Below are 127716 nucleotides of genomic sequence, written 5' to 3'. Positions count from 1 at the left end.
TGTAGCTTGTGGCGGCTAACTGGCCAGGAAAGCTGGGCACAAGGACGAGCTGGGTCTCTGTTGGGCATGCACCTATGCCCTTCCATGTTGGCAGCAGAATGTTACCCTCCTCCAAAGTTTTCCATCTCACCCATTCTTTTTATAGGATTTAGTTTGAATCCAGAGTCTATAGGTCTTGCTGTGTCACGCTGCCTTCAGGTTTGGTGATTGATCACCCGTCAATTGCAGACATGACTTTCAGACTCGGACCGGGCTTTGATCTTCCTTTTATTGTACCTTTTCTTTTTAGGGTGGATTCTTCTTACTTTGTTAGGGCTCTTGTCTGCATCTTCAGCCGTTGGTGTTTGAACTCTATTTAATCAGGACAGGCTGGGGTTGGAGGTTGATTCCATCATCCATACATACACCTCATTCACACATCTAAACTAAACTAATAAGATTACAGCAGAGTTTGCAAAAATGAAGGTTGCAGCAAGCCCTTACAAAATGGAGTAAGCATTTTAAAATGGGGTTTGAATTACAATATGGCAAACAGTGAACAGAAGTTACAATATAGTCAAGTATAATGGATGGCACACAGTAAACAGAAGTTACACTGTAGGCAAGTGTAATAAATGGTGAACAGAAGTTACAATACTGAAACAGTGCAAGTCTTAGTGATTTAAGCAGGAATTGGATTGATAGTGAAACTTACAAAGGCAGCTGACTGAACAGCTATGGCTCTTAACAAGCATCTTAATTGTTAATTAGCCAATTATTGGGGTAACAGGTTTTATGAATGAATATTGTTTCAGTCATAAAACTTTACTTATGAAGTTACATTAATAAAGTGAACAATTAAAAACAATTTCATTCATCAGTTCTACAATGGCAGGGATCTCTGTCTTGGGCTCTTCCGAGGTATTCACAATGGTCTGCAGGGTGGCATGCATCTTGTTGTAAAGCAGCAGGTCTGCTTCTCAGCATCCGACTGATTGTTGGCCTCCCTGTGCTTGCAGTATGCCTGATTCAGTTCCTTCTCTTTTACATGGCACTGGTGCTGATCCCTGTTATATCCCTTTGCCTGCAATCTTTTCATAGATTGCTATATTTCTATGACTGCTCTGTAGCTGAGCTTGCACAGCCTCTTCTCCCCACATGCCCCGGAGATCCAATACCTCCTGTCTACTCCAGGCAGGAGCATGTCTGATGTGTGCAGTTAGCATGGTTGGTTGGGCACTTACACACAACAAGAGAGAGCTGCTAGGTGTGCTTGCCAAGATGGGCAATCAGGCACAAGTATTTCAAAAATACATGGGGGAGCTTAAAGAGGTTGCTGGCTTCCAGTTTCTATGACCCCTGAGCCATGGAGTTTACAATTGTGACCAGAGTGGTCACAGTTGCAAGGAATGGGGCATTGTAGGACAGCTGCTGGAGGACTGTTAGAGTCAACACAGCTCATGCAGTGTCTACCCTCATACTGTCTCAACCTCAGAAGGTTGACCATGGGTCTATGCTGTTCAGGCAGGTGGTTTTACTGTGTCTCCATAACAGGGTACTTACTCACATTTTTCTCCAGCCAATGTATCAGTACAAGCACAAATTTGTCAACACAAGACAACTTACATAAACCTAACATTGTAGACTAGACCAGGTCTAAGAATATGATCCACAAAGCCAGCGTGCTAGGCAGGGAGGTGCCTGAGCTCACCAATGGTAGATGTTGATGAGATCATTGTGTCCTAAGCTCTGCTCCTTTCACAGAGCTAGGCACCTAAGTCCAGGCTGTAGGGAAGCATCTATCTCTGCTAGCTGTCCACAAACAGGAATCCCGCTCCTGGAGTCAGGCACATTAGGTGTTTCTGGCCTCACTCCACACAAAATGGCCACTCACCTTATAACTTTTAGGCCAGTGGTTAGAGCACTCACCTGGGAGACCAATGTTCAATTTCCCCCCCTCTGCCTGAGGTGGCAAAAGGATTTGAACAGAGGTCTCTGTGATCCAGGGAGCTCTTTGTGACAACTGGCAGAGGGCACAGGGGTACATGAGGGTTAGAAAGATCCCCTGCATCTGGATTCTACATACTAGCCCACCAAATAATGCCATGTAAGGTCTCTGATGAAAGCCTGTGTTACACTGGTCACCATAATCATTGCAAGTTGTATAGGCTCCCTCAATTTGTCCTGTTGAAACTGTTCCACTGTGTCCTGCTAGTGGGGGCAGGGGGCTAGACCTGAGACAAAAAGAGTATAGTCTGGTGACTAGGGCACCCAGCGAGGAGACCCAGGGTCTGGTCCAGTCCCCCTGCTCCAATGAGTCTTTATTTATACACAAATCCTTTCTCCCTATCAGGAAGAAGGGGGAATTGAACCTGGGTCTCCCACATCCCAGGCAAGTGCTCTAACAACTGGGCTAAAAGTTTGAAAACACAGCCCCTCAGATGTCTAGGGGTCCAGACTGCCGGGGGGTGCGCGGGGCCGGGAGCCGGTCCGGGGTAGCGGGGGGGAGGGGTGCGCTGGGCCGCGGTGCCGGGAGCCGGACCGGGCCACCGGGGGGTGCGCTGGGCCGCGGGGCCGGGAGCCGGTCCGGGGTAGCGGGGGGGGGGGTGCACTGGGCCGCGGGGCCGGGAACCGGTCCGGGCCGCCGGGGGGTGCGCTGGGCCGCGGGGCCGGGAGCCGGTCCGGGGTAGCGGGGGGGGGGGGGTGCGCTGGGCCGGGAGCCGGTCCGGGGTCGCGGGGCCGGGCCGCCGGGGGGGTGCGCTGGGCCGCCGGGGGCCGGCAGTGCTGGGCGGGCCGGGGGTGGTCGGCCGGGGGCCGGGGCCGGCACCCCAGGGCCCAAGCCGACCCAGGCTGGAGCCACCGGGGGGCTAGCCTGGGCCGCGCCTCCTCCCCCCACACTCCCCCTTACCTGCTTCAGGCTTCCCACGAATCAAATGTTCGCGGGAAGCAGGGGAGGGGGCGGAGACTTTGGGGAGGGGGCGGAGTTGGGGCGGGGGCGGGGGCGGGGGCGGGGCCGGGGCCCCGTGGAGTGTCCTCCATTTGGAGGCACAAAATATGGTAACCCTACTAAAACTTGGATTGAGGCACCTAAATCTGAGGTTTAGATGCCTAAATACCTTTGTAGAATTTGGCCAGACAGATTAAGGCCCAAATTAGTGGCCACCTCCTCATACCTAATATATCACAAAGGAAGTCAGTAACAGAACCAGGCATAGAATCCAGCTCTCCTCAGTTCTGGTTGATCCTCTCATGGATCAGTAACTGGTTACAAGATAGGAAACAAAGGGTAGGTATAAATGGTCAGTTTTCAGAATGGAGAGAGGTAAATAGTGGTTTCCCCCAGGGGTCTGTACTGGGATCAGTACTGTTCAACATATTCATAAATGATCTGGGAAAAGGGGTAAACAGTGAGGTGTCAAAAGTTGCAGGTGATACAAAGCTACTCACAATAGCTAAGTCCAAAGCAGACTAAAAGAGTTACAAAGGGATCTCACAAAACTGGGTTAGTGGGCAACAAAATAGCAGATGAAATTCAGTGTTGATAAATGCAAAATAATGTACAGTGGAAAACATAATCCCAATGGTACGTATAAAATGATGGGGTCTAAATTAGCTGTTACCACTCAAGAAAGAGATCTTGGAGTCATTGTGGATAGTTAGAATCCTAGAATATCAGGGTTGGAAGGGACCTCAGGAGGTCATCTAGTCCAACCCCCTGCTCAAAGCAGGACCAATTCCCAACTAAATCATCCCAGCCAGGGCTTTGTCAAGCCTGACCTTAAAAACCTCTAAGGAAGGAGATTCCACCACCTCCCTAGGTAACCCATTCCAGTGCTTAACCACCCTCCAGTTATAAATAATAAAATAAATTAAAGGAGATATCCTATTTCCTAGAACTGGAAGGGACCTTGAAAGATCATTGAGTCTAGCCTCTGCCTTCACTAGCAGGACCAAGTACTGTTTTTGCCCCAAATCCCTAAGTGGCCCCCTCAAGGATTGAACTCACAATCCTGAGTTTAGCAGGCCAATGCTCAAACCACTCAGCTATCCCTCTGAAAACATCCACTCAATGTGCAGTGGCAATCAAAAAAGCTAACAGAATGTTGGAAATCATTAGGAAAGGGATAGATAATAAGACAGAAAATATCATATTGCCTCTAGTACATCCACATCTTGAATACTGCATGCAGATATGGTCGCTCCATCTCAAAAAAGATACAGTAGGAGCTTTTTTATCTGGCATGCTGGGGGAATGGGAGGTGCCAGTAGGTGAAAAATGCTGGTTAATTAAGATGGAGGGAGTTTGGGTGCGGGGGGGGGGGGGTGCGGGGCTAGGGCGTGGGAGGGGATGCGGGGCACAGGCTCTGGGTGGGAGTTTGGGTGCAGGAGGGGGCTTGGGGAAGAGAATTGGGATGCAGGGGGGGTGCAGGGCACGGACTCTATGAGGGAATTAGGATTCAGGCGGGGACTTGGGGCAGGGGCTTAGGATGCAGGATCTGTGGGGGCACTCAACTCGGGCGGCTTCCCACAAGCGATGACCTGTGCCAGTTGCTCCTAGGCAGAGGCATGGCGTGCTGCCCCCGCCCATCCTGAGCACTGGCTCCGCAGCTCCCATTGGCCAGGAACTGCAGCTAATGGGAGCTGCGGGGGCAGTGCCTGTGGACGGGGGCAGCGTGCAGAGCTGCCTGCTGCACCTCCATCTAGGAGCAGCCAGAACAGGTCGCCGCTTGTGGGGTGCCGCCCGAGGTGAGCGCGGCCTGGATCCAGCACCCCAAGCCCCCTCCTACACCCCAAACCCCTGCCCCAAGCCCCCTCCCAGAGCCCATGCCCCACACACACCCGGCACCCCAACCCCCAGCCCTGCAGCCCCCTCCTGCACTCCAAACCCCTTGTGGCCATTCCTCCACCTAGGAGCAGCAGGGACATGTCGACGCTTCCAGGGAGCCACACGGAGTCAGGTAGGGAGCCTGCCAGCCCTACGCCAAATGGACTATAAACCAGACTTTCTATGAAGATTAGAAATGCGAGGTCCTTTTCTGCAGAACTACTACCTAGCCATTCGGTCCCTAGTCTGTAGCAGTGCATGGGATTCTTTCATCCTAAATGCAGGACTCTGCACTTGTCCTTGTTGAATCTCATCAGATTTCTTTTGGCCCAATCCTCCAATTTGTCTAGGTCCCTCTGTATCCTATCCCTACCCTCCAGCGTATCTACCACTCCTCCCAGTTTAGTGTCATCTGCAAATGTGCTGAGAGTGCAGTCCACACCATCCTCCAGATCATTAATGAAGATATTGAACAAAACCGGTCCCAGGACCTACCCTTGGGGCACTGCGGTTGATACCGGTTGCCAGCTAGACATTGAGCCATTGATCACTACCCGTTGAGCCCAGTGATCTAGCCAGCTTTCTATCCACCTTATAGTCCATTCATCCAGCCCATACTTCTTTAACTTGGTGGCAATAATACTGTGGGAGACAGTATCATAAGTTTTGCTAAAGTCAAGGAATAACACGTCCACTGCTTTCCCTTCATCCACAGAGCCAGTTATCTCATCATAGAAGGCAATTAGGTTAGTCAGGCATGACTTGCCTTTGGTGAATCCATACTGACTGGTCCTGATCACTTTCCTCTCCTCCAAGTGCTTCAGAATTGATTCCTTTAGTACCTGCTCCATGATTTTTCTAAGGATTTAGGTGAGGCTATAGTTCCCCAGATCCTCCTCCTTCCCTTTTTTAAAGATGGGCAGTACATTAGCCTTTTTCCAGTCATCCAGGACCTCCCCCAGTTGCCATGAGTTTTCAAAGATAATGGCCAATAGCTCTGCAATCACATCCGCCAACTCCTTTAGCACCCTCGGATGCAGCGCATCTGGCCCCATGGACTTGTGGTTGTCCAGCTTTTCTAAATAGTCCTGAACTACTTCTTTCTCCACAGAGGGCTGGTTACCTCCTCCTGATGCTGTGCCGCCCAGTGCAGCAGTCTGGGAGCTGACCTTGTTCGTGAAGACAGAGGCAAAGAAAGCATTGAGTACATTAGCTTTTTCCACATCCTCTGTCATTAGGTTGCCTCCCTCATTCAGTAAGGGGCCCACACTTTCCTTGACCTTCTTGTTGCTAACATACCTGAAGAAACACTTCTTGTTACTCTTAACATCTCTTGCTAGCTGCAACTCCAAGTGTGATTTGGCCTTCCTGATTTCACTCCTGCATGCCTGAGCAATATTTTTATACTCCTCCCTGGTCATTTGTCCAAGCTTCCACTTCTTGTAAGTTTCTTTTTTGTATTTAAGATCAACAAGGATTTCACTCTTAAGCCAAGCTGGTCGCCTGCCATATTTACTATTGTTTCTACACATTGGGATGGTTTGTTCCTGCAACCTCAATAAGCATTCTTTAAAATTCAGCCAGCTCTCCTGGACTCCTTCCCATCATGTTATTCTCCCAGGGGATCCTGCCCATCAGTTCCCTGAGGGAGTCAAAGTCTGCTTTTCTGAAGTCCAGAGTCCGTATTCTGCTGCTCTCCTTTCTTCCTTGTGTCAGGATCCTGAACTCAATCATCCCATAGTCACTGCATGCCAGGTTCCCAGCCACTTTTGCTTCCCCTACTAATTCTTCCCTGTTTGTGAGCAGCAGGTCAAGAAGACTTCTGCCCCTACTTGATTCCTCCAGCACTTGCACCAGGAAATTGTCCCCTACACTTTCCAAAAACTTCCTGGATTGTCTGTGCACCGCTGTATTGCTCTCCCAGCAGATATCAGGGTGATTGACATCTCCCATGAGAACCAGGGCCTGTGATCTAGTAACTTCTGTTAGTTGCCGGAAGAAAGCCTCGTCCACCTCATCTCCCTGGTCTGGTGGTCTATAGCAGACTCCCATCACGACATCACCCTTGTTGCTCACACTTCTAAACTTAATCCAGAGACTCAGGTTTTTCTGCAGTTTCATACCGGAGCTCTGAGCAATCATACTGCTCTCTTACACACAATGCAACTCCCCTACCTTTTCCTCCCCTGCCTGTCCTTCCTGAACAATTTATATCCATCCATGACAGGACTCCAGTCATGTGAGTTATCCCACCAAGTCTCTGTTATTCCAATCACATCATAATTTCTTGACTGTGCCAGGACTTCCAGTTCTCCCTGCTTGTTTCCCAGACTTCTTGCATTTGTGTAAAGGCACTTAAGATAACTCGCTGATCATCCTGCTTTCTCAGTATGAGGCAGGAATCCTCCCCTCTTGCACTCTCCTGCTCTGCTTCCTCCCGGTATGCCATTTCCCCACTTACCTCAGGGCTTTGGTCTCCTACCCCCGGTGAACCTAGTTTAAAGCCCTCCTCACTAGGTTAGCCAGCCTGCTTGCAAAGATGCTCTTCCCTCTCTTCGTTAGGTGGAGCCCGTCTCCACCTAGCAATCCTTCTTCTTGGAACACCATCCCTGGTCAAAGAATCCCAAACCTTCTCTCCGACACCACCTACATAGCCATTCGTTGATTTCCACAATTCAACGGTCTCTACCTGGGCCTTTTCCTTCCACAGGGAGGACGGACGAGAACATCACTTGCACCTCAAACTCCTTTATCCTTCTTCCCAGAGTCTGCAGTGATCTGCCCAAGGTCATTCTTGGCAGTATCATTGGTGCGCACGTGGAGAAGCAGGAAGGGGTAGCCATCCGAGGGCTTGATGAGTCTCGGCAGTCTCCCCGTCACATCGTGAATCCTAGCTCTTGGCAAGCAGCACACTTCTCGGTTTTCTCAGTCGGGATGGCAGATAGATGACTCAGTCCCCTGAGAAGGGAGTCCCCAACAACCACCACCCGCCTCCTTCTCTTGGGAGCGGTGGTCGTGGAACACCCCTAGGACAATGCATCTCATGCCTTCCAATCGGTGGAGTCTCCTTCTGCTCCCTTCCCTCAGCTGTATCATCTAGTCCACTATCCGCATTAGTACCTGTGGAGAGAACATGAAAACAGTTGCTCACCTGTATCTGCATTGCTGGTACATGGACGCTGCTCTTTCTTCTTCTGGAGGTCACATGCTGCCAATTTTCTTCACCATCCTTCTGTCCCCGCTGCACAGCCTGCTCTGATTCCTCAGAATGTCGTGACCGCAGAAGCATAACCTTACATCTGTCCAGGAAATCTTCATTTTCTCTTATGCAATGCAGGTACTTGTTTCTCCAGACCTTGAATCTTCTCTTCCAATATGGAGATCACTTGCACTTTGTACAGACAAAGTCGCTTCTGTCCTGTGGAAGAAAGACAAACATTGCACATCCTGTGCAGGTCACAACAGCTGATCGCTCATAGGGTGACCAGATGACAGGAAGAAAATATCGGGACACAAGGGGGGGGGGGGGGGGGCTACTGGCGGAGCAAAAAAACCCAAAAACCGAGTGCTGCCTGTGTAATGACACAAACAGCTCCTTCTCCCAATTCCCTACTGTGGCCCAGTGCTGCCGGCAGTCGGGGGTGAGCAGGGTGGGGAAGCCGAGAACAGCCGAGTGCTGCCAGCGGAGGAAAAGAAAAAAAAAAAAAAAAGGCGGAGTGCAGCGTCCCGACTGAAGATCGATCGGGACGCAGGACAAACACCTAAATATCGGGACGGTCCCGAATTTATCAGGACGTCTGGTCACCCTAATCGCTCACCATCCATATCACCTTCCTTCTAAGAGCTTCCTCAGCTGTTGCAGCAACTACTCAGAGGAGCCTGCAAGTTGAACGTCTCTGTGGGCTCTCCCCAGGCGAACTCCCTGTCAAATTCCTGCTGTTCGCTGCTCAGCTGGTTTGCAGCTGACTGCCTTTTTATAACAGTCAGGCCCACTCAAGGCCCACCTGGAACAAAGCACTCCCAATTCACACTTTTCAAACAGTCTATCAATGGTTATTAGTCAAGATGGGCAGGGATGGGTATCCCTGTTGCCAGAAGTTGGAAATGGGCGACAGGGGATGGATTACTTGATGATTACCTGTTCTGTTCATTCCCTCTGGGGCACCTGGCATAGGCCACTGTCAGAAGACAGAATACTGGGCTAAATGGACCTTTGGTCTGACCCAGTATGGTCGTTCTTATGTTCTATTGTGTTAACCATCCTTTTTCTTCCTGCAGCTCTCTTTGTTGTTCATTACCACTAGAAATACCATGAAATGAGCCAATTCAGCTGTTTATCTCATGGTTCTTTGTAGACATAGGGATGGAGTAGTCAACCCATTACACAGAATTATAGCCACATACATAGATTTGACTAATCTTTCTGAGAGTCCAAATAGCCAAATGGGTAAGTATTTACTATATAAGGAAACTTGAATTTTATTCTGGCTCTCCTAGAAGTGACCTTGTACAACCTTTTAGGTATATTATCTGTAAAATGCTAGGAAGAAATCCTAATCATGGTATAGTTCCTTTGCTAGACAGAGATGATAAACATCAATAATGATAGAGAAAGGCAGAAGTGTTGAGTAAATATGTAAATTTCCAAACACAGAAAGAAGCTGAATGATGTAGCCATATCTTACAGTGATAATGAAATATTTCCTATTTCAATGGTAACTAGGGAGATGTTAAACAGCAGCTACTAAGTAAAACATTTTTAAATGTACAGGACAACTTGCACCAAATAATTTTAAAAGAATTGGCTGAGGATTTCTGTTAAATATTTATATTGATTAACAAAGCTTACGACACTGGACAGGTTCTAGAAGACTAGAAGAAAGCTGATGGTTGTGCCAATATTTATAAAGGGCAAATGGGATCAAAGATAAATATAGGCCAAATATCCTAACACTGATGCTGCGCAAAATCATGGAACAGCTGACTCAGGATACAATCAGTTAAGAATTAAATGATGATAGCATAATTAATGCAATTGATATAATCATAGGACTGGAAGGGACCTTGAGAGGTCATCTAGTCCAATCCCCTGAACTCCTGGCAGGACTAAGTATTATCTTCTAGACCATTCCTGACAGGTGTTTGTCTAACATGCTCTTAAAAATCTCCAATGATGGAGATGCCACAACCTCCCTAGGCAATTTATTACAGTGCTTAACCACTCTGACAGTCAGGAAGTTTTTCCTAATGTCCAACCTAAACCTCCATTACGGCAATTGAAGCCCATTGCTTCTTGTCCTATGCTCAGAGGTTAAGAAAAACAATTTTTCTCCCTCTTTCTTGTAACAACCTTGTACATACTTGAAAACTGTTATGTCCCCTTTCAGACTTCTCTTTTCCAGACTAAACAAACCAAATTTTTTTCAATCTTCCGTCATAGGTCATATTTTCTAGACCTTTAATCATTTTTGTTGCTCTTCTCTGGACTCTCTCCAATTTGTCCACATCTTTCCTGAAATGTGACGCCTAGAACTGGACACAATACTCCAGTTGAGGCCTAATCAGCGCGGAGTAGAGCGGAAGAATTACTTCTCATGTCTTGCTTACAACACTCCTGCAAATACATCCCAGAATAATGTTCTCTTTTTTTTTGCAACAGCGTTATACTGTTGACTCATATTTAGCTTGTGGTGCACTATGACCCCCAGATCCCTTTCTGCAGTACTCCTTCCTAGGCAGTCATTTCCCGTGTTGTATGTGTGCAACTGATTGTTCGTACTTTGCATTTGTCCTTATTGAATTTCATCCTATTTACTTCAGACCATTTCTCCAGTTTGTTCAGATCGTTTTGAATTTTAATCCTATCCTCCAAAGCACTTGCAACCCCTCCCACCTTGGTATCATCCACAAAACTTTATAAGTGTACTCTCTATGCCAGATATTCTTTGCAGATTCTAATAGAGCCTCATTAATTGGGAGAGCAACTCATCCCAGCAAAGATGTGTGCAGAATATCTAACAATTTATATGAAGATTCTTGAAGCCCTTCAAGGTGGAGCTATTGTGATTGTCACTCTTTTAATGAAACTTGAAGTCATTGGATAAGATGATGTCGAAGGAATCACCACCTCATCCAAAGACAAACAGGAGATGGCCACCACTGCCTGAATTTCCTCTTCCCTGGGCTGCTTTTCCTCCTCTGAGGGTTCTCCAGGTTGTTTCATCTGAACAGAAAGTTCCTGTGGCTAAGTAGACTTATGCTTGAGTCACTCTCTCACTCTGTGATTGGAAGTATGTTGCCAATAATGTCTGAGGGATTCCATTTTGGCCATGGTGGGGCACTATAAGGGAAAGAAAAAAGGGGGCCAAGGGGATGAGTACTAGGGCACATGGGAAACTTGATAATCCCTACAGTGTTTAGAGTAGTGGGACATCCTAGAATCCCTCTCTACAATATAATCTACGGAGTGAGGTCTAGGAGAATAGATGGGCAAAGCGCTTCCACTATGTTGAGAGTCAGAAGGTGAATAGCATCCAACTCAGAAGGAGGAGAAGTAGGGGTGGTGGGACATAACCCTTGAATGGAGTTGGTACCAGAGAGGAGGATGGTACCATTGAAATCCTAGCCTCATGTACCAAAGGAATATACAGTCCTCCTGACAGTGATGGGGACCTAGGTTCCTCAGTATACTGTAGGGCCCTAGATAATATATATTTGATCAGTACTGATTAAGGTTAAGATTTTGTCATGGTTACTTATAGTAAAAGTCATGGACAGGTTGCAGGCAATAAACAAAAATTCACAGGAGCTTGTGATCTGTCTGTGACTTTACTAAAAATAACCCGGGGTCAGGGCTGGATGGGTCGGGGAGGAATGACAGCTGGAACTCCATTGGGGGGACTGACAGCCCCAGCCACGGTGGGGGGGATGCACAGCCCCGGCTCCAGCAAACAGAAGCTCTGCTGACACCAAACTGGGGTGATGTTGTGAATTAAATTGGAAGTACTTTAAGATTAGGTGGCTAAAAGGCCACAATTCCACAATCATGAAAGAGGACAATTTTGGTTAAAAAGTCCATCCTGCTTCAGTGGTGACATGAAGGCAGTAATTAGAAATAAAAAAGCAACATTTAACAAATAGAAAAAGGAGAAATAAATAGCAATTGATATGAATTTGAATTTATGAAGTGTAAAACATTGATAAGGGAAGCTAAAGACAACAGGGAAAAGTCCATGGCTGCAGAACCAAGGACAATAAGGTATTTTAAAATAGATTAGGAACAAAAGAAATCCCAGCAATGGTACGGGCCCATTATTAGATTGAGATGTTAATAATGATGCAGAAAGGGCAGAAGTGGTCAAAAAATATTTCTTGTTGTGTGTTTGGAAAGAAACAGGATCATGTATATATGAGGATGATGTAGGGATTACCATTCCATTAGTAATGAAGGAGGATATTAAACAACTACTAGAGATAAATGTTTTTTAAATCTGCAGGCCTGGATAACTTGCACCCAAGAGTCCTAAAAAAATTAACTGAGGAGATTTCTGCCCTGCTAATGATAATTTTTAATAAATCTTGGAATATGAGGGAAATTGTAGAAGGGTGAATACCAGTACAATAACACTTACAAGGTAACTGCATAGTTGTAGCAGACTTTTGTAAAGAATTTGATTTAGCACCACACATTCTGATTTTAAAATTCCCACTATTAAGTATCATAAAGCACAAATTAAATGGATTAAGAACTGGCTATCTGACATACCACAAAAGGTAGTAGTCACTGAGTAATCATGATTGAATGGGAATATTTCTAGTGGGGTTCTACAGCAAGCAGTACTAGGCATAACACTATTCAACATTTTTATCAATGTTCTGGAAGTAAATATAAAATCACTACTGATAAAATTTATGGGTGACAAAGTTTGGTGGAATGCTAAATAATGAGGAGGACAGGGCAGTCATACAGAGTGATCTGAATCGCTTCATAAACTCGGCGTATTCATAGATTCCAAGACCACTCTGACCTGCTGTCTAACACAGGCCCACAGACCTTCCCCAAAATAATTCCTAGAGCAGATCTTTTAGAAAAATATCCAATCTTGATTTAAAATTGTCAGTAATAGCGAATCCACCACAACCTTTGGTAAATTGTTCCAATGGTTAATTACTCTCAGCATTCAAAAATTACATCTTATTTCTCATCTGAATTTGTCTCGCTTCAACTTCCAGCCACTGTATTGTGTTATACCTTTCTCTGCTAGATTGAAGAGCCCATTATTAAATATTTGCTCCTCTTGTAGGTACTTATAGATTTTAATCAAGTCACCCCTTAACCTTCTCTTTGATAAACTAAATAGACTGAAGAAGCACAATCTAACACGATAAGGCCTGTTTAATCATTCTCATGGCTCTTCTCTGAACGCTCTCCAATTTATCAACATCCTTCTGGAATTGTGGGCAGCAGAACTGGACACAATATTCCAGCATTGGTTGCACCACTGCCAAATACAGAGGTAAAATAACCTCTCCTCTCCTATGTGAGACTCCCATTTATGCATTTAAGGATTGCATAAGCCCTTTTGGCCACAGCGTCACACATGCTCGGTTGATTATCTACCATAATCCCCAAATCTTTTTCAGAGTCACTGCTTCCCAGGATAGAGTCCTCCCCATCCTGTAAGTATGGCCTACATTCTTTGTTCCTAGATGTCTACATTTACATTCAGTCATATTAAAATGCATATTGTTTGCTTGTTGCCAGTTTACCAAGCAATCCAGATTGCTCTGTATCAGTGACCTGTCCTCTTCATGATTTACCACTATCCCAATTTTTATGTCATCTGCACACTTCATAAGTGGCGATTTTATGTTTTCTTCAGGTCATTGATACAAATGTTAAATAGCACAGGGCCAATTATAGATCCCTGCAGGACCCCACTAGAAAATCACCCATTCCCCGTTTACAAATTATATTTTTAGACCTATCAGTTAGCCAGTTTTTAATCCATTTAATGTGCTAATTTTATATTGTTCTAGTTTTTTAATCAAAATGTCATGTGGTACCAAGTCAAATGCTTTATAGAAGTCTAAGTATATTACATCAACACTATTAGCTTTATCAGCCAAACTTCTAATCTCATTGAAAAAATCAAGTTAGTCTGACAGTATCTATTTTTCAAAAAACCATGCTGATTGGCGTTAATTACAGTATCCTCCCTTAATTCTTTATTAATTTAGTCCTTTATCAGCTGCTCCATTATCTGGCTTGGTGTCAATGTCAGACTTACAGGCCTATACTTATCTGGGTCATCCCATTTACCCTTTTTACATATTGCACTACATTAGCTTTCTTCCAGTCTTCTGGAACTTCTCCAGAGTTCCAATACTTATTGGAGCATTAACGGTCAGTCAGTCAACTTGCATCAAAGAGTTTAAAAAGAGCTATCTAGTCCTCCTGATTTTAAAATATCAGTTAGTAGCTGCTATTTAACATCCTCTATAGATACTAGTGAAATTGAGTGTTATCAACGTTATATGCCTACATCATCTGTTTTTCCCAAACACAGAACAGAAATATTTATTGAACACTTCTGCCTTTTCTGCATTATTATTGATAATTCTATCATTTCCACCTAGTAATGGACCAATACCATTTACAGGATTCCTACTATTCCTAATATACTTAAAAACTGTCTCCTTAAGTCTGCTGGCCATAGATTTCAACTTGTGTCCCTTTCCTTCCCTTGTCAATTTTCTATAATTCCTAGCTTCTGATTTATATTCATTACTATTAACTGTCCCTTTCTTCTATTTGCTATATATACACACATTTTTTATAGCTGCCTTCACTTCCCATCTAAACCAGGTCTTTTTTAAACCAATATGGCCTTCTTCCTCAATTGCTTTTTAATACAGCTAAATGCAAAGTTATACATCTAAGAACAAGGAATGCCGGACTTATCTTCAGAAAGTAGGGGCTCTATCCTGGAAAGCCATAACTCTGAAAAAGGATTTAGGGCATCCTACTGGACAAGCAACACAACACGAGCACCCAGGGTGATGTTGGAGAAAAGCATAAGAAACAGCATTTGGAAGCTAAGCCCGGATAAATTCAAATTAGAAATTAGGCTTACATTTTTAACAGTGAAAATAATTAACCATTGGAAGAAAATACCAAGGACAGTGGTGGATTCTCCATCTCTTGATGTCTTCAAATCAAAGCTGGATATCTTAGACTTTTGGAAAATATAAGTGATTGGGCTCAGCACAGGGGTACTTGGTGAAATATAATGACCTATGATACACAGGAGATCAAAGAAGCTGATCTAATGTTTTTTTCTGGTCTTAAATGCTTTGAATCTAAGAAATTTTCTGTGACTTATGGGGGCATCCTAGGAGGGGTTGGTGGACCAAATTCTGGGTCATTTGAGCATGAGATTCCTAAGAAAAAGACTTCCTAAAAATCATGTGGCTACGAAAATCCTTTTATTCTTATTATTTATTCATTCATTTGGTGCACCTAGGGCTCAAACTATGGTTCTGATCCTTCCCAAACTGATATTACCCACTTAAGATTGATCTCAGCTAGTGTCTGGTACTCACTGCCCCTTTGGGAAGCAATATTTTAAAAGCTATTGAGGATAAAGTTGGCAGGGCCGGCTCCAGGCACCAGCCCACCAAGCATGTGCTTGGGGCGGCGCCTGAAGGGGGGCGGCGCGGCGGGGCGCTCCGGCCCGAGAGCAGGGCTGCGACTGGGCTCGCCGCCCTCCCCGCGGCGCTCCGGCCGCCGGGGAGAGCAGAGAGCCCCAGCCGGGCTCGCCGCCCTGCTCCCGGCGCTCTGGCCGCCGGGGAGAGCAGAGCCGCGTCTGGGCTCCCCGCCCTCCTCCCGGCGCTCTGGCCGCCGGGGAGAGCGAAGAGCCCCAGTCGGGCTCCCCGCCCTCCTCCCGGCGCTCTGGCCGCCGGGGAGAGCAGAGCCGCAGCGGGCTCGCCGCCCTCCCCCCGGCGCTCCGGCTGGTCGGGGATTGCTCGGCACCCTCCCCTGCCGCGCTGGCGGGGGGGAGGGGGTGGCTTTTTTGCCTAGGGCGGCAAAAAAGCCAGAGCCAGCCCTGAAAGTTGGGAACTCCACCTTGGCTCAAGTTAAACTGATGCACCAAAGAATGAAATGTGCATGTGTAGCAAAACTTTGTCTCTTTTGCAAACCAGAGGATTTGCAAAACCTGACAGCATAACTGGATGGCTCAACTGCTTTGGCCATTGAACCTGAGCAGCATCCATGTGTAGGGGCCCTACCAAATTCACAACCGTGAAAAACACATCATGGACTGTGAAATCTGGTCTCCCACGTGACATCTGGTCTTTTGTAAAAAGAAGAACAGGAGTACTTGTGGCACCTTAGAGACTAACAAATTTATTAGAGCATAAGCTTTCGTGGACTACAGCATATATGCATCCGAAGAAGTGGGCTGTAGTCCACGAAAGCTTATGCTCTAATAAATTTGTTAGTCTCTAAGGTGCCACAAGTACTCCTGTTCTTCTTTTTGCGGATACAGACTAACACGGCTGCTACTCTGAAAACTGGTCTTTTGTGTACTTTTACCCTATACTAGTGGTTCTCAACCAGGAGTACACGTACCCCTGGACGTATGCAGAGATCTTCCTGGGGGTATGTCAATTCATCTAGATATTTGCCTAGTTTTACAACAGGCTACATAAAAAGCACTAGCGAAGTCAATACAAACTAAAATCTTATACACACACTGACTTGTTTATATTGCTCTATATATTATACACTGAAATGTAAGTACAATATTTATATTCCAATTGATTTATTTTATAATTATACGTAGGGCCCTACCAAATTCACGACCATGAAAAACATGTCATGGACCATGAAATCTGGTCTCCCCCCATCAAATCTGGTCTTTTGTGTGCTTTTATCCTATACTATACATATTTCACAGAGGAGACCGGCGTTTCTCAAACTGGGGGTCCTGACCCAAAGGGGGGTCACAAGGTTATTTTAGGGGCATTGTGGTATTGCCACCCTTACTTCTGTGCTGCCTTCAGAGCTGGGCAGCCAGACAGTGGCGCCTGCTAACCGAGAGCCCAGCTCTGTGGGCAGCAAAGCATAAGTAAGGGTGGCAATACCATACCATGCCATCCTTATTTCTGAGCTGCTGCTGGTGGCAGCTCTACCTTCAGAGCCAAAGCTTCTGGTTTAAAATCTGGTATTTCAAAGTGCTCTAAAATCCCCATGCAGATTCTAATACATATATATATGGAGATATACCTATCTCATAGAACTGGAAGGGACCCCAAAAGGTCATTGAGTCCAGCCCCTTGCCTTCACTAGCAGGACCAAGTACTGATTTTGCCCCAGATCCTTAAGTGACCCCTTCAGGATTGAACTCACAACCCTGGGTTTAGCAGGCCAATGCTCAAACCACTGAGCTACCCCTCCCCTCCTTATTTTAGAAATATTGTCAAGGAAATTAGCCTTAACTAAAGAGAAAATGAAAGATGCTAGTATGCAACAGCATTAGGGTAGTGTAATCATGCTACGTGCACCTCACCCTATTTCCTCAACAATGGGACTGAATGTGATAAAAAAAAATGCCAACCACTGAATCATTTGGTCAAGGGGTTCATGATATACAGCCTTCCCTCCCACCCCCCAACATGTGATGCTTATAACATTTTCAGATTCTTATAATTATTATGAGTATAGAGCTAGGGAAAATCTAAGGCACAGATCTTCATGAAATTTATAGTATGGACTGCTAGAATCCAAGGACAATGAGTTCAAATCCTCCACTCAAGCAATTTTTGCTCTGAACATTAGCCCTCTCTCTGAGTGAATGGGACAGATACATAGTGCTCAGACAAGAGTAGGAGCTGAGAATGAGCATGCTCAAGGGCTGATACTGCTTGCCCTTCAATATTATCTGCTCTAGTTCAAACAGGAATTATTCTGGGGAAGTTGTATGGCCTGTGTTCTACAGGACATCAGACTAGATGATCACAGTGGTCCCTTCTGCCTGAGAATTTATGAAGGTACACATGCACCTCTCAAATCACACCGACAGCTCTGCCAATCTGCTCCAACTAAACTCTCCACCATTCAGTATCGCTACACCTAACAGTGGACACAACTGCAATGCATGCAGATAAATGCAGCAGTTCAGTGGAGCACAACACAAATAATGACACATTCTTATGGTCCTTCCTCATGTCATCTTCTTATGGTACCACCTTTACTGAACCATTCTCAGATCCAAGGGGGCAGAGATAAGATTGTGTTGTTAAGGTGAAATGTATCTTACCTCTTTTCCTGGTTTTCAGCAGATTAAGTTTAGCCAGCCATTTAAATTAATAAATAAGGGCAGGTATGAGACACAATTGGGCAACTTTACCTCTGTTAATGAAGTTTTCGGGCTGTTAATAAGAAGTTGTAAACTTGACACAGGAATTACTGAACAAAGTGTTATGCAGTAGGACAGACTAAACTATCACACTGATCCCTATTGGGCTTAATACCTATGAATAAAATAGAAGGAACTATTGTTACCAGCCTGTATCCCAGTTGGGACCCTCAGGCTTTGTTCAATAATGAGGGTTGCAAAGCATACAAATGTTAATGGTAAATCACTGTATGAGGTTAGTCTAAAACTCATGGTCTAAAACTGCAGCATTACATTCCCTAAATCCAAAAACAAAAAGTCTAATAACTATTTCTATGCCAAATGATAGACCTTCAGCATGACACCATGCACTAGTGCTCACCAAGAACACTGCAGCAACATGTCTTATACTTCCTGCAAAATTCAGCTTTCAACAGGAACCATGTTGCAATTTTAATTGCAGAGCAGCTATTGCTGCCCTATAATACAAATAAAATCCCGTATTGTTGCTCTCTATGCATGTGTTTCAGCATCTTTTTTTCAACACTACACTCCAACAGTGAAAAAGAATACATTTTTCACTGAAAAAAAAGGTTCAGAGTAGATCTCCTATTAACGTCCATGGCAAAAAACAATGCAAAGAAATTTAGCTATTTTGCAGTGCCCTTAATCTCTCTACTTCCAGATATTCCAGCAGGCCCACTGATTCTCTTACAGGCTGTCTTTCAGTTTCTCATATCCTTAAGAAATCCTTGTTTGTAGGTCTTTAGTTATTTGCTCTTCATAATCTACCTCATATATGTATAGATTCCAATGCCAGAAGTGACCATTGTGATCTAGTCTAACGTATATCACAAGCCATAGAACTTCCCTGAAATAATTCCTAGAGCATATTTTTAGAAAAATATGCAATCTTCATTTAAAAATGGTAAGTGATGGAGAATCCACTGTAGTTAATTACTGTCACAGTTAAAAATTTATACCTTATTTCCTGGCTGAATTTGTCTAGTTTCAGCTTCCAGCTTCCAGCCATTGGGTCATGGTATACCTGTCTATGTTAGACTGAAGAGCCCATTATTAAAGATTTGTTCTACATGTAGGTACTTACAGACTGTAATCAAGTCACCACTTAATCTTCTCTTTAGTAAGCTAAATAGTTACTCAAGGAACTCAATCACCATAAGGCAGGTTTTCTAATACTTTAATCATTCTCATTGGCTCCTCTCTGAATCCTCTCCAATGTATCACAATCATTCTTGAATTGTGGACACCAGAAATGGACACAGTGTTCCAGCAGCAGTGACGTCCACATAAAATAACCTCTCCGCTCCTATTTGAGATTCCATTTGTGCATCCCAAGATCACATTAGTTCTTCTGCTTTCTGTCTTACATATTGTCTGCTGTAATTTGTGCTCCTTTCCACTGGCTTCAGTAAAGTTGGATTTCCATTGTCGGAAAAATACTTGCTTGGCTTGATGAACCTCAGACTTTGCCACTTAGCCATACAGCACTTTTTTGATCTTCCTCCTTTCTTTTTTTAAATAGCTGGCTGGACTTCACTGTGCCCATCTATTCTGGTACCTATCTGGCTCCCATCAGCGTAAGATCTGCCTGCTGGAGGTGTTTACCTGTCTTCAGTGTTAAACCATCTGTTTAGTGCTGAGATTAGAGGGTCCTTTGAAAGGAACCTGATCTTGAGTTACAAAAAACACTACACTGTTAGGAAGTGGCTTTCCAGGTTTGTCAGGGCATGAGGGGTTTTCTTAAAAATAATAATAAAAAAACCTACTGAAATTGAAATACAAATATGCATCTAATGCACTATTAAGGTTGAAAATTTAAATACCCCAGAGTCAAGAAAGGAAATGTGAAAGGTTATCAGAGCACGCTGAAGTTCAGCCTCACTGAACCTATGCAATATTTTTAAGCATGAACCAGGCTGTCAAGTGAGCCCGTAATATACCTTGGGCAAACTCTACAGCCAGTGGTTTCAATCAGGTTAGGCAGATGCAAAGAAGAGTATTTGGCCCAGTAAGTGCAATGTGGCATGTGTATACTGCTCAGACCTTTAACATTTAGCATTTCCTATCTTTCAGAGTACTGCACTTAGGAGGAAAAAACAAATGCACAAATACAAAATGGGGAATAACTAGCCAGGTGAAGTACTGCAGAAAAGGATCTGGGGGTTATAGTGGATCACAAATTGAATGAGAGCCAACAACATGATGTTGCTGGAAAAAGGCAAATGTAATTCTGGGGTATATTAACAGGACTGTTGTATGTAAGACGCTAAAGGTAATCATCCCCTCTACTTAGCACTGGTGTGGCCTCAGCTAACATATTGTGACCCATTTTGGTCACCCCACTTTAAGAAAAATGAGGACAAACGAGAGAGTTCAGAGGAGAGCAACAAAAATGGTAAAATATTTAGAAAATCTGACCTATGAGGAAAGGTTAAAAACTGGGTATGTTTAATCTTGAGAAAAGAAGACTTGGGGGAGGCGGGGGACTTGAAAAGAGTCTACAAATATGTTAAGGACTGTTATAAAGAATGAGTGTGATCAATTCTTCTCGATGTCCACTGCAGGTGGGACAAGAAGTAATGGTCTTAATCTGCGGCAAGAGAGATTTAGGTTACATATTAGTAAAAAAACTTTCTAATTACAAGTATAGTTAAGCACTGGAATGGACTTCCAATGGAGGTTGTGGAATCTCCATCACTGAAGGTTTTTAAGAATAGGTTGGACAAAAAAATGCTCTAGGTAGATTTGGTTCTGCCTCAACACAGTGGGCTGGGCTAGATGACCTCTTGAGGTCCCTTCCAGCCCTATACTTCAAAGATTCTGTGACTTGGTGCACGTCCATCAGATGCCCTTAACACTGCATTAACTGAGAGGTTTTATACTGAATATAAAAAAATTCATGATGTTCTGTCCCTCCCAATTCCTGCAGTCAGTTTCATCTTAACAGAAAAAAATCCTGTGTCCAGTGTGCAAGTCTCTGAATGGCTGCTCCTGGTGCACAGGAGCAGGAACACACAATTGTTACACTCCCCAGCTGCTCACACCCATGCTGGTGCACAGGGGCAGAACAACTCATTCCCACAATGGTTCACCCTCAGTCCTTAGGTACACAAAAACAGGAGTGCATGATTCTTCCATGTTGCTCAGTCAGGCTCCAGTTCACAGCAGCAGATGCACACACAGCTCACATTTGATCACATGGACAAGAGCACATGGTTACCACACACCTAAGCTGCCCATACTCAGGTCCCAGTGCATATGGACAAGAACACTCAATTCACTCCCCTTCCAGATGTCCATTTCCATGCTGGGTTCACCAGAGCAGAAACGTATGATTCTCTTATTTACACCTACTTCCTCCCACACCTCAATGGCAGGTCATACTCAACCTGCAGCCAGAGGAAGGAGTATGATTCATAAACTCTGGTGGCTACATAATTCTCACACCCACTAACAGATGTGTTTATCCTTCCATTCCCATATTAATTCATACTAATACCCTCTGCAAGGGGGACTATACTGCATAATTCTCATAGCCCATAGTCACTGATTCACTTCTGGAGCAGCAGTATATGAATATCACACTCCCATGGCTATTTACCCCCACACTCCATCCACAGGAACACAGAAGAACATCATCCCATAGCCATTTCACTCCCTCTCTGGGGAGTAGGGCAAGAGCATGTGCTTCTCCTAGCAAGCCATTCATGCACAGGAGAAGGAGCACACAATTCTCACATTCATACAGCCTCAGGCTGACACCCAGCACATCATTCTCACCTCTCTAGCAGCTGCTCATACTCACACCCAATAGAGGGCCAGGACAATTTCACAACCCCTTATGCCCAGTACACAGAAAAGGAGTACATAATTCACAAAAAATTAATTGAATTTGAATGCATAGGAATCAATGTCCTGACAAGGCCGAAGGTGGTCTGCTACAGAACACCGAATCAAACCAAACAGGATGAATTACTCCTTAAACATCTATCTGATGTACAGAAAGAAAAACTGTGTTGATACAGGGAACTTCGTAGCTAGAGGACTCATATAGCCAGTAGAAATTATTAGTTTCTAAAAATTATAGACGATAATTTTCTAACAAACAAGGTATTGCACCCAACATGAGGTAACATTTTGGATCTCATTATGATGGATACAGATGAAAATCATTCAACTGGAAGTTGGCAGTTGCCTAGTGACCAGTGATCATTACCTGATTACATTCAATATGGGCAAAGAGAGGATGGTCCCAACCAGTAATATGTAACTTGGTGCTTCAAAAGGGCTAATTTCCCAAAGCTGAGGAAAACTATGAGTGAAACTGATTGGGAGGAAATATTCAGACAGAAAAACGTGAGTGAAAATTGGGAGTTCTTTAAGAATTTATTTGATGGCCAAAAAGCCACAATTCCACAATCACAAAAAAGGATAACTTTGGGTGAAAGCTCATCCTGGTTCAGTGACGTGAAGACAGCAATTAGAAATAATAGATATGTAAAAAATGGAAAAGGGGGGAATATATAGCAATTTATATAAATTAGAAGTTATGAAATGTAGACAATTGATAGGGGAATCTAAAAACATTAAAGAAAAGTCCATGGCTGGCAGAGCTAAGGACAACAAGAAGGCATTTTTAAAATATATGAGAAAAAAAGGGTTACTCACCTTTCTGTAACTGTTGTTCTTCGAGATGTGTTGCTCATATCTATTCCAGTTAGGTGTGTGTGCACGCCACGTGCACGGATGTCAGAAACTTTTCCCCTGGCAGCTACCCATTGGGCCAGCTGGGGAGCCCCCTGGAATGGCGCAGATATGGCGCTCTATACAAGACCCTGCCGGCCTGACCCCTCTTCAGTTCCTTCTTGCCGGCTACTCTGACGGGGGTGGGGGGGGAGAAATGGAATAGATATGAGCAACACATCTCGAAGAACAATAGTTACAGAAAGGTGAGTAACCGTTTTTTCTTCTTCGAATGCTTGCTCATATCAATTCCAGTTAGGTGACGCCCAAGCCTTATCTCAGACGTGGGGTCGGAGTCAAGGAACCGCAGACTGAAGAATCACTCTGCCAAAGGCCGCATCATCGCGAGAGTGCTGAACGATGGCGTAGTGCGATGGCGTAGTGGGATGTGAAGGTGTGCACCGAGGCCCACGTGGCAGCCCTGCAGATTTCCTGGAGGGGAACGTTTGCTAGAAAGGCTGCTGACGATGCCTGAGCTCCTGTGGAGTGAGCCGTGACAGCAGGCGGAGGGATGTTTGCCAAGTTGTAGCAGGTATGGATACACGCGTTGATCCATGAAGATATCCGCTGGGAGGAGACCAGTGCGCCTTTCATCCGCTCTGCGATGGCGATGAACATCTGGGTTTGTTCGGTCTATATAGAAAGTGAGCGCCCTCCTAACATCCAGCGAATGGAGGCGTTGTTCCCGAAGGCCAGCATGTGATTTTGGGTAAAAAAACAGCAGGAAAATATCTTGACTTACATGGAAATGGGACACCACTTTTGGCGGGAAAGCTGGGTGAGGTCTCAGCTGAACTTTATCTTTATGGAAAATGGTATAAGGCGGTTCACACGTGAGAGCTCATAGCTCAGACACCCGACGTGCCAAAATGATGGCCACTGGGAAGGCGACCTTCCAGGAAAGATAGAGAAGTGAGCAGGAAGCCAGCGGCTCAAAAGGAGGGCCCATAAGGCTGGAAAGAACCAAGTTAAGGTCCCAGGCAGGCACAGGCGGCTTCCTTGGAGGATGGATTTTTTCCAAGCCTTTGAGGAAACGTCGCACGACCGGGTGTGCAAACACCGAACGCCCAGCCGTTCCTGGGTGGAATGCAGAAATGGCTGCAAGGTGAACGTTAAGGGATCCAAAAGCTAGGTACTGGTCCTTCAAGAACATCAGATAGTCCAGGATGCACAGGACTGAAACCTGGAGCGGGGGCACCAGCTGCTGAGCGCATCAGCTGGAAAACCTTTTCCATTTAGCTTCGTAAGTAAGTCTAGTCAAAGGCTTGCAACTTTCCAGGAGCACCAGCCTTACTAAGTCCGAACAGGCACGCTCATCCTGGTTCAAACACAGATCCTCCAGGCCATGAGGTGGAGCGACTGAAGGTCCGGGTGTAGGAGATGACCATGGTTCTGCAAGATGAGGTCGGGGCTGAGAGGTAGGCATAGGGGAGCCCGAATTGACAGGTCCAGCAGGATAGGGTACCAACATTGGCGCGGCCAGGCAGGGGCGACCAGTATGATGTCCGCCTTGTCCCAGCAGACCTTGTGGACCAGCGGAGACGGCGGGAAGGGGTAAAGCAGTTGGTCTGACCATGTGATCAGGAAGGTGTCTGCAATTGAACCTGGGCTGTGACCCCGGAAGGAGCAGAAGGCTGGGCACTTCCTGTTGGTCCACAAAGCGAACAAGTTGATTCAGGGAAATCCCCAGATGCGGAAAACAGAGTGAATGATATCCGGGTGAATCGACCATTAGTGCGTGAGAAAACACCTGCTCAAGCTGTCGCCAGTACATTCTGGACACCCGGCAGATATGAGGCCTGAAGGGTGATGGAGTGGGCTAAGCAGGGAAGGGCTTCTTGGCAGAGCGGCAATGACCGGGCTCCGCCTTGTTTGTTCAGATAGAACATGGCCGTGGTGTTGTCTGTTAGGACTGCTATGCAACGGTCTTGTAAGCAGGGAAGGAATGCTTGGCACGCAAGGCAAATCGCCCTGAGCTCCTTGATATTGATGTGCAGGGGCAGCTCGTTCTCGTGCCATAAACCCTGCGTTGTCAGGCTCCTGAGGTGCACTCCCCATCCCAAGGCAGATGCGTCTGTAACCAGGGTCAGGGTGGGTTGAGGGGGATGGAATGGGACCCCGGCACCCACCATACAGGGATCCAGCCACCAACAGAAATGGATAGAAATATCCCACCTGTACCATGTGGCGGACCCAACGGTCTGATGTAATGAGGGACCAGGCATGGTAGAAACGGGATAGATGGTTCAGAAAGGGATAATTGTTCGGGATGTGAGCCTGTCCTCTGGCGTACCTTCAAAATGGATGCTTATGTCCCGGAGGTGACTTGGATTGCCCTTGACCCTTCCCGGGGGTGTGTGTGTGTGTGTGTGTGTGTGTGTGATGGTCTATATTGATAGTACCTGCTTCTCTGACGGGAGAAGTCCTGCCTGGGTCTAGGTGGGAAGGGGCATTGTTGGGTGGTCTGGGGCTTAAACGGCTTCCTTTGAGTAGCCAGGGTATGCATGCCCAAGGATATAATAGTATTTCTTGTCTCCTTCAGGGTATGCAGGCGGGAATCTGTTTGCTCTGCAAACAGGCCCTGGCCATCAGAGGGGAGATCTTGTATGGTGTGTTGCACCTCAGGCAGAAGACCCGAAGACTGGAGCCAGGCGTTTTGACGCATGGCGATGCCGGATGCCAGAGTGCATGCAGCCGTGTCCGCAGCATCAAGGGAACCCTGAAGGGAGGTTTGAGCTACCAACTTGCCCTCCTCAGCAATGGCCCCCAGTTCCGTACGAGCCTCAGCTGGGAGAAAGTCTTGGAACTTACGGACCGCAGACCACCAGTTGAAATTGTATCTACTGAGGATCGCAAGCTGGTTCGTGATCCATAGCAAAAGGCCACCAGCAGAATAAACTTTTCTTCCGAAAAGGTCCAGCCACTTGGCGTTCTTTGATTTGGGCGAGGTGGGTGAAAAGGTATTTGTATCCCCTGGTGGGGACAAAGTATTTTCTTTCCACCTCCTTGGCTGTGGGGGGGATGGAGGCTGGAGTTTGCCAGAGAGCTTTGGCATTGGTTTGAATGGTTTTGTTCATGGGGAGAGCCACCCTGGAAGGCCCTTCTGGGCCTAAGATGTCCACCATAGGATTCTCCTCCTCCACAACCTCCTCAACTTGGAGGTTCATATTTAGGGCTATGCGCCTAAGTAGATCTTGCAGGACTCTAAAGTCCATTGGAGGTGGGCCAGACGTGGACGTGCCAGCCACAGCCTTGTCAGGGGAGGACGAGGAAGATGCCACCGGGAGAGCCAGATCGGAAGTGGCCCCTTGGTCTGCTGTGGCTAGATCTTCCTGGGTGCCTGGGGTAGTCCCTACCACAGGTGCTGACTCCACAGGTTGCTCCGGGTCTGGAGGAGGGCGGTTGAGGGTCGCCTCAGGAGGCCGGGCGTCTGATAGTGTCGACGGGCAGGCAACGAGAGGGGCGCCCTGGGCCTGATTATATGCCCAGGGGTCCAAAATTGCCACTGGGGTTGCCAGTGGGGCGCTGAGGGGTCATGACCAAGGCTTCCTGGGCCCGACTGGGGAATGTCCAAAGCCCCTGAACCTCTACCCGATCTACTGGAAGGGGATTGGGAGTGTGACGGCCAAGGGGGAGCGGTGCACGAATGGAGCGAGGGGGGCACCAAGTCCCTTGATGGACGAGGGTCATACGGTGATTGGCGTTGTAATGCTGGCCGTGACCGTAACTGGTGCCATGTTGAAGAGTGGTGCCGCTCCGGGGACCGGTGCCACTCAGGGGACCGGTGCTGTGAAGAGGATTGGCGACACATCGTGGGTTGGTGCCGCGGTGACAGCTGGCATGGGGATTGGTGCCCCGAACGGTGTCGTGAGGTTGCTGAGCGTGATCTGGACCTCGAGTGGGACCATGTTCTGGCAGTCGACGGCGACCTTGAGCGTGAACAGCTCTGAAGGTCGGGGCTGCAGGACCAGCGCCGCGAGTCTAACCGGTGTTGTGAGTCAGACCAGTACGTGGAGCGGTGCCCAGACTCTGAATGACACCGGGACTCAGAGCGGCGTGGAGATGCTGGTCCAAAGAGATCGCCAGTTTGCCCTAGCCAGTACTGGGACTTGTGCCAGAGCCAGTGCTTGAATTGGGAACACTGGTGCTGTCATTTCGATGAGCCCTTTGGCGGCCTCGAAGGTATCTGCAATCAAAGGCAATATAACATCTTCCACTTGTAAAGTCCCTTGTGGCGCGGGACTAGCATGAGCAGACCGGGGCCTAGCGGCTTTGTCAGGTTTAGAGGCCTGGTCCAAAGTTTGCTTGGTTGGGGCCGCAGTGACCGCTTCTGGCCTAATGGAGGGTCCTCCCAAAGCTTGCTTTTTTTGAGCAACTGGGGAGTGAGGGCAGTGCAGGAGTGGACGCCTTTGGGGCCCAGGAGATTGTTGGTCCTGAGGCAGGTGCAGGATCTTTTGCGGTGCCATGGCCGGTACCATTGGGGGAGCACTGCGCACCAAGGAGCTTGGTCCCACATCTTGGGAGGGACGCAATGCGGACTCCATGAGGAGTTGCTTGAGGCGGCTTTCCCTCTTTTCTTGTTCGGCACTTGAACGCTTTGCAGATCTTGCACTTGTCAGCCTGATGGCCCTCCCCCAGACACCTAAGGCAGGAGTCATGGGGATCACCCGTGGGCATGGGCTTGTTACAAGAACTGCAGGGTTTGAAGCCCTGGGACGGCATGCCCCAGAGCCCCGCAGGGCAGTCACTGAAGGGCGGAACTGCCCCCTACTAAACTACACTTAACACTACAATAACCACTAAACTACACTTAACACTAAGATAACTATCAACAATTAACTATCACAGGTAACTACGAAGATAAGAGAAAGCTAGGGATTAGCTGAACACTTGATAAACAAGAGACCACTGTTCCAACAACCGTCACGGGCAGTAAGAAGGAACTGAAGGGGGGTCGGGCCGGCAGGGTCTTATATAGAGCACCATATCGGCGCCACTCCAGGGGACTCCCCAGCCGGCCCGACGGATAGCTGCTAGGGAAAAAGTTTCCGACATCCGTGCATGAGGCACGCGCACGCACCTAACTGGAATTGATATGAGCAAGCACTCGAAGAAGAACAAAAGAAATCCAATCAATGGCACGGGCCCATTACTAAATGAAGATGACAAAATTGTTAATGATGCAGGCAAGGATAAATGTTCATTAAATATTCCTGTTCTGTATTTGGAAAGAAACAGGATGATGTAATGATGATGATGCTGATGAAGTACTTTCCAATCCATTAGTAACTAAGGAGGATGTTAAATATCCTCTAAAAGGGATATACATTTTTTGATCAGCAGGCCTGGATAACTTGCATGTAAGAATCCTAAAAGGGTTGGCTGAGATCTCTGGCACATTAAGGTTATTTTTTAATAACTCTCAGAATACCAGGGAAATTCTAGAAGATTGGAGTGCCAATGTCATGCCAATATTCAAGAAGGGGAAGTGGGATGTGTGACAGTTTGTACCATTATATTCACCCCTTTTACAAAACTATGATAAATTTTGTACAAAGTAGGTCCTGTGAGGTATCATTTGAAGACTCAATTTGCTGATCATTACTGTCCTGGCAAAATGTGTGGCAACAATTTATAAGATTCTACTGTACAGGCAGTCCTCGACTTTATGACATTTGAGTTACGACGAATGGTACTTACGTTTATAAATTGTCATTGTGTTTCGACTTTAAGATGTTGGGTTCAACTTTACGACACTTGATCCAACATTGATCCTATGGGAAATTCACGTTACGACGTTTTCAACTTAAGATGAGATTTTCAGGAACTAATTGTATCGTAAGTCTGAGGACTGCCTGTATAATGTTAAGACATTCCAAATCTGGGGAAGCAGGTACAAACTAGTTCCTCAGAGACAAAAGGCAAACTGATGCCTCAGTCAGGTGTCAATGAAATCAAATGGACTATCACCTGGTTGAGTGGCCATTCTTCGGCAGGAAAAAGGGTGTAAGTGAGAAACTGACATCTTGGCAAAGGAACAGCTGGAGGTTCCAGTCCCCACAGACTTCCTGTCTTCCTGCACCCCAGCTGGAGATGATTCTCAAAGAATAGGAAAAGATACCAGAATGGGGAACAGATGCTCCCTTTCTCTCTACCCACGGCAGCTGCAACACCTGAGAAACAAAGAAACTGCTTTGTACTGAGGAAGTCAGCCAGTAAGACTGCTGAAGCATGTGGCGAGAGAGACTTTTGCTTTCAATTCACTTAGCTTGTTAAATTGGGTATTAGTTGCATTTTACCTTTTATTTCTTTGTAACCAGTTCTGACTTTTATGCCTTATTACTTGTAATCACTTAAAATCTTTCTGTAGTTAATAAACTTGTTTTATTGTCTTATCTAAACCAGTGTGCTTGGATTCAAGTGTTTGGGAAACTTCATTTGAGATAACAGGATTTGTGCATATCATTTCCTATTAATAAATGACAGACTTTATATGAGCTTGTATTGTCCAGAAGAGGGCTGGGCAGTACAAGACACACATTTCTGGGGGAAGTCTGGGACTGGGAATTTGCTGGTGTTGCCTCGCAGTGTATTAATGAATGGCTGGCCATAGCACTCATACAGTATAACTGGAAGTAATTTACATGCTGGAGGCTGTGTGTGAGCAGACCAGGAGTGGTTGCTCTCACAGCCGTGTAAAAGGCATCCCAGGGTGGAAAATTTAGGGGGGACAGCTGTTCAACAGTGCAGACTGTACCCTGGATAATGTCACAGGATTGACCCAAATAACTATAGAATGGTTAGCCTGACAACAATCCCAAGAAAAATAATGGAAAAACTAAAAATAGGATTCTATTAATAAAGAATTAAAGGTTGGAGATATCATGAATGCCAGTCAAGATGATTTCATGGAAAACAGATCTGGTCATGCAAATCTGATTTCATTCTTCGTTGTGATTAAAAATTTGGTTCATAAAGGTAACAGCATATATGTATCAGACAGCCTTTTGTAAGGTGTTTGACTTAGTACAGCACAAGAACATTCTGATTAAAAAATAGCACTATATAATATCACTAGAGCACATGTTAAACTGGCTGACAGATCTCAAAAAGTAGTTGGCAGTGGAAAATTATCAGTGAAGAGAAGTATTTCTAGTGGGGTTCCACAGGGATTGCTACTAGGCCAGATTTTCAGCAATGATCTGGAAATATAAAAATCACTGTTTGCACAATTTGTTGATGACATACAGATTGTCAGAATGACAGAGCATTTCTACAAAGCAATCTGAATTGCTTGGTAAGCTGGGCCCATTCAAACAAAATGTGTTTTAATACACCCAAATGCAAAGTTATACATCTAGGAACAAGGAATGATTGCTCACACCTACAGACTGTATTCTGGAAAGCAGGGGCACTGAAAGGGATTTAGGTGTCATAATAGACAAGCAACTCCCAGTGCTGCAAAAAGGACCAATAAGATCCTTAGGGCAGGTCTTCACTACAGGGGCGGGGGTCGATTTAAGATACGCAAATTCAGCTACGCGAATAGTGTAGCTGAATTCGACATATTGGAGCCGACTTACCCCGCTGTGAGGACGGCGGCAAAATAGACCTCCACGGCTCCCCGTCGATGGCGCTTACTCCCACCTCCACTGGTGGAGTAAGAGCGTCGATTCGGGGATCGATTGTCGCATCCCGACGAGACGCGATAATTCGATCCCCGAGAGATCGATTTCTACCCACCGATTCAGGCGGGTAGTGTAGACCTAGCTTTACATATATAAACAGGGGAGTACTGAGCAGAAGGGGGTGATTTTACCCCTGTACACGGTATTAGTCAGAATGATACCAGAATACTGCATCCAGTTTTGGAGTCCATATTTTAAGGATGTGGAGAAACTGGACAGAGCATAGAGAAGAGCCACAAAAATGATTTCTGGGCTGTGGAGAATGCTTTACAGTAACAGACCTAAAGAGCTCCATCTGTTTATCTTCTCAGACAGAGTGACTTGATTTCAGTATCAAAGTATCTTCATGGGGAGAAAATATTGGGTACTAAAGGGGTCTTTAATCTAGCAGAGAAAGGCATAAACAAGAACTGCTGGCTAGAGCCTGAAGCTAGACTAATTTAAGTTAGAAATTAGGCACGATTTTTAACACTGAGGGTAATTAGTGGAACCAACTACCAAGGGAAGTGGTGGATTCTCTACCTCTTCAAATCAAGCATGGATGCCTCTCTGGAAGATAGGCTTTAGCCAAACACAAAAGTGATTGAGCTCCACAAAGGGGTAACTGGTTAAACGTAATGGTCTGCAATATACAGATCAGACTAGATGATCTAATGGTCCCTTCCAGACTAAATTTTGATGATACAATGCATGCATAGGAGCATAAGGACATAACGCTCACAACTCCAGCCCACTCATGCCCAGCACACAGAGGGAGGAGTATGTTCCTCTTTGTCAGAATTGTTCACACTCAAAGGCAGAGATGCACATTTATACAGCTGCTCACATAGATACGCTGGTGGACACAGGAAGGAACACACAATTCTTGCCCGCTTACCTTGTGCATGGGGCAAAAAGATGTTCATGCTCACACCAGCACCTCAATGCCCCAGTAAGCCTTTTACACCAATTTCTTTCTATACAATGTTGTAAAACACCCACCCTCCCGCAGCAGTTTATACAGAAGCTTGGGATCTTGGGGTTTTTGGGTTTAATCTCAATAAATAATTTTTCTCTTACTTCCTTGTTCTCTTTCTTCTGAGCCAGCCTTCATGATCCAATTAAAAGCCAGACAGATAATTACATGATAATCCAGAAACCATATGGACCAAAAAAGGGGGTGTTGAAAAAAACTCAAAGACAAAAAGAGGAAAGAGGAGGGGGGATGGAGACACAAAGATTGAAAATAAAAATTTGCCTGGATAATGCATTTTATAAACACAGAGATAGAAACAGTTACAGCAAGAACAGAGCGGGCCAGGGATAGGAAATAGATTTTTTTTTTAATAAATTCAAGGGGCTTTCAGTTTATTCTTGGCGGCTCCCCCTTCTCATTGGTTCTCTCCTTGTGGGGGTATCTGTTCCCTTCCCTCAATTGTCCACCTTCTGGGGAATCCATCTGGTCCTGTTTCTAAGAGGCCACCATTACCATGTGAGTCCAGCCCGTCTTGGCAAGGGGGAGCCTGGAAGAATGCCCATGGTGAGACGCGAGCAGGAGGAATTAGCCTTTTCCTGCCTCCTTGAAGAGGCTGGTCTGTTCCGCCTCCTGCTTTGGGAACCAGAAGCCAGACTGCTGAACTGAGCAGAGGAAGGGTGAGGGTCAGAACCCCTGCCCCTCGTTTCTGGGAAGGGGACATGGGAAGGGTGGGCAATGAGCATTGTGGCAGTCTCTTATCCTCCCACTGCTTTTTTGGTTTCCTGATGCTGCCTGCAGACTCTTTTGGGGGGAGATGGAGACTGAGCTACTATTGCATTATTCACAAAGGGAAGGCCCAGCAGTGACCTGGAACCCACTCCCCTGGATCTCTGTGGGGTGGTCTCTCTCCTACAGTTGGGTGGCAGACAGGGCAGCTGGACCAGACAGACCCTGCCCGTGTTCTCCAGTGGGGGAGAAGAGAAATTGCAGCCCTCCCACATCCTCCGACAGCTTAGGCAATCTCAAACCCAGGGAATACGTATCGCCTCCCGTCCCCAAGAGTTCTCCCTTTCACCCAGGGAGCAGGGAAATTATCCGAGCCCAGGGCTGGAGAACTGATCCCTCCTCACTTTCACAAGTAAGAGAGGGGAATGAATGTTTTCCTTTAGCCACATTAGAAAATCCTAAAAAAAACCCACACAGTGAACCCTGTCAGAACCTTCAATGCCCTGCTGTCAGCATGCATCCAAGCCCCTCTGCACAAAAACAGCCTCTTTCCATCCCATCCTGCCACGTGTGGCCCAGAGGGTGCCCCCTCCACCAGCCTTCAAGACACATTTTAAAATTATACAGGAGGCAAAAATTAGGACTTTCTTGTGTGTGTGAACTCAAGGGCTCGTGTGTGAGGAGCTGGCTCCCAGCACAGGAAGGGGGCTCTTGCAGGTGAGAGTATCCCCTCTTTGGAGCAGGCTGTTGCATAAGATGCCTGTGAAGACAAGCTATCACTCCAGGGGCTGCCATTAACAGGGTACACTGCCAGGAGAGGCTGTTGCACAAGGAGAGGCCAGAGGCTGTTGCACAAGGAGGGGCCATTGCACAAGCATTGCCCCCGGGCATAGGCTATGCACGAGAGGTTTTCTGCTCCCTGGGTCAAAGTCTCTCTTAGGAGCTGGAGAGATGTTCCACCTGGATGGTGCTGGTGCTGACAGTGAGGCAGATGTTCTTGTGGTGCTCTGAAGTCTTGTAAGGGGTCAGGTCAAAGGAGCAATGGGATGGAGGGTTGGGGGGGTTAGTGTCTCCAGAAGGGCCCCCCGCTGCCCCACCACCCTGCGGCTGGAAGTGCTGCTGTTGGGAGGCCTGAACTTGGGCCTGTGCCACTTGCTGCTGTGGGTCAGGGATGTTGTGTTTCCGCATGTGCTTCATCAGGTATGTCTCCTGTGAGGGGGAAGGAAGGAAGGAAGGAATCAAGGTGAGAGCGAGCTCCTGGAAAAGCAGGTATCAGTGATCCACTAGGGACAGATCTCAAGACCTCTCCCACCCAGCACCTCTTCAGGGATGAGGACTAAACCTCTGCCCACCAGGGGAGTACTTCCATGCCTGCTCTGCCTTCAGTGATACTCACTGAGGTGTAGGCCCGGCTGCAGATGGAGCAGGTATAGACCTTGGCGTGCTTCACTGTGTGCGTAGCCAGGTGAACTTCCAGCGAGGCAGCATCTGTGTACGCGCGGTGGCAATTGTGGCACTTGAACGGTTTGTCTTTGTTGTGCTGCCGCCTGTGGGACTGCAGAGGGGTGGAGGAAGCAGGGAGAGAGAGTGGGGAGAGAGGAATTGGATGTTAGAGCTGAAGATGCCCCCTCATGACCTACTCCGTCTCAGGCCACAGGTCTCCTTATTCCCAGTATCCTAAGTGATTGGGCTCTGGGCTCGTTCCTTGGGGAAGAGCTCTCAGTTCTTGTCCCCCACCTTCCCAGTCTCCCTCCTGCTGGTTCACTGGCTGTATTTGAAGAGGGGAATCTCCCAACCCTCAGCAGACTCCACTCCTACCCCTCTCCTCTGTCCTTCCCTACTCCCATCCCCTTCCTCTCAACTCCCTTCTTACATCCCACATTGCTCTCCTAGGCTCTCACCACTGCCTGATTCACTTTAACCCTATATAGCGAACTCCTCCACAGCCCCTTTATTCCTTGCCCTCCTTGTTATTTATAGCTCCTCCCCATTTAGTGTTGCCTATGACCTCCCTTAACATATTGCTCACCCCCTCTTCAAGGGCACTAAAGAAGCCAACAGTCCAGCCCATGACATCTCTGATCCCCCAGCTCTTCTCTTTTCCCTCCACACCATGGGGGCAAGGGCAGTGCTACCAGCTTTTATGACTTTACCACAAGTTTCACGATATCTGATGTTTTCCTGAGAGCCCCAGCTCCAGAGTATCATAAGGAAGAAAAGGTTGAACATGTGACCTCAAAAGCCAGACAGCAAATGAAAAGAACCCAACATTTTTCAAAATCTCATGGTATTATAGGGCTTTATTTTTTGGGGGGTGGCAATGTTGCAAGTCTCCTCTGCTGCAACTCAACCACACCTGGAGCAGCCTCCCTGGATTTCTCTGCTTTCCTCCCCTGCAGCCTTGTGTGCTCCCTCCACTGGGGCTTGGGGTGAGCTCACACCCTTACCTGCAGGTTGGAGAGCTGGGTGAAAGCCTTTTCACAGCCTGGGTGGGCACATTTGTAGGGTCGGTCCCCAGTGTGGATGCTGTCAGGGAGGAAGAGCACAAATAGGAAGCAGTGAACAAGAAGTCAAAATGGATCCCCATGACCTGATGCCCTGACAAGATCCCATAGCCACTCAAGCAGGAATGGGTGCGATGCTACCCGCAGACACTATTCTATAACCTTACTGAGACAAGGGGGCCCTGCTCTGTTCCTATGCCCAGCTAGAAGAGAAACTGGGGAGATTATATAGGATCAGGCTGGGTACAGAGGATGACAAGGACAGGAGTGACAGGCCAGCTTGGTATCTGTAGCAGTGCCAGGAGAAGTGGCTGTATGTCCAGGTTCTCTGTCCCCAGCATAGGCGTCCACATGACTAAGGTGCATCTCTGCCCATACAGTGCCAGGAGACATGCTCCTGCTCAGGGCACACACAAAATCTCTGCCTCTCAGGGTGATATCTGTGTCTCTGTGCCCCCTGCAATGCCAGGGAAAGCTTCCACACACTCAGTCTCAGTGCCCAACCCCCATAGTGCCAGGCTGGGATCCCTCATGACCAATGTCTCTCTCTCTGTGCCCCCCACGGTGCAAGACCAAGGATCCCCCAAGGCCAGAATGTGCCAACCTCTGCCCTGACGTGGTCAGTGTCTCCTGCGCAGCCTCCACTCCATCCTCTCTCTGGTGGGCCGCGTCCTCCTGGGGGTGCAGCCTGCCGCATCCCCTGCCCGCCCCCCGCATGCTCGGCGCGCGTACTCCACAGGTGCATGCCGGCGGTGGGGGGCGGGGCTAGGGCCAGGCCCCAGCCTCTTGTGGCCCTTACCGTGTGTGCTGCTGCAGGTGGGAAAGTTGGCGGAAGGCCTTCTGGCAGTAGCGGCAGCTGTAGGGCTTGGCCCCCGAGTGGATGCGGAGGTGCTGAGCCAGGTAGGACGTGTTGGCGAAGCTCTTGGAGCAGTGAGGACACTTGTGCGGCTTGACAATCGCTGTGTGAAGCTTGGAGTGGATCCTGCCGAAGAGGAGGAGGAGCAGCAGCAGTTGGACACGACCACCATCTGGCTAGTGTGGATGGAATGAGGGCACGAAGGGGGTGGGACAGCACCACGCTACCTGGCTACATATAAGGAACTCCAGACGTGGACTGAACCCACACGCCCCCAGGGTGTATGACACCAAGGCCTGTCTGCACCAGGGGGCCAGAGAGAGGAGCTGTACAGTCTAGACTGAGGGGCACTGGCAGAGCTGTGTGTGGGAAGCCCAGGACTGGAATAGCAGAGGGGTGGCAAGACAGGTGGTGGTACAGGCAGAGCTGTGTTGGGAGTGAGGGGGAAGTGGACTGCCCTATACCTACTCAAGACTCCCACTGGTAATGTCAGGCTAGGATTCACAGGAAGTATCACCTCTCTTCAGATGACCCTAAGAACAGGCTGTCCTGACCTTCACTGAGGCAACAGTTCCCACGTGTTTGGGAGCACCACTACAGAACTGGTGAGTGGAGATACCCAGCCTATGGGAAACAGTGACTGCCCCAGTCACCTGCTCCTGTATTTTTCACTTCATGCATCCGATGAAGTGGGTTCTAACCCACGAAAGCTTATGCCCAAATAAATCTGTTAGTCTCTAAGGTGCCACAAGGACTCTTTTTTCTGAAACCTACCCCAGCCTAGTGTGTTTGCAGCATGCTGGGATGACGGCAACATGCAGTGAGCAAGGCCCCAGCCTTCTCCACCCTTACCGTGTGTGCTGCTGCAGGTGGGAGAGCTGGCGGAAGGCCTTCTGGCAGTAGCTGCACGTGTAGGGCTTGGCCCCTGAGTGGATGCGAATGTGCTGGGCCAGGTAGGAGCTGTTGGCAAAGCTCTTGGAGCAGTGAGGACACTTGTGTGGCTTTGTCTCCGTATGAGACTTGGAGTGGATCTGCATCTCCGACTTGGAATAGAACGTCAGCGAACACATCCGGCACCTGGGACCGGGATGAGGGGAAGAGAGAGTGTCATATGGGGCAGGCCCCAACATGTACCAAAATTAACAGGGTGGGGTCCTCACTACCAGAGGCTTAATGTCCCAGAGCAGGGAGGGGATAGTCCCTCTGTGTCTCTGGGGAGACCCCACCTGGGATACTGTGCTCAGCTGTGGGCTCCTCAATCTCAGAAAAAGAGCGACAGATTGGAGGAGATCAGAGAAGAGCCACAGACACACTCCAGGGACCAGGCTGGTCAAGTTTTTGGGAGAGTCAGAGTTAAATCCACTTAGCTTGGTGAAGAGATGAGAAATGGGAGACAAGACAGCACCCTAGAAAGGGCATAAGCAGATAGGTATGATGGGAATAGAAATAAAAATTCCCAGACAAAAAACTTTGTTCATCTATTATTTATTTGTTGGGGGGTGAAAAAAGGACAGAAAACCTGGGATTTCCAGGTTAAGGTTCCACTTCACAATAAAAGCTGACCAGGAAGTGCTGGAATGTCTGCAAAAGCAGTTAAGATCACCACCACCTTAACTCTGCCCCCTCTTTGGAGAAGGTATTGTACTTGTACAGTTTGAGTAGAATGTTGAAAATGAGAAGTACAGAGAATGCTTTTATAACTGGTTTCACATGTGCCTTGAATACCAAACATGATGCTTCATCACCTCAACACTTTTATTGTTTCCATAACCTTGCCATATTTCATTATATTGCTCTAGGAGTTTGGACACATTAGCGCTATGGTCATATGTATCTCTGGTGGCACATAGGCTCTTTAAACAGGGGGAAATGATTGACCTCTGTCTGCTATTTATCACTAATTGATAAAGAAAGTTTTTTTCCAAGGACTGCATATGGCTCCAAGACACCATTTGTCTAATAGTGTCTAAAAGTTTTAATGATTGCTGCTGCAATGGAAAGATAAGGCTGTCTAAGTCTCTGGCTACTCTTCAGGGTGCCACTACAGGGGCAGAGTAATGTATGTTGTGGCCTTAACTATTCATTTGTAGACTTTTCAATATTTTGTGGGGGTTTTAGCAAAATGAAACATGCCCATGGAACGTGCACTTGGAACTTCCAGGTTAATGCTTGAGAAAATTCAAAGGCCACCTAAAGGATTTTTGACTAATCCAAAGATTATTCCAACTTTCACTCCAGATTGATGACTTTTTTGTCTGGGAATTTCCTTAAGTATTAAAAAATGTTTAAGAATTGCTTGGTGACAGGAGTCCCAGTAGATACTGGGAGTCAGCAGGAATTAGAACCCATTGTTCTTAGACATCCCCTCAAATTCAGATGTGGCTTTTCCCTCTTCCCCAGGAGATCCCTTCCCCTCCATGTGTTTGTGTCTACCCCATCTCACACACACACACACACACACACACACACACGGCTATTCACATTGGGGCCGGGTGACAGTTATGAAATATGCATCAGTCTGATTAGTATATGCAATGCAGAAATGCATTTATCCAACACTTACCTGACACCTCCACAGACCCTATCCAGCCATGCCCTTGTTCCAAGTCCAGTAGCTGAAGTCCCACCTCCTTGGTACAGATACTTACCACTGCTCAGAGCTCCTTCCTCCCCCACCATTCATTAATTCCTTTTTTCAGTCATTCCCACATTCATCTTCCCCTGCTTCTCATTCAACCTTTTTTCCGGATCCTAATATAAGGTATGCATCCAAATAATGCACTGACACCGCACTCGGCTATCTAACTCACACGCTACCTGAGTGCGCCATTATTTTTTTCAAGTAAAGTTAAATATCTCCTCAGACAATCATAGGCATCAGTGTTCTCCAGGACCAACAGAGTGGAAGATGTTTTAAATGTTAACATTAAACTGTTTTGAAGATGTGAAGATCCAAAAGAAGGATTAGAATGATTTCCAAGAACCAAAAGCTCATTTATTAACCCAAACTTTCCAAAGACTTTCAACCCTGGACTTAGATACAGCATGTGAAATGTTGGGTGAATTTTTACCTCATACTTACAGGATGGCTGACCACATCCTTGAACGCAGATGCTGAAAAGAACATCCAGTTGAACACAAGCTCCCACTGCAATGCTGTGGCTAGGAGGGCTAATGTGACTAGAAGCTGTACAAGTTATCAGGCAGATGTGCTGAATACTGGGTAGGAGTAATATTACCTCCATACAGTGTTGATGAGACTGTTACTGGAATATCATGTCATATCATGGTATCCACACTTCAAAAATTATGTTGAAAAAACTGGACAGGGCTCAGAGAAGGCTGGTTTTGTTCAATATCTTCATTAATGATCTGGAGGATGGCGTGGACTGTACTCTCAGCAAGTTTGCAGATGACACTAAACTAGGAGGAGTGGTAGATACGCTGGAGGGTAGGGATAGGATACAGAGGGACCTAGACAAATTAGAGGATTGGGCCAAAAGAAACCTGATCTACAAGGGTCTACAAGGACAAGTGTAGAGTCCTGCATTGCTACAGACTAGGGACCGAATGGCTAGGCAGCAGTTCTGCAGAAAAGGACCTAGGGGTTAGTGGACGAGAAGCTGGATATGAGTCGACAGTGTGCCCGTGTTGCCAAGAAGGCTAACGGCATTTTGGGCTGTATAAGTAGGGGCATTGCCAGCAGATCGAGGGACGTGATCATTCCCCTCTATTCAACATTGGTGAGGCCTCATCTGGAGTACTCCGTCCAGTTTTGGGCCCCACACTAGAACAAGGATGTGAAAAAATTGGAAAGAGTCCAGTGGAGGGCAACAAAAATGATTAAGGGGCTGGAGCACATGACTTATGAGGAGAGGCTGAGGAAACTGGGATAGTTTAGTCTGCAGAAGAGAAGAAGGGGAGGGGAGGGGATTTTATAGCTGCTTTCAACTACCTGAAAGGGGGTTCCAAAGAGGATGGTTCTAGACTGTTCTCAGTGGTACCAGATGACAGAACAAGGAGTCATGGTCTCAAGTTGCAGTTGGGGAGGTTTAGGTTGGATATTAGGAAAAACTTTTTCGCTAGGAGGGTGGTGAAATCTCCTTCCTTAGAGGTTAAGGTCAGGCTTGACAATGCCCTGGCTGGGATGATTTAGTTGGGAATTGGTCCTGCTTTGAGCAGGGGGTTGGACTAGATGACCTCCCGAGGTCCCTTCCAACCCTGATATTCTATGATTCTATAAGAATGATTCACAGTTTGGAAAACCTGTTTGCCTGAGAGACTGAAGGAGTCCAATGTATTGGCTTGTTTCAAAGCTTAGGCAAAGAAGTGATTTGATCACTGTCTCTAAGTAACTATATGGGGGAGAAAATATCCAATAATAGAGGACCCTTTAATGTAGCAAATAAGTGCATAATGAGATCCCAGGGCCGGAAGCAGAAGTCAGAAAAATTCAAACTGGAAATAAGACAAATTTTCAACAGTGAGGGTATTTTACCATTGAAACAATTTACTAAAGCATGTGGTAGATACTCCGTCACTTGGAGTCTAAGTCACGACTGGAGGACAGATTTTTAGATGTACTTAGTGCCGTTTTGAAAATCTGGCCCTAGATATCTTTCTAACATATCTGTTCCAGTTTAAATGCAAGTTATTGGATTTGATGCAGGAGGTCTGACTCTACGATCACAACAGTCCCTTTAGGCCTTTTAAAAAACAACAATGAATATTGTCACAGTATCAAATCTGAATAACATAATTCACTGCATTCCTTTTAGCAACTAATTTTGTAATGCAATAAAAAAAGCCATCAAGTTTGCCTGCCAGGGTTCTCCTGACATACAGGGTACATAAACACTCCTTTTCCCTGCTCCAATGTGGCTTCAGGTAAAACGCAGGCAAATAAATTGGCTAGCTGATATGGAAGGATGACACTACCTTTGGGATGAACCTCGAATGAGGACACAGGTAAACCTTGTCCTTAAAAGATATAGTATAGAGACACCCAGACATTAAGGCAACACAGCTCTCCTACTCTTCTGGCCAAGGTGATTGCAACCAAAAATGCCACCTTTGTTGATAGATGCAGCAGAGAGCAAGTAGCCAAATGCTCAAACAAGGGACCAATAAGGCTTGATAACACTAAATTTAGATCTCACAGAGGAACAGGGTCTTGCACCTGAGGATCTAATTTGATTATGCCTTTCAAAAACCTTATGGATATGTCATTAAAGAAAATACAGCAATTATCCACCTTTGGGTTGAAGGCTGAAACAGCTGCCACGTGTACTTTGATCAAACTAACAGCCAACAGCTGGTGTTTCAGGTACAATGAGTAGTCCAGAATATGCTGAACCAAAGAACGGGACAGTAGTATCACATACTGGTGAGACAAGATGCAAAAAAGTCTCCACTTAGAGAGGCAAGTAGCTCTTGTAAAACACCACCTACTATTTAGCAGGATCTCTTAAATCTCCTTTCAAGCAGACCACTCTCTAATATCTAGCCAGGAGCATCCATACAGTTAAATGAATGGATTGTAGGCTCAGCTGGAATAGGTCACCATGATCTTGGGAGACTGGGTCCAAGTCTAGTGGAAGCGAGATTGGAGGATTCACTGACAATGCCAGGAGAGTGGAGAACCAGTGTTGGGAGTCTCACACTGGGGATATAAGTTAGACTCTGGCCTGGTCTTGTCTTATCTTATCTTTAGTAATACCATCTGAATACGCAGGATTGGGGGAAAGGCACAGAGAAGCCTGCCTGACCACTGCAGCAAAAACATGTCTGTCAGGGAACTGGGCTGTGATCCTGTAGGGAACAGAACTGCTGACTTTTTCTGCTGGTTCTTGATGCAAAATAGGTCTAGCTAGAGAAACCCACCATGATGGAAGATTTATCTGGCCATATCTGGATGAAGAGATCACTTGTGGTAACTTGCAAATGTTTAACTCAGGCAGTCTGCTAAATTATTTTGGACCCCCAAGAGGCAAGAAGCTACTATATCTATCAAGTTGGCAATGTAGAGCTCCCAAAGCAGAGCTGCCTCTTAACAGAGTAGAGAACAGCAGGCTCCTCCCTGCATGTTGAGGTAGAACATTGCCGCTGTGTTGTCTGTGTGGACTAACAGGCTCTTTCCCCTGATAGGTGGCAGAAACACTTGGTATGCCAGTCTGACAGCTTTCAGCTCTCTGATGCTGATGTGTAAAGGTAAGTCCTCTGGGGACCATAAACCCTGAGTCTGTAGAGAACCCTGATGGGCCTCCCCAGCCAAGGGCATATGTGTCCATCACTAACATGAGTGTCTGTTGTGGGCCAGCAAAGGGAACTTATCCACCAATTTAGAGAGGTGAGGACATAGGAAGGCACCCTCACCACTGAGTCTAGATGGCAGCTCAGCAAAAAGACTCACTTCAGCCCACCCTGTAGAATTCTAGGGTGCAGTATGGCGTATTGAACCAAGGAAATGCAGGAGGCCATATGCCTCAGGAGCCTCAAATGATTTCATGCTGTTGTGACCAGGTGAGCTTCCATATCTATAAAAACTGATCAAATTGCCTGAAACCTTTAGTCCGGAAGAAAAGCTCTGTCTTGAGTAGAGTCCAGTACAGCCCCTATAAAACTGTATCCTCTGGACCAGGAAGAGGAGAGACTTGTCGGCATTGACTAGCAGTCCCAGAGCACTGAATATTGACTGGATGAGCTATACACTATACTGTACCTGAAGTCTAGATCAGCCCTTGACAAGCCAGTCGTATAGGTAGGGGTAAACTTAAACTCCCAATTTTTTGAGAAATGCAGCTACCACTGCCATAACTTTTGTAAAGACTCAGGGAGCTGGTGACAGGCCATATGGTAGTACGGTGAACTGGTAATGATTTTGATTTACCAGAAATCTGAGGTACTTCCTGTGAGCTTGGTTGACTGCCACATGAAAGCAGACATCTTTAAAGCTGAGGGCAGCATACCAATCTCCTCCCTGAATTGTGGGGACAACAGAAGCTAAGGTAACCATGCAACACTATCATTTTAAAGAAATTGTTAAGTTGACGCAGAACTAAAATTGGTCTGAGAACCTGCTCCCCATCCCTTTGCTATTAGAAAAATAGAGGGAATAAAACCCCACCCCTCAGACACTGTGGAACTCTTCTAAGGCCCCAACGGAAGGAGAGATTGTACGTCTTGGAAGAGTTCCTTGTGAGAGTGGTCCCTGAAGAGGGATGGGGACGGAGGGATTGAAACAAACTGGAAGGTACAGACCACCTCCACCGCGCTCAAGACACACTGGGCCGAAGTAATTTGGGACCAAGCACCAAGGAAGTGGGACAGAGTGTTTGCAAAAGTGGGGAAATTTGGGTCTGGAGAGATGGAGACTGATATGGTGACCTTGACAGGTTCACCAAAATGACTGTTTGGCACTTTCTGGATGTCTTGAAGGGCCTGGAGCTGGAGCCAAAGCAAAAGGAAGGGGAGGCCTGTACCTATGTCCCCTGGACTTCTTTTTTTTTATAGGTCCTGCCAGAGGTGCATCTGCAGTGCTTTTTGATTGGAGCAGGAGCGTACAAACCTAGGGACTTTAAGGTGGTCCTTCAGCTTATGGAGCTTGCTGTCCACCTGGTCTACGAACAGAGAAGGATTCTCAAAAGACAAGTCTTGAATAGTATTCTGGACTTTGCAGGGAAAACCAGAAGACTGTAACCAAAAGGGATCTCCCACATAGTAACCGCAGAAGCCATGGTTCTAGATGCTGAGAATGCTGCATCCAGTCCAGTGTGCAGCAATGTTCTCACTAAGAGCCTGCCCTCATTCACCGAGGAAGAGAATTCCTGCCTAGCGTTAGGAAGCAGTTTTTTGAACCTCTCCATGAAGCCCCAGAAATTAAAATCATACCACCCCAGCAGAGCCTGTTGGTTGGCAATTCAAATCTGCAATGCCCCAGTTGAATAAATCTTCCTCCAAAAAAGTCCAATCTCTTTGTGTCCTTTGATTTTGGGGGTGGAGGGAGGGGAACGACAGGACACAGCCAGATGCCCTGTTACACACACTCATTAGCTGCTGTAATGATGAATGACCGTGAAGGCGGGTGGGAGTAAAGATATTCAAAGCCTTGGAATGGCACATAGGACTTTCACTCTGCCTGCTTTGAGGTGGGAGGCAATGAAGGGTCTGCCACAGAGCCTTCATAGGCTCTAGTATTGCCTCATTTACTAGCAGTACTACCCTAGAGGGACCTATCCCTAATAAAATGTCAGACGTGAGGACTCCCTGACCTTTTCAAACGTGAATGCCCAAGTCTGAAGCCACCCTCTAATGATTCCAAATAAGCTTGAAAGTCACCAGGAGGAGTAAAATTGCCTCCGAGGAAACCGCCTCGTCCAGAGAGCACGAGGAGGAAGCCAAGACTGGAGGGAGTTGAATTTCTTCCACAGACTGTTCCTCTGCTTCCAGTGCCTCTTCTTGATGCTCAGTACCAGGCCTGGTACTGGACACTGAAAGTGGAGCAGCTCAGTGTGAGGACACCACCTGCCTAGATGAGGGCATGGAGTAGGCATGATGAGGGGAGGATCTAGAAGCTGTGGAGGAAATCCCAGAGGTTCCAAAAAGGCCACTGATATGGGGCTGGACCCCAGTGACCTCCTGACAATTCCCATGGTAGCTCCCATCATGGGGTCACAATGGTAGGCAGAGAGAGAGGATCTCAGAAGGGACTGGTGGGTTCTGCTCTGGGATTGTGAGATGTAAGATCGAACCTCCGAGTCTGATGACAAAGTTTTCCCTTCCTCTGACCATGGAGGGGCTGCTTCAGTTGGTGCTGGGGACCAGCACCGAGAACCTGGTGATGGGCGAAGTGTCACCATCATTGCTGGCTTCCCCTTAGACAATACTACTGGGCTGACTGTCTGGGAATTAAGCAGCTGGTGTAATCCCGCAAGTTGCAGTGTTGGGGGGATCCAACTCCTGCACTGCCAGCACCATCAGCACCAAGAGGCAGAGCAAATTCTTTGCCACCCTGAATCCCTCCACGGTAGCCAGCATGGAGATTGTACCTTACTGCGTTGCCGCTGAAGTTGGTGGGTGGGCTCAAAGGTACCGGAGCCAAGTGTGCTGACTTAGGCACTGACTTGGAGGGGGAGTGCTTAGATTTCAAATGCACTCCATTCAACTCATTCTCTTACCAGACTTAGAGGGTGGAGATCGTCTCCTGGTCAGAGCCTCTTTGGAAGACTTTTATTTCTTCTTCAGCATGTGTGAAGATGATCACTGCCAGGACTCTGACAATGCTGCAGGCATGCGTCTCACTGAAGCTGCAGCTCTCAGCACCAAACTGGACTGGGGCAGCTCCGATGGTGGTCTGAACGCCACCTCCCTATCCTTTTTCATTCTAGGTTTGATTTCCTGTTCTTTCATGTATGCTTCGCCCAGGCACTTAAGACAACTATTGTACGGGTCGCTCAATGGCATAGGCTTTGAGCAAGAAGCACACCGCTTGAAGCCCAGTGACCAGGGCACAGAGAAAACCATTCTGGCAATGAACAGGAGCTCCAACAACTGTCATGGGCAGTAAGGAGGAATTGAGGGAGGATAGGGGCAGCTCTGCCCTTTATACCTGCAAAATGTGTGGCAGCAGAGGGTGCTCGAGCTGCCCTATGGGAAAAAAAGTTTCTGATGGCCATGTGCTATGTGCACAGACACCAAGAAGGGGATGCATATGTGCAATCACTGGAAAAACTATTTTTCCATTATAAGTCTCTACCACTCAGACAAAATGAAACTGATCAACTAGAAATTTTGTATATGTGATCCTTGGCTAGAAAGCAAGTTTGTGGGGACATTATAAAGAGTTAATTAGTTTGAGAAATAGGATGTTTTTCACTTTAGGAAAAGTTTTCACAAATATTTTTGCACCAAATATTATGCATCAGAGCAGTGTGGCCTAGAAACTCATTTCGTTTGCTCTGCTTTCCTCACCAAGGCCCATGGCCTTAAAGGAATTGACTTTTAGTTCTTGTATAACGGCTTTTCATCTATAAATCTAGGAAAGCTTTGCAGAAGGTCAGTATCATCCTCATCAAACAGAAACTGAGGCACTCAGAGTTGAATGAAGTGACTTGCCCAAAATTACACAGCAAGTCAGCAGTGGAGCTGTCAAACTTCCAGTCATGGACCTGGACCAACATATCTCTTATAGTCAGAGTATGTTGCAACATCCCCAATAAAGGTTGCTGAAGGGAATCTCCCGGGGGGAGGGATAGCTCAGTGGTTTGAGCATTGGCCTGCTAAACCCAGGGTTGTGAGTTCAATCCTTAAGGGGGCCACTTAGGGATATGGGGCAAAATCAGTACTTGGTCCTGCTAGTGAAGGCAGGGGGCTGGACATGATGACTTTTCAAGGTCCCTTCCAGTTCTAGGAGATGGGATATCTCTATTTATTTAAGCTTTCCATTATTAATAAACTTTGTCAAATCGTCACCTTAAAGTCAGAAATTCCCCTGGTCGGTCTCTACCCAAGGGAGTGTTTTTTTTATTTTTGTTTTTAAGTCAGACCGAAAATGATTTTACCATATTTGCAGAATAAAATCATTTAAAAAGATGTGATTTATTTAAAAAGCCTTTCTGGCACCTAAGTAGAAGGGTGGGGGGGGAAACTTGATGCTGAGGAAAGAGATTATCCTTAGGTCACATGCCCTTTTGGTGTTTAGGTGAAAAATCTGTCTGCATTTTGCAGTTATAACCATTTAAAGATAGTATTTCATCCATGCTATATTTAAAATAATTCCTGGGTGTTTTTGTAAACAACTGTTTCCCACTATTCTAATAGTACAGTAACTCCTCGCTTAACCTTGTAGTTATGTTCCTGAAAAATGCGACTAAGTGAAACGATGTTAAGCGAATCCAATTTTCCCATAAGAATTAATGTAAACGGGGGTGGGGGTGGGGGGAAGGTTAGGTTCCAGGGAAATTTTTTTCCACCAGACAAAAAATAATATATTATATAGATATACACACAGTATATGTTTTAAGCAAACAATTTAATACTGTTCATAGCTATGATGATTGTGAAGCTTGGCTGAGGTGGTGAAGTCAGAGGATGGAAGAGGGAGGGATATTTCCCAGGGAATGCCTTGCTGCTAAATGATGAACTAGCACTCAGCTGAGCTCTCAAGGGTTAACACATTGTTGTTGATGTAGCCTCTCACACAAGGCAGCACAAACAGGAGGGAGGGGAGACAGCATAGCAGACAGACACTTGTGTGTGGGAGAGGGGGAGAGAGAGAGAGAGAGATGCACACTGCCCCTTTAAGTAAGCTGACCTACTCTTAAGTGCATTGTCTTTTTAAGTGGATCAGGAAGTTGAGACAGCAGCTGCTGCCCCAAGCTCTCTATGTCTGTCTCTGTTCGTGTCCCCTCCCTGCTCTATATGGAAAAGGCGTAAGCGGGGTGCAGGAGCAGGGGGACACCCTGACATTAGCCCCCACCCCTTCCTCCCCTGCACAGCAAGCAGGAGTCTCTGGAGCAGCTCCAAGGCAGAGGGCAGGAGCAGCACAGGGCAGGAGCAGCACATAGCTTAACTGCCGGCGATTGACAGCCTGCAATTGATAGCCTGCTGGGCGGCTGCAGCACAGGGAACTTAGGGGAGCAGGGAGCTGATAGGGGGCTGCCGGTCCACCCTGGTTACGAGCCCCCACCAGCTAGCTGCAACGGGCTGCTCTTCCTGCAAGCAGTGGACAAAGCAGGCAGCTGCCAAACGATGTTAGAAGGGAGCATCGCACAACTTTAAATGAGCGTGTTCCCTAACTGATCAGCAACGTAACAATGAAACAACGTTAACCAGGATGACTTTAAGTGAGGAGTTACTGTATCACACATGGGGGTGTAACAATTTTGTATGGAATTCTAGATTTTACTAAAAGATTTGGGAAATTCTGTAAGAAGGCAGTGATCCATATTCCAGACAGCTTCATATTACCTGGAAACAGGAATTATCAATGCATAAGATCAATGGTCCACCTAAATCAGTGTCCTGTATCCAATAGCTACGAGTATCACATGCTTCAGAGGGAGATGCAAGCAGCCACCTAGTGGACAATTATGGAATAATCTGCCCAAAGGGAAAGTTTCTTCCAAACCCCAAGCAGTGATTTGGCTTATGCCTGAAGCAAGAGGAGTTATCTACCTTTAAAAGAAATGTGTATTTATTATATACACACATACATAATTAATCAGTGGAACTTATTATCCTATTGAGACTAAGAGCTTAGCTGGATTCAAAATAGGTTATTTATATGGATAATGAGAAAATTCACGTTACCTTAAGTAAGAAAATAATTTCCTTTTATAATTTTTGAATTTGCTGCCTCTCAATTTCATTGAAGGTCTCCTTGCCCTTGTATTATGATAAAAGTTTAAGAAGGGCATCTTAATCAACCTTTTTTCTACTCCATTCATTAGTTTGTATTCCTCTCACTCATCTGTTCTCTCAACTGAACAGTCCCAATCTCCCCAAGCCTCTAATCATTTTCACTCTCTGTCTCTGAACCACCACTATTTTGGTATATTCTTTTTGAGAGGGAGGCCCAGAAATTGCAGGTGAAGTCCTTTATACAATGACATCATATTCCCAAAATGATTTCTTATCCCACTGTATGTGTGTTCTAACAGTTTTGTTTTTCTTAACTGGTGCTGCACACTGTAGAGTTTCAATGAAAATTTATTCTCAGTACAGCCCAGGATTTTTTCCTGAGTGGTTAGAGTTAATATAGTTCCCAACATGTCAAAGGAGTTCAAATTACTCCTTCCAGTATGCATTACCTTAACAGTGTGTAGTTACACAGAAGCCCTCACAACTTGGAAATGCCAAAGTTAAGGGTGGATGTGCAACCTTATCTCTTGTCCCCATAAATCTGGGTGATTGTGACACTATCTTCAAGAACACAATCACACTTATAGCCACAAGACCCCTGCTTCATCTGGTGCCCAGAGACAACTGAACAGTACTTTTGCCCCCTCACTGTTCAATTAACAGTTCCTCTGCCTCACTCATTGGGCCCTGTTTAACTGTATAAGGCAAGAGGCCTGCAAAAACACAACCAGATAATAATGACCTATTGAATACAGATATGCAAGGATTTTGATTCAAGTGCTTAACCATACAATGTATTGTATTTAGTTATTAAATCCAGTTTTTACATGATTCTAAATGTCCCTCTGGGTCTGGTATGGGCTTTAGGAAGTCAGCATAGTCCAGCAGACAAAAGAAGGGCTTGAGTCAAGGTTTCATATACATAATAGTAGTTTATGAGGACAAAAGAGCATTGCAGATTAAAAACAACATCTGAAAGCCAGACAACTCAGAGGTTACTCTAAGAACAAAACTGGAAAGAAGGGAAATGCAAAATTAAAGTAGCTTAAGCAACTTTAACTCTGTCTCCCAAGCCACCCTTCATTCAAACTAAAGACTAAATTTTATGCCTGCACATGGCAGGGCATGTATAGTATCCGTGTTCTTAATTACACTGTTCAACAGTCATCCTACTAATGTACATACTATCAAATCTATATGTGCCACCTACAACCAGCTAGCCATCGCAGCCATGTCCAGTCCTCCTATCACCTGAGGTGGCTTGACAAGACCAGACAATACCCTACATCACCTTCCCCACAAGACAGCAACACGAATACCTGCTTGCTTTCTGTAAACACACCAGTGACCTGCCAAACACCTATGCTAGCTTCTCACTACTGAGCAGTCACATCAGTTACTGGAAACTTCAAACACATTAACACTTTTCTGTTTCCATTTGGTTGGATTCCCTGGGGCTACAGACACCTTAAAATAGGTATATCATCCTGGTCCAACTAGATACATCATAGAATATCAGAGTTGGAAGGGACTTCAGGAGATCATCTAGTCCAACCCCCTGCTCAAAGCAGGACCAATCCCCAACTAAATCATCCCAGCCAGGGCTTTGTCAAGCCTGACCTCAATCCTGCTATATAAAGTCAGGAGAATGTGAGCCAACATATCTAGCTTTGTTAAGGAGACTATAGGTTTCTGAAAGTCCTCAGATGAAGCCTCCAACACAGCAGTCAAAATCAACTTACAGCAATACATTGATGCTAATCACAGAAATCTACTAGGCTCAACAACTCCACTTGTTTCTAAATGGTGAATGAGGAGGCCCCATGACTGCAGAATTTAAGCTCTCAATTATTTAAAAAGTTAGATATCTATGCCTGTCACCCTAGCACCAGAGTTCTGTATATAAACTGCCCCAATCACCATCTGATCTTACATGTGTGACTCAAGTTACTAATGTAGTGTCACTTTCCTGAATCTCCAAACAACTGGTTCTGGTCACTGCTGCTATTCAGAGGTTTGCTAAGTAGCAGTACAATCAAGTGAAATTAACCACCACTCTTGTCCGCTCAGGACTGTTATTCAGAACCCAGCTTGTGACAGTGAACCTTATGAAGATGTCAATTTCACATTTCTGGATTGCATGGGAAAGCTCTGGGAGAGGCCTCTGACCCATAAGGTGAGCTCTACATTTTCTTTTAGTTAAGCTAAACAGATTGAGCTCTTTAAATCTCTCACTACAAGACATTTTTTCCAGCCCTCAAATAATTTACGTGGTCTCTCTCCATACACTCAACATCCTCAATTTTTTCAACATCCCTTTCAAAGTGTAGATGCCAGAAATGGATGCACTATTCCAGGATCAGTCTCACCAATGCCATAGACAGAAGTAAAACCACCTCCCTACTCCTGCTCATACATACAAGGATCAGGGCCACCATTTTGCAACAGTGTTGCATTGGGAGCTCCTGTTAAGTTATGTGTCCATTATGACACAATCCTTTAGAGCAGGTGTCCCCAACGCAGTGCCCGCCAGGGCATCTATGTGTGCCCGCCTACTGGCCGCTGGATAAGCGGCCGCCAAAATGCCGCCGAGAAGCAGCAACGCGAAGAAGCGTCGCTGCCGAAATGCCGCTGATTTTTGGCGGCATTTCGGCGGCGACGCCTCTTGACAACACTACTTCTCGGCGGCGATGCTTCTTCGTGTTGCCGCTTCCCGGCGGCCACGCTCCTCGGCGGCTAGTAGCCCGGCGCCCGCCACACGGAAAGTTTGGGGACCACTACTTTAGAGAGTCACTGCTTTCGGTGATACAGTCCTCCATTCTGTAGGTATGGCCTACATTTTTGATTCCTAGATGTATAACTTGGCATTTGGCTGTACTAAAATCCATTTTATTTGAATGGGCCCAGCTTACCAAGTGATCCAGATTGCTCTGTATGACTGCAATATCCTCGTTATCTACCACTCCGCCAATCTGTGCATCTTCTGTAAATTTTATATTTACTTTCCAGATCATTGATGAAAATATTGAATAGTTCTGAGCCTAAATCTAATCCCTGCAGAACACCACTAGAAACATCCCTATTGGATGAGGATTCCTCCCTGACCACTGGTTTTGAGATCCATCAGTTAGCCAATTCTTAATCCACTTAATGTGTACACTATTTTTTTGTATTGTACTAGATTTTTTAATCAGAATGTCATGCAGTACCAAGTTTGGGCTTTCAGTACTGGGAAGCTGGCAGAGGCAATGGTGACTTGAAAGTTAGGAAATGTCAGAATTAAGGAGGCCTGTGCAACAAGTTTGATAGAAATAACAGCATTGATGCATAATAGACTTGGCACCACATGGCATTTTGATTAAAGAAATTAAACAACATAAAACCAGCATGGCACACATTAAACGGATTAAACTTGGGGTTAAATGATAGGTCTCAAAAAGTAACTGCAAACAGGGAATCATCATCAAACCAGTAGACTTCCAGTGGGGTTCCACAAGGATCAGTTCTTGGCCCTATGCTATTTAACATTTTTATCAATGACTCAGGAGAAAACAAAATCATCACTGATAAAGTTTGCAGATGATGCATATATATTGGGGGAGTGGTAAATGACAAAGAGGACAGGTCACTGATACAGAGCAATCTGGATCACTTGGTAAACTGAGCACAATCAAACACTGAGTTTTCCTATGGCTAAATGTAAATATATACAGCTAGGAACAAAGAATGTAGGCCATACTCACACAATGGGGGACTATCTTCTGGGAAACAGTGACTCTGGAAAAGATTTGGGGATCATGGTGGCTAATCAGCTGAACACGAGCTCCCAGTGCGGCGCCGTGGCCAAAAGAAGCTAATGCAATCCTTGGATGCATAAACAGGGGAATCTCAAGTAATAGTAGAGAGATTATTTTACTCCTGCATTTGGCATTGATGTAACCACTGTTTGAACACTGTGTGCAGTTCTGGTGTCTACAATTCAAGGATGGTGATAAATTTGGGAGGGTTCAAAGGGCCGCCACAAGAACGATTAAAGGATTAGAAAACCTGCCTGGCTAGTGATAGATTCAAAAAGCTCCCCCTAGTTAGCTCAACAAAGAGAAGACTATGGGGTGACTTGGTTAGTCTATAAGTACCTACATGGGGACCAAATATTTAATAATGAACTCTTCAGTTTAGCAGAGAAAAGTATACAACATGAGCCATGGCTGGAAGTTGAAGCTAGACAAATTCAGACTTGAAATAAGATGAAATAGTCTGGAACAAGTTACCAAGGGTCATGGTGGATTCTCCATCACTGACCATTTTTAAATTCAGATTGGATGTTTTTTGTAAAAGACCTGCTCTAGGAATTATTTTGGGGAACTTCTATGGCCTCTGTTATACAGGAGATCAGACTAGATTATTATAATGGTTCCTTCTGGCTTTAGGATGTATTAATGTTAATTTGCCCCCTTGTGCATTATGATAAAGTCTTTAATTCCATTTTCACATATTTCCAAAGGACCGCTACCTCATTCAACATACAGGGTGAACAGTGCTCACCATTTTGTTTTGTTCTCATTGCTTAATATGTAGCCCTTTAAAATCCTGCTCTTAAAACAGAATTATTAATTTCCTCATAGGTTTTTCCATGGCGCTCATCACAATAGTATCCAAGTGCTTCACAAACATTATTGAATATATTTTCACAACACTGTTCTCAGGTGAGGTATTATCCCCATTCTATGGAGCTGAGGCACAGAGGTAAAGGTCAAAAATGTCCACTAATTAAGGGGCACCAATTTGAAACGCCATGGGCCTGATTTCTATAGAGTATTTAGCATTAATATATACAGCAGCATATGCAGCATTCCTAGCTGCAACCGAGATCAGTGGAACCTATGGAATACATAGGTTCCACTGATCTCGGTTGCAGCTAGGAATACTCAGTACTTCTGCAAATCAGACCCCAGGGTCTCACATCTGACACTCAGAAAACGAGGAACACACAATTAATCACCACCTGGGAAAGGTTTAGTGTGACTTGATGGAACGCTGTGGCAGGGCAAGGATAGAATCCAATTTTCTAGGACAGCATTCAGTTGCCTTAACCATCAGACCATCTTCTTTCTTCCCGCAGCCCCCGTCTCATTCACTACAGACCTTCCAACTTCCGCAACAAACAAGATGGGGTCCTACAGACAACAAGGAATTTCTCTACACTAAGGTTGCCAGAATTAAGCCTGTGCATTTCTTACTTTGCAACCCCAATTTTCTTTTAACAGTGTGTGTGTGTAAAAATTTCCTTGGTTTCTTAAAAAGCAAACTGAAAAAAACCTCAAGAATTCCACTCCGTGGCATACTATTGCCATCCACCTGGGTCATTAGATCCTCTGCTACTTGAACTAACCGAGTAACTGAGAGCAAGAGCAGGTTGTCATCCCCTGTAAGGATTAGCACTAAAGGGGGATGAGAAATTTTGCCAGTGGGTTTCACAGATATTTACTGACAGCAGTGGAATGGTGAGACTCAGGAATTTTGGGTTCTATTCCAGGAGAAGCTCTTCTGCCGACATAGCGCTGTCCACACAGGGGGTTAGGTTGGTATAACTATGTTGCTTAGGGATGTGCATTTTTCACACCCCTGAGCGATGTAGTTATATCAATACAAATCTGTAGTGTAGACCAGACCTGAGGAACTATCCCAGATTCAGGTGTCAATAGAGGAGGTTTTGGAACAAACTGATAAACTAAACAGTAATAAGTCACCAGGACCAAATGGTATTCACCGAAGAGTTCTGAAGGAACTCAAATATGAAATCGCACAACTATTCACTGTGGTATGTAATTTAAATCACCAAGTCACCTTTTGTATTACTTGACTGGAGGAGAGTTAATGTGTCACCAATTTTAAAAAAGGCTAAAGAGGGGATCCTTGCAATTACAGGCTGGTAAGCCTAACTTCAGTACCAGGCAAACTGGTTGAAACTATAGGAAAGAACAGAATTTTCAGACATAGCTGAACATGATTTGTTGGAGAAGAGTCAACATGATTTTTGTAAAGGGAAATCATGCCTCACAAATCTATTAGCATTCTTTGAGAAGGTCAACAAACATGTGGACAAGAGTGATTCAGTGGATATAATGTACCTGGACTTTCAGAAAGCCTTTGACAAGGTCCCTCACCAAAGGCTCTTAAGCAAAGTAAGAAGTCATGGGATAAAAGGAAAGGTCCTCTCCTGGATCAGTAACTGGTTAAAAGACAGGAAACAAATGGTAGGAATAAATGGTCAGTTTTCAGAATGGAGAGAGGTAAACAGTGGTACCCCCAAAGGATCTGTACTGGGATCAGTACTATTCAACATATTCATAAATGATCTGGAAAAAGGGGTAAACAGTGAGGTGGCAAAATTTGTAGATGATACAAAATTACTCAAGATAGTTAAATCCAAAGCAGACTAGAAGAGTTACAAAGGGATCTCACAAAACTGGGTAACTGGGCAACAAAATGGCAGATGAAATTCAATGTTGATAAATGCAAAGTAATGCACATTGGAAAACAATTCCTACTATACATACAAAATGATGGGATCTAAATTAACCGTTATCACTCAAAAAAAAAAGATCTTGGAGACATTGTGGATAGTTCTCTGAAAACATCTGCTCAGTGTGCAGCGGTCATCAATAAAAGCTAACAGAATGTTAGGAACCATAAGGAAAGGGATAGATAAGACAGAAAATATAATAATGACACTATATAAATCCATGGTATACCCACACTTTGAAAACGGCATGCAGTTCTGGTTGTCCCATCTCAAATAAGATATATTGGAATTGCAAAAAGAACAGAGAAGAGTGACAAAAATGATTAGGGGTATAGAACACCTTTCATTTCCTCTGAAGCATCTGACATTGGCCACTGTTGGAAGACAGGATACTGGGCTAGATGGACCATTGGTCTGACTCATTATGGCCGTTCTTATGAGAGTGTCCGCACCAAATTAGGACTTAACTCGTTTCAATGATTCTGTGGATTGCATTCGAGTAAATATCAGTTGAGAAACTAACCGGTTTTTAAACAAAGCTTATCATTTCCTTGAATTTTTAGCTGACAGGGAGTTCCAGGCCCCAGGATTTCCTGTCTCTCCAGCCTTTCTGATGCTCCGCAATTGTCCTCATCCCAACACTGAAAGAGAGAACTGGCAGAGAAAGTCTTTTGTCAGGCAGAGCTCCATTTCTGATGAATGTGCATGGGTAGCCAGGTGAGGAGTTCTGCGACAACCAGCCAACAGAAGTTCATTGGGTTGCGACTCTAGCCCTTCTGATCAAACAAGTAAAAGCCTTGGGGTGAGGACAGAGGAAATGGAACGTGGGGTTCGAGGTGGCACAGAGAAGCTGGCAAGCATGAAGTCCTGTATGACTATTGTACCTGAGCCTGTGGCTCCTCTGCCCTGCCCTCTCCTTTTTCCCGGACCCTGGGCTTCCCTAGCCACTCACAACTTTCCCTCCATCCCCCAAAGTCAATCTGCTCCTGTGCCCCCATTTCTCTGTGCTCCTCACTCTGTCCCCTCATCTCAGTCTTCCCAACACATCTCCTATTTTCCAATCGCCCATCTCCCCCAACCCTAAGAAAGCTGTTGATCAAAGAGCAATGGAAGGTAGGAGAACTGGGGAACCAGTGAAATGGCAGGGGGAGGTACAGGAGCACAAGGCAGGGAGCAGTGGGAAGGCTTTTTTGTCCCCCCCTTTAAAAAAAAAAAAAAAAAAAATCACAACCAGTGAAGCTATTCCATATAGCGAACTGGCTAATCATCCTGGTCTGCACAATCCAGACATCAGAACCAAACACCACATGCAAAGAGCTTTCATGTTATTTTAGAGGGAAAATGAGCCACATAGAAGAGGGGCTTGCCAAGGCAGAGAACTAAACTGGACCAGACAGCAGTAACTGCCTCACCAGCCCTGGCAGAGCTGTGCTATATCATACACCAGGAAACTCAGAAGCCCTGAGAAACATTTCAGCCACCATCCAGGAACAGATCTACGTCCCGGTATAATGAAAGCCTGCCCATGAGTGAACATAAGATATCCTTCCTAACAGAAAGCATTACTGTCTCCTTCAGAAAAGTGAACCCCTCAATCTCCCTGAAAAATACTGTAATCTCTGTCTGATCAGAAAAGCCAACCCTGGGTGCAGAAATTCATCTACTGTCCAGTTCCTAAACAAAGTTGTGATAACCAAGTCACCCAGAAAGAGGAAAGAGGAGCTGTTGTCCATGACTACTTGGGGGCCTGTTGGAGTGGAATTATAAGAGCCATTGTAAAGCTATATCTTGTGTTCTAGATGTGTTATGTACACCCAGTCACCCAGATCCTGGATGTTTTGCTATGCAGACTAGGGACCAGCATGAGAAACCCCTAGAGGCACCAAATAATTACCTCCTCATGTCAATAGAAAGGCACAGCTATTTCCTGGCCTCCCTGCTAACTTCAACAATTGACCACAAGGTGCTGCTGACTGCGTACATAACACATCTAGAACACAAGATATAGCTTTACAATGGCTCTTATAATTCCACTCCAACAGGCCCCCAAGTAGTCATGGACAACAGCTCCTCTTTCCCCAGTACCCACAGGGATCTATGCTGTCCTCCCTCCCCTTTAACACCTACGGCAGACCATTTGAAGATGTGGTGAGAAGCAATGTGCTCCACTGAACTCCACAACCAGTTATCCAGCTCATCTCCCACGAACACAGCCATCACATCGCAAGGATGTCAAAATGCTGAGAAATCAGCACATAGCTGAAGCAACACATGGCTGACACTGCACCCAGGCAAGAGTGAAGTGATGCTATTCAGAAAGGAAGAAATTTCAAAGAACTGGTATAAACACTATCCTCTGTCTCGGCAGGCATTCCCCAGCAGTACAATGCAAATCCATAGGGTTCTGTTGGACTCGTCGCTAACCCTAGATGAGCAGTTAGTGCTAATACCAAGATGATCCTTCCACCCCGCAGCTTGCTGAAAACTCCACCATTTCCTCTCAGAGGAGGATTTAGCCACTCTGGAGCCTCACATTCATCATCTCCAGACCAAGTTACTGTAACTTGCTGGGTGAAGGCTGCCCATTCCTCCGTGGGCTGATGTGCTGTGAGTACATCACCTCTAAGCAATGGTTCCTCCACAGGCTCCAGCCTATTTCTGTTGCCACTTCAGGGCCTTAGTCTCTATCTTCTTCAGTAGTGAGTTAGAAGCTAGGTATTATCAGCAACCTGAACAGCAAGGCATCTCAGAAAAGCTAGGAAGAAACACATGGAAGCCAAACATTAAGCCATCTCAGAGCAGGGGGTTGGAGTTATAGAATGAACTCCTAGACAGCAGACTGATCTAGTTTAATCCTCTTCAGAGCACCTGGCCAGACTCTCAACAATGAAACATTTCTACCAGAATCAGTGTTTTTATGAAAACACCACCACACGTACATCCACACCCCAAGCAAAGCTTCCTCCAACCAGGAAAGGAAAAGAGTAGAGACTTCATGAAGACCACTATGAACCTCATCAGGCAGAGGTAATTTACCTAACAAGCACTTTGATACTATAGCAATGAGCACTATAGAAACCCCACTAGAGCAAGGAACAGAACCCAGGAGTCCTCAATGAATGAGCCACTTGGAAAGTTCCACCTTGGAAAGTTTGGCCATATTTGCACTATATGTGATTTTTACAGAGGGAAAAGTTACATTTTTTCCTTCTCTGCCACAGCTCAAATAGAAGATAAGATTTTGCTCAAAATTTCAAAAAAAATCTACCTTTGGGCTGAGAGTAAGCATGGAAGATGGCAGCAAAGAGACTGCAAAGGAGGCAGAGCTACTACCTGATCACCAGTGAACCTCAACTCAGTTTCCCTCTCCCCTTGCACAAGTTCTCGAGGAAGGGCTGTTTGGGACGTGGGAGAGGAGGTAGGTTCCACACCCACAGAAATCTGCCTATTGTAGAGTTCAGTCTGGTTACTGGTATCTGATCATCAACTCATTTTCCTTTGTTCCAAACATTGGCCCGTGAGGGAAAAGCCCAAACTTTGCACAGAGGTTTTTGCGGAGTCATTCCACCTGCTTAGAAGCATTTTTCAGACTTACAAGCAAACAGGGCTATAATTAAAGTCCTGGTATAGCTTTAATGCTAGTGTTCACTGCCAAGTGCATCCTTTATAAATACACCTTCAACAACCTAACTAGCGACCCAAAACGTATGACGCTTGAGTCGTGGTCGATGCCCAAAATAAATGGTGGGGCTGCAAGTAGCAAACTCCCCCACACCTCCTGCAGATTGATCATATTTTCAAAGTGAAAAACTAGGACATTGGTCAAAGGGCTGGCTTCACATCGAGTTTTTGCATCAATTTAACATATCAGTATAGTTAAAGTGATACAAGCCCCAGCTTGGACACAGTTATACAGCAAAAGGTGCTTGTACTGAAATAGCTTACAGCAATTGAGTTATACTGGTACAAAAACTATCCAGAGAAGCCCAAAGGACAGGCTTTGTTAAGGGATTAAAGAAGGTTAGTAAGGAAGTGGGGAAAAGAGCTCCACCACCACTTCCCTCTCCCACTCCAAATACAGAACTGGGACACTGCTGTAAAGGCCAGGGTGGCAGAAAATATTTAGCCTTATGACCTCTTCAGCTCTCCCAAACTCTACTTACCACTATTCACCTTCCCATTCAGCCCCGTCAACCCAACCCACTCAGCTCAGAAACACTCCCGGCCTCCTCAACAACATTCAATGTTCACCTTTTCAGAAACACCTACACTCTACCATCCCCCAGACTGAGACCCTCTCCTCTTCCTACTTATCCTCTCCACAGCTCAGAACCAGTCCCCGCTCCCACCAATCCCTCATAAACATAAAAGACACAACCCTCCCAAGCTCAGAAAATGCATCTCTGGGCTCATAACTCTCCCCCAGCCCTTATCTGACACCCACCACCAGTCTCAGAAACACTCCAACCCCTAGCTCAGAAATCCCTCAACCTTTTGCTGGGGTGGAAGAGTAGGAGCAGAGCCACCAGGGAGCATGTGACCTGAAATTACCCTACAGAAGTCTATTTCTTGCTCACTGCTGTCTGGGGTCTATGAACTGCAGAGGCAGGAGTCCCACCCCAGTTGCAAGCAGGTGTACTGCAGCTCCTAGTTGCAGCAAGTGGTACTACACCCTGCAGTACAGTCAACACACTACACAGCTGTGTCATCAGGTGAGGTTTAGATTAATTAGACTCATTAACCAGCTGCTCCAGGAGCATTACTTCCTGACATTGCAGCAATCCTTAAAATCAGATTGATCTGCACTTTTTAATTTGCCTGATTTGTTAAAAGAGAAAAGGAGATGAAATCTCAACTCTTTCTGCAGCTGAAAGTGTCTGCACATTGGGACTTCACAGGGAGAAAGCACAAATCTCCTTTTTCCCATGTAACCGCTTCTCCCACCCCACGCAGTGAAACAGCCAGGGTTGAGCCCCACTCCCCACCTGTATGTCTTGCCATCCTTGTGCTGGTCCTCATCATCCTCGTTTGACAGCACAAATGGATCGCTCATCTCTGGCAGCCCCGACTCCTGCAGTCTCTTCTTCTTCCGGCCCCGGGGAGGTTTAGGGGCAACTCCCCCACCCCCACCTTCAGAAAGGGAGGTTATCACCTTCTTCGACAGGTCAGGCACCACCTGGAGGGCAGCCTGGGAGCCAGGGGGTAGTGCAGAGACAATCATTGGGGCTGAGATGGGGAAGGTTTGGGCAGAGGAGGCTGTGGTCACCAGGGAACCCGAGTGGGAAGTAATCACCAGGCCAGGACCTGCAGGAAAAGAAAGGGGAAAGAGCTCAGAGATCAGCCCCTCCAGACATCAGGGGCAGGGTCCAATCACCCTTCAGATCCCCCACCCCAATAAAGTGCGGCCTCAAAATCCATTTTTAACCCTGATCCACAAGGAACAGTAGCTATCTTCCCTATTCCATCCCACTGTCCGATATTAGAAGTCAAATGCTCAGCAATACCTGGAGAGGAGAAACACCAGAAGTACACTGGGCACAATTAAGAGAGGTATGGCCAGGACCCCCCATGCCATCTGCTATCCAAGACCTGAGTCAATCTACAGCCCCAAAAGAAAAACACATTCAGAACCCTACGCACTTCATTTCCTTAAGATGCTGAGATTACCCTTCCATTCCTCCACAACCCCATGGTGCTCCCTACCTGCTGTCATGAGCCCGGCAGACTGCACTGGCACCACGGTGATGTTCTGGGTCACGGGGGCTTGGCTGTGCGGGGTCAGCTGCTCCGACTTGGTGTCTGAATCCATGGAGATGCCGGTGGGTAGGGCGACAGAGGTGGGTACCGTCAGCAGGGTGGGGTAGTGGGGGGGAGCCAGGCTGCAGCCCTTTTCTGGGGGCAATAGCTGCTCCTTCATCTTGTTAATGAACATGGTATTCTCGATCTACATGAGTGTGAAAGAGTTCTTTTAGAATACCCCAGAATTGACACCTCCCAGCAGTAGGCACTGTAGGAAATAGGTCAGGAGCACTCTGGTCCCAGCAAGGAGCAGAACCAAACAGACCATGGTGGAAGAGAGAGGCCCTTACCTGTCCCGAGACTGTGGGCGCTGCTGGCCAGAAGTACGGGGAGGAGTTGAAATGAGATTCTTCCATCCTAGCTGGGCAGAGGGGGGAAGACAAGGAAAGGGAGACAGAAACACACGTAAAAGAAAAACATTAAACCCAAAGAGTGTGATAAGGAACTGGCTCAGCCTAATGCAGTGACCCCTGTGGGATCTCCCTTTTTATACTAAGCAACATGGCCCCTCTTCTGATCTTTCTCCCAAGACCTGTCTCCCAGCAAGGAAAAGAGGCTGCTTCTCACCACTCACCCAGGACTAGGTTCCTCTCAATTACCTCCTGACTGAAGCTAGTCCCCCACCCCAAAGATGACTAATTTCCTCTGTGGGGAAGGGGTGGGTGGGTTTTGTTTCTGCAACCATGACCCTCACAGGTGGAAACAAATTCTCACAACATTGCATATAATCCAACCCCCAACCAGTGTGAATTCCAGATCCTGCCTGCCCCTGCCCCTTCATCTTAACATAAAGTCAGGCACTAACTACCCCTCATCCGCAGGTAGCAGGAGAATGTTAGCATAGTGTTACACAGGGGGAAGAGACAGGGAGGGAAACAGATTTGCCCAAGATAACATAGTGAGCCAACAGATGATCAAGAAATAAAATCCAGGACTCCCAATTTCCTGTTTCCTACTGCTCTAATACACTGGACCCCACTCCCATGGGAAAGCCTAAAACAGAATCTAAGGATCCTGGAGTCCAAGCAGACTCCACTGCCCTTCCCTGGGAAGAGAACCCAGGAGTCCTGATTTCCACATTCCCCCTCCTTCCAAAAGGGGTGAAGGAGTGACTCACTATGCCACCCCCCTTTTAGTACCATCCTTCAGCCATGTTTTGGGCACATAATCATATACCACCACCCCTCAAGTCACTGCTGCCCAACCCCAGCTCTCAAGCCAACCTGAGGCTATGTCTACACTGCAGAGACTACACCATCCTAGCTACCTCAGCACAGCTATGCCAGCATAACCCGGTTGTGTAGCTGCAGCTTACATCAACAGAAAGGGGTTTTCCATTGGTGTAGGAACACAACCTCCCCTAACAATGGTAGCTATGTCAACAGAAGCATTCTTCCACCACCAGAACTGCATCTTCACTGAGGGTTAGGTCAGCTTAGCTATGTCCGTCAGAGGAATGGATTTTTCACACCCTTGACCAATGTAGCTATACTGACCTAATGTTTAAGTGTAGACCAGGCCAGAGACCAGATGGCAGCCCTCTCCAGACTGGAGGAGCTTCACCTCTAGGAGCACAGCAATTGGGAGAGACATAAAAAATCCACTCCCTGCGATATGCTCAACTGGCAAAGCTTTCAACACCAATGAAATGACTATTTAAAAACTAAGAACATTCATATACAAAAAATGTGTTATGATAGAGTGAAGGCTTAGACTATTCACTCAAATATATGTTGATAATTAAATATATGTTGATCACTTGATAATTAAATTCCATTAAATAAAAACTACATTTGGAGAACATTAAGTTTGAAAAGTGAGATGCTCATAGTTAGAAAGTTTCTAGGGTAAGGTTACCAGTGCAGCCTCAACGTGCTACATTTCTACATCAGTTATGAAATAGTCTTTAATTACATGACCACATATTATTTTTCTGTAGGCCCCATCTCATTGAATAGACAGGTTGCTGAGCAGTGTGCAATGAATAATGTAGAAAGAAGACATTTTTAAAAAGGGTAATAAAACCAAAATGAAGATGTACGCTGTACACACCACAATTCCTATATATCAGCCAAAATTCAAAGAATTTTAAATAAACCCAATTACTTGTAATTTTTTTAAATGAACTACTTCCTTTCTGTGTTAGTGAACCCACCCTTGCCTCATTCATTACCTACTGTCCAACAAGTATACTTAAAGGCCAAATTTTGTTCTTAGCTACTCCAATATAAATTCACTGCAAATTAATAGATTTTGATTGAATTACTTCGGATTTACACTATTGTTATTCAATCATAACCTGGTCCAGAACATGAGGGAGTTACAGAAGCCATCTCATCTTCATTTCCTTAATACCACTCAGCCCATGACTGAAGCAGGGGCCTGTGTACATTAAAGCCTAATTACATGACAGAACATAATCATAATGCAAGTATATGAGGGGGCAGAGTTAATGCATTTTGTGACTATGCCATTTCTATAGTTTCCCAAGGCATTTAAAAAACCCCCACAAGATTTAAGTACCTTCACTATTTGCCCAGATAGAATCTTAAAACCAAAATGAAATTGGGTTTGTACAATACAATATTGAGGTTTTTATGCACTATGCAAACAAAGTTGATGGTGGTGCCAGATTCCCACTGTTTCACCTGTAAAGTTTTAGGTGTAGAAGACAAGGGCTCATAAAATTAAGTAAAATCTTGATTTTGCCACACACACTTACTTACACTTCTTTCATTTAGAAAATTGGAAGATAGCTAAAAGCAATTCAGTTTTCAAACTCAAAGCCAAACCAATGTTGATGGCGACAATCAATAACTTCCTACCCGCAACTAGTCCACTATTAGAGTCGTTATATAGTCACAATTTTATTTATAAAGGCAAAAGTATATTTTCCACTGTACTGGTTCTCAAAATATGGCTAACCCCCAAAACCCTTCATATTTTGGGAGAGCTGAGGCTCGGAAAAATTCAGTTTAAAAGGTGAAAGCTTGACAAAGTTATTATGAACTGCAGGGTGGGGGAGAGGGGGAGTAGTCACAACAGAAGATTTCATGCAATTTCAGCGGCATGCCAACCCTTTAAAATGAAGAAAGTTGAAGATCAAGTTCCTCCAACAGACTTCTGTCCTCCTACCTACAGCTAGCCACCCATTGTAGTCTAATAACCCTTTTGGAAATATGAATCTCTAGTCATCATCCCACCCCCTTAACACCGCTCACACTTACTTTACCAGAACTCTGCATGTAACCTTTCCAATTGCTCTACCACTATCACATACGGGATGGAGCTTCAACCCTGTACCACAGCATGATCCCACTGAAGAGCCTTCATCATCTCAGCTTCCACAAACAGGTCACAGATGGGACCTTCTTCCCATTCACCAGTCTAGTATCAGACAGATGTCAACGTGCCCTCCTGATATAAACCAGAAACAATACCTTCCATGTACAGGCCAAATTCACATGCACTGAACAAGCAATTGAACAAACAAGAGAATTCGATTACTGCTTATCATGAGGGTCAAGGTATCACCACTATGGCTCTCACAGATTCACACACTTCAAAGGCCGGGCTTACATTTCATGGAGTTACTGCACTGAATCACTGGCACATACATGAAAAGCATAGCAAGGACTTAGAGTGGAGAAGTGGTGTGTACAAGGGGGTACAATTAAGGCTAAATATGCAAGAATAGGTAAAGTAGACTTTAAATATAATTTTCCTTACTTTCACACAGTTTATTTATTGTGATGTTCCATTTCCAACTTTATAATAATAAAAAAAAACAAACCCTGAGGATGACACTCGGGAGTGGTACCTAACGCATCATTATATCTGTACAAGACCTGATTTCATGGTGGGGAAGTTTTAGGCCCAAGTGATGCTGGAAACAATTCATGATGATGAACACACATTGAACACAGGGCATTTGATGAGATGCAAAAGCATCTTCACAGAGTTCTGAGGAAGAAGAATTAAGGAACTCTATGTAACAATCTGAAAAGCCATTATTTGGTTCCATGCCATCAATAACCTAATCATAGTGGAGAAAAAAGAACTGGATTCTCCTTCCCCAACCACTACTAATACACTAGAGGTCAACAATCTTCACGGCATTCCCTCAGACATCCAATCCCACCTCCCCCATACCTTGAAGCTAAACAGCAAACGATGCCCTAGAGGTGAAGCACCCTATAGCCAACCCTTGAACAGGTCAGTCCCTGGACCGGAACTAACTTCCAGAAGAAGAAAGGCCCCAGATCCCAGAGCTGGGCACTAGGGCCACCATACAGAAAAGGGGCGGGGCGGGGGCAGCCAGTACTGAATCATACCCGCACCTCCCCACATTTTCCTGGAAGTTTCTTACCCCCTCTCCCTCTCACTCCTCTTGCATTTCTCCTCCTTCCAGGGCTGTTTCTGCGAACAAACTACCAGCGTTACTGGACGCGTTGGCGAAACCAGGGCTCGGGGGGCTGCATGGCGGCGTTGGTGGGGGGAGAGGGACGCGCCCCGCAGCCAGCGCAGGGGCCCAGCCACAAGGAAAAGGGGACCACCCCGCGCGCACACATCCCACAGGGGGGCAGCCCCGCCCACGCGGGCAGTGTCCGCCCCCGGTGGGAGCCCTCAGCCCGCCTCCCGCGGGCACCGAGCCCCAGCTGTGCAGCGGCCGAGCCCGAGGGAGGGGCCGACACGATCCGGAATCTCAATCCCCGCGCGGCGGAGCCCAGAGGCTGACGGCACTCTGCACCGACACCCAATCAAGCCTCCCCGCTTCCGCTTCCGGGTCATTCAAACCCGGAAGTACCCTTGCCACGGGTCTCTCTTGGTCTCGCCCACCGCCGATTACCGGACACCACCCCCCAGCTACGACCCCGACCCCGGCTCCAGCGGCGACAGCAACCTCCTCACCGGAAAGGGGAGCGGCAAGTCGCTTCCGGTTCAGGAGGCGGGGCGTGTTTTGGCACGTCCGGTGCTCTAGAAAGGTCGGAACTGACGTCATAAACAGATACTTTTGCAGTGCAGAAGGAAATGAATGAATGGACTTGCAAACCGGAAGTGCTAATCATGGGCACGGAAGACGGAGGCAGCGCTCGCACCGCACCGGACCAGCAATAGCGCCAACCGCGGAAAGGCGGGAATCACCTAAGACAAATCAGAAAATCAGCAACCTTTGAGGACGAGGTGAGATTTTCCTGCCGGAAGTAGTTAACGAGGTCGGCGAAGGGGTGACTCCAGGCCGGAAGTAAGGGCTGAAATAACGATTTTTGACAGCGGATGATACTCCGCTTTCAGAAGCGGAAATAACTCGAGTTCCTAGACCGTGATGTCATTTCCGCTCGGAGCGGCCATATCTGCTGAATATTCATGAGGTTCATGAATAATTGACTGTCGGTTGATTGACAGTGTTTCCTGCTGCCGAGCGACAGGGCGTGGTCCCGCCTCTTCCCAGCCCTGCAGAGCGGCCCCATTGCGGAGCCCGGGGGGGGCTCGCTGCCGGGGGCGCCGGGCGGGGCAGGCTGGGGGAGAGGCCCGCGGAGCAGCGTGGGCTGGGCTGTGTGTCCCGCAGGAGGGAAGGGCCCTGGGGGAGCCTGTGAGCCAAGCAATTTGTGCAAACGTGCCCCCAGTCACGGCCCTGCAGCTTCTCCCTGTCTGTGCCCGCAGCGCCTCCTCTAGGCCTGCGGGTACTCCTGCAGTGGTTTGGCTGAGTGTCTGGTAATTCTGGTGTGACAACACCCCCACCCCCAAATATACACCCTGAGGTGGGCCCAGGCACTGTGTACAGGCCAGAGGGCTGGATTGAGGGACGGGGACTATCCTCACTCCCTGCACCTCTTCCCTGCCTGCACTTGATCCTCTTCTGTTGGTCCTCTGGGCACGGAGGGACCTTGGGGTCCGAGGGCTTCCTGTGCTGGACAGGCAAGACGCTGCATGGAGCCAGTGGGGATATAGCAGATATTGCAATCCCAGGCCATATCTCTGGCCACCACTGTGACTTTGCACTCCATAATGTTTTATGCAAATATACTTATGAGTGTAAATATGATGTAACTGGAATATGCTTTATGCAAAAGGTCTCTTGATCTTATAATCTACTATGTTCATCCTATTTATATGTATCATTCATGTATCTGAAGCTAGAAATAGAAAGTATGACTCTGAAGTCCTATTGTAATTATGCAAAGTGTGGGCCATTGATGATGGTTTAGAACAGGGGTAGGCAACCTATGGCACGTGTGCTGAAGGCAGCACGCAAGCTGATTTTCAGTGGCACTCATACTGCCCAGGTCCTGGCCACCGGGTCCAGGCTCTGCATTTTAATTTAATTTTACATGAAGCTTCTTAAACATTTTAAAAACCTTATTTATTTTACATAAAACGATAGTTTAGTTATATATTATAGACCTATAGAAAGAGACTTTCTAAAAATGTTAAAATGTATTACTGGCACGCGAAACCTTAAATTAGAGTGAATAAATGAAGACTCAGCACACCACTTCTGAAAGGTTGCCAACCCCTAGTTTTGAATCTTGATGGCTCCTATTGACTAGAACAGTTGGTTGTAAATGGCTCTGTTTACTTGCAAACCTTCCTGTGTTCCTGTAAGCTAGCCCAGGAAGAATGGTGGAATCCATCTTAAACCTGGTGCTCTTCCATTTAGAAGGAGGGGTGGGGATCCAGAGAGCCAAAATATTCCTGCCTTATGCCAGAGATATAAAAGGGGGTGGAAGAGAACAAAGGAGGGTCCCAGTCATGGGGAAAAACACCCTGCTTTTCACCTAAGATGCCTGCTGGAAGTAACAAGGATTGTACAAGGAGAAAGGATTGGGCCCAGACTAGGAATGAGTCTGTGAAAGAAGCTCACTGTAACATCTCGGAGGGTGAGATTTACCTGTAAACGGTCTCTTAATGTATTAAGCTTAGACTGGCGTGTTTTGTTTTATTTTGCATGGTAACTTACTTGGTTCTGTTATTACTTGAAACCACTTAAATCCTACTTTTTATACTTAATTAATAAACAAAAGTGATTTTATTAACCCAGAGTAAGTGATTAATATCTGGGGGAGCAAACAGAGCGATATGCACAGCTATCAGTATTATGGGGGGGGACAGTTTATGAGTTTATCCTGTATAAGCTTTATACAGAGTAAAACGGATTTATTTGGGGTTTGGATCAAATTGGGAACTGGGTGCTGGAGATAGGTGACCTACAGAGCAGTTTTGGTTAAAGTCTGTAGCTTTGGGAGCGTGGACCAAACCTGGGTCTGTGTGTCTGGCTCAACAAGGCAGGGTTCTGGAGTCCCAAGCTGGCACAGAAAACTGGCTCAGAGATAATTTCAACACATCAGGTGACAGTCCCACAGGGGTCTCTGTGACCGAACCTGTCACAACCTCTGTATTATATTCATGAAAGTTCTCTGTATGATTGTGTTCTATTCCACAGGGGCAGGTTACCCCAGTTCCTCCACAAACTAAAAACAGTGGGAGCGTTTACCCTGGGGTATTGTAAACCACCCTGGAGAAAAAGGAGTGGTTTGCATTATTGGTTCAAGCTGGGTTTTCCACAGATTAAGCAAGGGCTTTTGGTGTAAAACATGGGTGGCCAAACAGCAGCTCATGGAGCCAACCCCACCACATTCTCTGCCTACCAGACTGGTGTGGGGAGCTTGGAGCTCCTGCTCTGAGGCAGAGTGGTGTGGCTAGGGGCTTAGAAATGACTGGTGCCTGCTGAAAGTGTGTGGGGGGGGGAGGTACAATTTAAAGGTTCAGGCCCCTTCCTGCAGTTCCTAGCTGTTAGCTCCAGGTGGAGAGGCAGCAGCAAAAGCAATGGTTCTCCCAGTTGATGCTGCCTCTACCCATAGCTGCAGCTCCCCGCTTGCTGGCTCCAGCAGCTGTGGTGCAGGAAGGGGGCCCGGTGGCACCATGTGACTGAATGGGGCCAGCAAATGTGGTAAATACCAGGGAGGGCACATGACCCATGTGTCCCCCTCACACATGGCCTTTGGCTTCTGCCCAGCAGGGTGGGTGTAGTCTCGGGGCTTCAGTGCTGTGTGGTGACCTGCCAGGGTTTGGAGCTTCAGCAGGAGTGGGGGCTGAAGCCCTGAGCCCAAGCAGGCACCTCCTGAAGCACCAAGACCCCCACCCCACTGGACAGAAGCCCCAAGACACACATCCAGCACAGCAAAAGCCCCTAACCCCACCAGCCCATTGTGGGGCTGAAACCCTGAGCCCAGCAGGGCTGAAGTCCCAAGACCCTGGCAGGCACACCCCAGCTCTTGAACTTCTGAAGATTGTCATATGCAGCTCAGAGGGTCAGTAAGTTTGGCCACTCCTGGTATAAAAAGATGAGCTTGAACTGATACAAGGCTTTCTTTTGATTCAGCAAACAAGCAGGACTTCAAGGGCTCCAACCCTTGTGGAAGGGTTGGAAGAACTTTGGATTGCTAGAGCCCTATCAGACTGCTGGTTGGTAAGCTCTTAGCATGCATAGAGGAACTTTTATTGATTGTTATGTTTTCTCTGTAGTGCTTTTACCTTTAAGAATAAATGTATCTTCCTTTGTGAGGGCTGGTTGGTAACTGGTAAACATTGTTGTGGCCCCTGAAGAAGGGGTAACCACAGGTGCTATACTCCAGTCAGACTTGCTGGGGAAATCAGTGAGGTGCAGAGGGACCGCAAATGTAAACCCACTGGTCTGCTGGAGAGAGAGACATGAGTCTCCTCTCAAGAGGTGTGGTGGCTGGGAGTGTCAAACCTTAAGTGGGTGCCCTCATGAAAGACCAGTAGTGAGGTCAAAGGTACTGTTAACTCTGAAATTGTGACATGGGTCCTGAGCTGCAACAGAGGTGGCAGGTGAGGAGGATGCCAGAGAGGCATAAGGGAGAATCTTAGTGGGGGCCGGGAAGGGGGCTGCAATAACCCAAATCATAGGGGACAGAGGACAACCAGGGATCTCAGCAGAAATGGAGTCTGGAGAATAGTGGACAAGAGATCCTAAAATTTGCAGGCCATCTGTAGCAAAACTGACTGCCCTCCTGTCTGTGCTGTTAGCATGGAATCTGGAGGACAGGGAAATGAGCACATGTTCTTAGACAGCTTGACTGCATGCTCAGCAACTCAGGACAGTATTGAGAAGGAGCTCTTGATGTAGGAAAAAAAAATACCAATGGGTACAAAGGATAGATGACACTTGAACAGCAACTCCCTTTCTCGCTCTCTGACAGCCCAAGTAACTGGGATCTCACTGTGCTCCCTAGGGAGCCTCCTACAGGGATACGCTGAGATTACTTCTGCAGTCTTCAGTAGGATACATCATGAGCAGGGAATTGTTGATTTATCTAAATAAAGGGAATTGACAGCCTAATCAGTTTGGTAATTAATGTCCTTGTTAATTTGGGTTGTTTGAATTGCCTCATGAATATTCATGAATCCTGTAATTTATTTCTATATTTGACAGTTCAACCCTGAAGGTGACATTTCTCCCTCTGTGCCAGGACCCAGCAAGTGAGTTAGGATCTCAGGGGCCCAAATCTTATCTTTGTGCAGAGGGGCTGGAGCCAGGTACTCCTGCCTACCCTCCTTACTATGCTTCAGGCCAGACACACATCCCCAGCCCCTGCTATACCAGACTGGGGACTTTCTACTCCCCTGCCAAGGAAGGGATGAGATTGAAAGTCAATTGCAGGGGGAGGGCTGTCACAAGCTGAGCAGCTGGATTGCCCTATGAAAATGCTTTGTGCCAGACAAATTCATTTTCTTAAATACTGACTAAGGGATTGAGGAGGAAAATAGCTAATTCTGTTTTATTCTTTACCAGTTTTTATACCACTCTCGTCACTCCTGAGCACCTTCCAGTAGTGCATTAAGGGACGTGATTAACATCTGTCACGTTTGACTCATTCTCTCTCATCCTCTCCCCAGAAGGAGACAAAACAAAAGAAACATGAGAATAAGTTTCTCTTTATTATTCAAGAGTATGACATGTTTTTTCTGAGCCAGCTCTTGGCCATTTTCCCCAGGGCTTTGTTGACCCTCCTTGAAACTCCTGCCTGTACTGTCTCTTTTCCTTGGTTTTGCTCTACATGATAGAAGTTTGTCATGGTCCACGTTGTTTTTCTCTGTCATACAGGTGTAATGCACCCCACAGTCTTATGTGGCAGGAAAAACACCGCAGTGGCCCAACACTATAGCATTTAATTTCAGAAAGGGGAACTACACAAGTGAAATCTCTGCAAGCTGCATGGAAACTTTTTAAAGACGCCATAATAGAGGCTCAACTTAAATGTATACCCCAAATTAAAAAAAACATACGTAAGCAGAGTCAGGATGAGCTCTACTCTGACATCTGGTGGTGAATTATGGTGAGTGTGGAAAAGAACTCCAGGGGCTGATCTTGTTTGCATAGGCACACCCACTCGCCTGGCATGAAACAACAGCAACTGAAAGTGGTGACTTTGGCTGGTGTGGGATCTCCAGTTTCTCTGTTATTGGGGCAGGAAGAATAAAGTTTTGTTACCCTGATTCTGTGAATCAAGGCCAGTGGAACTGTTGTATGACAGAAGGACTCACCATTACCTAAGTAGCACTTGCTTGACAAGGGGCATGGATTACAAAAGCCAGTGGATTGAGAGAAGATGGGGACAGGTATTTATACCTGATGGTATGGGTAGCCTTTGAGGGCTTGAAACACTAATTGCACCATCTCCTTTCTCCACTGTAGAATGTTAGAGCTAACTTTGATTCCACTAGGAGTCTAATTACAGGCTGCTGAGCTGAATTTGCTTTGGGCCAATGGTGCACCAGCACTGGGGCTCCCCTACTATGAGCTGAAATCATTAAGAGCTGAAATTACAAAAGAGCTGAAGTTATTAAGAGCTGAGATCGCTGAGTGTTGTGTTAACTAGTGGGGGAGCCTGAAGCTATATTGCTAAGCAGCTGGCTGAGCAGCAAGCGGCACAGAGCCTTGCGAGGACGGTTGGAGCGTACCAAGGAACAGTGAGTGGAGCTGTTTGCGGGGACAGCTGGAGCGGCTCACAGGTCGGTGAGCGGAGTGGAGCAGCTCATAGAGCCGAGCAGTTCGTGGGATGGCAGGAAGTGGACTGGCTCATGGTGAAGCCTGCAGTGGAACCCCACGGAGAGACGGCCGGCCTCGGATCACGTAAGGTGCCTCTTAACAACCTGCGTGCCCCCCTTTTACTCTGGAGCTGCACTGACCAGGGACAGAGACTTTGGGGGTTGTTGGACTTTTGGGACTTTGGGTGACTGCTGGACCCAAGAGACTTTGGGGGTGTTGGACTTTGGGGACTCTGGGTGATTTTTGGGTTGCTGGATACAAGAACCAAAGGGAAAGGACACAGCCCAATTTGCTGGGGTGGGTCTTTTGCTCATGGTTTGTGTTATGAATCCTGTTTGTGGTGTTTTTCCAATTTAATGCTGATGTCGTTTACTTCATGTTATTAAACATTTTCTGCTACACTCAGACTCCGTGCTTGCGAGAGGGGAAGTATTGCCTCTTAGGGGCACCCAGGGGGTGGTATGTAATTGTCCCAGGTCACTGGGTGGGGGCTCGAGCCGGTTTTGCATTGCGTTATTGAAACGGAACCCCTAGATACAGAACCCGGCCCTTGTTGCTGCCAACTTAGATGGGCACAAGGGTTACACATAGTAAGAGAACCAAAAAAGAGCCACCATGGCTAAACAACAAAGTAAAAGATGCAGTGAGAGGCAAAAAGGCATCCTTTAAAAAGTGGAAGTTAAATCCTAGTGAGGAAAATAGAAAGGAGACTGAACGCTGGCAATTGAAGTGTAAAAATACAATTAGGCCAAAAAAGAATTTGAGCTATGCCAAAGACTCAAAAAGTAATAGCAGGTTTTTTTTAAAGTACATCAGAAGCAGGAAACCTGCTAAACAACCAATGGGGCTACTGGACGATCGAGGTGCTAAAGGAGCACTCAAGGACAATAAGGCCATTGCGGAGAAACTAAATGTATTCTTTGCATCGGTCTTCACAGCTGAGGATGTGAGGGAGATTTCCAAACCTGAGCCATTCTTTTTAGGTGACAGATCTGAGGAACTGTCCCAGATTGAGGTATCATTAGAGGAGTTTTTGGAACAAATTGATAAATTAAACAGCAATAAGTCACCAGTACCAGATGGTATTCACCCAAAAGTTCTGAAGGAACTCAGATGTGAAATTGCAGAATTACTAACTGTAGTCTGTAACCTATCATTTAAATCCGCTTCTGTATCAGATGACTGGAGGATAGCTAATGTGATGCCAATTTTTAAAAAGGGCTCCAGAGGTGATCCCAGCAATTACAGGCCTGTAAGCCTGACTTCAGTACTGCGCAAACTGGTTGAAACTATAATAAAGAATAATATTGTCAGATAGATGAACATAATTTATTGAGGAAGAGTCAGCATGGTTTTAGTAAAGGGAAATCATGCCTCACCAATCTATTACAATTCTTTGAGGGGGTCAACAAGCATGTGGACCAAGGGGATCCAGTGGATATAGTGTACTTAGATTTTCAGAAAGCCTTTGGCAAGGTCCCTCACAAAAGGCTCTTACACAAAGTAAGCTGTCACGGGATAAGAGGAAAGGTGCTCTCATGGATAGGTAACAAAGGGTAGGTATAAATGGTCTGTTTTCAGAATGGAGAGAGACAAATAGTGGTGTCCCCCAGGGGTCTGTTCTGGGACCAGTCCTATTCAACATATTCATAAATGATCTAGAAAAAGGGGTAAACAGTGAGGTGGTAAAATTTTCGGATGATACAAAATTACGAAAGATAGTTAAGATCCAGGCAAAATTGGGTGACTGGGCAACAAAATGGCAGATGAAATTTAATGTTGATAAGCATAATCCCAACTATACATATAAAATGATGGGCTCTAAATTAGCTGTTACCACACAGGAAAGATCTTGGAATCATTGTGGATAGTTCTCTGAAAACATTCACTCAATGTGCAGCGGCGGTCAAAAAAGCGAACAGAATGGACAGAAAATATCATGTTGCCTCTATATAAATCCATGGTATGCCCACATCTTGAATATTGTGTGCAGAGGTGGTCACCCCATCTCAAAAAAGATATATTGGAATTGGAAAAGGTTCAGAAAAGGGCAGCAAAAATGATTAGGGGTATGGAACGGCTTCTGTATGAGGAGAGATTAATAAGACTGGGACTTTTCAGCTTGGAAAAGAGACGGCTAAGGGGAGATATGATTGAGGTCTAATGATACCTCAATCTGGGACAGTTCCTCAGATCTGTCATCTAAAAAATGGCTCAGGTTTGGGAATTTCCCTCATATCCTCAGCCGTGAAGACCGATTAAAAGAATACATTTAGTTTCTCTGCAATGGCCTTATCGTCCTTGAGTGCTCCTTTAGTACGTTGATCGTCCAGTGGCCCCACTGGTGGTTTAGCAGGCTTCCTGCTTCTGATGTACTTTAAAAAAAAAAATTGATATTACTTTTTGAGTCTTTGGCTAACTGTTCCTCAAATTCTCTTTTGGCCTTCCTAATTTTATTTTTACACTTCATTTGCCAGTGTTTATTCTCCTTTCTATTTTCCTCACTAGGATTTAACTTCCACTTTTTAAAGGATGCCTTTTTGCCTCTCACTGCATCTTTTACTTTGTTTAGTCATGGTGGCTCGTTTTTGGTTCTCTTACTATGTTTTTTTTTTTTTTTTTTTTTTAATTTGGGATATACATTTAAGTTGAGCCTCTATTATGGTGTCTTTAAAAAGTTTCCATGCAGCTTGCAGAAGTAAATCCCACAACACTCCTTTCCTGATTGGCAGTCCAGGCTTCGGGCAAGACAACCAGTGCCATCACAGTCAGACTGGCCACCATGCAGGGCAGACACCACAAAAACAGGGAGGATCTGCTTGCTATTGGGCTTTCAGAAAAAGATGGCTCAGGAATGTGACTAGTCCCTGTCATCTGGAAGAGGAAAAATAGAGGAATGGATAAGACTGTAGCCATTCAGCATGATGAAGACATGCACAAAGATGAGAAGAAATTACAAATAGGGTACAACTATTTCAAATGTTTTTCCACACCCAATGTACTACTAATGTATTGCCTCAACAGGATCCCACTCCTGCCCTCCTGCACTGTACTATGCCCTCCAAAAGTTGGAAGACTTAAGTGTATAGAAAGTGATAGGCTCTCACAACCAGATCCAGGACCTCCCACCACAATGGCATACTGAGGGAGAGAACAATTTCCCTGATGTCATGGGTTTTTGTTAAAAGAACACTTTTTTCATTTTTATGCTAGGTTTGTTTTGTTATGGCAGCTAGCCACAATTAATTTTTATTTTGAAAGATAACATCTCTGATCTTTACATTTCCACTCTATACCTCCCCAAAGTTCCCATTGGCCACGGTTCCCCGTTCCTGGCCAATGGGAGCTGCGTGGGGTGGTGCCTGGAGGTGAGGGCAGTGCACGGAGTCCTCTGCTCCTCCCTCCCCTAGGGGTCGCAGGGACGTGGTGCCGGCCACTTCCAGCAGCAGTGTGGGGCCCGCAGCGCCACAAGGGTGGCAATCCTGCGGGCCAAATCCAAAGCCGTAATGGTCTGGATCCAGCCCTCGGGCCATAGTTTGCCCACCCTTGGCCTATGGCCTGGTCTACGCTAGGAATTTACTTCAGTATAGCTATGTTTCTCAGGGATATGAAAAATCCACATCCCTCAGAGATGTAGCTATGCCGACCTAACCCCCAAGCGTAGACCAGAATTCTTCCATTGACCTAGCTCCCGCTTTGCAGGGAGGTGGATTACCTACACTGCTTGGAGAAGCCCTCTTGTTGACATAGGTAGTGTGTACACTGAAGCACTACAACAACACAGCTGCTTGACTGCGGTGTTTTAAGTGTAGATATACCTTAAGTCTGCTTGGGATTCACAGTTCTGAACCTCTCCTGGAGTTAGGTGTCTAAGCCAGGTCAGCCCTTTCTCAGGAAAAGACAGTGAAGGAAGAGGTGGTGCTACAACTATTAGCCCAGCAGTTAGCCTACTGACCCAGGATGTGGGAGACCCTGGTTCAATTCCCCTCTGTCTCATGTGGAGAAGGAATTTGAAGTTGGGTTTCTCACCTGCCAGGAACATGTTCTAGTTAGTAGGCTGCAGGGTATTCTAGGACAGGGGTCTCTCACTCTCCTGTTGAAGTTGTTCCCCAGTGTATGCCAAGGTTGAGCATTCTGCTGCGGCTTAGGTATGCAACAGCACCCATGTGTATGCTCACTGGCAGATTTTTCAGGCTCTTTAACAGTGGAAGTTTTGGTGCCTAGGATTAGGCAGCAGTTGAGTGGAGATTTTGATGATTTCAGTGGTGCCAAAAATGTTGGGCGTAGGCCCCTAAAGTGGCAGTTAGGCACCTAAGTCCCTTTGTCGATCTTGCCCTAGAGTATTGGAGAAAAATTAAGGTTTAAATTCATTAAAGGAAATTCATCATTATTACTCTCCTATATCCTCACCATAAACACTCAGTAGATGTGCACAGACCATTGCAGTGTGTGCTGCACACCCTCTGCAAGTAATGTTCATGGTCTTGAATCCTGCTGCTCATGTTTCTAGCTGCCTAAAGATAGAGACAGGAAGTTTGGTGTGGGTGGTTCAGTTCTCGCTATTTACTCCACCTTTGCTTCTCCAAATGCTGTGTAAAATGCAGTTGGCAGCCAAGACAACAGTAGCCTGGGCCACTGAAAATCATTGCCTCTGAGCAGATGTCTCCATCTGGCTTTTAGCCTCCCCAAGGCATACTCAGCCAATCCTGCACTTGTTCCAGCTGTGGCTAAATCATCTAGATGAGTAAATTTGGTCTGGGAATGGCTTATATGAGCCAGAGCATACAGGGTCCTCCAGGATGGCAGTGGGCATTGAAACTGAGAACAGTGTGTGGAAGATTTTGCCTGTCTCCAGAGAGCAGACCCTGCCTTTGTCAGCTCCAGAAAGATCAGCACTAAGACATGTATTTTTCCAGAAAGCAACCTTTATTCCCGAAAGTGTAACATGAAAACTTATTGGGGGACTGGATGTCTCCAGGCATTGCTAATGAGCTACAGAGCCTTTTGCCTCTTAATCACCAACTTGGACCCAGCCCAGCTCCATTGGTCTTAAGTTGTTCTCACCGAGTGGAGGTTTGGTGGCATCTCTATGAGATGAGCTGGTGGGTCCGAGTTCCAGCTCTTATGTTACAGACTCAGCTCGAGCTGCTTGGAAAAATTCCCAGAACTATATTTTGAAAATATCAAAATCTTCTGTGAAACAGCATGACCTTTCCTTGCCCAGATGGCCTCACTACTATGCTTTACACTGATTAGTAGGCTCAGCGGAGAGGCCAAGAACTGCATGGACCATGGAGGCTGAACTACCCCTGCTACTCCTAGAGGAAGTCACCGCAGATCATGGCTGAGAGAGGCTGGCAAGGCAGTGTGTGTGGGGGGGGAAGCTTCCCCAGCTGCTATCCTGTAGATAAACAGGGGTTCCTTCACCAAAATGTATGAGTACTAAACCGTTATATGCAAATTAGTTTTAAATATACAAATTAGCTCAATAAAACATTTTGCATAAAATATCACACATGGAGCTGCACAAAACTTGGCAGTTATATGGGCAAAACACAATTAAAGCATAGTTTGGATACACTGAATCATTTGTGCCAAAGCAATCTGTATAATTCTTACATACATACATACCAAAAAACCCTACAGTAAAAGCATTGAAGTTGCAAAGCCAAGCCCTGGAAAGTTAGAAACTGCCAGAATTAAGGCTGCCTGTACAACTTCAATTTGGCCCCTCTTGTGCGTATGCATTAGGATAGCCTTTGATCACATGCTGTTTTGTCAATAGAACTCCTGCCTCAGTCAGTGCACAGGATGGAAAGGGCTCAGGGAATGAGGCAGCAGTTCAATATTTCTTTTATCCTCCTCATTGAAAGTGGCCCCAGGCTTAATTTACTGCAGACCCTCCTAAACCTGCACTGATTACAGAATTATTGACTTCCCTATGGGCATTTCTATGGCTATTTGTGTAATATCCAAGAGCTTCACAATGTTCATGAATTCATCTTCCCAACACCCCGTGAGGTGAGGAGGCAATATCCCCATTTTACACATAGAAAATGGAGGCCACATTTTTCAAGGTCATGCTAATTATGAGTGCCCAAGCAGAGATGCCTAACTCTGGTCTGGATATTTTTAGAGATCTTAGCATTTTATATGTACAGAGCACACCTCCCATTGACTTCAGACTCAACTGTGAGTTCTCAGCACTTCTGCAAATCAGTCCCCAGGTGTCTCAAGTTGGGCACCCAGAAAATGAGGGACACACAGTTAGTGTTTAAAAAACAAAACCAAAAAAAAGGAAACTGACAAAAAAAATGCCATCCTTTGGCAACATTGACACCCACATGATTCAGCTGCAGCTCTGGAACCTTTAAAGCAGGGGTTCTCAAACCGGGGGTTGGGACCCGTCAGGGGGTCCTGAGATTATTACATGGGGGGTTGCAAGCTGTCAGCCTCCACCCCAAATCCCTACCTACATTTATGATGGTGTTAAATATATAAAACAGTGTTTTTAATTTATAAGGGGGATCGCTCTCAGAGGCTTGCTATGTGAAAGGGGTCACCAGTACAAAACTTTGAGAACTAGTAACTGCACAGACCTCTGCCACTGAACTAATTGAGTGACTGGTAGCAATAGAAGGCTCTTATCTTCTGCAGCCAGTAGTGGTGGCTGAGACACTTTGACAGTGGGCTGCATGACTGTTTGCTGATATCTGAGAAATGCTGTTACACAGGAAGCCTAGCTTCTGAAGAAAGGTGTTTAATGATTATAAACTAGGGCTGTCAAGCAATTAAAAAGTAATCGCACAATTTAAAAAAGTAATCGCGATTAGTTGCACTGTTAAACAATAATCGAATACTGTTTGAATATTTTTGGATGTTTTCTACATTTTCAAATATATTTATTTCAGTTACAAAACTGAATACAAAGTGTACAGAGCTCACTTCATATTTATTTTTGATTACAAGTATTTGCACTGTAAAAAAACAGAACTATTTCTATTTTTCAATTAATCTAATACAAGTACTGTAGTGAACTCTCTTTATTGTGAAAGTTGAACTTATTTTTGTACATATTTCTTCATTTGTAACTGCTTTCAAAAATAATACAATGTAAAATTTTAGATCCTGCAAGTCCACTCAGTCCTACTTCTTGTTTAGCCAATCGCTCAGACATACAAGTTTGTTTACAGTTGCAGGAAATAATGCTGCCCGCCTCTTGTTTACAATGTCACCTGAAAGTGAGAACAGGCATTCTCATGGCCCTGTCATAGCCAGTGTTGCAAGATATTTATGTGCCAGATGCGCTAGAGATTCATATGTCCCTTCATGCTTCAACCACCATTCCAGGGGACATGCGTCCATGCTGCTCACGGGTTCTGCTCTATAACAATCCAAAGCACTGTGAACCGACACATGTTCATTTTCATTATCTGAGTCAGATGCCACCAGCAGAAGGTTGATTTTCTTTTTTGGTGGTTCGGGTTCTGTAGTTTCCACATCAGAGTGTTGCTCTTTTAAGACTTCTGAAAGCATGCTCCACACCTCGTCCCTCTCAGATTGTGGAAGGCACTTCAGATTCTTAAGCCTTGGGTTGATTGCTGTAGCTATCTTTAGAAATCTCACATTGGTGCCTTCTTTGTGTTTTGTGAAATCTGCAGTGAAAGTGTTCTTAAAATGAATAACATGTGCTGGGTCATCATCCGAGACTGCTATAACATGACATATATGGCAGAATGTGGGTAAAACAGGGCAGGGGACATACAATTCTCCCCCGAGGAGTTCAGTCACAAATGTAATTAACACATTATTTTTTTTAATGAGCGTCATCAGCATGGAAGCATGTCCTCTTGAATGGTGGAGGAAGCATGAAGGGGCATACGAATGTTTAGCATATCTGGCACATAAATACCTTGCAATGCCAGCTACAAAAGTGTTAAGCAGATGCCTGCTCTCACTTTCTGGTAAATAAGAAGAGGGCAACATTACCTCCTGCAAATGTAAACAAACTTGTTTGTCTTAGGCCTGGTCTACACTACGGGTTTAGGTCGACTTTAGCAGCGTTAAATCGAATTAAGCCTGGACACGTCCACACAACGAAGCCCTTTCTTTCGACTTAAAGGGCCCTTTAAACCGGTTTCTTTACACCACCTTCAACAAGGGGATTAGCGATAAAATTGGCCTTTGCGGGTCGGAATTGGGGTAGTGTGGACGGAATTCAAAGTTATTGGCCTCCGGGAGCTATCCCACAGTGCTTCATTGTGACCGCTCTGGACAGCACTCTCAACTCAGATGCACTGACCAGGTAGACAGGAAAAGACCCGCGAACGTTTGAATTTCATTTCCTGTTTGCCCAGCGTGGAGAGCACAGGTGACCACGCAGAGCTCATCAGCACAGGTAACCGTGATGGAGTCCCAGGATCGCAAAAGAGCTCCAGCATGGACCGAACGGGAGGTACGGGATCTGCTCGCCATATGGGGAGATGAATCAGTGCTAGCTGAACTCCGTAGCAGTAAAAGAAATGGCAAAGTATTAGAAAAGGTCTCCAAGGCCATGAAGGACCGGGGCCATAACAGGGACACACAGCTGTGCCGCGTGAAAGTTAAGGAGCTACGGCAAGCCTACTACAAAGCCAGAGAAGCAAATGGAAGGTCCGGGGCAGAGCCGCAAACTTGCCGCTTCTACGCGGAGCTGCATGCCATTCTAGGGGGTGCAGCCACCACTACCCCAACCGTGTGCTATGACTCCGTCAATGGAGAAACACACAGGGAAGAGGGTTCGGGGAACGAGGAAGATGAGGATGGAGGTACTGTAGGTAGCTCACAGCAGCAAGGAAGCGGAGAAACCGGTTTCCCCAACAGCCAGGATATGTTTGTCACCCTGGACCTGGAACCAGTAACCCCCGAACTCACCCAAGACCCTCAGGGCACACAGGAGACCTCTGGTGAGTGTACCTTTGTAAATATTACACATAGTTTAAAAGCAAGCGTGATTAATGATTAATTTGCCCTGGCAATCGCGGCCAGTACATCTACTGGAAAAGTCTGTTAACGTGTATGGGGATGGAGCGGAAATCCTCCAGGGACATCTCCAGAAAGCTCTCCTTCATGTACTCCCAAAGCCTTTGCAAAAGGTTTCTGGGGAGGGCTGCCTTATCCCGTCCGCCATGGTAGGACACTTTACCACGCCAGTAGCACGTAGTCTGGAATCATTGCATAACAAAGCATGGCAGCGTATGGTCCCGGTGTTTGCTGGCATGCAGACAATATCCATTCCTTATCTCTCTTTGTTATCCTCAGGAGAGTGATATCATTCACGGTCACCTGGTTGAAATGGGGTGATTTTATTAAGGGGACATTCAGAGGTGCCCGTTCCTGCTCTTCTGAACAGAAATGTTCCCCGCTGTTAACCACGCGGTGGGGAGAGGGGTGAAGTGATCATCCCAGAGAATCGTGTGTGTGTGTGGGGGGTGGTTTACTTGGATTTGTGCTGCATGTTAACCCGGAAACCGCAGCCCCTCCTTTTACATTGAAAACCCATTTTAAATGGCCAACCCAATTCATCCTTGATATGGGAAATGCGCTGCTGTTTGAAACCTTTCCTGCATGTTAAGAAGGTTAAAAAAGCCAAAAGACTGTGGCTTACCATGGCTGCCTGCAAGCCGAAAATATGTTGCCTGGCACTGCGTGAGTGATCTCTCATACCAAACCGGCAGGCAGAGGAAAAATGCGACCTTGTAACGAAAGAGTGTACCCATTGTTCTCTAAAATGTGTCTTTTTTAACCACCTCTCCCTTCTCCTCCACCAGCTGCAAATGTTTCTCCTTCGCAGAGGCTAGCTAGAAAGAGAAAACGGAGGACGCAGGACGATATGTTCACGGAGCTCCAGATGTCCTCCCACACTGATAGAGCACAGCAGAATGCGTGGAGGCAGTCAATGTCAGACATGAGAAAAGCACAATATGAACGAGAGGAGAGGTGGTGGGCTGAATGGCGGGATGAAAAGAGCAAGTGGTGGGCTGAAGATGATAGGTGGCGTCAGCTTGCAGACAGACGGCAAGAGTCAATGCTCCGTCTGCTGGAGCATCAAACTGATATGCTCCAGCGTATGGTTGAGCTGCAGGAAAGGCAGCAGGAGCAGAGACCGCCGCTACAGCCCCTGTTTAACCAACAGCCCTCCTCCCCAAGTTCCATAGCCTCCTCACCCAGACACCCAAGAACATGGTGGGGGGGCCTCCGGCCACCCAGTCACTCCACCCCAGATGATCGCCCAAGCATCAGAAGGCTGGCCTTCAATAAGAGTTAAAGTTTTAAAATGCAGTGTGTCCTTTTCCATCCCTCCTCCCCCACCCATCCCAGGCTACCTTGGCAATTATCCCCCTACTTGTGTGAGGAATTAATAAAGAATGCATGAATGTGAAAAAACAATGACTTTATTGCCTCTGCAAGCGGTGCTCGAAGTGGGGAGGGGAGGGTGCGGTGGTTGGTTTACAGGGAAGTAGAGTGAACCGGGTCGTGGGGGGTTGGAGGGTTCATCAAGGAGAAACAAACAGAAGTTTCACACAATAGCCTGGCCAGTCACAAAACTCGTTTTCAAAGCTTCTCTGATGCGCACCGCGCCCTGCTGTGCTCCTCTAACCGCCCTGGTGTCTGGCTGCACGTAATCAGCAGCCAGGCGAGTTGCCTCAACCTCCCACCCCGCCATAAATGTCTCCCCCTTACTCTCACAGATATTGTGGAGCGCACAGCAAGCAGCAATAACAATGTGGATATTCTTTTTGCTGAGGTCTGAGCGAGTCAGTAAGCTGCGCCAGCGCGCTTTTAAACGTCCAAATGCACATTCCACCACCATTCGGCACTTGCTCAGCCTATAGTTGAACAGGTCCTGACTACTGTCCAGGCTGCCTGTGTACGGCTTCATGAGCCATGGCATTAAGGGGTAGGCTGGGTCCCCAAGGATCACGATAGGCATTTCAACATCCCCAACGGTTACTTTCTGGTCCGGGAAGAAAGTCCCTTCCTCCAGCTTTCGAAACAGACCAGAGTGCCTGAAGACGCGAGCATCATGTACCTTTCCCGGCCATCCCACGTTGATGTTGGTGAAACGTCCCTTGTGATCCACCAGGGCTTGCAGCAGCATTGAAAAGTACCCCTTGCGGTTTATGTACTCGGTGGCTTGGTGCTCTGGTGCCAAGATAGGGATATGGGTTCCGTCTATGGCCCCCGCACAGTTTGGGAATCCCATTTCAGCAAAACCATCCACTATTGCCTGCACGTTGCCCAGAGTCACTACCCTTGATATCACCAGGTCTTTCATTGCCCTGGCAACTTGGATCACAGCAGCCCCCGCCGTAGATTTGCGCACTCCAAATTGATTCCCGACTGACCGGTAGCTGTCTGGCATTGCAAGCTTCCACAGGGCTATCGCCACTCGCTTCTCAACTGTGAGGGCTGCTCTCATCCTGGTATTCTGGCGTTTCAGGGCAGGGGAAAGCAAGTCACAAAGTTCCATGAAAGTGCCCTTACGCATGCGAAAGTTTCGCAGCCACTGGGAATCATCCCACACCTGCAGCACGATGCGGTCCCACCAGTCTGTGCTTGTTTCCCGGGCCCAGAATTGGCGTTCCACGCCATGAACCTGCCTCAGTGACACCATGATTTCCACATTGCTGGGGCCTGTGCCTTGTGAGAGGTCTATGTCCATGTCAATTTCCTCATCACTCTCTTCGCCGCGCTGCAATCGCCTCCTCAGCTGGTCTGGGTTTCGCCTTGGCATGTCCTGGCTCTGCATATACTCCAGAACAATGCGCGTGGTGTTCATAGTGCTCATAATTGCCGCGGTGATCTGAGCGGGCTCCATGATCCCAGTGTTAGCTATGGCGCCTGGTCTGAAAAAAGGCGCGAAACTAGTATCTGACGGACCAGGGGAAGGAGGGAGGGCGGGAGGGAGGGAGGGCCGAGTGACGACATGGCGTACAGTTACAGGGAATTAAAATCAAGAAAGGTGGCTGTGCATCAGGGAGAACCACAAACAACTGTCACACAGAATGGTCCCCCCAAAGATTAAACTGAAAACCCTGGGTTTAGCAGGCCGTTGATTTGACGGAGGGAGGGGGAAGCAAATGAATACAGAACAAATCTATTTTTTACATCTTAAGACGACGGTGCAGCATGACTGATAGCCCTCGGCATCTTCTGGGCGCTTGGCAGTTAGTGTACTACGATGGCCTTCAGGCCTATTGCACGATCTGCTGCTCAGGGAAGATTCTGCTAATGTGCGATGATCCAACTTGTAATAGGACGGTTACCAGTCGTAATACACCATCTACTGCCAAAAGGCAAGGGGCTGGTGCAATGCAGCCCTACGGCTGCCAGCACCCAGATCGCCGATGAAGGCTACCAGTCTACTGCACCGTCTACTGCCAGAAGGCAGTTAGCTGCTGCTGCTGTGTAGCAATGCAGTCCCACGTTTGCAGGCACCCAGATGACATATGGTGACGGTGAGCTGAGCGGGCTCCATGCTTGCCGTGGTATGTTGTCTGCACAGGTAATCCAGGTAAAAAGGTGCGAATCTATTGTCTGCCGTTGCTGTGACGGAGGGGGAGGGGCCTGACAACATGTACCCAGAACCTCCCGCGACACTGTTTTGCATCATCCGGGCATTGGGATCTCAACCCAGAATTCCAATGGGCGGCGGAGACTGCGGGAACTGTGGGATAGCTACCCATAGTGCAATGCTCCGGAAGTCGATGCTAGCCTCGGTACTGTGGACGCGGTCCGCCGACTAGAGCACTTAGAGCATTTTATGTGGGGGGACACACAATCGGCTGTATACAACCGATTTCTATAAAACCGGCTTCTATAAATTCGAACTAATTTCGTAGTGTAGACATACCCTCAGTGACTGGCTGAACAAGAAGTAGGGCTGAGTGGACTTGGAGCGTCTGACGGTTTACATTGTTTTGTTTTTGAGTGCAGTTATGTAACAAAAAAAAATCTACATTTGTAAGTTGCACTTTCATGACAAAGAGATTGTACTACAGTACTTGTATGAGGTGAACTGAAAAATAATATTTCTTTTGTTTATCATTTTTACAGTGCAAATATTTGTAATAAAAATATACACTTTGATTTCAATTACAACACAGAGTACAATATATACGAAAATGTAGAAAAACATCCAATATATTTAATAAATTTCAATTGGTATTCTATTGTTTAACAGCGCAATTAATTTTTTTAATCGTGATTAATTTTTTCAAGTTAATCGTGTGAGTAAACTGTGATTAATAGACAGCCCCATTATAAACCCTTTTGCCCCGTCCCGCTTTGTTACTGTACCCTTCTCTGGGTACCCTTGTTCTCTGAGCCCCTCTCCACTCTTCTGCTCCTATCCCTATCTCCCCCATGAGCTCCTGCCCCAGTCCCCTCCTCTTCTCCATCCTTCTTCAGTTCCTGTCCCATCCATCCATCTGCTCCAATTCCTCCTCTCCCTAGCTCTTGCTCCTGTGCACCCTCCCCTTCAAGTTCCTACCTCATATCTGCACGCCCTCCTCTTGGCTCCTGCCTCTGTTCTTGTCCTCTCAGCTCCCACCCCTGCTCTATGTGAGTCAGACTGTTCATTCCTCTTCACCATGTTGCTTGGACGCCAGCAGCAGGAGCATTGAGAGCACAGGAGAGACATCGTCCCATCTCTTAGTTGTAGTGCCCAGTCCCACTCCAGCCCACATCAACAATTGCAAGGAAAGTCTTGGGCCTGAGCATGCTAAGTCGCTCTGTGGGGATGATACACATTCAGTCCAGTGAACAGGTAGGAATTGTGAGGGGATAGAGCATGCTCAGTGTAGACAGAGTCTGCAGTTAGTTGCCAAACTCCAACAAGCTTCTAGTGAACATGTGTTAACTGATTTTTCACAGGCTTATTGCTTCATCAGATTTGGGTAGATTTTTATGGGGACAGCAAAAGGCACATCCCTGACACCATAACAATCTCCTGCTAAATTTCAGATCCGCTGCCCCAAAGCATGGGGGCTCTAGAGCTTCTCAACAAAACAATTGTAAGATTTTTTTAAGATGAGCAAAGCAACACATTTTTGGCTAACTTCATTCTCAGAAGCAGCTGAACTGTTATAACTGAAACTTTCTAAAAAATTCAGCCTGGGGAAGATACATGGCATGGAAAATTTCCAGCTGATTATAACTTTGATTAAAGTTTAACCAAAGTTATAAGCAACAGAAAACAGAGTATTGGCCAACCTTAATATGAGGTAGGGCTACCAGCTCTACCTATCATAAATTATGAAAACTCCCTGTAATGATGACCAGCTGTGACCGGGGTCCTAATGGGCAGCCAGCTGTGGTCACTCAATTAGGGTGAACTGCAAAGAATGGGGCAGCCAAAACCCCAAAAAGCTGGTGAATATTCCAATATTTAGATTTCCAAGCCAGTATAAAACAGCTTATTTATTATCTTACTGGTTACTCAGAAGTCCAAACAACACAGTTCTCTTAAAGTGATCCAGCCTCAGGCCTCCATCCAGGTACCCACGTCAAATATGATGATCTCTGAAAATCTTATTTCATCATATAAAAGAAAAGGTTCCAATCCCAAAGGATTGGACACACTACCTCCCAGGTTAATGAATGTTTCAGATCTTACCAAATACACGCTACAGCCAATTCTTATTAACGAAACTAAAATTTATTAAAAAACAGAGTATGGTTTATTAAAAGAGAGTATGGTTAAAAGATCAATATGCATACAGACATGAGTTCAATTCATTGAGGTGCATATTCATAGCAGAGATGGTGAGCTTTGTAGTTCAAAGTGTTCCTTTAGAATTCAGTTTATAGGTCATAGTCCAATGTCCAAATCTCATATCCAGGGCATACCAGCATAACTGGGAACCTCAGTCTTGCGACTCAGAGTTCCCCTGTTGAAGTCTAAGCAGATCTGCGATGACAGAATCAGGACCCAAGGATCTTTTATACAATTTCATGTCCTCTTTGACAAGTTGGGAGTTCCTCGGGGAACAAACGGTAATTAGGATGACTTTAAAGGAAGTCCATCACTGGTACTTAGCTGTACGAATTAACATAAGGCCATTTGCTTGTTCCTCCACCATTCACAGTACATTTCAAAGAGAGATGAATACGGCGAGATCCTGTGTTTACAATTAATTTACATGGTAGGATATTCTTTTGACCTCTGAACTATCAGAATACAGCATAGACAGGGACTGTTGATTACATTGTCCATCCTACTGCTACATATGTAAATACACAAAAACACAAACATTATCTCCCACATGTCCTCTGTGGGTTATTTATTTTGCAGGATATTTAACCCTTTCTAGCCATGCGTCACACCAGCTCTTAGGCTTTATTTATCCCCAAAGTCCTATGTTTCTTTGGGCTCTGCTCGTTAGGAATTCCTGCACCTTTGACTTTTAATTAGCCATAGCTGGGCTAGTCAGGTTTGGCTTGCTGGTAGCTAGGACTAAGCTGGCAGATTCATTCAATTCCTGGTTTTGGCAGCAGAGGCACTAGCACTTTAGATAAGAGAAGCAAAAAAAGGGGGAGAAAACCCAAACTCTGTACAGCCTTCCAGCTTCACACTGAGCAGGCACCGAGCAGATGCAGTCCTGCCCTCAAGGACCAGATTGGAAATGAAACGATGGTACCTACTCAAGTTCTATTATTTGAGATACTACAAAGGCTTGTTTCAGGGCTCATGTTCACTGCAAAGTTTACCAACCTGAGTTATAACTTGTGTATTGCCCCTAGCTTGACTATTCCTCAAGGTTTCATCACATGACATAGTCTTTAATTAAACATTAATCTTTAATTCCTGGAAACTCCAGGATACTCCTGGAGGGTTGGCAACCCTAAACTTGACTCCAGTCTGCACACAAAAACTCAAGTGTGGTGGTGCTTTGAATTCAAGTTGGCTGGCCAGGTGGATTTAGGCCAAAGCTCACGTGAGCCCAGTTTGTCAGCTGCTAACATACCCATGCTGCAATGTGGATGCAGGCATGTGTCACTAGTTTTCCAGTGCCTTCTTCCACAGTGAAAGAATTCATAGTGTGACTCTGCTTATTATGTGACTGTTAATGAACATGGGATGTGCCTCAGATATCTATACTGCAATCACAGGCTATAACATAGCTATCAAGGGTACCGGAGCAGCGAAGCCATGACAGTGTTGACTTACCCTTTAGTGCCAACCATGAGTGATTGCAGTGCCAGTGTGGACACAGTAGTGAAGTATTATTTCACAGTCTGGCAGTTGTTGCTTGAGCTCTACTAACTGAGAGAAGTAATGAGAGTCCAGACACTCAAGTGAACTCTGCAGTGAAGCCATAACCTCAGGCTTTCTGCAGACTTAGTTACACGCTGAAGCTTTTCTTTGCAACTTAGGGCTAGAGTCAGTCCAAATGGGGTGTCCCAGTTTGGGGGAGTTTTAGAAGCACCCATATCCCACGCTGAAGTCAGTGGGAACTGAAACTGCTCATCTCTGAAAACCAGGCCCCATGTTGAGCACCACTTCTGGAAAATGTTTGTATCGTTGTTGTAAATTGAATTTAAGATTGTGAGACATAAAAAGCACCCAGCAGAGAAAGTACTGGCTGCCTAAGCTACCATGAGCTGACCCATTCTGACCTCTGTGTGCCCTGGGGAACTTTCAATCTAAAGAAGACACTATATACCATCCCAACACACTCTGTGCATGTTTAGCTTCTTATCAATTTAGTGAAGGTTTGGAGGTTGGATTTTTGGGTGTGCTTTTTATGTGCAATGTTCAGAATTATTTCTTCCCTTTTTTCCTCCAAGTTTAAGATGTTTCCTCTTCTAGATACTAGTTGGAAGAAGAAAGGGAGTGAGAGAGGAGGTGGAGTAGGAAGTGAGGTGTGGGGAAGCAGGAGTGCAGATGGGGTATGGCAAGGACTCATGAGGAAACAGCCATAGGCCAGTGAATGAGGCAGGGTGTCGAAAGGGCAGCACCAGGAACATCACCTGTTTTGTGGAGAACAGGCCCTAATGGAGTAGAGGAATATTTCACTGAGTCCCTGCAGGTTAGCTCCAGCTGAGAGGACAGCAGGGGAAAAATCATCTGATGCCCAAGAAGGCAGAGCTGGAGCAGTGATGGTGGTAGCTGGGGCTTTTATAAGCCATCCTTAAATACAGTTGAGTTTGGGAGGCTTTTTCAGAAGAGGGATCCCTTCAGGCATCCCCAGCTCCTGGCTCTTAATATGTGCTTGATTAGAGGGGAAGGGATTTCACAGAGAGGGTGAAGAGTCATGGGGTGAGTAAACTTCTGCTCCTAAACCAGCATACAGAACTTTAGGGCAGGAGTGGGGTCTGAAGCTAACATTCCATCTCGACCAGGTAGAGGACTCGGGACAGGACACAAGTCCCCCAGTTACTATCTCCAGTGGGTAGAACCTTGGGAAAGTAACTAAGGGGGCTGAATCCTATCTCGAGTGGATTAAGGCCGTGAGACAGTAACTGGGGAGCCTGGGTCCTATCTCCAGTGGGAAGGGGCCATGGCGACACTAACTGGGAGATCCAGGTTTCCATCTCCCACAGGTGGAGGCCTCTGAATGGCCCAGTGGAAAGGGGTCCTGGGACAGTAACTGGGGGGGGGGGGGCTGAGACCATCCCCAGTGGGCAGGGGCCCCAGGACAGCAATGGGGGGGCTATGTCCCATACCCAGTGGGAAGGGGCAGTAACTGGGGTGGGGGCTGCATCCCATCCCCCGTGGAAAGGGGCCCCAGGACAGTAACTGGGGTGGGGGCTGCATCCCATCCCCAGCAGGAAGGGGCCCCAGGACAGTAACTGGTGGGCCTGGGTCCTATCTCCAATGGGTAGAGGCCCTAGGACAGTAGCCAGGGAAAATAACCATCTAAATCTGCCACAACATGTTGCTGTGGTTTGCAGCCTTCCCCTTCCCCCACGTGCTTCTGCCACCCCTACAGTGATCACTGCCAGAGTTAATAAAGTGGGGGAGTACAAGGATACAAGGATGCTTAATTACAGAGCAGCCCTGGAAACCAGCAACAGCAGCAGCGTGGCCAGGAGGGGAGGTAGCAAGGCCGTAAATAGAAATCACGGAGGCAGCTGAGGGGAATGGAGCAAGCGAATTTTCTGCTCCCAGCATATCTCCATCTTCCTCCCTTTCTTTCAATTTTTCTGTCTCTCCTCTTACTGCCACTCTGCTTCAATCAAAAATCATCATGCAATGAAAAGTTCATGAACATTGCTGGGAAATTGCATGTAAAAGGCAAAACAACAACCCTGGGACTGAACATGAAGCCTGCATCCTGTGGCAGAAAGAGGGCACTTTGCATGGAAGGCAGGGGATCCCACAAGAGCAGGGAGCAATGCATGTGTGTTAGAGGAGAGGGCTGAAACCTAGGATTGAATGGGGTTGAATTCTGCCTCCTCTATGGCCCAGGACAGAGGATTGTATGTGTGATGCCCCCATCCAAGTCTCCTCGGGGTGATGGCCCTCTTGGGCTCCCTGCCATGACACGGTACACAGCTGCAGCAGTTTTGTTTTCAGTATTTTGTAAAGGTTTATTTAAAAATGTTGAAACTTACATCCCACAAGAACTGAATATTTCGCCACAAGGAGAAGATAATCCTACAAAAATATATATCACAGCGCACAAGGGTGGGGGAGGGAGAGAGCAAGTCAAGGGGGAAGGCACAAAGGGAAGAATAGAGAGAAATAGGTGAGGGAAGAAACAGAACAAGACAGAGCAGGAGAGAGAGAACAAGAAAAGAAGGGGGAGACTGAAACAGCAGGAGGGAAGAGATGTGTGGGGCGGGAGTGTGAAGTGAGAGTAGAAAGAGGGGAAAAGGTAGGTAAGAAAAACAGCAGGCTAAGGAAGTGGGGACTGGCAGGCAGTGAAAGAAGCTGGCCTGTTGCTATCTCTCTGAACCCTCCTGCCTGAGGCAGGGCAGAGGTTGCAAGGAAACATTGACTGATGTGTGCTAGGGGATCTGGAGCTTAGGTCAGTCAGGACTTCCTACTGCAGGACTCAACTCATCTGTGGGGAAGGAGGAAACTGTTAGATCCAGAGAGGCCTGTTTCTCCCAGCCTCGTACCTCGTGTTGTCATTTACACCTGTGCAAACTGGGCATGAGCAAGTGCACAATTTGATGTGGGAGTGTACACAGCTGAAAATGGTTACTTCATAAGGCTCCAAGCAAGGAAGAATCGGGCTCAGTGAGATTATTTACCAAATGCAAGAAGTTTTGGTAACATGTTTTTTGATTGTTCAGTTAAAGTCAGAAAATGCAGCAGAGAAAGTTTGTTCAGGACAGTTAACTTGATTGTTTGGCACATCCTGTATGTTTCAGGTGAGATAGTGAATGATACTAAAAGTAGCATATTAAACTAAATATTTAGTTAGAAAAATTGGACTAAAAACATTTTACATGTGCAATATATTTGAGGTAATGTTGCTACAGGAGACTTCTCTTCCGCATTTACTGTTTTTTTGTGCAAACTTAACATTGTATTCACAAAGTTTTTGCATTTAATTTCCTAGGTTTGTTTCTTTTCTTTTAAATAAAGGAAATCAATATACTGAGAGCTTGCAGAGTTTACAAACAGAAGTGAGCAAAAAATAGATTTTTTCAGTTTGGGAGGCTAAACCAGAAAAAATATTCAGTTTGAGTAAGACTGAAACCCATTTTTAAAAAAAAAAAAAAAAAAGTCAAACTGAAAATCTGAAAAAAATGTCATTTTGCATAGACCAAACTGTTGTAGTTGACTCAAAATGATATACTTGTGGGGAGGGGAAGGCATTTCATTTTTATTTGGCCATTTTCAGAACATTTTCACTCTTCTCAAATTGGCCAAATTTGAAAATGAAATGCCATTTTGAAAAGTCAAAACAAAACATTTCAAAATGGTTAAACTTTTTCTTTTTTTAACCAAAATTATTCATTTAATTCAACCTGGATTTGCAAATCATTTTCATGCTCTGAAAAATGCATTTTTGGTGAAATTACTATTTGCCAAAAACATTTCACTCAGAGTTACTAATGCACCTCTTGCCAGAAGAGCTTGTAAATTCCCTAAAACAATCAGCATGCACTGAATTAGCTGTATGTGCCACAAACATTTTTATGTCATTTCTTGCTGCAAATGGGAAGGTAGAACAGTCATCCCTAACTCATCAGGTAAATGGATTGAAGATTTGATAACCTAAATTTAAGCCTCATCTATACTAGAAAAGTTGCACTGATTTAATTAAATTGATTTTAAAACGATTTAGTTAAACTAGTGAAAAATCTCTAATGTAGATGTGCTTAAATCCTCTTAAACCTCACTTAAATTATCAGAGAGGTAGCCGTGTTAGTCTGGATCTGTAAAAAGCGACAGAGCGTCCTTTGGCACCTTTAAGACTAACAGATGTATTGGAGCATAAGCTCTCATGGGTGAATACCCACTTCGTCAGATGCATGTCACTTAAATTAGTTTAGCTTAATCTGGTAATTTACCAACACCAGACAAACCAATTTAAGCAAGAGTTAAACTAGTGTAAGTGATTACATTGTAAACTGATGTGATTAAACTAGCACAAATTTTCTGCTATAGACAGTTTAAAATGGATCCTAGATAAGGAAACAGTTCATAGTTATAAACCAATCTAGTTTAAAAAAATAAGCCTGTAATTTTACTTAAACATCAGCGTTTCCAAATGTCTATTGTTTGTTTTTTGTGTTTTATAAAGGTGATTACAGTTAACTTTTTCATGTCCCTATCAATAGCCTTGTCAGTGAATCAAATAAAAAATACATCAGAACATTTGGTCTCTTTCCCCCTCCACCAGGTGGAGATGGTTCTATCTGAACAGGCATTAATAAGAGAATAAAGGGAAACAATGGTGTTTCTTGTGAGACCCAAGTAACCCTGGAGAATTTAACATTCAAAACAAAAATCAGTTTGGTGGTGGCAAAGCTTGAAATGATGTGACCTTCTGCTACTAAGATCCAATGACTTGCTTTGCACAGTTGGGCGATTGGTCAGGATCAGGGCTTTTCTTGCTCCAGTGGTTTATCTACTGAAAGTCGCTGTGCTGTGGAGTCTTTGCTCTTTGGCTATGTCTTCACAAACAAAGTGAGGGGGGAGGGATAGCTCAGTGGTTTGAGCATTGGCCTACTAACCCCAGGGTTGTGAGCTCACTCCTTGAGGGGGCCACTTAGGGATCTGGGGCACAATCAGTACTTGGTCCTGCTAGTGAAAGCAGGGGGCTGGACTTGATGACATTTCAAGATCCCTTCCAGTTCTAGGAGATAGGATATCTCCATAAATTAAAAAAAAAAAAAAAAAAAAGTGGTTTCTTTACCCCAAGATGACTATCTCATGTTGGCTAGCTCACTGTAAAATCCTAGTGGGGACAAGGCACAGCCATTTTTTACTGCAAGATAGGTAGATGAGGTTAATGTTATACCCCCAACCAATAGCTGACCTGAACTAGCTCCATCATGACAGAGACTCCAGAGCTTTGTCTCCACTAGGATTGTACAAACACACCTTTTCTGGTAGTGACGACATAGCCATTGTATCACCTGTGAATATCCCACCTCTGTCTGTCCTTCTCTCTGTCTCTCACAAGTGCTGTCTGACGGGCTGGGAGCAGTCCAGGAGTAACTGAATGGTATATAGCACCTCAAAACATTCCCATATGTGGCCTCTGAACTGCTCCCTTTTGCAACATGGACAGGGTGGGTCCCCTCTTTGCCTGTCCCATGGCATCAGTCCCTCACTGCCTCCGCTGCCCTTTCCTCACCCCATTTGGGATGCTTGGGTCCTGATAGAAGGCTCAGCTGAAACCATCATCAGACCTTTGTTAAATCCAAGCCACTTCCCCACCCAACACCTAGATGGATGGCCCCAGTTCCCAGCCATCCATCTCCACGTGTCATGCTTCAACTGCTTTTGCAGTAGCCCTATAAAAGACTTGCTCAGGATTGTATGCAGGGCAGTTAGCTTGCTCAGGCTTGTTTTTCATACTTCCTGAACTACAAAATGGCCAGAGGATTTTGCCTCAAGCTTTCTGAAAACATCACCTTAGAGTGGAGAGCAAATCTTGGTGAGGTGGGGTCCAAAAGATCTGAGTGCCTGGAAGCAGGGCAAGCATGGAAACTATTCTGCAGCCTTTCCCAGTGAGAGAGAGATGATGATGATGACCGGGTGATAGAGGAAGAGACAGAGAGAAGAGAGAGAAGGAGGAGCATTGGGAGAAAGAGAAAACAAAAAGACAGAACTGACAGAGGGAGAGGCAAGGTTCCCGCAGGGAAGGGGGGGGCAGGTGCTGAGTGAGGTCTTCCCAACACCCACCAGTAGCTGCTGCCAGCACCTGGGTCCCTCAGGAGAGGTCAAGGCCTTAGCAGAAGACACCCCCCACCCCCATCGGAATCCCTGCCTAAGGCTGGGAATTCTGCAACCACGGAGCTCCAGCTGTTCGGAAGACACTTCAAAGCACACGACACAGGAAGAAACAAACAGAGGGGTTGGGACTGGGGGTAGGACCTTGCCTCTCCACCTCCCCTACCCCCATGTTAGGCATGCACTGGTGGGTTATCCTCAGAGATCAAAGTGCGTGTGTATATGTTGGGGGAGGGTCAGGAGGTTTAGATTTCACAACACCAATTGCTCTTGCGCCCCCCGCTCCCTTGTCACCCCATCTTGTGGGTTACCCCCATGCTTCCTCTCCCCCGCAGCATGGGACCAGTGAGGCCCAGTCTGTCCATTGCCCGAGTACATCCTGGGATGGTTAAGTTAATGATGGTGGTGGAAAGTTGTGACACAAGCAAATCATTCCTGGTGTAGCAGAGGCAACAGAACACTCCCTGGATGTGACAAGAGGGTTTGTGGAAGCCAGCTCCGCTGCTCTCACAGATTTACCAGTGGGATCCTGGGGGGGAAAAGGGAGTGAAATAAAAGAATCAGAGATGGAAGATGCCTCCTCAGGTCCCCCTCTCCCTTCCTGGCTAGGACTGTTTCCTATCCCCACTCTCTCCCCAAGGCTCCTAGTTCCTAGCATCTCAAGCGACAGGGCTCCAGGCCCTTCCCTTAGAGAGAGGACAACCCGGGCTCTCAGACCCTGAGCACTGGACAGCTCCTGAGCTCCTTTCCCCAGATGCGCTCTTTTCCTCACTTGGTTCCCCACTAAACAATCTCCCTTTGCCCTGGGCTTCAAAGACATTCATCAGAGAATTGCACTGTCTCTCCCTCCCTCTGTCTGTCTCTTGTTGTTCCAGCGTTCTTTTCATCCTCTCTCTCTCAACCTCTCTCTCTTCCCCTGTCTCTATCCCCATCTCACTGTCCTCCTTTCTGTCACTCACCGGTTGAGCTGGAAGGTCCTGCTCTTCCCCTGGCCCCCCAGTTTCTCTACACCCTCCTGGACCTGCCTGGACTCCTCTGTCTCAGGTGTCGGGACCAGTGTGTCTCCGTAGGGTCCCAGGATGCTGACTGTGGTGGGCGACAGGTCTGTGAGTGGCTGCTGACTTTCCTGCTGCTGCACCCCACTCTGCTGGCCAGAGTGACGACGACGCTTCTGACTACGGTCCCAGCTGCAGTGAGAGAGGGTCACTGAGACAAGGGGGGGCCTCGTCCCCCAAGGTACCCAGAACCTTGAGAACAGTGGGGTCTGTGCCCCTAAGCCCCTGATACACCCAGCACCCTGAGAACAGTGGGCTCCATGTCCAAACCTTCCTCATGCACACAGCCCCTGAGCACAGTGAGATCTTTGTCCCCAAAGCCCCTCCCCCACAAGTCCAAGCAGTGTCTCTGGCCCTGTGAACCCCCAGAACTAGTGGAGTCCACTCACTCCCAGAGCAGTCTTGCAGATGCCCAAGCAGATGACATCCACACCCTTAAACCCCACTCACCAGAACTTGAATATTATCCCAGTGGCGACTAGGACAATAATGATGGAGATTGTGATAGTAACATACAGCTGAGGATCCACACCTGAGAGAGACAGAGAGAGTGTGTGAGTGCCACATCTGGCATCCACCCAAAGGCACTGCAGGGAAAGGGGCAGGAGGGCTTGGTGTGTGGAGCCCCTCCCCCCCAAGTGCACTCCTGGCCTTTCCCATCAGGAGGTGCCATAAGGAGCAGGGTGAAAGAGATGTGGAGCAGATTTACCTTCCCCCCGGGGCCCAAACAAGAAGGGCCTCAGCGTGGCGGGGGTCTCCCGCAGGTTGAGGCCCGCATTGTGCAGCAGCGAGTGGGAGTTGGGTTGTGCCGTTGCCATCCCATGTGGTGAAACAAAGGTGTAACCCAGAGGTGGGAAGCCTGGATTGGCTGAGTTGGGGTCACCTCCATCCTCATCTGACACTGTGGGGCCCCATACAATGGCCCAGGGGTACTGGGATGAAGGCAGCCCCTCCTCAAACCCAGAGGGGGTGGCAGGCCGGGCCCCTGGGGCCTGGCGCCTTAGCCGCATCACATGACGCAGCTCCCCGTCCCGTGGCGTCAGAGATCGCTGGCGCAGTGTGATGAAGCGAGAGTCTCTCTCTGACGGTGAGTTCTTGTCCCAAATGCAAACAGGCCTGGCAGCTGAGGGGCTGCGACGGGTACAGAGTGGCCGAGGAGCAAGGGGATTCCGGGAACGAAGAGACCAAACGCCATGTGAAGAGACTGCTAAGGCCACAAGCAGGACAGTCCAGAGCTGCAGCGAGTGGAGGCAGGAAACCAGTGGGAGCATTACACTGTGGAGAGAGAGAAAGGGAGTTGTCAGAAGAGCACCTCCTGCTGGGAGATGCCAGGACTGGAGTTGCTGAGAGCTCCCATCACAGCCAGCATTCCTATCCCCCTTCCTACGGTGGCTCTTGCAAGGAAAGGCTCTGACTGGAGTATCTGGGAGCTCCCCACTTAGCTAGTGCTCCTTTCCCATTCTGTGTTGTGCCTTTCACATTATTAGTTAATTTTGGAAGTTGTGAACTTACCAGGTACCTGACTCCATAGCAGAGGCAACAGTTTCTTCACTCAGCAACCACCTTGTCTCATATTCTTCACTAAAAGACAAAAAAAGGAGGTTCAGTGCACACCATAGAATCATAGAAGATTAGGGTTGGAAGAGACCTCAGGTCCAATCCCCTGCTCAAAGCAGGACCAAGACCACTAAATCATCCCAGCCAAGGCTTTGTCAAGCCAGGCTTTAAAAACCTCTAAGGATGGAGATTCCACCACCTCCCTAGGTAACCCAGGTCAGTGCTTCACCACCCTCCTAGTGAAATAGTGTTTCTTAATATCCAACCTGGACCTCCCCCACTTGAGTCCATTGCTGCTTGTTCTGTCATCTGCCACCACTGAGAACAGCCTAGCTCCATCCTCTTTGGAACCCCCCTTCAGGTAGTTGAAGGCTGCTATCAAATCCCCCCCTCACTCTTCTCTTCCGCAGACTAAATAAGCTCATCTCCACCACTCCTGGTGTCCCTCAGTACTGATATGCAGCCTTCAATAATCCCTGGCTATTCATGGCCTGGGCCCCAACAAACAGCTCTGCCAAGGTCCACACATCACACAGGTACCCATCTTGAAAATACACACAAGCTGCAGACTCACATAGGCACACCCTCCTTCCCCCGCATGCGCACACACTGCACAAAAATACACGCAAGGGCATATGCACACACTTAGTCACACAAATACTCATGCATGTGCACATACGCGTGCACACACACCACACACAGTTTCCCCAGGGACTGCTGTGTCTGAAGGTCAAGAGAGGAATTCAGTATCTTTGTTTGCTTGTCACTAGAACAAGTTGGAATCTTCATTCCTATGTTTGTTTATAGTGTGGAGTGAGTAATCCATTTATTAAAAAAAGAGACTCTTCCATTGTGTGTCAGAGAAAGAAAGAGAAAATGGGCAACAGTGATAAACAAAGAACATTATGAAAGTGAGAGTGAATCATCTACAAAAGTCCAGATCTGCTAAAGAATTTAAGAGCAAAAATGTGCCCATCAAATATTTAGTGTTTATATTCCCATTGGCTAACATGAAATTAATTTTTCCATACACTCTGTTCCAGGTCTCTTCTCTTTCTCCGTCTCTCTCTCTTTCACACACACACTCCTTTCTGCCACTCTTTCCCTATTAAAATACTGTTACCTAGCATAGATAATAGTAAACTACAGGCTGACTTTGTTGATTGGATTTATAGTCTTGCCATGCCCATTCTCCCTTCATTCTAGCCTGGCACTAGGAGGCATGGTGTTGCTACCCTTCATGTCCTTGAGATGCTCCATCTCTCAGGCCCCTCCCTCTAAGCAGTGCCCAGTGGAGTCACAGACTCTTTTCTGAGATGGGGGGGTGAGGAGGTGCCTGACACTGGGAGTCGGTTATAAAGCAAAAACTTTACACAGAAAATCAATATGAATACTCTGCGAATTTCTTTGTGGTAGCTACATGAGGGTGTGTGTTAGGGTGACCAGACAGCAAGTGTGAAAAATCGGGATGGGGGGTAGGAGGTAATAGGAGCCTATATAAGAAAAAGACCCAAAAATCAGGACTGTCGCTATAAAATCAGGACGTGTGTGTGTGGGGGGGGGGGGTGTAAGACTGACCCATTGATGGCTCCCTGCTGCTCTGTCTTGGTACCCTGTGGAGGGGTGGAAAACAGCTCGTGTGTGCATATGTCTGGGTGAAGCTCATGAATGACTGAGCATGGAGAATGTCCTGTCAGGGCTGACTTAAGGTCCAATCTGTTGCACACCTCCACTCAAACTCCAGAGAGCACTTCGGAGGTTTTTGCCATCCCCTCCTGTTTAGTCTCCCCCTGGCATATCATTAATTAAAAGCAACCTCCCCCCCCCACACCCTTTTAAATGAAAGTCCCTTCCTATTAGTAGGTAGGGGCTGTGGGGCAAGGGAGATGCCCTCCCTGATGTGTTAAGTGGGGATATTTTTAGGTCGCTTCTGCTAAATATTTAAACAAGGTTCACAGAGGGGAAAAAAATCTCATCCATCTGCTAATGCAACCTCTCCCCCTCCCACATGTGACAGGATCACCCTGTGAAAAGAACCTGGGGTTCCCCTGGGTATGAAAATGGGGGGAGATCAGTAGCCACTCTTGCAGGGGTTATATTACTCTCAAGCTGTGATGGATAGAGAGGACCTAGTACTCGCATGGAAGGAGTTTAAATGCAGCTCAGCCCAAAGACAGGGTGAGGTTCCCACAGAGCCCAAAGGATTCCTAGCAGGACCCAGGTTATTTGGATTATTATCACGTTGTCCTAGAAAATTAAACATGCTTGAGAGACTGGCAGCAAACCCTGATGCCAGTGCCCCAGGGTATGAACCCCTTTGTATTTTGGGAATAAAATGTGAAACCCAGTGCTAATGTCCTGCGGTGCGGATCCCACCAGGCTCAGGAGGTTGGGGTGTGAATCCTAGCAATAGTCCTCTGAGGTGCAGCTTACCACCTGCCCAGACTGCACTAGACATTAGGGCCCCAGGATAAGGATCTTGCTGTGTTTAGGGGCTGGGAATGTGAATTCCAGAGGTAGTGCTCTGTGGTGCAGATCTTTCTGCGCTCAATGGCTGGGAGTAGGAATCCCGCTGCTATTGTCCTGGGGGTGGGAATCCTACATAGAGGATGGGAGTGTAAATCTCTGTGCTAGTGAACTGAAGCGTCGTTCCACCTATACTTGGGAGAGGATGTTGGGAATGGAATCCCTGCACTAGTGAGTTTAGGTGCAGGTGGCACGAATCCCAGTGCTAATGCCCTGTAATGCAGATCCTGCTGTGCTTAGGGGCTGTGAGTTTGAATTTGTGTGTAAGTGCCTCAGGCTGTGTTAAAGATCTGGGAATGCAAATCCTGGTGCTAGCACCCTGCAACACAGTACCTGTGTGCATGAGAGTGTGAATTCGAGCCCTAATGTCCTGGGGGTGTGGATGCCACTGCCTCTGGCAGCTGGTACCCTCAGGTGCAGATCTTCCTGTGCTCGGGAGCTGGGAGTCTGAATCCTGCTTTACTCAGGGGCTGGAAGCAGGAGTTCTGGTGCCCTTGGATGGGGATCCCACTCTGATGCTGGCAGACTAGGTTCTAGTTCATGCCCCAATTCCCTTGTCTCAACTGAAGACTGACAAACACACCACTAGAATCAGTCTGGCTCACCTGTGTGTTAGTATTGTTAAAATATTACTATTAGAATATGTTTAGTCGCTATTGAAGGCTTGTGAGTTGCTGCATTCATTAATCTCACAACATCTGTATCCCATATTTCGGCCCCTACCAAATTCACAGTCCATTTTGGTCAATTTCACGGGCATAGGATTTTAAAAATAATACATTTCATGATTTCAGCTATTTAAATCTGAAATTTCAAGGTGTTGTAATTGTAGGCATCCTGACCCAAAAAGGAGTCGTGGGGGGGGGGGGGGGAGGCTCACTTGGTTATTTGGGGGGGGGGTGGTAGTGCCAGCCTTACTTCTGCGCTGCTGCCTGCAGAGCTGGGCCCTCAGTCAGCAGCCGCCCCTCTTGGGCCACCCTGCTCTGAAGGCAACACAGAAGTCAGGGTGGCATGGTATGGCGTTGCCACCCTGACTTCTATGCTGCTGCAGGCGGGATGCTGTCTTCAGAGCTGGGCGCCTGGCCAATAGCTGCCACTCTCCAGTCACCCAGCTCTCAAGGCAGCACAGAAGTAAGGGTGGCAATACCATGACCCCCCCCCCCCCCCAAAATAACCTTGCAAACCTCCTGCAACTCCCTTTTGGGTCAGGGCCCCCAGTTTGAGAAACGCTGGTCTCCCCTATGAAATCTGTACAGTGTAGGGTAAAAGCACACAAAAGACCAGATTTCACAGGGGGAGACCAGATTTCATGGACCATGACGCGTTTTTAATGGCCGTGAATTTGGTAGGGCCCTACCCATATTGTAAGGCAATATTTGAGCAGTTGTATTCTGAACCTCTGAACTGTGTAAATCCCCAGACAGGAGAGAGACATCAATTAGTGTAAGGTGTTGATCTTCAACAGAAGGGTGTTACAGGCTTCCCAAAAGGAAAGGTCCATCGATACCAGATGGACTATTATGGGATGCTGAGACTGGAATTTCCCTGTGTACCATCAACAAAAAGATAAAAAAAATTTACTGTTCTGCCCTTCTCCCTGTGAAGAAGAGTCATGCAAGTAGACTCCTTCTATCAGCTAAATTTGCAACTCAGAGCATATGGCAGGAGGAGAATAAAAACCCCAAACAAAAGGAACTTGGGATCTCTATGCAGCTTGGACTCATGGGGGGCGGTGTTTCTAGGCATAAGCAAGAGATCCCCAGCTGCTTAGCCTGGGTTAGCCCTAACAGACATATAGAGTTTGCTTATTACAGAAGCTTCTATTACCTGATGAAACATAAGACTGTAACTCATTTGTGTATCTATGTTTACTTGCTTTATCCTTGTAAATAACTCTTTAATTTCCCTTTCCTATTTAATAAATCTGTATATAGTTTATTGTAAGATTGGCTCCAAGTGCTTTCTTTGGTGGGAGATCTAACGTGCAACTGACCTGGGGTAAGTAACTGGTCCTTTGGGACTGAGAGTAACTTGAATACTGCTGTGATTCTTGGTGTAAGAGACCATCTATCACAGAGGTAGGCTCACTTGGGTGGCAAGATAGATCAGTGTACCCAAGGGGACTGTCTGTGACTCCATGATAAGGCTGTTAAAGTGCCTGAGGAGTTTGCACTTGACACTCTGTTGCTGAAATCTAAGTATAGAACTCACAACTGATTTGGAGTTTGCGCCCGGGTTCCTAACACTCTGCCCAGGGCCAGGTGGTCGCCTAGGGCACTAGCATTTGGGGGGCGGCATTTTCTTCGGCGGCGACCGCAGTGGCCGGATCTTTGGCCACCCCAGTTGTCGTCGGCATTTAGCCGGAGGGAGCTGGGGTACAGGGGTGCGGGGAGGGCTGCCTGCAGCAAGTAAGGGGGGGGCGGCACGCAGGGGAACTCCCCGCCCCGGCTCACCTCTGCTCCGCCTCCTCCCCTGAGCACGCCGCCCCACTCTGCTTCTCTCCCTCCCAGGCTTGCGTCACCAAACAGCTGATTGGCACTGCAAGCCTGGGAGGCGGGAGAAGTGGAGCAGCGACGGCATGCTCGGGGAGGAGGTGGAGCAGAGGTGAGCTGGGGTGGGGAGCTGCCACGGGAGAGGCGCCTCAGGGCGGGGGGGATGGGGAGCTGCTCCAGGGCTCGGGGAAGGGGCGGAGCAGAGGTGAGCTGGGGTGGGGAGCTGCCGCACGGCTCCCCGGGCCGGGGGGGGTGGAGAGCTGCCACGGGCGGGGGCGCCTCAGGGTGGAGGGGGGGCGGGGAGCAGGGCTTGGGGAGGGGGGAGGGCGCAAGGTGGAAGTTTCGCCTAGGGCGCGAAACATCCTTGCACCGGCCCTGACTCTGCCCTGAGGTTGGTACCATGCTCTTGAGTCATTGCAGGCAGCATTACACACACTATTTACCCAGACTTAGACTATGAATTCTGGGGCTAATGTACTAACTAGGAACAGATCTCATTGTGCTTAGAGGTTGGGAACGTGAATCCCAGTGCTGTTACTATGGGTTGTGTAGCCAGCTGCATTCACTCACTGGTTCTGGTTTCCTGTGGCAGAGATCCCATAGTTCTTGGAAACTGGGAGTGTAAATTTTGGTGCTTGTGCCATAAAGCATGGATCCCACTGTGCCAAGGGACTGGCAATCTGCCTCTCAGCACTAATGCCCTGGACAGTCTACTGCACTCATGGGTTGGAACTGTGCATTCCTGTGTTAGTAGGCTGAACCTGAGACGATGCTCCACTTGGATGCTGTGTATATGACTCCCACTGCTAGTGTCCTGAAGTGCAGATCCTGTTGCATGCAGTTGGAACTCAGAAACTCATTATGGACAACTGTTTATCATGCCAATGCCTCTGCTAGGTGGGAGCCAAGAACACACAATTCTCTCTGCTATCTTATTCAATATAAAACTGTAGAGAGAACTAGGAAGACTGCAAGGGCTGAGGTGCCAGCAATAAGCAGATAATAGCCAACTCTGCATCAGCTGTTATCTGCACAGTCCAACTGCTGGAAGTTGAAGTGAGACAAATTTAAATAAGGTGCAAATTTTTAACAATAAGGATCCCACAATAGAACAATTTACCTAGGACTGTGGTGGATTGTCTTTAAATGGATATATTTTTAAAAGATATGCTGTAGCTCATCCAGAAGCTATGGGCTTGATGCAGGAAATAAAATTGGTGAAATTCTATGGTCTATGCTATACAGGAGGTCAGGTGAGATGATCACAATGGTCTCTTGTGGCCTTGGAAACTATAAATCTCACCGCTTTCTTGATGTCTTGCAGTGAACAACATCTGAATGATGAGCAACTGGCTAAAGCTGAATACATACAAGACAGGTCATGCTAGTGGGAAGAAGCTAGCCAGGGATGGTCTAAAGATTGCACCTAATTCTATCGGACTTGGCTCTGGCCATAGTGATCTGTATATTTGTAACGTCTAAATAAGACTGTTGCAATACTCTATATAGGAATGAAGCACTTTACCTTCAGAGAGCTTCAGCTAATTCAGAATGCATCAGCCTGTTTATTCAGCAACGCATTTTCTGGAATGCATCACCCTGGTTCTCTGCACCCCATGCAGGGCCCCCATTGAACAGAGCCCAATTCAGGTTCTCCATCCTGATATTCAAAGCCCTCCATGGGACTGACCCCAATGACATGAGCACTCAATCACCTCTCCCTCTGCAATTATGGCTTCACATGACAAATACCTTCTACTGAAATAATGAAATTGTCAACTGGGGGGGGGGAGCAGAGGTTCATGATTATGAGGAACAGAACATTCATAGGAGCTGGGCCAAGACTATGGACCTCACTACCAGATAAAATAACATTCCCCATTAACTCCACCTCATTGAGAGCTAAAGACAAACTCACGCTTTGCCCAGCCTGACCCACACCAAATTCCTACTCTTTATAATAATTTACAAAAACAAACCAATACTGACCATGACCCATCCACCCCTCAGCAATGAAGAGAGTGATATCATGGCTGTCACTGAGAAGTGTTCAGATACTGTGGTGGTAACCATCAGTATAAGAACCTGGATAGACTGGGGTCTGGGACTGTGAATCCCAGTGGTAGTGTCTAGCAGCAGACTCCACTGAGCCTGGGCATTGGTGGTATGAATCTCAGGGCTAATGTGCCAGGGTGCCAATCCCACCATACTTAATCAGTAGGAGGGCAAATCCCGGTGCTAGTGGCTCAAGGTATGATTTGCTCTGTTTTTTAGGGCAGGAAGTTTGAATCCCAGTGTTAGAGAACTGGGGCAGGAGGCATTTGCCCTAAGATGTGGGTTCTGCTGCACTTGGGTGCGGTTAGGAGGCTGGGAGTGTGAATTGCAAATGCTAGTGCCCTGGAGCTAGGGGGATGTTGAAATCATGGTACTATTGCACTTGAGCTATCCCACTGTCACTGTGCATGGGGCTGGGAAATTTGGATCCCACATCCTGTGGGATGTAGCTGTGTTTCTTTTTGTGGATGCTGTGCTGGCTGAGACTGTGAATCCTGTGCTAGTACCCCACCGTGTTGATCCCAAGGATGCTAAGGTGCTGGGAGTGTTAACCCAATGTTAATGCACTGGGATAAGGATCCTGAAGTGTTCAGTGACTGGCAATGGGAATTCCAATGCAAGTGTCCTAGGACATAGATCCCAGTGTGCTCAGATACTGGGCACCTGAATCCCAGGTGCCCACTGTCTGCGGGAACGATTCAGAGTGTGTGCTTTTCGGGGATGGATTTCCCTGTGCTTGGGACCAGGGGTGTGAAGGCAGTGCTTGTGCACTGGGCGCAGATCTGCATTTGGGAGCTGAGAGTGTGACCCCCTATGGTAGCGCTCTGCGGGTGCGGATCCCGGGCACCCAGGGGCTGTGTTGTGATGATTCCCCGCCCCCCAATGTAACAAGTATGTTGAATCTCTCCCTCTCCAATTTTCCTCCCAGTCCCCTATGTCCAAATCCTCGACTCTCCAGTCTCCCCTGCACGCTCCCTCCAGCACAACAGGTCTCCGGGCGTGCGATGGAGCCTGGGGCCGCAGGGATGGGGGTGTTGGACAGGGCGAGAGGCATCCGCCCCGGAGCCAGGTGAGGGGTGCTCGGGGAGGACAGCTGCGGCTGGAGGCGGGGAGCGACCAGGGACGCCGAGGGGCCAGGCGGGCAGGGGAGGCGTGGAGGAAGGATGCGCCCCCCTCCCCAGCCCCGCCCATCCAGCCGCATCCCCGGGACTGTCCGCAGCGCCCGGAGCCAGGGAACAAACTCACCTTGCGGGCGGACGCCCTAGGGCCAGCCGGCGCGAAGGAGCCCGGGGCTGGGGGGGCCCGGCTGGGTCGGCTGCGGCCGGTGCCTCGCATAGCCGGGCGGCTCGGCGGGGCTGAGCCCTGGCTGCAGGAGACCGAGAGACTGTCTTGAAATAAACAGCTGCCGAGGGCTGGGCCAGCCCCGTCCTGCCTCTGTCTCTCCTCGCTGGCTGCCGTTAACCCCCTGGCTGCCGGCTCGCCCGCCCGCAGCCCCGGCTGGCTGTGCAGGCAGGGCTCGGGGGCGGGCAGCCTGAGGCGGGAGAACCGAGGCTGGGGCCCCGCGGGCAGCCCAGAGCCTCAGAGCGACTGGAGCCTTATCCCCGAGAGCCTCGGTCCTGCCTCTGCCCGCCGCCGCCCAGCTCCTGAGCTCTCCCTTTTTCGCCCCCGTGCCCCCGCCCAGCCCCTGCTCGGGGGCCAGCGACCACTGCCCCCGAGCCCCCGCCGCTGAGCCTCTCCTGTCCTCCGCACATCCCATCCATCCCCCGCCCTCTGGCTAGGGTGACCAGATGTCCCGATTTTATTGGAACAGTCCCGATTTTGGGGTATTTTTCTTAGGCTCCTATTACCTCCCACCCCCGTCCGGATTTTTCACATTTGCTGTCTGGTCACCCTGTCTCTGGCCCCCAACAGACCTGGCCCCCAGCTGCCAAGCCCTCCTGCTCCCTGCAGCAAGACCCGTTCCCTCCCCTGGCTCAGTCAGTCAGTCTGTCTGTCTCTTTCCCCCCGCTTATCTTGCTGCTTATTGTCAGGATCTTAACGGGAAGCGATTACGTTGCTATGGAGAGAGGTGTCTCCAAGGGACCCGTCACTCGTGGCTTGAGCGCTAGCCAGTGAAGTCAGACGCCAGAAAGGTCTGTCCTTGGGAGGAGTGATGCAGAACCTCCCCACCCACCTTGGAAAGCCCCTCTCAACAATCTTCCCACTGGACTCACTTCTTCCTCAAACTCCCTCCCCCAGCACCTCTGCCCCCTCGAGCCTCCCCCATAATCCTTCCAAAATCTCCTCCCTCTTCCCAATCCTGTAACCTCACCCCTGTAATCTCCTCTCTCCCAAAAGACCCCCCCAATACCTACCCAGAATATCCCACCTCCAGGACGTTCCCCTCCTTTGGAATCTTCTGATCCTTGCCTCACGCAGAAATTACCCAGGGATTACTCCCCTAGAGTCACCCCTGGAACCTTCCCCCTTCCCCGATATCTCCTCTAAAATCCTGGACCCCTCCTCTCTGCAGCAATCCTTGTTTGGAGACCCCCCACCGAACACTTTCAGCATAGTGCCCTACCAGAATAGGACTGGCATTCTCCCATACCCAGGAGCGCCGCCAGCTTTTCTGCTGCCCTAGGCAGTGGAAGGTCCCGCCGCCGAAATACCGCCGCAGTCGCTGCCCCCCAAATTGTAGTGCCCTAGGCGACTGCCTAGGTTGCCTAATGGGTTGCGCCGGCCCTGCCCATACCCTCTTCCTCTACCAGACGCCCACTTCAGATCTCTCCTGATGCCACTGAGATCTCCCTCTCTCTAATATCCTCACTGGACTCCCCTTGCCCCAAACTTCAGATCTTCAGAATCTATTTGTCATCCTCTACATCAAACTTGGGCAACAGTTGTTATCCTTCTAAAGTAGTGAATTGAACTGTTTGCGTGTCTGGTGGTGTTTGTGCATAGCAGGGTTTGTGAGTGACAGATGTATTGTGTGTCAGTGTGTGTGTTTGAGGGAGCGCATCAGTGTCCACACTCTGTGTCTCAATGTGTATGTGCTTCTGAGTATGTATTTGGATGTGTTGCTGTGTGTATTTGGGGATGTCTGTGGAAATGTTTACATTTCAGTATATGAAAATGTGTTTGTGTGTGCCAATTTAATAGTACTTTAAATATTTTGTTGGAATGACAAGCTATACAAGTGTTGCCAAAATGTATTGAGACAGGTGTCCATCAAAGGAGAGTATGATTTGCCTAGGAAAGGGCTTCACCCTGTGTTTGGGGTTTGATTCCCTATGTCCATTTGTTATTTGGATCAATTCCTGGCTGTTTCTGTATGGGAATAGCTGTGCTTGGTGGAAGCATCTGTGCTTGTTTTGGGTAAATCTTTGAGTATGTGTTTGAGCTAGAGGGGTCAGGTGTGTGTGTCTGAGGGGTTGGGGGGGGGTAGGTATCAACAGGCAAATATTCCCTTCTCCACATACAAAGCATAGTCTAAATCCTGAGGGGAGCAACTGTGCAACCAACAGTTGGCAGAGGAAAGACTAGAAAGACAATTTTCCATTCCAGACTCTAAAATATGAGGGAGCAAGAAAGCCATTTCCTCAAATTCTCATCTCCCAAGGGATGAGGAAAGACTCTTCCTGACTTTGGGAGACAGACAGAAAAGGTAGGGACAGCATCACACTATATAGCAACTGGCCATTGCATTAGGAATGGACATTGAGGACAAGTGGACACATAGGATCATACCTCAAGAACCATGTGAAGCCTGGAACAGACTATACCCATCTTTGACAGACATATGAAGAGTCTGTGTCTGCTAAACTTTGTCAACACTTCTATAGATTGTCATGCCAATAAAGCATAGTCAATTGTTTGAGGGTGTCAGTATTTTTATTTCATGTGGGTACATATGGTCAGTGTGTGCTTCTTGTGTGTGTTTTAACATGCCTGTTTAGGAGAGTCAGTGTGTGTTTCTTGTGTCTGGAGAATCAGTGAGTCTGTGTGTGTGTGTCTGGGGGCGTCAGCATGCATGTGTGGTTGTGCGTAAGGTTGATGGTGAGATCTTGTGTGTTTGGAGGGATGTCAGGCTGTATGTTGTGGTGGGGAGGTCAGGATTTGTGTTTGCATTGGGAGAATTTTAGCGTGTGTGTATCTGGAGAGAGATCTATATATGTGTGCCTCAGAGCCCCTTACCTCTCCTCCCTCCCCATGGTTTTATGTGCGGCGGGGGGGAGGGGGGGAATCCAGGCTGCTCTCCCATTCTCCAGCCTTTTCACCTCTAGGCCTCCTGGGACTTGTGCAAATGATTTGTACAAACCTCACTCTGCTAATTCTCACCACGCTCGCTTTATGCAGCCAGCGATATATAGAGGACCAGGGACACCCCACTGTGGGTGGGGGACATGGCACCACCACTTCTCCCAAAATCAGACATCTTAACCCTATGCATGTTAGCCAGGAGAAGACTGCATGCTTTCTCCCTCTCTCCCACTCCTACCTTCCCTTTTCCTGACCTAGGAGTTAACTAAGGGATATGAGGCTCCAGAAGGGGCTAAACCAGCCACTCAGGCTCCTGCTGACCTTTTCAAATTCTGGTGAATGCATTTATTATAATTGGGAAGCACAAAGGAGAGGAGAAAATTCAATCAGGAAAAAGGTCAGTTAAAGGGCGAAGATCCAAATGATGCAAAGACTGAAAATCCCCCCAAGAGCAAAAACACAGGAGGAAGGAGCCAGAGAAATGGGAGATACAGAGCAAGCCCCCTCTCCCACCATGCCTGGGGTCAAGATAATGCAAGGGTGTCAAGAAAAGGAGAGAGATAGACAGATGAGGGGGGTAGGGGGAAAGGACGGGAGGGTGCTAGGCTGATATGTGGGTGAGATTGGGCTGAAGGGGTTATGGCGAATTTAGGGGATGGGCATTGGGGAGTTAATGTCTGGTTAAGGGACTTTTTATTTTAAGGATGTCAAGGCTGCTTCCCCACTTTGAACTTTAGGGTACAAATGTGGGGGCCTGCATGAAAACTTCTAAGCTTAACTACCAGTTTAGATGTGGTCCGCTGCCACCACTCCCAAAATGCTAATTCCCTTCCCTGGGTAGCCTTGAGAGACTCTTCACCAATTCCCTGGTGAATACAGATCCAAACCCCTTGGATCTTAAAACAAGGAGAAATTAACCATCCCCTCCTTTCTCCCACCAACTCCTGGTGGATCATGATCCAACCCCCTTGGATCTTAAAAACAAGGAAAAAATCAATCAGGTTCTTAAAAAGAAGGCTTTTTAATTAAAGAAAAAGGTAAAAATCATCTCTGTAAAATCAGGATGGAAAATAACTTTACAGGGTAATCAAACTTAAAGAGCCCAGAGGAATCCCCTCTAGCCTTAGGTTCAAAGTTACAGCAAACAGAGATAAATGCTCTAGCAAAAAGGTACATTTACAAGTTGAGAAAACAAAGATAAAACTAACACGCCTTGCCTGTCTGTTTACTTACAAGTTTGAAATATGAGAGACTTGTTCAGAAAGATTTGGAGAGCCTGGATTGATGTCTGGTCCCTCTCAGTCCCAAGAACGAACAACCCCCAAAACAAAGAGCACAAACAAAAGCCTCCCCCCACCAAGATTTGAAAGTATCTTGTCCCCTTATTGGTCCTTTGGGTCAGATGCCAGCCAGGTTACCTGAGCTTCTTAACCCTTTACAGGTAAAAGGATTTTGGAGTCTCTGGCCAGGAGGGATTTTATAGTATTGTACACAGGAGGGCTGTTACCCTTCCCTTTATAGTTATGACAAAGGAGGTAGGATGGGCAGATCACAGTGAAGTTAGGGCCATTGGAGCCGGGCCCATGCTCAGAAGAGGCCCCAGCCTGCTCCACTTACACTGCGCTCCGAGACCCCGCCAGCCCACTGGCTTCCCACCCCCGCCCACCGCTTGCTCCTCTTGGCCTGCCCACCAGCTGGCCGAGGGCTCCTATCTGCCCTCTGACCCCCACCCAGCTCCTCTCTGCCCCCTGGCGGGACCCCAGTGCACCTCCAGCTCCAAGCAGTCTCTGCTTCCCATAATTTATGGGGCCCTGCCTGTCTCCCTGGAACTGAGCTGCCTAGGAATGGTGCAGATGCCTGGCCAGTCTTGGGCAGTTTGGGGCGGGGACAGTATGGGGGGCTTGGCTGGGCCCCTACAGGCAAGTGGGTCCTGAGGGAGTCTGGCTGGGGCAGGCACCCTGGCTTGGCTGATTGCGCCACTCCAGAGGGGCCGGAGTGATTCCCCACCCCGGGATTAACCCTGGCTGTGCTGCCAGCTCAGCCTGGCAGACACAGTTATCTCCCAGCAGGGCCAGTGAGTGCGGCCAGGAGGCAGGGCGTGGGGGAGTGGGTCTCTGGGGGGTCTGGGGAGGTGTGGACTGTGAGGGGGCAGGGATGATCTGTGTGTTGGGGCACTAGGGAGTGGGGGTTCTGTGTGCAGTTCTGGGCAGTTGTGGTGGGGTTATGGGCAGGGGGGTGCTGGGCAGGAGCGGTGTTGTGTAGGGTGTTGTGCATTTGTGGAGGTGGTCTGGGGAGGCGCTGGACATAGCGAGTCCGGGGGAGCTCTGGCCATAGGGAGTTGGGGGGTTCCAGTGTTGGGTGTGGGGAGGGGCTGTGTGGCATGGCATGGGCCCGCCCCCTGAGGGGAAGGGGCATGCTGGCAGCAGAGGGCTGGGTGGGCCACTGTGCATCTGGCAACTGCTGGTTTGTAAATAGTGCCCTCACACTGGGCTGGGCGGATCAGAGAGGTCTCTGCCATGCCATGCCCCATTGCCCCGGCTGGCCCCTTGCTCTGGGAACTGATCTCCCCATGCCATGCACCAATGCCTCCATGGGGGCCCACAAATATGTTTGGAGCCAGGCCCACAAAAGGTTAATCCGGCCCTGGTTTAGGGGAGTGCTTTGGGTGAAAGGGTTGCGGTGTGATTAAAGTGAGAAGGTTATAGTGACAATAGAGTAAGGGATTAGGGTGAGATTGGTGAAGGGGCTTGTTACTGTGAAGTTTGGATGAAGGGGTTGGGATGAGGTATTAAGGCTTAGGGTTTAGAGAAGGCGGATAGGGTGACATTATACACAGGGTATTACTTGGAAGGGGTTAAACTTAGGGTAATGTAAAGGTTAAAGGATCAGAGTGAGCTTAAGGTATTGATTAAGGTTATAGTGGTACTGTGAGGTCAGGCTCATGCCCTATCTGTTACGGCAATGATATATCCTAACCACCCCCTCCTCTGCCTCTCCCCCAAAAGACCTCCCAACCCTAGCAGTGATATAGACACATTGCTAGCTGGAGATGGTAAAAATGTTACTAATGATGCAGAAAATGCAGAAGTGTTAATAAATACTTCTATTCTGTATTTGGAAAGGAGCAGGATGATGTACTCATATCACTTGAGGAATAGATTAACTGTTTTCCAGTCCATTAGTAACTAAGGAGGATGTTAAACAGCCTCTACCAGGGATAAACATTTTAAAATTAGCACCCAGATAACTTGCACCCAAGAGTCCTAAAAGAGTTGGCTGAGGAGATCTCTGGCCCGCTGATGTTAATGTTTGATAACTCTTGGAATACTGGCAAAATGCCATATGACTGGAAGAGTGCTAATGTTGTGCCAGTACTCAAAAAAGGCAAGCAGGATGACCTGAATAACCATAGGCTAGTTAGCTTGACATCAATCCTGGATAAAATAATGGAAAAGCTGGTACAGGATTCAGTTGATAAAGAATGAAAGGATAGGAATATAATGAATGCCAGTCAACATGGTTTATGAAGAATAGGTCTTATCCAACTAACCTGATTTCAGTGTTTGATAAGATTATAGGTTTGGATGATAAAAGTAACTGTGTAGATGTAATAGACTTGGAGTTTTGTATGGTGTTTGACTTAGTATTTCATGACATTCTGGTTAAAAAATTGGCACTATACGGTATCAAAAATTCATAGATTCCAAGACCAGAAGGGATGATTGTGATCATCTAGTCCAGGTGTGGACAAACTTTTTGGCCCTAGGGCCACATCTGGGTGGGGAAATTGCATGCATGAATGTAGGGCTGGGGCACGGGGTTGGGGTGCGTGAGGGAGTGCGGGATGTAGGAGGGGGTGTGGTGTGCAGGAAGGAGCTCAGGGCAAGGGGTTGGGGCAGAGGAGGGGTGTATGAGGGGGCTCAGGGAAGGGGGTTGGGGTGCAGAAGGGGGTGCAGAGTGCAGGGGGGCTCAGGGCAGGGGGTTGGGGTGCAGGAGGGGTGCAAGCTGCAGCAGGGGGCTCAGGGCAGGGGGTTGGGGTGCAGGAGGGATGTGGGATGTGGCAGGGGGCTCGTGGCAGGGGGTTGGAGTGAAGGGAGGGGTGCGGGAGGGGGCTCGGGGGAGGGGGTTGGGGTGCAGGAGGGTTGTAGGGTGCGGCAGGGAGTTGGGGTGCAGGTAGGTTGCGGCAGCGGGCTCAGGGCAGGGAGTTGGGGTGCTGGGTGCAGGAGGGGTTCAGGGTGTGGTGTGCAGGAAGGAGCTCAGGGCAAGGGGTTGGGGCAGAGGAGGGGTGCGGGGTGTACGAGGGGGCTCAGGGAAGGGGGTTGGGGTGCAGAAGGGGGTGCAGAGTGCAGGGGGGCTCATGGCAGGGGGTTGGGGTGCAGGAGGGGTGTGGTATGCGGCAGGGGGCTCAGGGCAGGGGGTTGGAGTGCAGGGAGGGCTGCGGGAGGGAGCTCGGGGGAGGGGGTTGGGGTGCAGGAGGGTTGTAGGGTGCGGCAGGGGGTTGGGGTGCAGGTAGGGTGCGGCAGCGGGCTCAGGGCAGGGAGTTGGGGTGCTGGGTGCAGGAGGGGTTCAGGGTGCGGGCTCCAGCCCAGCGCCACTTACCTAGAGCCAGGGCTGGCGCAACCCATTAGGCGACCGCTTAGGTCGCCTAGGGCACTACAACTTGGGGGGTGGCGACCGTGGCAGTATTTTGGCAGTGGGACCTTCCGCCGCCTCTGTGGGGGGTGGCATTTCGGGGCGGGACCTTCTGCCACCTAGGGCGGCAGAAAAGCTGGCGGCGCTCCTGCCTAGAGCGGCTCTGGGGTGGCAGCAGCACACACCGGGGCCAGGGCAGGCTCCCTGCCTGCTCTGGCCCCATGCCATGCCACTCCTGGAAGTGGGCAGCACCACGTCCTTGCGGCCCCTGGGGGAGGGGAAGCAAAGAGCTCCACGCGCTGCCCTCGCCTGTTTATCTCCCCGGAAGCTCCCGGGGCCAGAGGGATGCTTCAGGGGGTGGCAATCCCGCAGGCTGGATCCAAAGCCCTGACGGGCCGGATCCAGCCCGCGGGCCGTAGTTTGCCCACCCCGATCTAGTCTGACCTGCTGTAGAACACAGCCCATAGAACTTCCCCAAAATAATTCCTAGAGCAGATCTTTTAGACAAACATCCAATCTTGAATAAAAATTGTTAGGGATGGAGAATCCACACGATTCTTGATTAGTTGGTCTGTTAAAATTTTACTCCTTATTTCCAGTCTGAATTTTTCTAGCTTCAGCTTCTAGCCACCTTCATGTTATACCTGTTTCTGCTAAATTGAAGAGCCTATTATTAAAGATTTGTTCCCCATGTAGGTGCTTTTAGACTGTAATCAAGTCACCCTTAACAATCTCTTTGTTAAACTAACTAGATTGAACTCCTTGAGTCTATCACTAGAAGGCATTGTTGGAGTCACTAGGCATAGCTACCAGATAACCCGGGGGAGTGGAAGGCCATAAGTGTCGATGAAACTCCTTTGCTCTGGGTCTAAGTGAACCACAGTGACTCCATCTTGTGAACTTTCACCTACTTTTATGCTAACTGCTTATATGCTGAAGCAGAAATGTAATGGTCAGCTTTTTCTAGCAGACAGCTGCAGATTCGTTCACACTAGCAAAACTTTTAGTGATGATGCGGGGGAAAGAAGGAAGGGGAGAGACTGCGTATGCATGAATCTACAAGGCCATAGATAAGCATGCTAATGGGAAAGTTTCTAACATGCACAATGTGTACCTGCTGTAACTGTTGTCTGGAAGGGAGGGGTAGGGGGAGAAATAGACAAAGGCTTGCACAGAAACTGCTTGGAATATAAAAGGGAAAACTTGCTTATATGTGGTGTGCTTGATTTGAGACATGCCTGTCTCCTTGCACCACTTTGAGATCTCAAATAAACTTGGTTTGCTTCTCCACACCTGGTGTGTCTATTAGTACGGCGCATACCGGGCAACGAACCCCGCTGCTGCCTCCTCGGGCCCTTTAGGCCGGCAACAGCATGTTTTCTAATCCTTTAATCATTTCTCAAAAAGAAGAACAGGAGTACTTGTGGCACCTTAGAGACTAACAAATTTATTAGAGCATAAGCTTTCGTGGACTACAGCCCACTTCTTCGGATGCATATCCGAAGTGGGCTGTAGTCCACGAAAGCTTATGCTCTAATAAATTTGTTAGTCTCTAAGGTGCCACAAGTACTCCTGTTCTTCTTTTTGCGGATACAGACTAACACGGCTGTTACTCTGAAACTTAATCATTTCTGTGGCTCTTCTCTGCACCCTCTCTTATCAACATTCTTCTTGAATTGTGGACACCAGAATTGGACACAGTATTCCAGCAGCAGTTGCACCAATGCCAAATAAAGAGGTACTCTCTACTCCTACTCAGGATTCCTCTGTTTATGAACCCCAAGAGCACATTAATCCTTTCGGACAGTGTCCCCTGCCAGCTCATGTTCAGCTGATTATCCACTATGACCCTGAAGTCTTTTTCAGAGTCACTACTTCCCAGGATAGAGTCCCCTATCGTATAAGTATGGCCTACATTCTTTGTTCCTAGATGTACACATTTACATTTAGCCATATTAAAACATATATTGTTTGCTTGCCCCCAGCTTACCAAGTCATCCAGATCGCTCTGTATCAGTGACTTGTCACTTCATTATTTACCATTCCCCCAAAAGTAGCAGCAATGGGGATCCATCATCAAATGTGAGTGTTTCTAGTGTTGTTCTGCATGGACCCCAGTACTAGATGCACAACTATTCAACATTTTCATCAATAATCTGGAAGTAAATATTCAATCACTCCTGATAAACTTTGCAGATGATACAAAGATTAACGGAGGGGTTAATAGTGATGAGACCAGGGCAGTTATAAAGAATGATCTGGATTGGTTGGTAAACTGGGCCTATTCAAACAATATGTGTCTTAATACAGGCAAATGCAAAGTTATACATCTAGGAACAAGGAATGCTGGGCCACACCTAAAGAACAAGGGACTGTATCCTGGAAAGCAGTGACTCTGAAAAGGATTTAGGGGACATACTGGGTAAACAATATGAACTCCCACTATGGAAAAAAGGGTGATTGTGATCCTTGGATGTATAAACAGGGGAGTAGGAATAGGAAGGTGATTTTACTGCTGGTTACAGCACTGATGGGACCAATACCTGAATTCTGCATCCAGTTCTGGTGTCCACATCTTTAAAAGGATGTTGAAAAATTGGAGAGTGTGCAGAGGAGAGCCACACAAATTATTTGAAAACTGGAACAAATTCCTTACAGTGAGAGACTTAAAGTGCTCCATCTGTTTAGCTTATCTAAAAGGGGACTGAGAGATGACTTGATTACAATGTATCAGTACCTTCATGGGAGAAAATACTGGGTACTAAAGAGATCTTCAATATACAGAGAAAGACATAACAAGAACCAATGGCTGGAAGCTGAAGCCAGACAAATTCAAATTAGAAAGAAGGCACACGTGTTTAACAATGAGGGTGGAACAACTACTAAGGGAAGTGGTGGATTTTCTATCTCATGGAGTATTAATATCAGGAGTGGATGCCTGCATGGAAGATATGCTTTAGTAATATACAAATTATTGGGCTCAACACAGGGGCAACTAGCTGAAATTCCACGGCCTATGATATAAAGGAGATCAGAATGAATGATCAAAATGGTCTTTTCTGGCCTTAAAATGTATGAATCTATGAATTTTTCCATGTTTGAACACACTTGTGAAGAATTACATGATGCTGACTGTGACCAGTCAGTGTGGAGCAAGGCAAATCATGATGAATACCATGACAGCTATCTCACTTCTTCACAACTGCATTCAAACAGAGTAACGCATTGTAATAATGTAGATACGCTCTAATGGGTTTAGAGTGAGACAGGATGACGTTAGGGGAAGAGGGGAGTGGGGTTTCATTGGGGGGAGGCTATGGTTAGGGCAGAGTGAGGGGATGGGTTTTAGAGAGAGTGCTAGAAGCATTGGTCAGCCCCAAGCATTCAAAAATCATGAGTCAGGCCCCAAAATAATGAGATTGGCCTAGAATACGAGAGATTTTTTAAAATAATAAATGTTGGATTCCTTTTCTTTGCCTTCCAGTTTCAGATTACACTGGAATCATACTTCCAGCTTTCCTCGGTAGCCATGAGGGTGGAAACTTACTTTTTCAAAAAATAAAAGCTGAATTTCTCACTGCTCCAGGAGCTAGGGCTTTAAGAAAAACACCAAGTATCACAAAACTTGACCACTCTAGATTAGGCCCTAAGGGCAGGAGAAGGCTATGCTTTATTGTGCTATGGTGAGGTTATGGGAGAGTCTTAGTGAGAGATTAGAATGAGCGTTTTGGGGGGGGGACAGTGGGAACCTCAGCTTGAGGGCATCTGAGAGTCTGGATTACTCAGGAGACTTCCACAGGTCTCTTCCTTGTGTTAGCCCCACAGCTGCATGAAATGGAAGCAGAGAGGCAGCAGTACAATCTAGCACATGAGATGGGTGAGGGGTAGGGGTGCAGAGCTAGGACAGAGACAGGATCACGTAGCTAGGATGATGGAGCTGCCTGGCTTTATCTGACTAATAATGAAAGGCAGCAAGCGTATCGGAGAGTGGGAGAGAAACGGATCAATAGAGAGATAAAACCTGAGATGGAAGGAGCAGGAGATAGGGGTAGGGGAGAGAGTTATAAAATGCTGCAAATCCTACATTCTATACCTGCTATTTATTCACTTTGTGCTGGTGGAAGGGACTGCACAAGATGTAAAGCAATGGTGAATTAGACCCAATTACAGAAACAGCGATAAGAGACAGAGATCTCTTGTTAATTCTGCCTTGTAACCTGACCGCTGACAGCTCTTCCCCCTCCCTTTCTGTCTTCCTAGAAACTCTGTTCCCTCTATATTCCTCACTACATGTGGTGTGTGGAGAGTGTCAGGAACTCCAGTCCACAGATTCACAGCTTTCCCCAATAAAGTGACCCAGCATGAGTCCAGTATGATGCTCAAAAGAATCCCACTCACTTGCCTTGTCTACATTAGGAGTTTACAGTGAGATAGCTATGTCCATTAGCTTGCTCATTGTAAAAACACCTTTTTTCTATCACAGACATGGCCCTAGTGAAGATATGCCCTTAACTGGGCTTTCTAATCATGTTAAGCTAACTCGATTGAGCTTAACACAACTGAAAAAAAACACTATTTTTGCCCATACCCTAAGTTAAACCACAAATACACCTCTACCCTGATATAATGCGACCCGACATAACACAAATTTGGATATAACGTGGTAAAGCAGTGCTCCGGGGAGGCGGGGCTGCGCACTCCGGTGGATCAAAGCAAGTTTGATATAACGCGGTTTCACCTATAACACAGGAAGATTTTTTGGCTCCCGAGGACAGCATTATATTGAGGTAGAGGTGTATTTTTGTCCTTGAAAGTACATTTGCAGAGTGTCCAGATTAGCCCTTACAAATGTGTTAATTACCTCAATATAACTGGCAATCAATTAATTTGATGTAAAACCCTAGTGTAGGCATTCCCTGGGGGTGAGGAGCTCCAGGTGAGTTCCATTCCCACCTGTGTGCAGGGTGTATCATAATATATGGCATCACAATCCTTCTTCAACAGGAGGTATTTTGTAAAGAAAACAACTACAGACACAAACGGGCTTGCACATAGTTTGAGTTCCAACTTTGTCTCCCTTATTGACCAGGGCTGCACCCTTTCTGGAACTGTATACATACTGAAAGTAAATATATTTTAATATAGGGAGTAGGATGTAGTGAGCTAGACCAGAGGGAACTTGGGCCTTTCAACATTAGAAAGTTGTACCAATTTAACTACGTACCAGTATTGCTAAAGTTGTACAACCCCTTTACTGTTACATTAGGCTGTGTCTACACTGCCACTTTCAGCACTAAAACTTTAGTTGTTCAGGGGTGTGAAAAAACACACCCCTGAGTGACAAAAGTTTTAGCACTGAAAAGCACCAGTATAGACAGTGATTTGTTTGGGGTGGGGTTTTTTTAATCGCCGGGAGAGCTGTCCCCTGGTGATAAAGTGTGTCTACACTGCTCATGTCATAGCGCTGCCATGCTGTAATGTAGGCAGTGTAGACATACCCTTAGTATAGAGTTGCTTTATACTATACAAAAAAGGAAATGACTAATACCTGTAAAAGTTATCTTTATACCGGTGTAACTATGTCCACACTAAACCAAACCTAAACCTAAATAGTTATACCTATGACACTTTCAAGTGTGGACCAGGTCCGGGAGCCAATAATTTGTTCCTGACCTTGTGAATGGAGGGGTCTAACTGTTACAAATGTAGCCTCCCAACCAGAGTTTTAGGGGCAAACAACTTAATTAGGTTTAAGAGAGAGATGGACAAATTAAGAATGTGATGGGGTTGCTTGTGATGGGGGGGAGGGGAGGAGTCTCATAAACCAGAAGTGAGCCCCAGGGCTAATCTCTTATCGTCCTAAAACACCTGCTTCAGGATTTTAGCTGGCCGCTGGCAGGTTAAGAAAGAGATTCCCCCTCCTCCCATGTTTTCTGGGAGGGATTTTTTTAATCTCCTTCTTCCAAAACATCAGGGATAGCCATGGCTAAGAAGGGACATTGGACAGGGGGTCAGGGCTTTGAGGTGATACCAAACATTTTCTCTCTCAAGTGCTTGATTGCCTGGTTCTTCCTCACATGCTCAGGGTCTAACTATTCATCATATTTTGGGGTCAGGTGTTACCCGCACAAAATTCTCTGTTACACACACTCTAGGCTAGGGCATCCACCTTTACCCTTCCATGGCCTCCTGGCATAACCCAGTTAATTTAGTCACCCTAACTTTTTTCCCAGTTCCTAGGGCTCCAGGTATAAGGCACCTCCATGGGCTCTGGGCTCTACCCCTCCATGGGTTCAGGGTATAACACTGATTCCCTATGGACTTAGGGCTCCACGGGTATACAAGGTCTTTTACCAGTGAAACAGCCTTACACAGTAATATCCTTAACCTCTATTTATTAACAGTCACCAAAGCAGAACACACACACACAAAGCATGCAATGCTCACCACTCCCAATAAGGCAGATGAACTTTTCCTGCTGGCCAGTCAAGATCAGATCATCCAGCGACTCCAGCTTCTGCATGGTATGATTGGTAGGGTGTTGAGGTCTGGCAGCTCTGATCTTGGGGCTGTGTCCTGGAGTTGGTTCCAAAGAACTTCCTTTTGGACCTCAGTTTATATAGTGAAACTTGAGTCCTGCTTAGCTATACCTTAACCAATCATTTTACTAAAATATTACTAAACAATTTTCTAACCAATCCTAACATATTGTAAAACAATTCTTTAACCAATCATATCCCACCACCATAGTTCATTTATACCTAGCAAAATTAGTTATGTAATAGAAACAATCAAAGAACCAGACAGAGACCATACAGACAAACAATAGAGAAGTAGGGACCATAAAGACAAAACAATAAAGAAGTAGGGATTTTGCAACCACCACTGTTGATAAAAGATTTCTTGCCACAGAATGCTATCAAACAAAGTTTTCCTTAACCATCTTAAGATCTGTTTCTTTATCTGTTGATGGTGGGTGCTATTGGGACAGGATTGTCTTCTTAACAGCCTGATATTACATTGTTTTAATGTAATTTAAATGGAATGTGAGGATGTGACTTTCTGCTTCTTGGCTCATGGCTACTGCTCTCCTAATATGGCTGCAGGAAAAGGCCTCAGCCTTACACAGGAAGGAATTTCTCCCCAGGTCAGATTGGCAGTGACCTTGGGTTTTTTTGTTATTGCCTTCCTCTGCAGCATGTGTGTGCAGGTCACTTGCCAGAATTTTCTGGGTATATGTCACTTAATCATTTCCCTGACATTGCAGGGCAATGGGGCACTGGTGCACCTTGGTCCCACTCCCTCCTATTCTCTGCGTCTGGCAAAAATAGTCTACTCTCCCGTGGGCTGTAATATTTTGGTCTAATTTTGGTTGTTTAGTTTAGTCTGCAGGTGCTCCGTGGTGTTGGTGGCCTGTGATATGCAGAAGATGATCTGGTGGGCCCTTCTGGCCCTAACCTTTATGACTCCATGACTAGGCGTCAGGACGCCTGAGTTCTATTTCCTACTCTGGGGGTGGGTTGATGTCTGTCTCTCTTGTTCGGGAGAGGCGTTTTGGTGAACGGGGATTCATTACACTGGCTTTGCGTCTCTCCTCACGCTGCCTCCGCGGGCTGGTTCACATCCCGCAGCGGCGGTACAGCACCAGTGTCACTCAACCAGCCGCAAACACTTGACCAATGGCAGAGCGGCGGAGGCGGGACCAGAGAGGGAACGCAACTCCTCCTCTGTCTCCGTGGTCAGGACCAATAATGGGGGGCGGGGAGAAGAAGAGAAAGGTGTTGTGGGCGTGGTCTGGGGCGTCTATGACGTCAGAAACCCGGATGTGGCTTCTCTTGGGAGGCGAAGTACCATAGAGGAGGAAAAACAGCGCTAGGTGGGGGAGGCCCTGAGCTCCCCGCCGGCAGGTAGGAGCCCAACTGGGTGGTGCTCACGCGCTTCTCTGTCGCCCGGGGGCGGGCACGTGGGGGCGGCCCCGCAGGCGGGGGCCGGGGAGCGTCTGCTCTGCCCAGAGCCCTCCCGCCCCGCTCTAAGGCCCTGCCCAGGCCCTTTCTCCTTCCCCGCCCCGCTTGTCCCCGCAGCGCGTGGTGGGGCCGGGCCGCGCTCGGCGGGTGGCATGGCAGCCGAGGTGAAGGTGACGGGGCAGAGCCAGGAGCAGCTCCTGTTGCTGGCCCGGTCGGCTCGCGGGGCGGCCCTGGTCAGCCTCATCCACCAGGTGCTGGAGGCGCCCGGCATCTACGTCTTCGGGGAGCTGCTGGATCTGCCCAACGTCCGAGAGGTGAGCGCCGGCCCCGGGGGCTGGGGGCGGAATTGGGCAAGGTCGCTTCTTGTCAGCCCAGCACAACGCTGAGGTGCTGGTTGGTCAGAATCCCTGGTGTTAGGGTGACCAGACAGCAAGTGTGAAAAATCGGGACAGAGGGTGGAGGGTAATAGGAGCCTATATAAGAAAAAGCCCCAAATATCGGGACTGTCCCTATAAAATCGGGACATCTGGTCACCCTACCTGGTGTTATCCCGGAAAACCGCAGCTCAGCCTGCTTCCATTGGTGCTGGGGCAGCTGCCGAACCCCTGGCTGGAAGTGGTTTCCATCCTATACAGGGTTTGGCTCTCAGCACCCCCACTATGCAAATAGTTCAGTACCCCTGGCTGCTTCCCGAAATCTGCTCCTGCTGCTTTAGTGGGGTTTGTTTACAGTTTCCCTAAATGCTGTGCTTAGGGCTGTGTAGCATGTTAAGCATCTGCCATTCCACCCTGGTGCAGCTGCATTTTGGTGGGTAGCTGAATCAGTCACTGTTACCTAGATTGAAAAACACTTGCGGGCTTGTTGGGTGGAAAAAAGCAGGGAAATGGGATTTGTGTTAGATGTGCCCTGGAACTGCAGATAGGGGTTAGGTTGTGGTGTGCAAAGTTTCTTGCTGTTCGTATTGAGTGCTTTTTATCCCCTGCAGCTGGCTGAGAATGAGTTCTCCTCCGTCTTCCGTCTGCTCACCCTCTTCGCATACGGGACATATGCTGATTATTTATGTACGTGCGTCATTCTCTTACAGTCCTCATAGCCTAGTGCTCCAGGATGTGGGCCAACACCTGCAGTTGTCTCCTAAGAAGCAGGAAAGGTGGATAGGATTGCCAACTTTCTAATTGGAGAAAACTTTACACCCCTGTTCTGCTCCTTCTTTGAGGACCTACCCCCTTCATTCCATCCCCCACCTCTGTTACTTGCTCTCCCCCACCCTTGCTCACTTGCTCATTTTCACTGGGCTGGCTCAGGGGTTTGGGATGCAGGAGGGGGGCTCTCGGCTGGGGTGGAGGGGCTTGGGCTATAGAAGTGGGCTCTGGGCTGGGGCAGGGCGTTGGGGTGCGGGAGGGGGTGTGGGGTGTAGCCTCAGGTGGCTTCTAGCAAGCGGTGACATATCACTCTGGCTCCCGGGGGAGGGGCGCCCAGGGGGCTCTGCGCGCTGCCCCCACAGCTCCTTTGGAAATGGTTCCCAGCCAGTGGGAGCTACGGAGCTGGTGCTCAGGGCTGAGGCAGCGCACAGAGTCCCCATGGCCGCCACCCCTCCCCTATGAGCCAGAGGGACATGCTGGCCACTTCCCGGGAGCCTGCCAACGCTGCCAACTGGACTTTTTGACTGGAGTTGTCAGGGTCCCATTTCGACCAGGTGGTCTGGTTTTAAAACTGACACCTGGCAACCCTAAAGGTGGACAGAGACTAAGGGGAAAACGGGGAGCAAATGGCACAGGGGCTTCTGATGAACTAGAAACACAAAACAGGTCAGGGCAATTTTGTGGATGCAGAGGCCTTACATTCCAGAGCAGGGAGGGAATAGTTTTTCTTTCTCTACATCTCTGGAGAGACCCCACCTAGGATACTCCTCAGTACTGGACCCTTCAATCCCAGAAAGACAGTGACAAATTGGAAGGAGCTCAAAGAGCCACAGAAATCTCAGAGGGCAGAAGGGGTCCTGCAGGCACCATGGTCTGGTGGATAGGGCATTGACCTAGAACTCTGAAGATTGGGATTCTATTCTAGGCTCTGCTACTGGACTTGCTGTGTGACCTCAGGCAAGTCGCTCTTCCTGTGTTGTGTCCCTTCCTACTCTTTGTTTATCTTGTCTATCTAGACTGGAAGTTCATTGTGACAGGAATTGTCTCTTACTATGTATGTGTATAGTGGCTAGCACAGTGGGAGCCTGATCTTGTTTGGGGTTCTGGATGCTACTGGAATACAAATAATAATACAGGGTTGAGTTCTGGGCAGAGATTCTGAGAGTTCAATCCTTCCATTTGGCTTCCTGGCTGTGGTGAGGGGTGTGTGTGTGTGGGGGGGAGGGGTATGATAGCCATCTGCCAGTGGTTAGGGGTGTGGACCTTGTGGAGGAGAGGGGATTATTTAGGGATCACCAGAGGAGTAAGGAGAAGTTGCAGGAGCAGGACGAAGGCAAGGGGAAGATGCTCAGGAACACTTCCTCCATGCTGAGGGGTGTGTGAGCTTTAGGAGATGCCTTGCCGAGAAAAGGGTACATTAGAAGCTTTGAGAAATGGATGTGGGGCAAAGGACTAGGGTGAGATGGGACATTTCCAGCTCTAACATCATGCTCTTTTCCCTGAGAGCAGCTGAAGCTGGGAACCTCCCTCCATTGAGCGAGGCTCAGAAGAACAAGCTGAGGCACCTGTCAGTGGTCACTCTGGCTGCCAAGATCAAGGTAATGGCTTTGTTCCCCCACTCCCCTTCTTGTTGGGATCACCCCATACTAACTACCTGTGCTTTCCCCACAGTGCATCCCCTATGCAGTGCTGCTGGAACAGTTGCAGCTGAAGAATGTGCGGCAGCTGGAAGACCTAGTGATTGAGGCCGTGTACGCAGATGTGCTGCGTGGGAGCCTGGACCAGCGTAATCAGCGTCTTGAGGTCGATTACAGTATCGGGCGAGACATCCGCAGGGAGGAGCTAAGCACCATCACCCGCACATTGCAGGAGTGGTGAGGAGGAAGCCCCCAAGGCCAGCCCTCTGTACACTCCTCCACCCCTGACTATAGGAGTGGTGATGAGATTCTCCTAAGCCCTCTGCATACTGGCAGAGTGGTGAGAAGGCGCACACCCTGACGCACTGAAGGAGTGATGAGGAAACATCTCCTAACCCCTCCCCACACACACACTCTACAGATGAGATGCTCACACCCCCAATGTTGCAGGAGTGGTGAAGAGAATTCAAACCCCTGAAGTCACTGCAACACCCCTAATGCCCACATGCCGCAGGAATGCGACAACGCCAGCTTCAGGCAGCCCACACAAAATCTCCTGATTTCCGCAGGTAGTGAGGAGACATCTCCAGATATGGGGGAAACTCTTCTAGGTTCTCCTGTGTACTGCTGGAAGAGCGCAGGGGGACTGTAACCTTCTCAAAGCCCCTTTTGGTGATAAGGGGTTCATCCCAGCTTACTTTGAAATTCACTGGGCTAAATCTGCCCTCTAACCCTGAGCTCCCAACATCCCTTCAGTGATTTAACCCTCCTAGCCCTGCCATCATTCCCATTGCAGCCTGCCTTCCTCCCTCATTTTCCTTACTGGGGGCTTACTGCTTCTATGCCCTTCCTTATCGGATGCATTTATCTCCTCCTAAACACTTGTTTGATGTTCTCAAGGTGTAGCTGTATGTAGGCAGAGTACCTGTGCCATCTCCTGTTTCCCCACTGCAGTGCCTTTGTGTGGAACTGTCCAGCCTGCTCAGCTTTGTCTCTCCTCTGCAGGTGCCTAGGCTGTGAGGTTGTCCTGTCGGGGATTGAGGAGCAGGTTAGCCGAGCCAACCAACATAAAGAGCAACAGCTGGGCCTAAAGCAGCAGATAGAGAGTGAGGTGAGTATGCTGATGCAGAACAGCCAGTTCCCCTGATCTGGGTCTGGATTGGAATCAGTGCCCTACAGATGAAAGGCCTTATAGTCCATACCTCTTCATTAAGGCTGCAAGTTTGTCATGGAAGTCATGGATTCTGTGACTTTCTGTGACCCCGTCACTTCTGCAGTGGCCAGTGTGCCTGGCTCAGGGGCAGCTGGGGCAGCTCAGGCAGCCCCTGTGCCAGTCACACCGGCCACTGCTGGAGCAGTCTCAGGCCACTGCACCCTTCCCCCTCCACTCCTCACCCCACCCAAGCAGCAGCAGAGTTTGGGTGTGGGAGGAGGCAGGGGGTTGGGGCATGGGCCAGGGTGAGGCAGGCTCTGGGGGGCTCCCTGGAAGCGGCGACATCCCCCTTGCTCAGCTGCTAGGCGGAGGCATAGCCAGTCAGCGCTGCGTGCTGTCTCCGCTTGCAGTCACTGCCCCCACAGCTCCCATTGGCCACAGTTCCCAGCCAATGGAAGTTGTGAAGCCAGTGCTCTGGGTGGAGGCCACCTGTCTGTGCCCCACAGCGGGGATCCCGGGCTGCTTGCCTGCACCCCAGCACCAGCAGGGGTCCTGGGCCGCTCGCTGCCTCCCTCCCACAGCACACCTGGGCATCCCCAGTCCTTCCTCTCTCTCCCCCCCCCCCCCCCCCAAAAAAAAAATTTATTCTGGGGTATATAGTAAGTTATGGACGAGTCATGGGCCATTAATTTTTGTTTACTGCCCGTAACCTGTCCGTGACTTTTACTGAAAATACTTGTGACTAAAACATAGCCTTACTCTTCATCAGGACCCTCTGGAAGAAGAGGGTCATTGTGCAGCGAGACACCACACCATACTACAGAGCTCTCAAAGGCTGCTATGATATTTTTCTTTAGTTATTGAGCTATATTGCAAACTTAACTCTAGTTTAAATGGCTTTTCCTTGAGAATGTCCTTTGTTCTTGCTTTCCAACCCTGGCAGGTGGCAAATCTGAAGAAGACAATTAAAGTGACGACAGCAGCAGCTGCAGCAGCCACATCTCAGGATCCAGAGCAGCATCTGACAGAGCTCAGGGAGCCAGCTCCTGGCACCAACCAGCGCCAGACCAGCAAGAAAGCTTCTAAAGCCAAAGGGTGAGGAGCAGCCGCAGCTGAGCATGACCCCTCTCCATGTGTATTCGGGGGGGAGTCTCTGGGGCCTTTGTTTCAGGGCAATAACTCTTCCTTCACACACATACTATGGCAGGCTTAGTGCCAGTGGAGCCCTGCACCCCAGTCATCCGGAGTGAATCTCTGAGATCCTCGATTTGAGGCAATACACCTCCTTTGTGGTGGCATCCATCCCCATCTGAGAATCACAGCCACTTCTTCTCATGTGCCTTGGGCGAGGATGTGGGGGTGAGTCTATGGGCCTCTTGCTCCATTCTGAGACTTTGTTTCTTTCTCTGCAGGCTCCGGGGCAGCGCAAAGATCTGGTCTAAATCAAACTAGCTGGATCTCTGAACTCCTGGGAGGGTGAGAGGGAGAAAGCAGGGTTAAAAAGCAGGTGTCCTGAGAGTGACACTTCTCTACTCATCCCCAGCATCTGTCTGTCCAACTAGTTCTTCTGCACGTTCGTTCTTTCCCATCTGCTCTATGCTTCCCTCTCTCCTCCATCCCCTAGCAATCTCTCCCATTCCTCTGTTGCCATCTCTTACCACCTCAGCTCTTCTGTTCCATGTCTCTCTTGCCCTGTCCTTTGACAGGTAAATTTAAAGAGCCATAGGACTAACTCCGTTTCAGTCACTTTAGCACCAGAATATCATGGAAGCCTGGAAGGAACTTGTACTGGTGCTCAGCAGCCATTTTGGCTCTGTGGGATCCTGGAACAATTTTGCTCCAGAGTGTAGCTGCCATCTTGATTTTGTTCTTTGTTTTGCTGGGTGGGGATGGGTGGTTTTTGTGGGGGATTGTTTAAAGAAATATATATATAATCTACATATATATTAAAAAAAAAAACAATAAAAGGTAGATCTGTGCACATATCTATATAAACTTTCCCTCCTGAGGTGTTGTCTCACTATGTTGGGGGAAGTTTGATGCAGATGCCTGAAATCCCAAAGCAGCCAATGATAGTGGAGAGGACCACCTCCTATTGGCAGAGATGGGGTAAGGGACCCAACTGGAATTTGTTTTCCATCCAGTGCAAGAAATTGAGAGAGACTTCCTAATACCTTGGGGGATTTGCGGTGGGGATAGGGTGTCAGAGAGGCCCTTGCCTCTCTGCCCCCTCAGCTGGTGAATGTGCACTTTTTCAGCAGGGTGAGTCACTCATCCATGGCTGTAAAATCAGCAGTGCTCCTGTTCCTGCATATATAATTGAGGATGGGGAAGAGAACATTCTCTTTCATGGATCCCATAGACTGACCTTGGAAACAGGGAAGGATTAATAGATTGGTAATTTATTCTGACCTGCATAACAGAGGCAATAGGATTTCTGCGTGTGATTCCTGCATCAAGTCAGTAACTTCTGGTTGATCTAAACCATATTAATTGCCCCAAAACTTTAACATACAGTTGAAGTTTCCCAGCAGTGTCTTATGCCCTTCCAGAATGTCTAGTCTACCCACATCGTACCTTTGAAAACCAGGAAATAGTGTGTACCTTAACTCTTCATCTCCGCAACCGTCCCTGATATCTATCCCCGCCCCAGAGCTGGCACTAGCCACTCTGTCTACACTACAAAATTAGGTCGATTTTATAGAAGTTGATTTTTAGAAATCGATTTTTATACGGTCGATTGTGTATGTCCCCACTAAGCGCATTAAGTTGGCGGAGTGCATCCTCACTACTGTGGCAAGCATCGACTCACAGAGGAGCGGTGCACTGTGGGAAGCTATCCCACAGTCTCTGCTGCCCATTGGAATTATGGGTTAAGGTCCCAATGCCTGATGAGGCAAAAACATTGTCGCAGGTGGTTTTGGGTACATGTCGTCACTCTCCCCTCCCTCCCTCCTTCCATGAAAGCAACTGCAGACAATCATTTCGCGCCTTTTTGCCTGGGTTACCTGTGCAGATGCCATAGCACGGCAAGCATGGAGCCCGCTGTTGTAAACAACTCGCGCATTATACTGCAGTATGTGCAGAACCTGGCTAAGAGACAGCAGCATGAGGATGATTGTGATGAGGACATGGACACAGAGGTTCCTGAAAGCACAGGCTGTGGCAATTGGGACATCATGGTGGCAGTGGGGCTGGTTAATACAGTGGAATGCCGATTCTGGGCCCGGCAAACAAGCACAAACTGATGGGACCGTATAGTGTTGCAGGTATGGGATGATTCCCAGTGGCTGCGAAACTTTCGCATGCGTAAGGCTACTTTCCTGGAACTCTGAGTTGCTTTCCCCTGCCATGAAGCGCAGGAATACCAAGATGAGAGCTGCCCTGACTG

The 127716-nt window shown here is 47.3% G+C and overlaps 3 protein-coding genes across 15 annotated transcripts in view; 1 reads left to right on the top strand and 2 right to left on the bottom strand.

Annotated features, from left to right (window-relative positions):
* Nucleotides 1-26367: 26367 nt before the first annotated feature.
* On the bottom strand, nt 26368-65367 carry ZNF384 (zinc finger protein 384). 10 transcript variants are annotated; one of them, XM_054041746.1, is made up of 10 exons: nt 65300-65367; nt 63616-63805; nt 60679-60749; nt 60293-60533; nt 59575-59893; nt 36556-36780; nt 35647-35829; nt 34791-34869; nt 33740-33898; nt 26368-33552 (listed from the first exon to the last, which is right to left on the bottom strand). In XM_054041746.1, the coding sequence occupies exons 3-10, from the start codon at nt 60742-60744 to the stop codon at nt 33280-33282; spliced, it is 1545 nt and encodes a 514-aa protein (XP_053897721.1). In that variant the 5' UTR covers nt 60745-60749; nt 63616-63805; nt 65300-65367; the 3' UTR covers nt 26368-33279. The 10 variants fall into 10 exon arrangements, with proteins under 10 accessions (XP_053897721.1, XP_053897730.1, XP_053897712.1 ...); XM_054041755.1 differs by lacking the exon at nt 65300-65367 and adding an exon at nt 65238-65267; XM_054041737.1 differs by lacking the exon at nt 65300-65367 and adding an exon at nt 65196-65260.
* A 24654-nt stretch (nt 65368-90021) lies between these two features.
* PIANP (PILR alpha associated neural protein) lies at nt 90022-105532 on the bottom strand. Its single transcript, XM_054041951.1, has 7 exons — nt 105469-105532; nt 104801-104921; nt 96438-96506; nt 95635-96200; nt 95376-95457; nt 94830-95057; nt 90022-94399 (listed from the first exon to the last, which is right to left on the bottom strand). The coding sequence occupies exons 3-7, from the start codon at nt 96452-96454 to the stop codon at nt 94378-94380; spliced, it is 915 nt and encodes a 304-aa protein (XP_053897926.1). The 5' UTR covers nt 96455-96506; nt 104801-104921; nt 105469-105532; the 3' UTR covers nt 90022-94377.
* Nucleotides 105533-120253: 14721 nt separating this feature from the next.
* Nucleotides 120254-127716, top strand: part of COPS7A (COP9 signalosome subunit 7A) — a 14483-nt gene continuing 7020 nt past the window's right edge. Inside the window, exons 1-8 of one of the 4 annotated variants that reach the window (XM_054041872.1) lie at nt 120262-120336; nt 120511-120707; nt 121379-121454; nt 123045-123133; nt 123207-123409; nt 124178-124283; nt 125269-125420; nt 125533-127716. The exon at nt 125533-127716 is cut by the window's right edge and continues 998 nt beyond it. In XM_054041872.1, coding sequence (XP_053897847.1) covers nt 120546-120707; nt 121379-121454; nt 123045-123133; nt 123207-123409; nt 124178-124283; nt 125269-125420; nt 125533-125575 — 831 coding nt within the window. In that variant the 5' untranslated portion in view covers nt 120262-120336; nt 120511-120545 and the 3' untranslated portion in view covers nt 125576-127716. Of the gene's footprint in view, nt 120708-121378; nt 121455-123044; nt 123134-123206; nt 123410-124177; nt 124284-125268; nt 125421-125532 lie in introns of all 4 variants that reach the window. The other 3 variants (XM_054041863.1, XM_054041875.1, XM_054041881.1) reach the window with 3 other exon arrangements.

The sequence above is a fragment of the Malaclemys terrapin genome, chromosome 1 (genome assembly GCF_027887155.1).
Source record: "Malaclemys terrapin pileata isolate rMalTer1 chromosome 1, rMalTer1.hap1, whole genome shotgun sequence".
Lineage (NCBI taxonomy): Eukaryota > Metazoa > Chordata > Testudines > Emydidae > Malaclemys > Malaclemys terrapin.
The sequence above is the reverse complement of the archived record's forward strand: the minus strand, read 5'-3'. Positions and strand labels throughout refer to the sequence as shown.

Excerpts from the sequence above, each read along its gene's own strand:
- ZNF384 (XM_054041746.1), bottom strand. The coding sequence starts at position 60,744 with ATGGAAGAATCTCATTTCAACTCCTCCCCGTACTTCTGGCCAGCAGCG. Across the intron at positions 60,534-60,678 it reads CGCCCACAGTCTCGGGACAG|ATCGAGAATACCATGTTCAT; the intron begins GTAAGGGCCTCT and ends ACACTCATGTAG. Across the intron at positions 33,553-33,739 it reads GCAGCCGGGCCTACACCTCA|GAGACATACCTGATGAAGCA; the intron begins GTGAGTATCACT and ends TCCCCCTCACAG.
- PIANP (XM_054041951.1), bottom strand. Across the intron at positions 95,458-95,634 it reads GTTTGGGCCCCGGGGGGAAG|GTGTGGATCCTCAGCTGTAT; the intron begins GTAAATCTGCTC and ends TGTCTCTCTCAG. Across the intron at positions 94,400-94,829 it reads AGGACCTTCCAGCTCAACCG|GATCCCACTGGTAAATCTGT; the intron begins GTGAGTGACAGA and ends TTTCCCCCCCAG.